Source organism: Armigeres subalbatus, unplaced genomic scaffold, assembly GCF_024139115.2.
Source record: "Armigeres subalbatus isolate Guangzhou_Male unplaced genomic scaffold, GZ_Asu_2 Contig1035, whole genome shotgun sequence".
In the NCBI taxonomy this organism is placed as follows: domain Eukaryota; kingdom Metazoa; phylum Arthropoda; class Insecta; order Diptera; family Culicidae; genus Armigeres; species Armigeres subalbatus.
Window position 1 is genome coordinate 195,280 of NW_026941776.1, and position 106,479 is coordinate 301,758.

Here is a 106,479-nt window from a genome sequence, read left to right on the forward strand (position 1 = left end):
TCTAAATTTCTAAAAGATTTCATGCATGCATCATCATATTCGTGAATAAGTGAACTTGATGTAACTGTGATGCTACAATGAATTAGGCTATCGTAAATCACGAACCGCATTGCGCCAACACCTGTGGACTAAAAATGTTTCGCGCTGATGGCATAGTTCTAAGAGCCGAAGAGCATTACCACTAAGTGTGTTGGTTAGCAAGGTTGATATTAGGATTGTAGCTCTAATTATTCTGTATGTATTTCCAACAACACAGACAGCAAAAAAGATAAAAAAATTTTATTTACTAATTTTCCTTTTTAATGCATGATGTGACGTTGAATGTCTACAATGAACCTGCCATGAATTTTCGGCTTTTATTCTGATGTACTCCACAACGTAGCAGATTGCTAAACTTTTTTCAATATTTAGATAAATAGATGCATGGTTACTTATAGCCAAACTATAATAGGAAGTATGACAAGCCTCCGAAGCACCAGCACAAAGCTGCACCCACTCATTAGGCACGCAAACTGTCATTTATATTATTCCAGCTTTGCGTCGCAGCATGCGCAAAATAATAAGAATTACAGTTGTGCGCTCCGAATGGGGTGCCTTGAAACGCGAGTGCTTGATTTCTGAGATGCCTGTCTCAACTTCAATACGATTCAAAGGCACATTTTTTACTTGATTTTCATTATTCCTCGTGAAATTATAATGAGGTACCATCAAAGTACTGTTTGAAAAAAGTGGTTGTATAACAAGTGAAATGAACTGACTGTTCTGATTGATCTCCATGTAGATTGTGTAGAACGAACAATGGTAGTTTATATTCTGGTTTATATGTGAAATATTAATAAAATTGATATTATAAATTCTGTCTCTTACATTTTTTTCTTCAACGATGATGTACGATTTGTGTACGGCGCAACTCTATTATAATTTTAGTTTAAATTATTAGTTGCTAATTAATTGATGACTAATATTTTACAATATTTTCTGTTTTTATTACAAACAATATGACTATTTACTATTTGATTGGACAAATGAGCGGCAAATGTAATGTAGGGTGGAGAACCATTTGGGCAGTACCTCCTATTCCTGTCCGCAACGTTCATAAGGGGTCTAAATATTACGTCCGAGGTTTTAGGGGAGGTGGTCAAGATTTTGTGACAGTACACGTATAAAAAGCCGGACAGAGGGGTGATGGAGGGGCGAAAATCCTCAAAAACAGTGGATTATAGTTAAATCGCCCCTAACTGACCGCCATCAACCATATGACTTGATTTTTTGTACATTGCTAGAAATTTGCAGATTCTATCCATATACTAGAAACCAAGTTCAGAGTGCTTTGAGAATAGGTCCCATGTAAAGAGAGGCCTCTCTGGTTTGCTCTTTCGATTATTACAGAACATACTAAAGTTTACTTGGATTTTTTTATAGATATTCAAAGATAATAGCTTTGTCTGTGCTGAAGTGAAAATGTAGCAAAATATGCAAACCAACTCATAACATGCACCGAACGGGGCACAATGATATCCGGATCATGAAGGCGACTATTTCAGCTGGGTTCGAAGGCAGCCTTAAGAGGGACCCAACAAACATGAACCAAGATGGTCATAGAATGCACACTAGGGCAGTTCACATTTTAAAAATGTTCGAAAATTCCAACTCCCACATGTCTATTAGCATCATTTTGATAATATAGGAGTCCTGGCAAAATTTCAGGCAATTCGGTGGCCATTTAGGGGTGGCGCGAAGTAAATTTATGTTTATATGGAAATTTGTATGGGAAAAACTAAAAATTTATTCAAGTCTCCCTACAACTGTCAAATCGTGATGAATTCAAATAAACATCCCCAAACTCCATTTTTGGGATCTATTTGAGCTCAATCAGTGGGTAACTCATTAATTTTGGTTTATATTTCCACTGCTACGTTGAGGCTTATTACACCATTTTAGCCATTTATACCATATTCACACTGTCAATAGAACCATCCAATCCACTCATAACTAATGTGTTATCCGGAGGTCTCATTTATATAGATTCCAAAAAGGGAGGTTGGGGATGTTTGTTTGATTTCATCACGATTTGACAGTTGTAGGGAGACTTGAATAAATTTTAAGTTTTTCCCATACAAATTTCCATATAAACATAAATTGACCTCGCGCCACCCCTAAATGGCCACCGAATTGCCTGAAATTTTGCCAGAACTCCTATATTATCAAAATGATGCTAATAGACATATGGGAGTCGGAATTTTCGAAAAATTTTGAAATTTGAACTGCCCTAATGCACACGTATGATAAAGCACCATCGAGCACACTTTTTGCAAGTTCATTTGCAATTCATCACGATTTGAGAGTTGTAGGATGATTTGAATATATTTTAAGTTTTTCCCATACAAATTTCCATATAAACATAAATTGACTTCGCGCCACCCCTAACTGGCCATCGAATTGCCTGAAATGTTGCCAGGACTCCTATATTATCAAAATGATGCTAATAGACATATGGGAGTTGGAATTTTCGAACATTTTTGAAATGTGAACTGCCCTAACACAGCTATGGCATAGATGAGCCTGTTAGCCCGATTAATGGGAATATGAAGAAACCGTGCAAGTAACGCAGCTCAACCACAACCATTGTGCGAGAAGTTACTGTGGCAGTCGATAGAAAAAGTGAGCACGGACATCGCTATTCTGACGGACCTGCACCGCACCACCACGAATAACGGGAGCTGGGTAGCGGATGGATCCATTCAGCGACTGTACGATGGGAATATTCCTGTCGTGCTGGTCAACGACGGGTCCTGAAGTACCTTCCAGTGGAACTGATAAAAGATGTAGCATTCTGCAGTTCAAGTTTGGCCTGTAGTGCAGGGTTGTTGATGGTTGCACCCACAGTGACCATCTAGTTATTCAGTACATGATAAGCAGCAAGGCAAGAAGTGAAAGCCAGGGAGCTACTCTTACAACCTGGTCGTGAATCCTGGAGGAGGCACGGCAAGTCTGATTGATGAAAAACTGATTGCGTTTCTGTCACGAGAGTGTGACGCTACCATGGTGAGAAAGGTGTGACCGGGGAATAACAGCCCTGCGAACAACCTGCCTCAGGGCCAGAAAAAGATTGCAAAAGGCTAATTCTATGGAAGTGAGGAAGGAACAAATCGAGCTATTCAAAGCAGCGAGGTTGGCCCTGCGATAGCTTGTTTTGACAGACTGTCAGAGTGCAAACACGAATCCAAGGGGAGGCGTCTATCGGGTGGTGATGACGAAAACAAAAGGAGCACCAGCGAGTGATGTCCAACGAGGTTGAAGACGATAATTGAAGTCGCACTACGGCTCATCCCATTGGCAGCCAGCAGCGAGAGCAGGAGCATCCGAAAAAGAGATGACGAAGGTCATGGTAGAGGAGCAACTGTCGGTGGCAAAGCCCTTGACCCGAATAAAGCACCTGATTCGGACGGGATTCCTAACATGGTGTTAAAGGCAGCCACAATACCAAATCCGGTCATGTTTAGGTCAGGCATGCAGAAATGCTCCGACGAACGGACCTTCCCGTATTATATAGGAGAGATAGCGTTTGGTCCTGTTATTGCCCGCTCAGCTACCAGGAGTTCCCTCAGCGTAAATATCAATCTGGCTAATAGATACTGCAAGAAGCTAATCCTGACCAGGCTGTCGCCGTACGTAGAGGAGGCGGGAGGATTATCGAACGAGAAATTCTCGAGTATTTACCGGTGGCAGGTGTATCGCAGAGTTCAATACTAGCTACACTGCTGTGGAACGTGATGTAAGAAGATGTGCTGAGGTTGAAGCTCCTGCCAGGAATCAAAGCTAGTGGGATTTGCCGATGACGTCATTGTGACCGTGTACGGAGAGCTAATCGAGGAGGTCAAATTGACTGCAGTCCATTCAATCAGTCTTGTAACTCTTGTCGATGAATGGTTGCACAGCGAGAAGCTACAGCTCGCGTATCATAAATCGGAGATAATAGTGGTCAATAACAGGAAAGCGGTGCAGGAGGTGTCAATTATAGCCGGCGGGTACGACATCAGTTACGACTGCAAGAGCACATCGATGGCAATAGCGGCACCATTGACGATGATATCGAATAGCTCTAGGGTGTGCTTCAGCAAGTCGGGGTGGTTTCAAAGCTGAGATACGGAGGTCCGCCCTGGGTGCGCAAACTGCAACGCCATAGATCCGCAGAATACTCACAGGCTGATGTTCCAGCGCATAGCGCACCGTACCTCGCGTGACAGCATGCGTACTGTCGGGCATGATGCCGTTCGAATCGGTGGTCAAGAAAGACGAGGAGTGCTGCGTCCTTAGCGGCACCAGTAATGCCCGAAGAAATAACAAGTTCTAACAAGAGTGATGACCAGGATGACATCCTACAACGAAGATGGAGCACGGAGCATCAGCAGGCCGCCATTGAAGAAAGCAGAACATGAGCGTCAGAGTGTAGGGGAAAAGGCCCCAAAACGCCCCCCGGGCAATACGCCTATTGGGTCTTCTTCTTCTTATTGGCATTACATCCCCCACACTGGGACAGAGCCGCCTCGCAGCTTAGTGTTCATTAAGCACTTCCACAGTTTTTAACTGCGAGGTTTCTAAGCCAGGTTACCATTTCTGCATTCGTATATCATGAGGCTAACACGATGATACTTATATGCCCAGGGAAATCGAGACAATTTCCAATCCGAAAATTGTCTAGACCGGTACCGGGAATCGAACCCAGCCACCCTCAGCATGTTCTTGCTTTGTAGCCGCGCGTCTTACCACACGGCTAAGGAGGGACCCCACGCCTTTTGGGTATTCCATCATATTTATCGTATTTGGTATGGCCGTAACGTTGCGTTGCGTTGCGTTGTAACAGAGTATTTCGTAGATTGCATACTGATAGCTGTCATGTATTTTCTTTAACTTTCTTACCCCAACTGCTTATGGATTACTATTTGGGATTTAATAGCAACCCAGTTGGGGGTCAAAAATGATAAAGCATGAAAGCTACCATTGCCGGCCACGCCCATCTTCTCTGTTACTAAGGAAGGGAAGGAAATGATGATATGACATCTACTTAACGAGAGGCCAGCGAATCACCTGATGCCCTCATAGATGTCAAGTAGTTGGATGGTTGGTAGGGAATGTAGTTTAGGAATATCATCATAAACAAATGATATAAGTTTGAACAGACTTTGGGAGTGACCATGCTAAGAAATTTTTGTCACTCCATTGTTAATTGTCCTGGGATGGGGCGAAGCTATTAAACTTGCCCTGGCTACCCAAGTAGTACACATGTCCCACATAGATTACTGCAACGGATATGCGACTAGATTTGGTCACTATCAAGTTGCAACAACCATTTTAGTCTGACTTGTGCTGCTCGGGTAATTAGCCTAGGTTTAAGCGCCATTGTTCGCTCTCTGAAACGAGAAAGAATATAAAATATATTAATTTTCCCTTCCCCTTATGCGATCCCAATTGAAATTATGTACTCATATTAATATATGCCCTTAGTAATAAGCGAAGCTGTCACATTTACGTATGATTCATAAACGAATTTATTTTTGATCATCACCGTTTTAACGGCATTACACGAAGCAATGTGAGCTATCTCTTATGTGATGATATTCCTATCTCATATTATGGGGACTTTTTTATTGATTCAATCTTGATTTTCTAGTACCTATTTGGCACGTACTAATCTTCCCATACCTAGGTATATATAAAATGTTGTGAAATGTGATTAAAATTATTTTGCTTAGATTTCCAAGAATGAAACTCTACATCAACACACTATGTTCAATGAAAGTATGATATCTCATAATTTTCCTCAATATCACACTTACAATTTTATTTATTTTTTAAGGATTTAGCTGTGATATGATTATATGATGAATAATATCTAAAATGCATGCCCTATCTTATAAAGTCTTATGCAGTCTCTTATAAAAGTTATGTTTCCGCTCATCCATTCCCATGAATAAGCATGCCATTTATATTGATGAATGAAGTGAATTCAATAAAGATGATTTGGATATTGATAGCTATAATTTTTTCTTGTTTTCGCTTAAATTTAAGAATGAAAGTTGGTTTTGAAATTGAACCTTGTTTGACTATGTTTTTGTTTTAGTTTGTACAAGAATATTAGTGAAGATCAGTATATTTGTTCTGAAACGCAGTTTTGATTTTTGCGGCATGGTTCAGATATCGGATTGCGCAGACATATTTTTACTTAAAATTAATCTGCACAGTTTTTTAAAGTAAAAATCACGCTACCAATTACCCAGACAACACTCTTACCCTAGCAGTACATTTATCTATCGATTCGGTTGCATCTACTTCTAACTGACTAGGAATTCATATAGCAGTCACAAACTCTGGTCTATGAGAGGTGTGCGGCTTAGGTTTAGTTTATGAGTACAAAAGCTAATGGTAATGAAGACTTACCTTTTCACTGATGGAGGAGGAGCACATATCTTACCAAATTAACTTTATTTGAGAATGGAACGTCATTGTTACCGTCATCCCTGTCGTACATCAGGCCTGTTACTAACATCGGATTGGAAAGCTGCCCCGTCAAACGTTCAAATGTCTGGCATTCTTCATGTCTAGTCCACTGTATGCATGACTGCATTTGCTTCATGTGGATGGTCCCTGCTATGGAAGGCTTGGATTTTAACTAAATAAGTTTGATATCCTTGTCTTGATCAACCATCTGCAGCCAGCTTCCCGTAGAACGATTTTTATTACTTTTGAAAAAAAAAAATTTCAAAACTATTCTTAATTATCAAGAAGAAAAATTTCACTGTCAGAAAAAATACGTCTCATATTTATCGTATTTGGTATGGCCGTAACGAAACTAGAACTCAAATTATGTAGGTTATGAAAAAAAAGAATCAAAATAAAAGAGAGGAAGGTTGGAAAAACGGAAATTTTTCACATTTTGTTGAAACATCTAATATTTCGGCAATGCAAAACGCCCTAGGCGGACTAACCTACAATGTACTTATTACGCGTCTCCACGCTATATCCACACCAGAATGCTGATTCGACGCGTGGTGCGTTGTTCCCAAAGAACTACCAGCTTGAAAGGTTTTGCCTCATGAGTTTTCCGGCAACGAGATATCACCACTTTTTAAAATGTGAATATTATCAATAGGATTGAGATTTTCTACAATTTTTAAATGGCATCAGCTATCTATACTGTTTAACTGTTGCAATTGCAAGAGTTAAAAATACCCATGAAAATCGTTACAGCGTTACATTGAAGCAGTATTTGCTTAGCTAGGGCATATTGCCCCTCCTTTCTCTATAGCCACGGAAGATATACATTTCGCTAATGGCCAGAAACTTAGAAACCTTGTTCTAAGTCCCTTGACTTAGGTGGTGGTGGTTCTCCCATTTTCTTACGCACCATATAAATAAAAAAATCTTTTGTATGAAATAAATCTTACATGGGGGGAAGGGGGGTCAAAACCCAGAAAAAAATTGTTTCGTAATAAGTGTACGATCTCTAACATAACTTCCTTACCGTGTTAAATGTAGAGATGCGGTCTGTACAATTATAATAATAACTACACAATAATGGTCTTAATGGTCTATCGCTTTTGTAAGAATCAGAAGAAAGTTGTATTTTTTCACTTGAAATTTTATTTGGTTAACATTTTCATTTCTAATTGGTTTACAGCAACGAGGGTGGATTAAGGACACTCCTCACGGAATCCAGATTTAGAAGTGTTCGCGTTTTCGCAACGCACAACTGTCATTTTTATTATTTTTGCGTCGCAGCATGCGTGGAATAATCAAAATGACAGTTGTGCGTTATGCCTCCGTATTGAGTGTTTGAGTTTGGATTCCGTGAGGAGTGTCCCTAATAACAAAGAGTAAGAGACGCAGTGTAAAAATTGGAACAGCGCGTTTGCTGTCAAATCGGTTGTTCCAATCGAGAACAAGGTTCTCAAAGGTAGGAATATTGCGCCACTTGAATAATGGAAGTACTTTAGTTTAGAGTAATGGGATAAGGCATATTGTAACCGAGTGATGACAAGAGCCACATGCGAAGAACAAGCAACAAAGTGAACAATATTTCTTTAGTTCTAGATACAGTTCTGGAGAATATAGTTATCCTGAAACAGCCATCGAGAATGTAGAAGCAGTCAAATAACTTTAGTTATAGAATTTCAATTAAAAATAATAAACAATGGTCAAATATTTGAAATTCAATCGCCGTTGGCAAGTGACTAAGGTGAAGGAGAGCTTGGAAGGCAACTGGTCTCCGGTAGAAGGCTATGGTCTAAGCCATAGTTTCCCAAAGTGGTGGGTTGCGACCCTCCTGCCTGTGTTAATGTTATAGAAGGGGGTCGGGACCCAATAACTTTGGGTAGCTATAGTCTAAACGATTATTTAAAATAAGTCTTGATTGTAATTAACGAAGAGCAGAAAATGAATCGGTTCGAACGGGTTGGTACTGGCATACCAGCTAGTCCGGGAGAACGCGAAGTAAAAAAAACTAATTTCTGCATCGAAGAGCAGACAATTTATTAGTGCGGGATCGTATTGTAGAAGCTTATGAAACGAAGCATATCAATTTCACGTTGAATGATTTGAAACACGGTTTTCGTATTCGTGTCTTGAAAATAACTTCGCTCACAATAAATATTTAGTCGCTTACCAAGATGGCTTACTATGCATTACCTTTTCAACTAACCAACTATCTCTATTCGGTGGCGCTCACGGAGATGCAGAGGATTCCTCGGTCACATTAAGCAGAGTGGAACTAATATTCCTCTCCTAATCCTTAATTGACTGGGAGGACGTGCTCGGCATCGTTATTGGTCTTGAAATAATGAGCTTCTAAAGCTTGTACAGCGAAAATAGTTTTCTAACCCCAAGATGGCTAATCAATGAATCGCCTACTTTGAGGGTGCTTACAGCGGCACACTAGAATTTAACTTTCGGAAATCAGTATGGCGAAAGGCATCAAAGGTTTAATATCTCGAAAATAATCACCTTAATCAAAAAAAATATTAGCTAGGCGTAGTAACGGACACCTTCCTACATAAGTGGTACAAAATAGATTTTCGTGAAAAGGTCCTGTTGTACATCTAACCTGGGTTAGATGTCTTTCACCATACAAACTTCAGGTGGTTAGCTTATGCTGGCTATTTTCACATATACGTTAGCGCCTGAATACGGCAGTGGCGGGTACGAATCCATCGGCAGCCCATAAATTGTGCAATAAAAAAGCTGAAATGTTCCATAGAAAAATCACATCTGTTCCATAGAATAAAGGACAAAGTTACAATACTTTAAATCTAATGAGCAATAAAAAAACTGAAATGTTCCATAGAATTATATAACCGCGCCAGTAACTTCAGAAAATAAATCCATAATTAAAGACGAATGTACCGATACAAAAGTAAGGAATAGTTCCAAATTAATGCGGAAATGTTCCATTGAAAATGCGAAATGCGCCAATAAAAAAATGTAAAATTTCCCATGCATTATTATTTAATGTTCCATGATAATCATAAACTATTCTATTCTGAAATCAATATGTCATGTAAAGTTATGTAAAATGCTTCATAGAAATTTATATTTTTTTCCAAGATTGTGCAAAGTAGTTCCATTGAAACTGAAGATTTTCGCAAAATATCATATGATCATTGAGAGACCCTTGACAATGTAGATATATTACTTGAAAACTGCACTCCCTGTACCTATGATTAAAAAAGGTGCCGGTAAATGTCGTAAATGTACCATAAAATATACAAATGTCCCATAAGTTCCGTAAACCGTTCCATTCTTAAGTTGAAATGGAAGTTAACTTGTGGAACATTTCGTGTTCTTTATAGGCACAATTCATACATTTCAAGGAACTTTTCATCAAGCCCAACACACAAAAGTCCAGAATATACTTCGAAGACACGAACCCTCCCATGTTGAACGTGTTGCTGGCAATCAGGCAAATAAAATATTGTGCATATACACTTTAAACTTTACCCACTCAAATTTTAGATGAATTAGGCCCACTACATTTCAGGAGGATGGAATGGTTGTCAACCGCGGTACATTTGCAGTATAATAGCCTAAAACTGAAATTGAACCAACACTCCTTAAATGGCTTGAATCATACTTAGCTGATCGTCAATTAATTATTAAACTCAACAATACTAGATCAAAACCTATTCTAGTTACTTCCGATGCCCCCCAAGGTTCTCATTTGGGACCACTATTATGCATAATACATGTAAACGACATTTTCTTCATTCTTAATAAACATAAAGTGCTACTATCTATGCAGATGACATGATATAACTTTCATGACCCATATACAATTAAAACTTTATACACAATTTCCTGAAAAAAATCGTTACTCTGCCACCATCTCGTGTGCATGTTACACGAAATCAAGTTTAATATAGTCGGGCCGCCACCAAACCGGACCGCGCGAGTGAGCACTCGTGATGCGACGCGAGTCGCGACAATTCGAATTATATCATTAGTAGTGCGCATCATGCATGCATTGATGCTCTATCATGCGCACTAATTTAAATGAGTTGCGGCATTGTATAACTGTAGCTATTAACATTTCTTTAAAAATAATGTTTCGATTTTTCTTCATACACGGAATACAACAATGTCAACAGAACGCGCCAGTGTGAAATGTCAAACACGAAGGTATACGATGCGAGCGCCTCTGGATGTGGAACTCGCAATCAACTGAAATTAAAACGGTCGTTGAATTCCTGGTCGATGATAATTTCTTCAGAGCTACGTCTGCTTGTCTGTGCTTCATATATTGCTTATGTAAGGTCGATACTGGAATGCTACAGCATTGTATAGTATCCGTTTTCAATATTCAATTTCAACACGGAGAAAAATTAGAAAATTAGAATCAATACAGAAACAATTCCTATTATTTGCTTTTTCGTAAATTAGGCTGTACAACACGGTGAGGTAGCCACACATGTCCAACTGTTTCATATTACCACTAATTGGGCACTACCTTTTAGCGGGCAGGAAACCGACTTAACAGCCCATTCACAATATAGTCATTTGGCCATCTACAATCTGAGATACTGTTGAAACAATATATGAGACCACGGTATACAGAAGACAAGGTAGGCTCGTAAGAAAAATGACACTTCAAGTGTGACGCACATTTTATCGTCCCATGCTGGAGTACAAAAGAAGGCATGCTGAGACCGTAGAGCACCGTCTCGGTTCAGTTTGTGCGAAGATAGCAGTAACGTCACATGTTTACATTCAAACTGACTGTTTACATACGTGCTGAGCCTGCCTTGTTTTCTGTATGCCGTGATATGAGACCTTCCATTTATAGTTAACTACTCTAGTGAAACTATCACTACGATATTAAGGAGTGTCTCCGAGTGACCATAGAAAAATTTTACACGGTTGTGTGCCACCTTATAAAACCGCTTGAAATGGGAAAAATATTAAAAAAAATGCCGCAGGGTTGATGAAAATACAACGTTTATTTATTTAAGAAGCTTTCAGTGGCAAAAAACTACAAAATAATGGCTCTCAATGGCAAAAAGAAAAAAAAATCTTTAATGTGAAATAGCTGATTGTCATGTTCGCACGTTTCAAATGCACGGGACGATCGCAACAAAAGATGTTTTAGTTACAAGATAAAGATTGTCGCTTCGGTTCCCTTTTTTGCTATCCGAAACATGTTGGGCACAGTACTGTCAAATCGTATGGATTTTTCCTTCATTGACATTTAGTGCCGTATCCAGCCAGCAAAAAGATTTTCCGGACAGGGATGACAGAGACAATCTTTATCTTGTACCGTAGAACCCTGCTCATTCGACAGTGACTGTTGTCGAACCAACGAGGTAACGTTTTAATTCGACAAAAAGGTCACCCTACACTTTTTCATTTCATACGTATTCAGCAACTCTATTTTTACCTTTGTTTTGGTTCTTCTCTTTTTGTTGTAGTGCGTTTCGTTGTTTTGTGAAAGTGTTGGTCTGAAATACGCGAGATATGATAGATGAGCACGTGCTCCAGCACTTTTTAATTCGACAAATGTCGAATCAGCGGGGCACGAATTAAAAAGTATCGAATGATCGGGGTTATACGGTAACTAAAACATCTTTTATCGCAACCATTGCGCAACTTAACCCATTAATTTTTGTTAAATATCTTGTCTGCGCATATGCACAGCACGTGTTACGAAATGGACAAATTGATATTATTTGGCTATGGACTATGGACTACAACAGGCTATGGATATACAACAGTAAAGCACATGGTACGATTGGACAAATAAAGCCGAAAAGTATTCAATTTGCAAAAAGGAGCTAACTGCGGTGGAGGTTGGTACTCGGATTCTGATGGCTTTTTCGCAAGTGGACCAATAAGTGGTCTTGTTGTGTAGAGGTTATCACGCCTATCATGCGAGTAGGAGGTTGGGGTTCGAGTTCCCCAAGACACGTGGATTCCTTTTTCGCAAAATTAATATCAATTTGTCCATTTCGTAACATGTGCTGTGTATATGCGCAGCTAAGATATCAAAAATGATTTTTCGTATGGGCGTATCGCCGAAAATATGCAATTAATTGATTTTGACCCAATAGCCAGGTAACCAATAAGCATTAAAGTAAGCACTATAGCAGCATTATACTAGCATTCTGCCGTAATCTGAAAAAGTGACGTATACGCCATTTTCCGAAAATGGTGTTAGCGAGTAGTACTCATCGAACTCTTTAACAGAAAAATGAGAAATATGCATGGTGTAATTTGGCGTTTACGTCACTTTTTCATATTACGGCAGCATTGCATATGCTCCATGCTGTATATAAGCATTCAAAAAGCTAGCTGTTCTAAATTAGCATTCTGAAAGCAAGCATGAGATGCATAGCCTTATATTAGCATTTTGAATGCACAGTGTTTTTTTCGTAAAGTGCATTGAAACTGCTACACTAGTGCCACAGTTTGTCTACTTTTTGATTGCTCCATATTGAAACATGTTCGATGGGTGTTTTAAAGCGGCACTACTGTAGCTGTTTCACTGCACCTAGGTATATGACGTTTGTGATGACTGCATACTGAGATGAGTTATATTAGGTTTCAATGCCCCTTAAGAGGTGTAATGTTTATACACTAGCCGTTCGATAACTGCAATGCATTCTAGACGTCAAATGATTGTCAGTCGACGTCAAATGCAACAAAAGTGCATCGAATTGTGCAGCGCAATGCAGCTGTCATCGACTTTGACATCGTTTTGAAGTTTAGCGGTCCGATAACTGCAAAACTGTTGCAACTATCGAATTGCAGTTAAAAAGCTTTGCAGTTAAATGACTTGCAGTTATCGAACGTCTACTGTATTGGGCAAAATTATTCCCATTACCACTCCTTCTCGTATGGTCCAGTTGGTAAGGGCGATGGCAACTACAGCGTCGGTTGGCAAGAGCGCGAGTTCGAATCCCACTCGAAGAAAGTAACAAAAAACTGTATTCCATGCGAATATGAAAATATAATATGGTATATAGGGTATTTGTTCCATTATTAATAACATGCTCCTATATCAATAACATTCGCAAAACAGACAATTTTGGCTCAATTTGTGTCGTTTTTGTTGTTATCTGGCGTGCTCACTGCTGAAAAAATCACAAAATGAGAAACAAAACAAATTGCGCTCCAATTCGCTGTTTTAGATTGTTATTGATATGGGTACATGTTATGAGTTCAAGGAACAGTTCCCCTAGTATAAAAAAAACAAAATGCAAAATGAGAAAAATCGACATTGAAAAAAATGTTTTTCCTTGTTTTTAAAGTTAGCATTAATGGAGCATTTCAGATGCTGAACAAATGCTAGTCAACAGAATTGCTGCATTACCGATAAAGTGGGATGAAGCACTTAAGCAGCCGTATATTGAGCCAAAACCAGCATTGCAACGGCATTTATGGCAACTATATGGCTTACAGGCATTTAAATAATGGGTTGCCGTAAGGGCGCATATAAGGCCAATAAAAAGCTTCATATAATGCTTACTGGTTACCTGGGATAAGTTTGCAGCGCCCTAAATTTAGTGAACCACTAACGGGAATGAAAGACGTTTTTCTTTTGTTCAGTAAATTTACATAAAATAAATATTTCACCGGAATTTGATGTCACATTACAAAGTACACTAACCTTTTTTCAATGTATTGCTTCGATTTATAGCACTTGAAAAATTAACAAATCCAAAAAACACAACCGAAAAATTCTGGTTTTTTTTTTCGTTTTCTCGCAAAAAGAAATCATATGCGTGTGCACGCTTCGATATTGGCTCTGATTACATATGCGCGCTGTCAAGTTAAAAGTTTGACATTGCTCAGATTTGTCGTATCTGTCAAGTGTCAAAAATATTCAGGGTGGCCACAACCGGGGCCGGATCACAACTCCTTACTTATTTCCTTCAATTATAACAGCTGCAGGCTTTGTATGGTACATGTTTAAGCGGGACAGTAGCCTCAATTATGTTTCGCGTTCTACATTAATCAAGTAGTAAAAAGTTATACGAGTAAAGGCCAATGTTTGCAGAATGGCAAAAATCTAGCTCATTTTTGTGTACTTACCCATAACCAATTTACTCAGAACAGTTCTCGCTTAACTTTTCAAAAGGACCTAAGTAACATTTTTTTCATGAATTAATTTGAGTACTGCAATCAAAAGCTTTCATGTTTTTCTGTTGATTGCGCTATTCAAATTAAATCATGAAAAAAATGTTACTTAGGTCCTTTTGAAAAGTTAAGCGAGAGTTGTATTTGACGCAGAATTCTGTCCTATTATGCACGCTTCGATATTGGCTCTGATTACATATGCGCGCTGTCAAGTTAAAAGTTTGACATTGCTCAGATTTGTCGTATCTGTCAAGTGTCAAAAAATATTCAGGGTGGCCACAACCGGGGCCGGATCACAACTCCTTACTTATTTCCTTCAATTATAACAGCTGCAGGCTTTGTATGGTACATGTTTAAGCGGGACAGTAGCCTCAATTATGTTTCGCGTTCTACATTAATCAAGTAGTAAAAAGTTATACGAGTAAAGGCCAATGTTTGCAGAATGGCATAAATCTAGCTCATTTTTGTGTACTTACCCATAACCAATTTACTCAGAACAGTTGTATTTGACGCAGAATTCTGTCCTATTATTATTATTGAAAATTGACCAGATCGGATTATGGGTTTATAAGTTACGGCCAAAATACCTTTTTCAGTAAAAAATGACGTAAATAAGTCAAGCTCATTTTTGTGCACTTACCTTCAAATCTTTTACTTGCAATAAATTGCATTCGTAAATTGGCCAGATCGAACTTAGAAAGACCAAAATACATTAATTTCTCACACTTTTTTTTGGCACTTATTCTTAACCGATTTTCTCGCAATAACATTCAACGCGGAGTCCTGTCTCATTGTTTCTAATTGAAAAATTAGCCAAACAATATTTTTACACGAAAGTTGCTTCACTATTTTTTGCTATATATTTATATGCTCTTATCTCGATTTGCGTTCGACGATGATTCTTGGAATTAGTAAAACTAAATGTGAATAATGAGCCGTGCCCACATATCAGTACTATTTTAGACATTTAAAACTAGGCATCCATAATTTTTGAATGAGTGTTTGTGGTATAGCACAATTTTTCGTAGGACACGGAAAGACAACCCGAATAAAAATGAACCATTCATCAAATCGGTAAAATTATTCAGTTTCTATTCATGGAATGCAAAATATGTTCATAACAGCGCTTTTAAGATTATATGATACAGATGAAAAACATCAAATTGTTCATTGTCAAATTTCGATCATACTCCAAACGATTATTACTAGGAGATTCATCAAAGGCATAATATAGTGATTGTATTACTCGGGCGCTTTACAACTGGATTACTTCTAGATTGCTTTTAGAATAGGTCGTATGTGCAAAAGAGAGGCTCTCTTTCGCTAATAGTCAGGTTGGTTTTGCATATTTTGCTACATTTTCACTTCAGCACGCTAGACAAAGCTATTATCTTTAGATATCTATAAAAAAAAATCCGAAGTAAACTTTAGTATAGTTCTGTAATAATCGAAAGAGAACGAAACCAGAGAGAGCCTCTCTTTTGCACGTAGGACCTATTCTCAAAGCACTCTAGACTTGGTTTCTAGTATATGGATAGAATCTGCAAATTTCTAGCAATGTACAAAAAATCAAGTCATATGGTTGGATGGCGGTCGAGTTAGGGGCGATTTAACTATGACGTCCACTGTTTTTTGAGGATTTTCGACCCCCCTCCCATCACCCCTCTGTCCGGCTTTTTTGTATACTTGTACGTGTACTGTCACAAAATCTTAGACCACCTCCCCCCCCCCTAAAACCTCGGACGTAATATTTGAACGACCCCTTATGAACGTTGCGGACAGGAATAGGAGGTACTGCCCAAATGGTTCTCCACCCTACATTACATTTTGCCGCTCATTTGTCCAATCAAATAGTAAAATGATCATATTGTTTGTAATAAAAAACAGAAAATATTGTAAAAATATTCAATTATGCAACTAATAATTGCAACTAAAAATTGTAAAATTTGAGTTGCGCCCGTATTGCACGAAACCGTCGACATCATCGTTGAAGAAAAAAAATGTAAGAGACAGAATTTATAATATCAATTTTATTAATATTTCACATATAAACCAGAATATAAACTACCATTGTTCGTTCTACACAATCTACATGGAGATCAATCGGAACAGTCAGTTCATTTCACTTGTTATATAGCCACTTTTTTTTCAAACAGTATCTTTGATGGTACCTCATTGATAATTTCACGCAGAGGAATAATGAAAATCAAGTAAAAAATGTGCCTTTGAATCGTATTGAAAGTTAAGGACAGGCATCTCGAAATCCAAAAAAGGCACTCGCGTTAAGGGCACCCCATTCAAAACGGAAGCAACGCACAACTGTCATTTTTATTATTTCGCGCATGCTGCGACACAGCAAAGCTGGAATAATAAAAATGACAGTTGTGCGTTGCTTCCAAATTGAGTGGGGTGCCCTTGAAAACGCGAGTGCTTTTTGTTTTGGATTCCGGGAGGCTTGTCCTTAACCACCTATTATAGTTTGGCTAAATAAGTAACCATGCATCTATTTATCTAAATATTGATATAAGTTTAGCAATCTGCTACGTTGTGGAGTACATACAGAATAACAAGAGCCGAAAAATTCATAGCCCAGGTTCATTGTAGTACATTCAACGTCACATCATGCATTAAAAAAGGGAAAATTAGTAAAATAAAATTTATTTTTTTATATCTTTTGCTGTCTGTGTTGTTGGAAATACATACAGAATAATTAGAGCTACAATCCTAATATCAACCTTGCTAACCAACACAGCATAGTGGTAATGCTCTTCGGCTCTTAGAACTATGCCATCAGCGCGAAACATTTTAGTCCACAGGTGTTGGCGCAATGCGGTTCGTGATTTACGGATAGCCTAATTCATTGTAGCATCACCAACAGTTACATCAAGCGTTCACTTGTTACACGAATATGATAGATGCATGCATGAAATCTTACATTAGAAATTTAGAAGTCTAACATTTACGGCATTATCAATAAGGTACCAACTTCCAGCTACAACCTACCAAGTTTTGTTTTAATCTATCAAAATACTCGCGGTTTGATCGAAATCTGTCGTAATTTGGGAACACAATAATAAAGTAGGAAAAGAAGAGAATTCAGAGCGCTTAAATATTTACAATGATAATGCTAGCATCTTGACGATGTTTCTTTTCTGTAGCGGGATAAACAAACATTTTATTGAAAGACACCATCTTCCAAGTAAAAAAAAGTCTCCTCAATATCAATAATCATCGCCGTTTTCACCATGATCACTTAACTGAAGCAATCCTCAAAACAAAATTCTTTTTTTGATCATATAATTGAGTTATTACTGCTGTTCCCTGTACCAGTCCAGCATTCCTTCCATAGCATTCGGCTATCACAGCAACTTCCGTGGTGATAATTGCGTTAGGAATCGCCGGTTCAGACAGGATCAGCGACATGTCATACTGGCATTCTTTCCGGTGTTTTACCGGAAATGAGGAGAGCAGAACAGATGGTATTATCACAAGGAGATACTATCGCAACTGGGAATATAACTACCGAATCTACAAAATATTGCAACTACCGTTATTACGATCATAACAATAAACATTACTATTGTTACAGTAAGTGAGCGAGTTTTCATTATGATAATAAGGCCGGAACAAAATGAAGGAAGGATCTTTGTCCTATTGGTCTTTGGATAACAAAGGGGTTGGTATGGCTAAATTGATAAAATCGTAAAACTCATCAGTTTTCTTTAAGATGTTTTTGTAAAAGTTCAATATTTTACTATTTTTCCAATAAAATTTTGAATCCCCCCTCAAATAATAAAATTAAGTCACAAAAAATCGAGGGGGTGGAGATAGAAGAAAAAAATAATATTTGTAATAATATTAGGCCGGACTTAATAATATGGAGCAAAAACAACAAACAAAAACATCTCAATTTGATATTATCATGATGTATGGATCATATAGTGATATCAAAATACTGATATCTTGTATTGAGTAACTTGTTTGATAAAACTCACATTGTGCGATATAAAGATTAAGAATACCATAAATTTGCAAAAATCGAGAAATCCATAAAGTCGTAAAAAACCTGCTGATATTCGGTATATTTATAGTATTTTTCTTCTCAACGATAAAAACCTTCAAATAAATTGAATATCTGATAGCCTATTTAGGCTACAAACAATGAAACAATTTCACTGGGAATTAACTATTTTATCATTCTAATATTCAACATACCACCTGGAATAGCCTATAGTCTCGGTGTTCGAAATCGACATTTGATCGACAAGTTTGAATCGATTGTTTGGTAGCCTTGCGAAGCCAGAATTACTAGTATCTGTGAAGTAGAAATCAAATAATAGAAACTTTTTTTCCTGAAATGCGTTTGTTCTTACGACCTACCTTATCAATTCAACGTAGGACAAGCCGCAACAGGTCGTGTAAATTCGGCGGCTTAACAATGGTTGAATCTGATATGATAAATTATTACTTATTAATTGTTTTTGCTGTAGTCCTTATATTGAACAACGACGATGTTTTCATTTTAAAGCTGGCTTGTAATTTCCGGAGAACTGTATTGCGCAGTTTTGTTTAGAGTCCCTTGCTGGCACCGGACGATGATCAGCCGCCCCTGACATGGAGAACAGACGCTGTTGAGAGCCGCACCTCTTTGGTGAACAGACGCTCGGTGGAGGATCGTCGTGACAGATCTGTTTAAAGTCCCACCCACATCAGGACTGGGCTAGTGCGCTTTGAGAGCCACAGGTCGCTTTAGTAGGGCCCGTTACATGCAGCTTTTTATAGATGTTGATCAGAGCCCACTGTTAAATCACACTACATTTTTGGCTAGCCCCACAACTCGCAGTAACCTGGGGAGGGGTCGTCAAGCCCTTGGACATAGTCCCTGCTGCCCCCTACATATACATCCGACTGCTCAATCTTTCACTAACGCTAAAGTTGATATTATTGGTCTGCCTGTCGCTTTTTTACGACTCATGAGTGTCGTGTCTGCCTCTGCCGGTAGGACGAATTTTAGTTTTCTAACAGCGACTACCAAAATATGCAAACAGACATTAGTTTTAAAAAATAGTAGCAAGTACAATTCCATTTTTGTAATCTTCGTTGGTGGTTTCAACGCTATGCAACTGCCTGAATGTCGAAGCATATTGGTCAAAATGCTCGAATTTTGGGTTGTTGAACCCATCGATATCTTGTGAAGTCACATCATGTTTTCCGTTTCCTGGTACAAAGACGTACGACCTCCTTTGATCCAGATTATGTGTAGTTCGAATTTTTTTCCCCTGTTGGAGCCAATCAAATGCCTTCCGTTGATCACTCAGTTTAAAACTCCTTTCTCGTGCAATTATTCGATCAGGATCGCCATAAGCTTCGATTATATCCATTATGCGTTCTTTAAAATTTGAATGGCTCTTTGTGGCGTTTTAAAAATTATATTTAATTGATTTATTTAGAGCTTCTAACGCATTGTTCGTTGCAGGCATACCAGGTGCCGCCGACTCATACCATTTGGCATAGTTTGGGTTTGGACATATTTTTCGAAGAAGTTCGTGAATTGGACAAAGCATCGATATTTTCTTGAAACAACTTGCTGGCAACCTGAAAATGACGGTCGGTCTGCGCCGCTTGCAGCACGCACATGTCCTTGCGTATTTCCTTTTTTTTCGGCTGGTACTTCAGATGATTTTTGAACATTTTCGCACACTTCCATAGCAGTTCAATTATTGATTGTTTCCCCGAAAGCTGCCCTAGCTGCATTCTTCAAAGCCAGCTCGCCATCGCTCATAAAAGTATCTATTCTAATATTCAATCCCAAACTCCTACATCGTTCCACTATCGCCCGAAATACAAATAGGTAGTCTGTTGTCTCCTGGTTGGACAAAATTGCGAAAGCAATTGGATGCACATGTCTCATTGCATCAATTACACAGATCACTAAGAGCGGGTACCCCTCCATTGTCACTTTGAACGTGCAATCGGCAGATATAACGGAGAACTGTTTTTTCGAAGATACTACAAGTCTGAACTTATTATTCTCTCGGTCGATATCAATGGCTACAACAAATCCTTCTCGATCATCTTGCGGGAACGGTAATTTTGATGTCGCCCACGATGCAAGCTCTCCTGAATATATGAAAAAGAAAAACAATCCATTGAAATAGCTACTGTTACATATAATAATACAAAACTACAATTACACATATTACATAACATTGCATAGAACACCATTGATGTAGTACAATTAATTATAATTTGCTGTTTCAGCGTATCATTACTAGAATTGAAATTTCATCGGCGGCCGCGTGATAGATCATTTTAAGCCAGCGGCGGCGGCGTGGGTCGGCGTGAACTAATTTGATGCGTCAAAAATTTTCAGAATTTCTTCAAGTTCTTCAACGAATTCCTCAGGAAGTCGTTGGAAGTCGAGAATTCCTCCGGAAGTTCCTCCGGGAATTCCTCCGGAAGTTCCTCCGGGAATTCCTCCGGAAGTTCCTCCGGGAATTCCTCCGGAAGTTGCTCCAGGAATTCCTCCGGAAGTTCCTCCGGAAGTTCCTCCGGGAATTCCTCCAGAAGTTCGTTCAGGAATTCCTCCGGAAGTTCCTCCAGGAATTCCTCCGGAAGTTCCTCCGGGAATTCCTCCGGAAGTTCCTCCAGGAATTCCTCCAGTAGTTCCTCCCGGAATTCTTCCGGAAGCTCCTCCCGGAATTCCTTCAGAAGTTCTTCCCGGAATTACTTCGGAAGTTCCTCCGGAAGTTTCTCTCGAAATTCCTCCGGAAGTTCCTCTCTGAATTCCTCCCGGAATTCCTCCAGAAGTTACTCCCAGAATTCCTCCGGAAGTTACTCACAGAATTCCTCCCGAAGTTTCATCCAGGATTTCCTCCAGGAATTCCTTCGGAAGTTTATCCATGAATTCCTCCAGAAGTTCCTCTAGGAATTCCTCCGGAAGTTACTGCAGCAATTCCTTCGGAAGTTACTCAAGGAATTCCTCCGGAAGTTCCTCCAGGAATTCCTCCAGATGCTTTTCAGAAATTCCTCCGGAGGTTCCTACAGAGATTCCATCGAAAGTTTATCCAGGAATTTCTCGATAGTTCCTCGGGAACCTCTCTCAGAAATACCTCCGATAGTTCTACCAGTAATGCCTATGATGGTTTTACCAGGAATAAGTTTAGAAGTTTCTTCGAAAATCCGCCGTGAAGTTGCTTCATAAAATACTCTGTAAGTTCCTCCAGGAATCTGTCTGGAAGTTCCGTTAAGAATTCCTCCAGATATATCCACCAGAAGCTTCATAAATTTTTTTTCAAGAATTCCTGCAGAAGTTACTTCAACGATTTGTCTGTAAATTCGTCTAGGAATTCTTCCGGAAGTTCCTCTAGAAATTCCTCCAGGATTTCCTTCTGAAGCTCCTCCAGGAGTTCTTACGGTTCTTCCAGAAAATCATCCAAAGGTTTCACCAGGAACTAGTTGAGAAGTTCAGGAATTCTTGGGAAAGCTTCTCCAGGAATTCCTCCGGATGTTCCTCCAGGAATTCGTTCAGAAGATTCTCCAAGAATCCCTCTGTCAGTTCTTTCTGGATTCTTTTCAAAAGCTCTATCCAAAATTTCTCCAAAAATTCCTCGGGAAATTTCTCCAAGAATTCCTTTGCAAATTTCTTAGCAATTTCTTCGAAAATTCTCAAGGAGTTCGTTCGGAAGTTCCTCAGGTAGTTCCTCCGGAACTTTTTCCAGGAATTCATCCGGAAGTTCTAAGGATCTATCACAAAATTTACCCGTGAATTCCTCCAGAGGCTGACCTGGCGCTTCTTTAGATTTGTTGTCCATATCCACTCGCACAATCCTGAATGAATTTGTTCTGAAATTCGCATTGGAATTCCCCCAGAAACTCTTCATAAATTACTTCGAGATCTCTGCTGAAATATCCTCCGAACTCCTTTCGAAACTCACATAGAATTTCTAACCTAAGTCCCACCCCGGGAGTTCTTCTGGAAATATCTCCAGGAGTTGTTCTAGAAATTTTTATAGAAATTCAATTGCGAATTCCTCCAGAAAATCATGAAAATCAAGAAATTTCCCCATTTACGATCAGGAATTCCTGGAATGTGCTAATAAAATTACCTTGGAAACTCTTCCACAAATACTCTCGCCTTTTCTTTCTCGAGTTCCCTCATGAATTTCCGTGGAAATTTCCTCACGATTTGTTTCACATATCCCTCTATAAATTCATCCAGAAATTTCTCCGAAATTCCTTCAGAAATTTATTTTGAAATTCTCCCAGGAGTTCCTTAAGGTATACTCCTTAAAAATTTCCTCAGGGTCTGCTCCGGTAAATTCAAATATAGTATATTAACAATATAGTCCACTTCGTAAATCTCCATATATTAGGCAACGGACAGCATAATCACACCATCTTGCGTCTCAAAAGGTAACTAACACCGGAAAACGATAGCCAAGGGGTGTGTTTATTGTGAAAATTATACTGATTTTTTAATTTTAATTAATCTGAATTACCTTTTTCAATTTTTTTTTTAATTTCAGATATTAAAATAGAGTCATGGGATGATTTCCAGCATATTATTTTGACATATTATATTGAATACAGCATCATACGGCAGCGCTATTATGCTGTCTGTCGAAATCAGCCAGAGTGGACTATATTGGTAATCTAGTATATTTGGTAAATTCCTATTTCAGATGGAATTCACGATGAAATATGTGCGGGAATTTTTGAAGGAGCTTTTGAAACAATTCCCGGAGAATTTTATTGAAGAAGTTCTTGAAACAAATCATGAAGGGAATTTTAGGATAAACTCATGAGATTTTTCGATGTAATTTCGGATTCATTTTCCAATGGATTTTATGGAAGAATTCTCGAAAAAAATACGGAAGAATTTATGCAGAAATTGAATTTCTGTTTTTGTCCCCAAAGAAATTTTGGATGAGAAATAAAAAAAAATATTCCAAATTGAATGAATGGTATTAAATGGGATTCTGATATAATGTCAAACCACATCAATGGAATTTTTATAAGAATTGCTGAACGTGTTCAGTAGCAATTCCTTACATTTTCGAAAAACAATTCCCACATTTTCTGAAACATTGAATTTCAGCTGGATTTCTTAGACTGTTGCCAAAAAAAATCTTGCTCTATGGGCAGGGTTATTCTCAAATTTTTTAATTGTTACTTAATTCAATTTGGCCTTAATTCAGGAAATGAGACGCAGCCTTAGAAAATAAATTTTAATCTTTGGCCGAGCATAGTTGTATAGTAAGAAATTTAGTGACAAGTTGACCTTACCACGTTTTTCGTAACCATTATCCTACTGCTTCAATAACCCTTCAAAAGCCATCGGCGTGGTAAAAATATTAAGCGGCGTGGACAATTTGTATGCGTGGCGTGGCGGCGCACAGGTCTAATAATTACAGTTTTATGATGACTTCAAAACCAATTCAAACTCTGTATATAAAAATGAGTTTGCAGACAATATAACTCACGAACGAATGAACAGATTTGCAATTTTTTGCTCTAATCGGTTCGACTTGAAAACAGTCTTTTTTAGCATTGTAGCATAAGCATTTTTTTTCTGTCTTTATTAACGAGACTTTCAGCCCGTGGCTGGCTCGCCTCGGAAAAATGCTATTTACAATTTAGTTATAGTTCATTTGTTTTTTCTTACTTCTAGTGAGAACTAGTGAATTTACAATGGGATCGTCTAATTCGTGCTCGCTATCATTCTCGGTTTCTTCCGTCCCGTCAGTCTGGCAACGCTGCCTCCGAGTCCGCCATTTTGGAGTGTTCTCTTTTCGATCCGCTGACAGCCGTCGCTTGTTTGCCGTTTGTGTTTCGACAGACTCACTCTCTGATTGATCTGCATTACCATTGTTGGAGATGGTATTATGTACGTCGTCCTCACGTAGACACAATTTCGTAAATTATGAAATTGGACATTTATCATGTCCTTTTTGTTCAGTTTTAGTTCTTCGCACATGAATTTATGCACCACCGATGCATCAGGACCAATGAGAATAGATACTAAGGTGAGGAAATCCATATCTGAATGCGTGATATTCGTGTATAGCGAAAAAGCTTTCACTAGTACATTCGAACGAGCTTCCATAAGAAGCCTTGCAATTATGTACGTCACCATTTTTGTTAATTTTTTTATCATCAACTAAAACACTTGCATTAGGTCTTTTTCCTCACCTTAGTATCTATTCTCATTGCATCAGGACGTTTAGGCAAAACATTAAAATCAATAACCAAAGTATTCTCTCTTTTTGCATCCATTTTTCACGGATAGAGAAACGCGACCGATTCGTGTTAGGCGAGACTGTCAACTGAGCATTAGCATTAGCATTGAGCAATTCGCACAAATTCGTAGGTGGGGTGCAAACCTGGACTATTGTATGAGAGTAGCATTACTTCAATCCGTTACCACAGATATCGATTTGGGATTAATCTTTATCTCTTAGGTGGAAGCAACGCACTCTCCAACAATCGGTATCTGTCCTGGCCACGTCCTTGCGAATGCTGGGGAAGGGGAAAGATTATTAGTTGGACACCTACTTAAGAAAGATGCAGAAAACTCTACGACCTCTCATAGGTGCCACGGGAGGTTTTGGAATTGTTAGTATGAAAGGTATAACACTAGGAATCGTTTTGGGAGAACGTGAAACACATAAGGAACTAAGATAGAAATACAAAAAGTAGGAAAGGGACGAGCCTGGGATTGAACCCATGACCTCCTGCTTATAAGGCAGAAGCGATAGTGTGCAGTACTCCATTTGATTCTGGGTACCTTGCGTGGACACGGCGCACAGTGGTTCCCCCATAGGTCATAAATCCAAAAACATGACTTTATCGAACTTCAACAAGTTATCCCTTATCAGCTACGTTATGGTTTACTATATAAGATTCAATCGTCATTTTTGTAGAATTTGAGCTAATATGATCTGTATAAGGCTTCGAATTGAAGATAATCCAGTTAAATAAACTATACGTGAAAATGTTGGCATACCTCATGAAACTTATGTTTTACCTTCAAATCCCCTACAGAAACATCCTGTGAGTAAATATTTACACTCTAATCTGTCATCTACATGCTATTTCAGCTGGGACCGTCCGCAACCAAGCAAATGGTCAACGAAAAACTCTACTGTGTTTGATGAACGGATTCACAATTTTCCTATGAATTTCATTATTTTCATCCACCAATAAAATATGTTTCCCCTTCAGATCCCCTCCAGAAACATTTCCTGAGTAAATATTTACACTATTGTCTATCATCTAAAGGCTATTTCAGCTGCGACCATCTGCGACCAAGCAAATGGTAAACAAATAACTTTTCTATGTTTCTTCGACGGAAAAACAATTTTCTTCTTAATTTTAATATCTTCATCCTTTACGAAAATATGTTTCCCCTTCAAATCCCCTGCAGAAACATCCTGTGAGTAAATATTGACACTCTAATCTGTCATCTAAAGGCTATTTCAGCTGCGACCGTTTGCGACCAAGCAAATGGTAAACAAATAACTTTTTCATGTTTCTTCGACGGAAAAACAATTGTCTTCTAAATTTTATTATCTCTATCCTCCAAGAAAGTATGTTTCCCCTTCAAATCCCCTCCAGAAACATCCTCTTAGTAAATATTTACACTCTAATCTGTCATCTAAAGTCTATTTCAGCTGCGACCGTTTGCGACCAAGCAATAGTAAACAAATAACTTGTTTATGTTTCTTCGACGGAAAAACATTTTTTTTTCTAAATTTTGTTATCTTCATCCTCCAAGAAAGTATGTTTCCCCTTCAAATCCCCTCTAGAAACATCCTCTTAGTAAATATTAACACTCTAATCTGTCATCTAAAGGCTATTTCAGCTGCGACCGTTTGCGACCAAGCAAATGGTAAACAAATAACTTTTTTGTGTTTCTTCGACGGAAAAACAAATTTCTTCTAAATTTTGTTATCTTCATCCTCCAAGAAAGTATGTTTTTCCTTCAAATCCCCTCCAGAAAAATCCTTTAAGTAAATATTTACACTTTAATCTGTCATCTAAAGGCTAATTCAGCTGCAACCGTCCACGAGAAAGCTAAGTGTAAACAAATAACAAAATAATGTTTGTTTAATAGATATCATATTTTTTTCTCAATTTAACCGCCTCAATTTCTTTTTGAATATCCTTTAAGTGTATTCATATTTCTGGCTGCTGCCTAAATAGCTTTTTAGTTATCACAGTCTGCGACTGAGCTTGAAATAAATAATCGATGGTAAAAAATTACAAAAATTGATGAACACGAGTATTATGTTTTCTTTATCATGGTCAACTTTATGAGACTGAAAAGCATATTCCTCCCCGATTTTCATTCTCAGGCATCTCTGAGAAGATATTTAAATTTGAAGCTGTCATTTTAGAGCTATCAGGGTGCAGATTATTAAATAGTATATCGTGGTATAATAGTATTATATTTAACTTTAAATTGATGTATTAAACCTTTTTGCCTTTCTCATATACTAAGTATACGTAAAGGCTATACGTTTGTTCCAAAAACGAACTGTTATAAGATGCCCGGAGACCCATAGTATTAGATACCAGATGATATATGTCTCTGCGTGTGTATGTGTGCGTATGTATGTTCGCAAAAAAACTCACTTATTTTTAGGCACTTATACTTCTAGGCCAACATTTGAAAAGGACGTAACAGCAAAAATTTATTCCTTCTGATTCTTGGTCCACATATATAGCTATATATGTAGACGAAGAATCAGAAGGAATAAATTTTGGCTATTACGCCTTTTTCAAATATTGGTCTAGATTTATTCCTTCTGATTCGTCTACATATTTAGCTATATATGTGAACAAAGATCCAGAAGGAAAAAAATGGCTGTTACGCCGTTTTCAAATGTTGATCTAGACTTAACCGATTTGTTCGGAACAAGTTGCGTTCGACGTGGAATCATATGGGTCTTAAAGTTATGGCAAAAATACTATTTTTTCATATGCACTAGAAAGGCATTAACACCGGCTAGGTGGATTAATCAGGTTTATTTTCGTTTACTACTTTCACAATAGCAAGCATCTTCCCACCCACGCATCTTCATCAATAATGTATATTGAACGTTGTTTGTTGGATTTTTGCATATAATACTGAAATCGGCTCCGTAAAGTATGATAATGATTGAGCCTACCAAATAATTAAAAAATAGGCTGTTTAACCCGAAAAATACTAAAAGTACACTATTTTACCATATAACTTCCGTAATTTATATTTATGACCGCCCTTCTAAGGGAACGGAACCACTGTGCGGCGTGCACGCAGCGTAAAAATCCGCTACGTGGAGATCAGCCCCAAATGATTCAAAACTTATTCTACACGATCAATATTGATTTATTTGCATGGAGATCAACAATTTGTCTTTTATTTCACCGTGAAAAGCATGAAAAGAATTTGAAAATGAATCATGCTCTTTTATTGTTGTGGATATTGTTAGTTTTGCTGGATACGAGACGCGCCGATAACTTTTTAGTCTCCTTCAAAATTTTTGCCAACGTCCTTAGTCTAAATTCATGTTAGTTTAAAGACAAATCATGAGATACTGCATGAAAAATAGCACTCAATATTGGAAAATGATGTGATCATTTAATTATTTGTTGATCTGACAGATCTTATGAACATTTCTGCGACGATTTTGGAGATATTTTGCTTTGCGACGATTTCAAATCGTCGCGGCCGATAAGGTGAATTTATAATATTTTCAATTATTAAGCTACAATCGTATAAAATCATTGTTGTTGTTGACGATTGTTGACATCTCATGCAACTGACAGCGGTCTATCTGCACACTGTACTCGCGGGTATTGAGATTCTCACGTCCGAATGTGTGAGTGGCGATAAAAGGAAAACAAACACTCCTAGATGGTGCTACTCAGCAAAGTTTGGGTAAAAATGAGTATATTTCCATATATTTTTTGACTCCTTCCCAACCATCGTGATGACTCGATCAATTTTGAGGTTATGAGCAGAAGGAAAACAAACATGTATTTACACTTGCCGAATTGCACATCAGTGTGCGAACGTTAAACGTCACTCATCTCTATGGTGGCTATTTTCAAACTATGGACTTAACCACGAGCGTCTTCTGACACGAGTGACATCCGCTGCGGGCTGATGAACATTTTAGTGAGTTCGAAGCTTTCTAGTTCACCGGAAGTTCATGTTGATGTTCATTTTATGTAAACTTTGCCCGCAGATGATGACTGAAAATCGACGCGTGACGTGATCGTGGGAGTTAGATAGGGATGTCCAAAGTTTCTGTTAATAAAGTTGCGCAAAGAGGATCTTCTTACACTTATTCTTAATGATGCTCATGTTATTACGCTGGAAACTTTTTCTTTTCGTTCAATCCTTCAAGTGACTTCATGGGAGTGATCACTTTTAAAGATTTTGAATTCGATTACCAAGTTACCCACAGAGTGCAAACAAGTGAGTTTCTTGTTGTTACTTTATTGGTGGGTGTATTAAAGTGTTTTTAAGCTGTTTCTAAAACAAATCTAATGCATTTTAAGTTCTTTTGATTTAATTCGCCGTAATAATCATTAGGCGATAACAATACTTCCGCCTTACCAACAAGTATTTGTTTACTTTGCTCGATAGGTAGACGGTTTGACAGTTCAATAGGTAGATTTGGCTTCATTCTTTGCGCAACTCTATATAATACACTCTGAGGATGTCAATAGCCTGATGTTTCTTTATCATTGATTCGTTTTGACGCTTTTCAAAACGCCCCAATTAGCGAAAGATATTCGTTGGCTGGGGTGAAGTCGTGCCCAAATTAGAAAATGATCAGAACTGACGAATACAATTTTTGAATTATTTTCGATCTAAAACAAAAGTTTATCCTAATCATTGATCAAAAACTATCCATTTTATTTGTCATTTGTTCAACATCCAATTTTCGCCTAAATCATAAAATAAACTTATTATTCTTGAGTTTGACAGAACCAACCAAACCTCGTGGTCAGTGACATTGTACTACGATTTACTTAGGTGGTCTTGTTGTGTAGGAGTTATCACGCCTATCTAGAGAGTAGGAGGCGAGGGTTCGAGTCCCTCTAAGACACATGGATTCTTTTTCGCATAATTACAGCAGTATAGCTGAATAATATGCAATTACATTATGTTACCATTCGCTAACTGGGCTAGAACATCAGTCCAGTTAACGAGTGCCGCTTTTTAACTGGGCTGACGAGGGGATTCACAATGCATTGTTATGATCGGTGTTTTACATAGCAAGAGAAGAATATACCATTTAGAAGCCCCTCGGATGAGTAATTTGGAGCATTGAAAGCTGTAGATGGCAGCATTTACCATGAAGACCTATGAAACTCTGAAAGTTCTCGCAGAATTAGATACAGAATGTAATGCTGAAAGCCGCGAGAAGATTAGAGTTTATCCGGCAAAGTTATATGCTTTTTACTGGAGGGTTGTATGGATGAATCTTTTTCTTTCTTTCTTTTCTTTCTTTCTTACTTTTCTAGGAAAAAAAACGAAATTTGCTCAAACCACACTTCAGAGAAATACTAATAACTTCGCCGGGTGTACTCTAATCTTCTCGCAGTTTTCAGCATAGCATTCTGTATTAAATTCTGCATAAACTGAAAGAGTGTCATAGTTCTTCATCGTAAATGGTACTATCAAACTAAAAATAACTGTTTTTCGATGTTTCTCCATATATTTTTCCATAATAATGTCCACAATTAGTTTAGCACCGCCCAAATGTTGACCGATTTGGCTGAAATTTTGTCCGAATCATCAGGGCATTAAATAGAACGGAATATCAAAAAAATTGAAATAAGTTTTATTCTATACTAGCTTGAGCCACCCTAGTGTGTCAATAGACACACAGTTACAAATAAATAAATAAATAAATAAATAAATACAAAAATATAAGCTTACCAAGCGATAACTCTGAATTCCCAAACAATTGACGGTTTGTTGTCTTGATCGCGTAGGCCAACTGGTTTCTCGTTATCGTGGGGTTAGACAGTTTTACGGTTGCCTTCACATCTCTTGTAGGAATACCTGCTTTCAGCATCGTTGTCACCAATTGTTGATTTTCCACGGTTAAACGCGAGCGTGAAATGTGGCTGGTAGGTGCCGTTGTGCACGAATGCTGACCTTTGGTGCTTATTGTTGCATCTTCGTTCGAGTTGGGGATAAACACCACCAACTTTTTTTCACATTGCGGTTTATAACGCACTTTAATTCGACTACAGTCGAAGTACCGCATTCGTCCTTTGCTTGGTGTGTTCTCTGCTTTAAATCTGTATCCGTATTCGTAGTTTTTGACGAAACCTTCAACAGCATTCAGCGGAAGCGAGCATACAACTTTCCAAGTATCCCCATTCTTTACCGTAGATGGTAAAAGACATGGTTCGACGTGTTGAGGCTGCGAATATCATATTTTAATTTAGTGATAGTTCTAAACACATGGAGTTAATTTTAAAAGATTCAAAACATATATTTGCTAGAAAATTATTCAGCTCTTTTTTTTTTTTTTGAAAATTATATATTTGCTATTCAAATAAAACGATTATATAGTTAGTAAAAATGGGATGACGTAGGGAACGGGTATTGTTTATAAAAGGAATAAATTACCCTTATCTCGTGCACCTAAGATCTCACGAAATTGAAAATCGTGTTTTTGTTTTTAACATTTCGATGGCAAAGCACGGAAATAGTACAGATAAGAAGTTTCACCTGTCAAAAGTCTAAGGTGCCGGCCAGAGTAAACGCGACGTGAGCGATGCGACGCGACGCGACCAGTGCAATTTGACAGTTCATTGATAATGATTGTTATTCTTTTACGTGAGTCGCGTCGCATCGCTCGTCGCGTTTATTCTAGCAGGCGGCACCTAAGGTGCCTGTAAACTGTAAAAACACCTAAATTCACAATATGTTATCAAAAGTTAAGCTAATTTTAAAATTTAACGATTTTTCGAAAATCTCGAATAAATCCTTGAATGTATCGATTTTTTTCAAAGTGTTTTGCTAAAACACACAAACTAATCTTTCTTTATCAATACATGCAAAAATATCCATGTAATTCGAAATAATCACAAAAATATTGAAGTTTCATATTTTTATTGAAAATTTTGGGACGTTGTTTCTGAACATTTACAGATTTCGAGTTGTGCCTGTATTGCACGAAATTAGTTCATTTCAAATAAATCAACCGAAAACTAAATAAAAGTTTATTAAATCATCGCACAATGTTCTGCGGAAATGTGACGAAGGCATATTTTCCTATATATTTTGGCTGAAATCCCCATACAAACTTAAATTCAATTACGCCAGGTTATGCCACACCGATTAAGCTGATATTTTTAGAGATTGATCTTCGCAATCAAAAGCAAAATTCTGGGGGGTGCCCCGTAGAATTCTACATTTTTTCTCCCTATACTAGGCTGGGCCAGTCTAAAGGATCCCCCAAACCTAAGCGATTCCATCGCCGCGATGGCGACAACAAGTCGCCGCGATTCTATCGTTGAGTCGCTGCGATGTTCCATTTACGCTTCCATACAAACGGCGACAGAATCGCAGTCGCCAAGTGATAGAATCGCAGTCGCCAAGCGATAGAATCGCAGTCGCCAAGCGATAGAATCGCGTCGCGATTGTCGTGCGTGTCGCGTGTGTCTGGGGGAACCTTAATGCTGATATCCCACAACACAAGCAGTCCTCATTCATTGTGATAACCACTCTGTCATTCAATAGGGTGCACCTAGGGATCCTACACTCAGAGATATGCGAAAGCGGCCATCTTGAGCCAATCAAGCATCGAGTACTGTCAAAACCTGAGCCAAATGAACATTATTATTGTTGCAGATTGAGAGGTATTGCGATTGTGATGAAAAAGATTTTACGAAAAGTTTTGTCGAATAAACAATTTGTTTTGCTTTCGCAAGAAAAGGTAGTCTATTTTATGCATTGTATTTTGTTCATTTCTATTGCCCTTTTATATTAGTGTTAATGCACTGTTGGAGGGTAGACAACATAATGGAAAAGTGTCATCAAATGCAAAGTCATGTACAAACTCCAACATTTTGCGCTGCGGCAAGTGCTGGCAGCGTTTGTTTACGAAAGTAACAGCGTTGCTAAATCGCCTTGAAAAGTATTCGCCCATCTCTGAATATAGGATCCCTAGGTGCACCACCTGTCTGCCAAGCCAGTATCTAATAGAGATCCTGCATTTAGAGATATGCGAAAGCGGCCATCTTGAGCCAATCGAGCATTGAGAGCTGTCAGAATATGAGCCAAATGAACATTGTTATTGTTGCGGATTGAGAGGTATTGCGATTGTAATGAAAAAGATTTTACGAAAAGTGGAACTAGTTTAGTTTATGCATGGTACTTTGTTCATTTGTATTGCACTTTTATTTTAGTGATATTGCTTTATTAGACGTTGGATAACAAATATCGACAGGTGCCATCATACGCGAAGTCATGTTCAAGCTCCAACATTTTGCACCGCGGCAAGTGCTGGCAGCGTTTGTTTACGAAAGTAACAGCGTTACTAAATCGTCTGGAAAAGTATTCGCACTCTCTTAATATAGAATCCCTATTATCAAGTATCTAGTAGAGACCTGTATAAGAGAAACGCAGATACACAGAAAAAAATTCCATAGTAACAATTACTATTTTGTAGACTACGCCATGTTTTCGAAACAACCACAAATTTTTAATTAAATTAACCATGCATTCTGACAAATTCACCACTGATTCAGTTCATGTAACAACATTCCACCAGGACCACAGTTGATTGTTACTGTGCGCATGGTTAAATCAAACGGGTTTGTTGTCTGCTGAAAATCGTCGGTGCATATTCTTAAATTAATACTCGGAATGGTAGTTTCGACCGCAACATTTTTTTGCGTGTAGGTATGAGACCTGTCAAGCAGCCAAAATCTTGGCTCAAATACTAAAAACGGCTGAATTTGATTTAATACCAATGATAATCAATGATATTTTATTGAATGAAATTATTTTGTTTATTGGAGTTTATTATCATACGGTGTGTGCACACTAAATAGCGATATATGAGATCTTGTCAAGGCAGACCATTGCTCTTTTATGAAGATGATTGACTGAAGTGTCGGCAGAGCTACATTTTCTATCCGCGTTTCTCGTATCAAGGCCTCTAGTATCTAGGTTCGCCATAGTCTTAAAAAACGAAAATTTACTCACGTTATCATTAACCTTCGCAACTGTGTTTGGTGAGGGTGCTAAGGAGTTTTGCTCTTGCTGTTTAGCATCCTTCGAATGTTGGTATGTTTCTACCACTTTCTCGATGCACATAGAGGGAACCGCATTACGAATACTCGATGGACCGGGGTCACACATCAGATCACTGTGGATCGTTTTTTCAGAACCGGAAGTATTTGTAACTGTTTCATGTTCTTTTTTTGCAAACTTTGATATTTTCGCCAGAGTATTTTTTTCTCGCCATTTTCTCGCTCTTTCCTGCTTTTTCAGAATGCCTGCTTTTGGCTTTTCAGAATACTAATAGAATAAAAAAAAGCAACATATAAATAACATAAACTCTTATCATTTCATTATAGTACTGTACAGTCGAAATAATGAATATGTACTATAAGGTGGACCACACTCATATGAAAAAAAAAATCAAAATCATTTTTTCTAGACATATGGGAGCAAAAAACTTTATTTTCATATACTCCCTGAAAATAAAGTTTTTGCTCTCAGAAGCTACTGTAAAAATTTCAGCCAGATCCGTCAAATCTAACTGGATGACTAAATCACTCGCGGTTTTCGGGAGCATATTCGTAATAATTTTACTAATGAGTGTGATTGAATGACTACAGCGCCACCTAGAGGTAAAATATTGGAAGAGACTCATTTTCCCATACATTTAGTCAATTTTTCCATATACACTTCAGGCTCGTTGAGCATCCAGTTAGACTTGACGGATTTGGCTGAAATTTTTACAGTAGCTTCTGGGCAGAGATGTCCTACACAGTTGGCAAAAAATCTACTCTTTTATTTATTACATTTTTTACCAATTAAATAAAAATAGATGGATGTTTTAGTTTTCTAAATGTCACTTTGATCTGTCAAAATAATACACGCCGGAGCTACGCGGGCGCGTGCACCGAAAATACACCGGGGTGTAATACACCCCGGTGTATTTGTTGTGCGCGCGCTCGCGTGGCTCTGGCGTGCATTATTTTGATAGATCGAATTGACCTTCAGAAAACTTGAACATCCATGTATCATTTGCACTTACTGAATGAATTTTATTTGATTGTTAAAAAATGTGAAAAATAAAAGAGCAGATTTTTTGCCAACTGTGTAGGACATCTCTGCTTCTGGGAGCATAAAACTTTATTTTCAGGGGATGTTATGCCTCGAAAAAAATGATTTTGAATTTTTCCATACAAGTGTGGCCCACCTTACAGTATTACTTACATTGGCATAATGCTCCTGAAGCGGTCGCTGAATTAGCTCATGAGTACCGTGTTGCGCCTCAAAGTGCTCCAAGCTCTTTTTCTGAACCAATATCACCGAATGCTCATCGTGAATATTCGCTGAATTCTCACAGTTTTCTTGGAGAACATGCTCATTCGATAATACCTCATGTTGTGTGGAACGCTAAGAAAAAGAACAAAAGCATAAGATTCATAATTTCAACCTCAACAATGATTGAATGCCATTGTAATACATATTATAAATGAGAATGTCGATAATAACAATAACAATAGAATTATAATTTAATTTATCGACAAAATGGACTTAATTTTTAGTTTCGAGCTGAAATTAATTTCTCACAGTGCAAATGTTAACAGTTCCCCTAAGGTGCCTGCCAGTGTAAACGCGTCAACGCGACGTCGCGCAAAAATTGCACGCAAAGGAATAACGATCAATAATAAGCAAACTGTCAAATCGAATGGACGCTTCGCTTTTCGCATCTACTCTGGCCGCACCTACACGCCCGTTTCAAATCACAAAATTTGAGTAGTTCCACTTTTTACGAAAAACGAGTAAGATTTTCGTGAGAAAAAAAGAGACGGCAATACAATTTCACTCAGTCTCTGAGTGATTTGAAACGGGCGTGTAGGGATCCTACATTCATCCTACAATCTAGGATCCCTAGTAGTGAGGAAGTATTGTTATCGCCTGATAATTATTATGACAAAATAAAAAGCAAGACCTAAAATCTATTATTTTTCTTTTTAAAAAGTCAATAAAAGCACTTTAATACACCTCCCGATAAAGTAGCAACAAGAAGCTCACTAATTTGCGGTTTGTGGATGGATTGGGTAGCGGATACAAAAGCTTTTGAAGTAATGATCAAAAATAAAGCTTCCCAAAATAAAAATATGAGCATCGTTCGGAATCAGTGTTAGCAGATCCTCTTTGCGCAACTTTACTATCATAAACTTTGGGCTCCACTACACGGACATCCTCAAGTACCCATTAATGGGTATTTTCGTACCCATTTCGAAGAAAAGCGGCATAACTCATTTAATGAGTAAACTCGATTTACTCATTAATGGGTACGCTAGCGAAACTTCAGAAAAAGGGTAATTTTCACTCCATGTTTTTATTGCCAAAATGGGTAAAAAAGGCTCATTAAATTACAATTTCTTGTTTGTTTGAGGTTATGTATTTGTGTCAAATTAAATTGAAACCAAAAGATACATTCAATCAAAAACACTACGCATCAAATTTATTTTCATATGGATAAAATAATCATACATATAATGCATCTGGTATACAACATAATGTTCGAGAATTTTGCATTTTCGCCAGCATCCGACATTTTGCTCGGTGAATCATCAACGCGTACCCGGCGAAATTTAACTTCTGGTGTGGTGATGCAATAAGTAAAGAACCATCACGATGAGGCTATCACCCGGAGTCATCTTCCTGCAATCGGCCATTGATGTCAGCATTGATGTTTGAAAACGGCACAAAAATTGGGCTTTAATAAAATCAATCCACCAAACCAAAATATCCTCAGCTTCATATACTGGTTTCTGGAACAAGAAAAAACGATTGGAGGTCCATGGTTATGCGCATTTCAGTAAAATCGGGATCCAAACACACGTATTAATTCAAGTAAACTTACCTTGTATTGTTTCTCAAATTGTGGAAAGGGAATTTTAATATTATTTCCGTAAAAAAATCAACGCGTCGAAACGAAGCAAAAATGGCGTGAACATTTGATTGTAAATGAAGAGTATAATCTACCCATTATTATCAGGAAACGAGGAACTTCAACATGAGGTTTAAATACCCATTATTTGTATTTGAAAAAATACCCATTGTTTGACATTTCAGTACTGAAACGAATAATGGGTACATGGAACTCAATTAATGGGTACTTGAAGATGTCCGTGTACCAAAATAATTATTCGCACAGTTCCTAATCAAAGTACAGTCAACATTCACTCGTTGGGCTAAGCTCGTAGTGAAAGACTTTCATTAGTTGTTATAACATTTCATCTGTCAAGTCAGCGAATACAATACATAGAAAATCAGAGCTGCCAAATGTGAAAAACGGAAATTTCTAGCAATTTACTGCCGCTAACCGCAAATCGAGCACATCTGTATATGAAAGCCCATATACGGATGTGCTCGACTTGCTGTTAGCGGCAGTTTACGTCAAAACACAGACAAGCAGACATAACACATTGAACATTCACTCAGTTAATTCATCGTCGTACAAACACTATCTAACAACATCTGTTGTTTTCACTTTGTTGGGCAAATCACCAGATGGCGGTAGTGAGCAAACTTCAAACTCGAGAAAATCCTATGCGCGCGCCACGAGTGATCGATTGGCCAACTAATGATTATTCGAATTGACCAGCAAATTAGTAAACGATGAACTTTTCACGAGTGTTATGTCTGTTTGTCTGTGGTCATATTTTGACGTTCACCTGAATTTTAATTGGGCTGTAGTCCAACTAACGGAAGTCCAATTAAATAGTAACCCATCTAAAAACAGCCCAACGTGTGAAACTTTACTGCAGCTCATAATTCAACCACCACATCAAAATGGCGACATATTTCTAAGAGCAAAGGGTTTTTGCATACCTAGAAAAAGTAAAATGTACCATAGAAAAACAAAACTATACCCATGAAAAAGTGCACTATGTACCATCGAATAATAGCACTTTTACCCCTACAAAATAGAAAATGTGTCCATAAATATTATAAAACGCACCGGTAAAACTAAAAAAATACTAGTAAAAAATGACAATTGTACCATAAAATAATATGAAAAAATAGCTGACCCATGAATAATAAAATTTGCACCCATAACTTGTTTGGAAGAAAATTAAATATGCACCCATAGAAAATCAAATTGTACCCATAGAAAATAAAATGCGTCCCATAGCTAATTTAATTCGTTCCCATAGAATATTAAATTTGTACCAATAATTTATAAAACAAGTACCCATAAAAAAGGCGAAACGTACCCTTGAAATACTGCCTATGTACCATAAATAATAAAATTGGTTTCCATAGAAAAGACAATACTTTTCCTTAAAATATGGGATTTTTTTAGAGTTGGCCATTTATAATATTTAAGGAATTTATCAAGGTTGGGTTCTAGTAGAAGACTCTCTGCTGGCCAGGGTTCGTATTGTGATCACACTAATACATTTCCGATTTCCCTTCCCACAGTCTGTCAGTAATAAACAGGAGAAATAATGGAAGCTCAGCTAGATATTTTCCAAATAGTTAACATGTAAAGTTGAATTATTGGACAACGGGTGGTACTGTTCCCATAGTCGGTTAATATCGTTGGATTAGGATTATGTACAGAATACAAAAAATAAGATATGTACAGAATCCAAAAATCATCAACCTGAGTCTTTAAGTGATTTTAGAAACATTTCCAGACTGCACTTTTTTATATATGGAAATTAATGACTAAAACAAAAAGTCGATTATTGGGCGAACGACCTTAGATAAAAACAAGCGGTTTTCACTACATAAAATGAAGATATGTACTGAACATAAAAACCATCAACCTAGTGAGTTTTCAAATGATTTTAGAAAAATAATCACATTTCCAGACTGCACTTTTTTATATATGGAAATTAATGACTAACACAAAAAGTCGATTATTGGGCGAACGACCTTAGATAAAAACAAGCGGTTTTCACTACATAAAATAAGGATATGTACTGAACATAAAACCATCAACCTAGCGAGACTTTAAATGATTTTAGAAAAATAATCACATTCCCAGACTGCACTTTTTTATACATATATGGACAATAATGACTAACACAAAAAGTCGATTATTGGGCGAACGACCTTAGATAAAAACAAGCGGTTTTCACTACATAAAATAAGGATATGTACTGAACACAAAACCCATCAACCTAGCGAGTCTTCAAATGATTTTAGAAAAATAATCACATTTCCAGACTGCACTTTTTTATATATGGAAATTAATGACTAACACAAAAGTCGATTATTGGGCGAACGACCTTAGATAAAAAACAAGCGGTTTTCACTACATAAAATGAGGATATGTACTGAACATAAAACCATCAACCTAGCGAGTCTTCAAATGATTTTAGAAAAATAATCACATTTCCAGACTGCACTTTTATATATGAAAATTAATGACTAACACAAAAAGTCGATTATTGGGCGAACGACCTTAGATAAAAACAAGCGGTTTTCACTACATAAAATGAGGATATGTACTGAACATAAAACCATCAACCTAGCGAGTCTTCAAATGATTGTAGAAAAATAATCACATGTCCAGACTGCACTTTTTATATATGGAAATTAATGACTAACACAAAAGTCGATTATTGGGCGAACGACCTTAGATAAAAACAAGCGGTTTTCACTACATAAAATGAGGATATGTACTGAACATAAAAACCATCAACCTAGTGAGTTTTCAAATGATTTTAGAAAAATAAGCACATTTCCAGACTGCACTTTTTATATATGGAAATTAATGACTAACACAAAAGTCGATTATTGGGCGAACGACCTTAGATAAAAACAAGCTCACTACATAAAATGAGGATATGTACTGAACATAAAAACCATCAACCTAGAGTCTTCAAATGATTTTAGAAAAATAATGACTGCACTTTTTATATATGGAAATTAATGACTAAAACAAAAAGTCGATTATTGGGCGAACGACCTTAGATAAAAACAAGCAGGTTTTCACTACATAAAATGAAGATAGGTACTGAACACAAAAACCATCAACCTAGCGAGTCTTTAAATGATTTTGGATAAATAATCACAATTCCAGACTGCACTTTTTTATATATGGAAAATAATGACTAACACAAAAAGTCGAGTATTGGGCGAACGACTCTAGATAAAAACAAGCGGTTTCCACGACATAAAATAAGGATATGTGCTGAACACAAAAACCATCAACCTAGCGAGGTCTTCAAAATGATTTTGAAAATAATCACATTTCCAGACTGCACTTTTTTATATATGGAAATTAATGACTAACACAAAAGTCGATTATTGAACGACCTTAGATAAAAACAAGCGGTTTTCACTACATAAAATGAGGATATGTACTGAACATAAAACCATCAACCTAGCGAGTCTTCAAATGATTTTAGAAAAAATAATCACATTTCAGACTGCACTTTTATATATGAAAATTAATGACTAAATACAAAAAGTCGATTATTGGGCGAACGACCTTAGATAAAAACAAAGCGGTTTTCACTACATAAAATGAGGATATGTACTGAACATAAAACCATCAACCTAGTGAGTTTTCAAATGATTTTAGAAAAATAATCACATTTCAGACTGCACTTTTTATATATGGAAATTAATGACTAACACAAAAGTCGATTATTGGGCGAACGACCTTAGATAAAAACAAGCGGTTTCACTTTACATAAAATGAGGATATGTACTGAACATAAAAACCATCAACCTAGCGAGTCTTCAAATGATTTCAGAAAAATAATCACATTTCCAGACTGAACTTTTTCATATATGAAATTAATGACTAAAACAAAAGTCGATTATTGGGCGAACGACCTTAGATAAAAACAAGCGGTTTTCACTACATAAAATAAGGATATGTACTGAACATAAAACCATCAACCTAGCGAGTCTTCAAATGATTTTAGAAAAATAATCATTTCCAGACTGCACTTTTTATATATGGAAATTAATGACTAACACAAAAAGTCGATTATTGGGCGAACGACCTTAGATAAAAAACAAGCAGTTTTCACTACATAAAATAAGGATATGTACTGAACATAAAAACCATCAACCTAGCGAGTCTTCAAATGATTTTAGAAAAATAATCACATTTCCAGACTGCACTTTTTATATATGGAAATTAATGACTAACACAAAAAGTCGATTATTGGGCGAACGACCTTAGATAAAAACAAGCGGTTTTCACTACATAAAATGAGGATATGTACTGAACATAAAAACCATCAACCTAGCGAGTCTTCAAATGATTTTAGAAAAATAATCACATTTCCAGACTGCACTTTTTATATATGGAAATTAATGACTAACACAAAAAGTCGATTATTGGGCGAACGACCTTAGATAAAAACAAGCGGTTTTCACTACATAAAATAAGGATATGTACTGAACATAAAAACCATCAACCTAGCGAGTCTTCAAATGATTTTAGAAAATAATCACATTTCCAGACTGGCACTTTTTATATATGGAAATTAATGACTAACACAAAAAGTCGATTATTGGGCGAACGACCTTAGATAAAAACAAGCGGTTTTCACTACATAAAATGAGGATATGTACTGAACATAAAACCATCAACCTAGCGAGTCTTCAAATGATTTTAGAAAAATAATCACATTTCAGACTGCACTTTTTATATATGGAAATTAATGACTAAAACAAAAAGTCGATTATTGGGCGAACGACCTTAGATAAAAACAAGCGGTTTTCACTACATAAAATGAAGATATGTACTGAACATAAAACCATCAACCTAGTGAGTTTTCAAATGATTTTAGAAAAATAATCACATTTCCAGACTGCACTTTTTATATATGGAAATTAATGACTAACACAAAAGTCGATTATTGGGCGAACGACCTTAGATAAAAACAAGCGGTTTTCACTACATAAAATAAGGATATGTACTGAACATAAAACCATCAACCTAGCGAGTCTTCAAATGATTTTAGAAAAATAATCACATTTCCAGACTGCACTTTTTATATATGGAAATTAATGACTAACACAAAAAGTCGATTATTGGGCGAACGACCTTAGATAAAACAAGCGGTTTTCACTACATAAAATGAGGATATGTACTGAACATAAAACCATCAACCTAGCGAGTCTTCAAATGATTTTAGAAAAATAATCACATTTCCAGACTGCACTTTTATATATGAAAATTAATGACTAACACAAAAAGTCGATTATTGGGCGAACGACCTTAGATAAAAACAAGCGGTTTTCACTACATAAAATGAGGATATGTACTGAACATAAAAACCATCAACCTAGTGAGTTTTCAAATGATTTTAGAAAATAATCACATTTCCAGACTGCACTTTTTATATATGGAAATTAATGACTAACAAAAAGTCGATTATTGGGCGAACGACCTTAGATAAAAACAAGCGGTTTTCACTACATAAAATGAGGATATGTACTGAACATAAAAACCATCAACCTAGCGAGTCTTCAAATGATTTTAGAAAAATAATCACATTTCCAGACTGCACTTTTTTATATATGGAAATTAATGACTAAAACAAAAAGTCGATTATTGGGCGAACGACCTTAGATAAAAACAAGCGGTTTTCACTACATAAAATAAGGATATGTACTGAACATAAAAACCATCAACCTAGCGAGTCTTCAAATGATTTTAGAAAAATAATAACATTTCCAGACTGCACTTTTTTATATATGGAAATTAATGACTAACACAAAAAGTCGATTATTGGGCGAACGACCTTAGATAAAAACAAGCGGTTTTCACTACATAAAATAAGGATATGTACTGAACATAAAAACCATCAACCTAGCGAGTCTTCAAATGATTTTAGAAAAAGAATCACATTTCCAGACTGCGCTTTGTGATATATGGAAATTAATGACTAACACAAAAAGTCGATTATTGGGCGAACGACCTTAGATAAAAACAAGCGGTTTTCACTACATAAAATGAGGATATGTACTGAACATAAAAACCATCAACCTAGCGAGTCTTCAAATGATTTTAGAAAATAATCACATTTCCAGACTGCACTTTTATATATGGAAATTAATGACTAACACAAAAAGTCGATTATTGGGCGAACGACCTTAGATAAAAACAAGCGGTTTTCACTACATAAAATAAGGATATGTACTGAACATAAAACCATCAACCTAGCGAGTCTTCAAATGATTTTAGAAAAATAATCACATTTCCAGACTGCACTTTTTATATATGGAAATTAATGACTAACAAAAAGTCGATTATTGGGCGAACGACCTTAGATAAAAACAAGCGGTTTTCACTACATAAAATGAGGATATGTACTGAACATAAAAACCATCAACCTAGCGAGTCTTCAAATGATTTTAGAAAAATAATCACATTTCCAGACTGCACTTTTTATATATGAAAATTAATGACTAACACAAAAAGTCGATTATTGGGCGAACGACCTTAGATAAAAACAAGCGGTTTTCACTACATAAAATGAGGATATGTACTGAACATAAAAACCATCAACCTAGTGAGTTTTCAAATGATTTTAGAAAAATAATCACATTTCCAGACTGCACTTTTTTATATATGGAAATTAATGACTAACACAAAAAGTCGATTATTGGGCGAACGACCTTAGATAAAAACAAGCGGTTTTCACTACATAAAATGAGGATATGTACTGAACATAAAAACCATCAACCTAGCGAGTCTTCAAATGATTTTAGAAAAATAATCACATTTCCAGACTGCACTTTTTATATATGAAAATTAATGACTAACACAAAAGTCGATTATTGGGCGAACGACCTTAGATAAAAACAAGCGGTTTTCACTACATAAAATGAGGATATGTACTGAACATAAAACCATCAACCTAGCGAGTCTTCAAATGATTTTAGAAAAATAATCACATTTTCAGACTGCACTTTTTTAAATATGAAAATTAATGACTAACACGAAAAGTCGATTGTTGGGCGAACGACCCTAGCTAAGAACAAGCGGTTTCAACTACATAAAATTATGGTATGTACGGAACACAAAAATCATCAATCTAACGAGTCTTCAAGTGATTTTAGAAAAATAATCACATTTCCAGATTGAACTTTTATTATATATGCAAATAAGTGACTGACACAAAAAGTCGGTTATTGGGCGAACGACCTTAGATAAAAACAAGCGGTTTTCACTACATAAAATGAGGATATATATTGAACATAAAAACCATCAACCTAGCGAGTTTTCAAATGATTTTAGAAAAATAATCACATTTCCAGACTGCACTTTTTTATATATGGAAATTAATGACTAACACAAAAAGTCGATTATTGGGCGAACGACCTTAGATAAAAACAAGCGGTTTTCACTACATAAAATGAGGATATGTACTGAACATAAAAACCATCAACCTAGCGAGTCTTCAAATGATTTTAGAAAATAATCACATTTCCAGACTGCACTTTTTTGTATATGGAAATTAATGACTAACACAAAAGTCGATTATTGGGCGAACGACCTTAGATAAAACAAGCGGTTTTCACTACATAAAATGAGGATATGTACTGAACATAAAAACCATCAACCTAGCGAGTCTTCAAATGATTTTAGAAAAATAATCACATTTCCAGACTGCACTTTTTATATATGAAAATTAATGACTAACACAAAAAGTCGATTATTGGGCGAACGACCTTAGATAAAAACAAGCGGTTTTCACTACATAAAACGAGGATATGTACTGAACATAAAAATCATAAACCTAGCGAGTCTTCAAATGATTTTAGAAAAATAATCACATTTCCAGACTGCACTTTTATATATGAAAATTAATGACTAACACAAAAAGTCGATTATTGGGCGAACGACCTTAGATAAAAACAAGCGGTTTTCACTACATAAAATGAGGATATGTACTGGACATAAAAACCATCAACCTAGCGAGTCTTCAAATGATTTTAGAAAAATAATCACATTTCCAGACCGGACCTTTTTATATATGGAAATTAATGACTAACACAAAAAGTCGATTATTGGGCGAACGACCCTAGATAAAAACAAGTGGTTTCTACTACATAAAATAAGGATATGTACAAAACACAAAAATCATCAACCTGAGTCTTTAAGTGATTTCAGAAAAATAATCACATTTCCAGACTGAACTTTTTCATATATGGAAATTAATGACTAACACAAAAAGTCGATTATTGGGCGAACGACCTTAGATAAAAACAAGCGGTTTTCACTACATAAAATGAGGATATGTACTGAACATAAAACCATCAACCTAGCGAGTCTTCAAATGATTTTAGAAAAATAATCACATTTCCAGACTGCACTTTTTTATATATGGAAATTAATGACTAACACAAAAGTCGATTATTGGGCGAACGACCTTAGATAAAAACAAGCGGTTTTCACTACATAAAACGAGGATATGTACTGAACATAAAATCATAAACCTAGCGAGTCTTCAAATGATTTTAGAAAAATAATCACATTTCCAGACTGCACTTTTTTAAATATGAAAATTAATGACTAACACGAAAAGTCGATTGTTGGGCGAACGACCCTAGCTAAGAACAAGCGGTTTCAACTACATAAAATGAGGATATGTACTGAACATAAAAACCATCAACCTAACGAGTCTTCAAGTGATTTTAGAAAAATAATCACATTTCCAGACCGGACCTTTTATATATGGAAATTAATGACTAACACAAAAAGTCGATTATTGGGCGAACGACCTTAGATAAAACAAGCGGTTTTCACTACATAAAATGAGGATATGTACTGAACATAAAACCATCAACCTAGCGAGTCTTCAAATGATTTTAGAAAAATAATCACATTTCCAGACTGCATTTTTTATATATGGAAATTAATGACTAACACAAAAAGTCGATTATTGGGCGAACGACCTTAGATAAAAACAAGCGGTTTTCACTACATAAAATGAGGATATGTACTGAACATAAAAACCATCAACCTAGCGAGTCTTCAAATGATTTTAGAAAAATAATCACATTTCCAGACTGCACTTTTTTATATATGGAAATTAATGACTAACACAAAAAGTCGATTATTGGGCGAACGACCTTAGATAAAAACAAGCGGTTTTCACTACATAAAATGAGGATATGTACTGAACATAAAAACCATCAACCTAGCGAGTCTTCAAATGATTTTAGAAAAATAATCACATTTCCAGACTGCACTTTTTTATATATGGAAATTAATGACTAACACAAAAAGTCGATTATTGGGCGAACGACCTTAGATAAAAACAAGCGGTTTTCACTACATAAAACGAGGATATGTACTGAACATAAAAATCATAAACCTAGCGAGTCTTCAAATGATTTTAGAAAAATAATCACATTTCCAGACTGCACTTTTTATATATGAAAATTAATGACTAACACAAAAAGTCGATTATTGGGCGAACGACCTTAGATAAAAACAAGCGGTTTTCACTACATAAAATGAGGATATGTACTGAACATAAAAACCATCAACCTAGCGAGTCTTCAAATGATTTTAGAAAAATAATCACATTTCCAGACCGGACCTTTTTATATATGGAAATTAATGACTAACACAAAAAGTCGATTATTGGGCGAACGACCTTAGATAAAAACAAGCGGTTTTCACTACATAAAATGAGGATATGTACTGAACATAAAAACCATCAACCTAGCGAGTCTTCAAATGATTTTAGAAAAATAATCACATTTCCAGACTGCACTTTTTATATATGAAAATTAATGACTAACACAAAAAGTCGATTATTGGGCGAACGACCTTAGATAAAAACAAGCGGTTTTCACTACATAAAATGAGGATATGTACTGAACACAAAAACCATCAACCTAGCCGTACTTATCCAGTACTTACCACCTTTCGAATGCAACCTGTTGCGAGAAAATCGGTTAGGGATGACTATATGAAAAGACACACACACACACACACACACACACACACACACACACACACACACACACACACACACACACACACACACACACACACACACACACACACACACACACACACACACACACACACACACACACTCCGCCGCGAGCACAATACTCTCGGTCTGAGCGGCGAGCAGCTGGTAACAGTACTCTCGCGTGCATGCGATGCCACCATGCCTAGGAAAGTCCACCCTAGGAATGGGAGGCCACCGGCTTACTGGTGGACTCAAGCAATTGCGAACCTGCGCCGCGCTTGCCTACGGGCACGGAGGTGGATGCAGCGAGCACGCACAGAAGAGGAGCGTGTTGAACGACGGGTGGCGTTCGTGGCTGCTAGAGCCGCTCTGAAGACTGAGATTAGATCAAGCAAAAAAGCCTGCTTCGAGGGCCTGTGTCAAAGTGCCAACGCGAATCCATGGGGTGACGCCTATAGGGTCGTAATGGCCAAGACACGTGGGGCGATGGCCCCTACAGAGCGGTCTCCAGAGATGCTGGAGAGGATCATCGCGGGGCTCTTCCCACGTCATGACCCAAGTCCCTGGCCTCACTTTGTGGAGCTGCCAGGGCCAGGGTGGCCGACGAGGGAAGAGTAACTGTGGCGGAACTTGCGGGGATTGCACAGTCCCTTAGTGTAGGTAAGGCGCCAGGACCGGATGGTATTCCGAACCTGGCCATCAAAGCGGCCATTGCTGAGGCTCCCGAGATGTTCAGATCTGTCATGCAGAGATGCCTGGACGAGGGAGTCTTCCCTGAAGCATGGAAAAGGCAGAGCTTGGTCCTATTGCCAAAGGCGGGAAAACCATCGGGGGATCCGTCGGCATATAGACCAATATGCCTGCTTGATACGGCGGGGAAGGTGCTCGAGAAGATCATCCTCAACAGGTTGTTGATACGCACGGAGGGTGCGGATGGTCTATCGAGTAACCAGTTTGGCTTCCGAAAGGGTAAGTCGACCGTAGATGCTATCTTGTCGGTTACCAAATCCGCGGAGATAGCTATCCAGCGTAAGAGGAGGGGAGTTCGCTATTGTGCAGTAGTGACTCTCGACGTGAGGAATGCATTCAATAGTGCCAGTTGGGCAGCTATTGCAGATGCGCTCCTGAGCTTCTCCCGACTACCTATACAAGATTCTCGGAAGCTACTTCCAGAATCGAGTACTGGTATACGACACGGAGGCGGGTCGGAAGTGCGTTGACATAACCTCAGGGGTTCCGCAAGGTTCCATACTGGGTCCGGTGTTATGGAACGTCATGTACGACGGTGTCTTGAGGTTGAAGTTCCCGGTGGGCGTGGTAATCGTCGGCTTCGCTGACGATATTACGCTGGAGGTCTACGGCGAATCGATCGAAGAGGTGGAGTTGACTGCAGCCCACTCGATCGCAATTGTGGAGGAGTGGATGAGTTCCAGGAAGTTAGAACTGGCTCACCACAAGACTGAGGTGGTTGTTGTTAACAACCGAAAGTCGGAGCAACAAGCGGTGATAAGGGCAGGCAACTGCGCGGTCACCTCTGAACGCTCCATCAAACTCTTGGGGTAATGATCGACGATAAGCTCACCTTTGGTAGCCACGTCAATTACGCCTGCAAGCGTGCCTCCACAGCTATAGTGGCATTGTCCCGGATGATGTCCAATAGCTCTGCGGTTTATGCCAGCAAGCGAAAGCTTCTGGCTAGTGTCGCTCTGTCCATACTGAGGTATGGGGGCCAGCTTGGGGCACGGCCCTGCGTATTAACTGCTACAGAACGAAGTTAGAAAGTACGTATAGGCTCATGTGCCTAAGAGTTGCGAGCGCGTACCGTACCGTGTCGCACGATGCACTTTGTGTCATCACCGGTATGATGCCTATTGACATCGTTATCGGTGAAGACATAGAGTGCTTCGAAATGCGCGGCAGAGGCATCCGTAGGACTGTCAGGATGGCCTCAATGGTCAAATGGCAGCGTGCGTGGGACAGTTCCACTAAAGGTAGATGGACACATAGGTTGATACCGGAGATAGGTACGTGGGTCAAGAGGCGCCATGGGGAAATCACTTTTCACCTGACCCAGGTCCTTACAGGCCATGGTTGCTTCAGACAGTATCTACACCGGTTCGGACACTCGGCCTCGCCCGAGTGTCCGGTGTGTGCAGATTTAGAGGAAACGGCGGAACACGCGTTGTTCGTGTGCACAATGCGTGACCACATGCTTGCCACATGTGGTCTGGACACTACCCCGGACAACCTAGTCCGGAGGATGTGTAAAGATGAAGTTGGCTGGAACGCCGTTTTATCGGCTATCGTCCAAATCGTCTCGGAGCTACACAGAAGGTGGCGCTTGGACTCAAGGAATGGCTAGTTCAGGCGCAAATAAGAGGTGGTCCAAGGGTTCGGAGTCGGCTTCATGGGTCATACCGGTGCCCTGTGGTCGAACTCGATCCTTTTATCGAACAAGTGGCCGCGCGAAGAACAACATGGTATCGTCGCTTTCGCGGCGTCGGTCAACCGGGCGGGTTCCGAGCCCGAGGACGGAAAGGGGTCCTCGTCAAGGCTGGGGAGGCGTAGGCACCGCGTCGGCAAGTCCCTCTGTGTGTTGGCGAATAGGCCCTATCGCAGAGAGGTCAATTTGGGGTGCACGTGGCATCATCATTCTTGATGACAGTCGTACAGAGGGAAGCAGACGCGAAGTCGACCCTTCCCACCTTCCGAGGACATAGGGCGTGGTAAGGCCACCTGGAAAGCCGGCAATGCGCTGGCACGATACCATGGTGTTCTTCTAAAAAGCGAGTCACGATGTTCGATGCTGCAAGGACACGCAGCTAACCTCGAGGGTGCGTTGTGCACTGGCCCCCCTTTGAAGCATTACTTTCTGGTTGTACCGAAGGGACGATGAGCTTGGCGGCAATGGAAACGGTTTAGCGGGTCGGGGATGTAGTCCTGCCTCCATCGTTTGCTGTTGGAGGTGGTCCCTAACCCCGCACTTCCTGGACAACCCGGGATGTCTGTTGAGCAGATTCCCCCTCCATTGCTTAGGAAGAAAAAAAAAAAAAAACACACGCACACACACACACACACACACACACACACACACACACACACACACACACACACACACACACACACACACACACACACACACACACACACACAAACACGGACTGACAGACATTTGCTCATCTTGTCGAGCTGAGTCGATTGGTATATAACACTATGGGTCTACGAGCCTTCTATAGAAAGTTTGTTCTTGGAGTGAAATGATAGCCTTTCGGTACAACTTTGTTGTACGAGAAAGGCAAAACTGATTTCATTAAATACGCGCTAGGATCAAAGATATATATATCTTTGATGTATATCAGAGATATAAATTTTAAATCTTGGTAGTGTAAGAGCTAAATCAGCAGTGATTCAAATTGTCCGGAGTTGTCATTTTGAAGATGAATCTGAATCATGCATCTTCCCAGCAGTGGCTCAAGATTAATTTTTTATAACATTCGAGATTCAAAAGCTTAAAATTGTTATACCGCTCAGTTCTATTTTCTGCAGATATGAACCGGGAATGAATCACAAGATTCAAATATTTTTCAATTGTTTTGGTGTATAAATGCGTCATTTTATGTACGGATCAATCCACTTTTCGTTTACGGCGCCTTCCTTAGCAGCAACATAATCATTTCATTTAATGGAGAAAAAAACGAACTTGAATAGAACACTGCTGTGGAAGCACGCGAGTTTGTTCTATTTTGGCTCAAATTCAAACTAGAATAGTGTTCGAAAATTTGCAACGAAACTGAATCTCTCCTGATTTCACTCTTACTGTATTCAATTTCTTAATTCCTAATAAAATGAATCGTAGAGCTTGTCTGTGTAACGGAAAGGTAAACAATGTACATACGTTATTATAAACCTCCGAAACTGGGCTTGTGAAAGTCGATACGAAGCGTGCTTGCTTTTTAACACCGTCCGGATGTTGCTGTGTTTTCGTGCCGTTCGCGATAGATACAGACCGCTTCTGGTCGCCGAGGATCGATTCAGACTCAGTCGGTCCTTCTGGATTCGCTATTTCCTGCTTTATTGTAATAATTGCTTCTGGGTTCTCCAGCTGGATTGAATTTTGACTTTTTTCATTGTGCTGATTGAACTCTCGGCTTGCCAGCCTGGACGATCTGCGGGCAACACTGACGAATTGTACAACTTTGGGCACCTTAAAATGAGAATAATTAGAATAAATTATGAATACAATACTTATATTTCTAGACCAACATTTGAAAAGGGCGTAACAGCCAAAATTTATTGCTTCGGATTCCTTGTCTACACATACAGCTATATACATAGACAGAAAACGGGACAGATCAAATTTTGGCTGTTACGCCCTTTTCAAATGTTGGTCTAGATTTATCCACTTATATGGTGTCTTCGACATTCTAAAAAGTTATTAGAAAAGAATTCAGTTACAAAATTGTTGAACTCAACAGTGATTAACTAGGGTTTGTCCCCCATTGAATGCAACTTATTGTGAGAAAATCTATTAAGGGTAATCTTTGCAAACTGGCTTATGTTTTTTGGTTTTCGTGTGCACACACCCATACACACGGACAGAAAGAGATTTCCTCAGTTCAACGAGCTGAGTCTTTATCTTTATCTTTATCTTTATTTGGAGCAGGGAAAAGCCCGCTTGAGTAGAGCATATCCCTTCCTCAAACGGGCGCAAAACCTCCTCTTCTTTTAATATCCACAGAAATTACATTTTCCAAAAGATACAATGTTTACTCAAAACTATTACAATTTGAAGATTCTTAGTACTGAATATCCTGACTAACATTAAACTAGAGTGTATTGGTGTGGGGGGCGGCAAGTAGGGTAAAGGATGTATTTTGGACAACCCGTACCAGGGGTCATATTTTGGACCACCAATGGGAGTTTGCACTCAGTGGTCCAAAATATGAGCCCTGGAACTGGTGGTCCAAAATATATCCCTTACCCTATTCGACAAAACATTTTCCGAAGGTTGGCGCGAGAGATATGAAAATCAAATTCAGTTGCACATCGATTAAAAATGCGACACATACTAGTGAATGGTTCATTATGCCCATAATTTGTACGTGCACCCTGGAGGATTAAAAATTAATTGAGTCGAAGCTGACGGTAGGGAACATTCAGATTAATCAGGGAGAGCAAATGTGGGCAATCAACTCTGGATTGTAGAAGGTCCGCAACAAATAGAGCCCTAGATACGTCACGACGCTCACTTAACAACTCTAAACTATAGATAGTGGAATATATAGATGAGCGAAATCATGGCTGAGTCGTTTTTTTTGCCCGTGCACACGCGCATATGACGTCACAGCCCTTAACGTTTCCATTGAAATCGTGACGTCATGCTCGTTTGGAGACACGTTTGACAGTTCGTTTGGAGACAGAGGATTTATCTTCGCTCATCTATATATTCCACTATCTATACTCGTGGGCAGCAGGGACTATGTCCAAGGGCTTGACGATCCCTCCCCAGGCCATCTGCGAGTTGTGGGACCTGCCTGGGGTTTGACAGTGGGTCCTGTTAAACTTCTATAAAAAACTGCATGTGTCCGCAAGCAGGTTTCCGCCAAAGCGACCGTGTGCCGCTCAAAGCGCACAAGCCCAAGTCCTGGTGTTAGGTGGGACATTAAACAGACCTGACACGACGGCCCTCCGACGAGACAGGAGGTTTGCGCAGGCCCAATAAGCCGCCTGTAAAACAACAAATTACGAACGAAATAAGAGATAATACGACTCGATATAATCGGCAAAGACCCAGGCGACGAATAAAGGATCACGATTGGAAGCTTGGAACATGGAACTGCAAGTCGCTAGGTTTCGCAGGTTGCGACAGGATGATCTACGATGAATTACATCCCCGCAACTTCGACGTCGCGGCGCTGCAGGAGATTTGCTGGACAGGACAGAAAGTGTGGAAAAGCGGGCATCGAGCCGCTACCTTCTATCAAAGCTGTGGCACCACCAATGAGCTGGGAACCGGCTTCATAGTGCTAGGCAAGATGCGCCAAAGTGTGATTGGATGGCAGCCAGGATATAGTAAGGATATGTAAGCTGAGGATAAAAGGCCGTTTCTTCAACTATAGCATCATCAACGTGCACTGCCCACACGAAGGGAGACCCGACGACGAGAAAGAAGCGTTCTACGCACAGCTGGAGCAGACATATGATGGATGCCCACTGCGGGACGTCAAAATCGTCATCGGCGACATGAACGCACAGGTAGGAAGGGAGGAAATGTATAGACCGGTCATCGGACCGGATAGTCTGCATACCGTATCGAATGATAACGGCCAACGATGCATAAACTTTGCAGCCTCCCGCGGAATGGTAGTCCGAAGCACCTTCTTTCCCCGCAAAAATATCCACAAGGCCACATGGAGATCACCTAACCAAGAAATGGAAAACCAAATCGACCACGTTCTGATCGACGGTAAATTTTTCTCCGACATCACAAACGTCCGCACATACCGCAGTGCGAATATTGAATCCGACCACTACCTCGTTGCAGTATGCCTGCGCTCAAAACTCTCGACGGTGTACAACACGCGTCGAAGTCGAACGCCGCGGCTTAACATTGGGCGGCTACAAGACGATAGACTAGCCCAAGACTACGCGCAGCAGCTGGAAGTGGCACTCCCAACGGAAGAGCAGCTAGGCGCAGCTTTTCTTGAAGATGGCTGGAGAGATATTCGATCCGCCATTGGTAGCACCGCAACCGCTGCACTTGGCACGGTGCCCCCGGATCAGAGAAACGACTGGTATGACGGCGAATGTGAGCAGTTAGTGGAAGAGAAGAATGCAACATGGGCGAGATTGCTGCAACACCGCACGAGAGCGAACGAGGCACGATATAAACGGGCGCGGAACAGACAAAACTCGATTTTCCGGAGGAAAAAGCGCCAGCAGGAAGATCGAGACCGTGAAGAAACGGAGCAACTGTACCGTGCTAACAACACCCGAAAGTTCTATGAGAAATTGAACCGCTCACGTAAGGGCCACGTGCCACAGCCTGATATGTGTAAGGACATAAACGGGAACCTTCTTATGAACGAGCGTGAGGTGATCCAAAGGTGCCGGCAGCACTACGAAGAACACCTGAATGGCGATGTAGCAGACGAAGATGACGGTATGGTGACGAACCTGGGAGAACACGCGCAGGACATACGTTTACCGGCTCCGGATCTCCAGGAAATCCAGGAGGAAATTGGCGGGCTGAAAAACAACAAAGCCCCTGGGGTTGACCAACTACCAGGAGAGCTATTTAAACACGGTGGTGAGGCACTGGCTAGAGCGCTGCAATGGGTCATTACCAAGATTTGGGAGGAGGAGGTTTTGCCGCAGGAGTGGATGGAAGGTGTCGTGTGTCCCATCTACAAAAAGGGCGATAAGCTGGATTGTAGCAACTACCGCGCAATCACATTGCTGAACGCCGCCTACAAGGTACTCTCCCAAATGTTATGCCGTCGACTAGCACCAATTGCAAGAGAGTTCGTGGGGCAGTATCAGGCGGGTTTTATGGGCGAACGCTCCACCACGGACCAGGTGTTCGCCATTCGCCAAGTATTGCAGAAATGCTGCGAATACAACGTGCCCACACATCATCTATTCATCGACTTCAAAGCCGCATACGATACAATCGAACGAGACCAGCTATGGCAGCTAATGCACGAACACGGATTTCCGGATAAACTGACACGGTTGATCAAGGCGACGATGGATCGGGTGATGTGCGTAGTTCGAGTTTCAGGGGCATTCTCGAGTCCCTTTGAAACACGCAGAGGGTTACGGCAAGGTGATGGTCTTTCGTGTCTGCTATTCAACATCGCTTTGGAAGGGGTAATACGAAGGGCAGGGATTGACACGAGTGGTACGATTTTCACGAAGTCCGTCCAGCTATTTGGTTTCGCCGATGACATTGATATTATGGCACGTAACTTTGAGAAGATGGAGGAAGCGTACATCAAACTGAAGAGGGAAGCTAAGCGGATCGGACTTGTCATCAACACGTCGAAGACGAAGTACATGATAGGAAGAGGTTCAAGAGAAGACAATGTGAGCCACCCACCGCGAGTTTGCATCGGTGGTGACGAAATCGAGGTGGTAGAAGAATTTGTGTACTTGGGCTCACTGGTGACCTCCGATAACGATACCAGCAGAGAAATTCGGAGACGCATCATGGCAGGAAATCGTACGTACTTTGGACTCCGCAAAACGCTTCGATCGAATAGAGTTCGCCGCCGTACCAAACTGACTATCTACAAAACGCTCATTAGACCGGTAGTCCTCTACGGACACGAGACCTGGACGATGCTCGTAGAGGACCAACGCGCACTTGGAGTTTTCGAAAGGAAAGTGCTGCGTACCATCTATGGTGGGGTGCAGATGGCGGACGGTACGTGGAGGAGGCGAATGAACCACGAGTTGCATGAGCTGCTGGGAGAACCATCCATCGTTCACACCGTGAAAATCGGACGACTGCGGTGGGCCGGGCACGTAGCCAGAATGTCGGACAGTAACCCGGTGAAAATGGTTCTCGACAACGATCCGACGGGTACAATAAGGCGAGGTGCGCAGCGGGCAAGGTGGATCGATCAGGTGGAAGATGACTTGCGGACCCTCCGTAGACTGCGTGGTTGGCGACGTGTTGCCATGGACCGAGCCGAATGGAGAAGACTCTTATATACTGCACAGGCCACTTCGGCCTTAGTCTGAATAAATAAATAATAATAATCTATACTCTAAACCAATAAGCTTGCAGCGGTCGGTGTAACTGGGTAGGTTATTTGGATCATTCCATGGGAGATGCCTTACACGCTTAGATTAGTTCACCTATTTATGGGTACTTACTTCACCCATATGTGGGTAATTGCTATTATACCAATATTATTGGTAAAATGTACCTAGAAAATCGGTAAAATTTACTGATATTATGAACAAACCGACTTTACCTATATTTGAGTGATTGCATTTACCCATACTTGGGTGAAAAAATGAACACAAACAAATCCAAGCTGATGGCCACCCCGTCGTTGCCGAAGAAGTTTCAAAACAATTCCCATTTTCTGTAATAAGATTATTCCGCACAGTCACAGCAAACAAAATCTTATGTAATTCGTGAAATGAGGTATCTATTTTGTTGTTTTTTATTATCTAATTGCTAAATGTTAATATTTATTTTCGATACACAGCTTTCAGGTTGGAATCAACGATCATTCCCACACATTTGGTTTCCAGTTCCGTTCAGCAGCGCCTCCTTGCAGGCAGACATCGGCAAGTACCGTGGTAGCAAAAACAGAATTATCAAGGAAGAACTTCCACTCGTAACTATGAGCGTCTGATTACATGCGATCAGGTACATCCTATAAAATTATTAGCGCTCCGGAACCGACGTAGTTTTGCCAATGGGAGTTCCACGCATGTGTCGGAATAATTGGGAAGAGTTCCGATTCCCATTTGACAGAACGCTCCACAAGAATTGACCAACATTAGTGCATCAACTGATCAACAGTAAAATAAGAAGTGTTTGAAAGCCATCTTACGACTTTTCCAGTGAGAATACACAGACGAGACCCAACACATCAATGAACTTCGCGAAATTCCCAAGGCCGGGCGATAAAGTTTCACCACAAATTATTACATATCCGGACAACTCCAATAGGAAGCACTTCTCTTCGTTCATGCCAAACTGTATGTTGGTGCGTCTTCTAAAATGTCTTTTTGCTCCGGAATTGTCAATTCGGAAATTACCGTGATGGAGAGACGGAAAAGAAGGGAGATTCTTTGGAGGAGAATAAGGAAAGAAGTCCAGACGATGCAGTCGCTCAAAATCAATGGAACGTGATCGCGAATGGTATCGTTTTTCGTACCCAAAGGAATTTGGTTTTGCTGCTGAAATAACATTCGGATCGCATTATTTGATTGGTAAATTAATTAGCTAAATTAAAAATGTAATGGAATAATGTTAAGTAACATTTCGATTTTCGATATTTTTCAGATTTTTATACCTGTCGCGACTGAATGGCTATTAATTCCACCATACGATCCAAAAACATATCTGTTTGTCCAACGCAGCTACCATCAGAAAACCTGTTACCAGTTCCGGTTTTTTTTTCGCATAACTGTAGATTATAATGTTATTATATTGTGCGAAAAATTTCAGGATGAAAAAAAAATGTGATATATCGGTAAAGCGGTATCGGTAAAAATGTGAGGTCGGTAAAGCAGAACTCAAAGTAGATTTCGCCAAAAATTATAAATTGGCATGTTTACATTCTGTTTTTTTGCATTTCTTTTTAATTTTCTCGTTTCGAACCGATGATGGTTCGAAGTCTTTTTTTTCTTGTGCTTTAGCTCGCTGAGCCAGTTGGAATTATTAGGAAGTGATGAGCTTAGAGCGAAGATATTCTTCAGGTAGGTGATGTAAAGTTTAGAATGGCAAACACATTGAAAAACTAAGTCGAATTAAATTAAGTTGCCAAAAGTTGAAAGTATTCATAAGTTATACCTTATGTGAACATAAAATAACGTTCGAACATTCCTTGTAGATAATTTATTCCGGAACTATTTTCCCTGGCGGTCGAATACGAGGTTTTGTTTTGACAGGGTGTCTACTCATCTGTAAAAACGAAATTCCCTGATTTTTCCAGGTTTTTTCCAGGTGTTTTACATTAATTTCCAGGTAATAACAAACGTGCCATATAGATTTTAGCAGCAAAATAGTCATTTCAAAAAAGTAAATACATACTGCGAAAAATATTTTTTTGAAGAATTTGTTGGTAGCCTCACATAAAGAATGTTGTAAATTACTTAAGAAATTTTTTTTTATTCGTATATTTATTTGGTAGGCACTCTGTGTTCTTAACCGCTAGTGTGCCGTGATCTACTGTGGTACTCTGCTCTACAGAATCCACACAGAATCTATTTTTAGATGTCCATAATTCGTCTTTGTTGTCGTTGCCAGTCCATATCATCGTGTGTCCATTGTGTTCATTTGTCCAAGCGGTGAATCCAGTGATCGTTGCTTTGTTCGGTGGCCATTAATCGAAGTACGTTGGAGGAGTGCCTCCGAGAAGAACAGTTTTGTCAGTCGTCATCAGGCAGCCGTAGCGGTGAGGCGCATTCCCCAAACGCCACCGTACGGACTGCGCTGCTGGCGACTGACGAAGGTTTGGTGGAGGGGCTGGGAATCGAACCCATGACCATTCGCTTATAAGGCGAACGTGTAGCCAACTACGCTACGGGACCCCCCTGACTTAAGAAATTCTTCCAGGAATACCTTCGCAAGTTCACCCGGAAATTGCTTCAGCCATTGAATCAAAAATCCTACAGGAATCACAGAGGAAACTTCTCCAAGTATTCCTCTGAAAATTTCTCCAAAGATTCCATCGGAAAATTCTCCGTATTTTAAGAATTGCTTCAGAACTTCCTACAGGATTTAATTTGAAAATTTGTTTTCTAAAACTTTAGAAAACAAGTCAAGGAATTGTTTCGGAAATTCCTTTAGAGATGCATTTGGCGATTCCTTCACGACTTTTTTGTTGAAATTCCTTTAGGTGTTTGTTCGAGAATGTCTTGTGAAAATCCGTCGGAAATACCTTTATAAAATACTTTGCAAATTTCTTCAGATATTCTTCTAATTTTTTTAGGAACAGAGAAAGAATATCTGCCGAAATATCACCAACTCATAAAATAGCAAAATGGTTAGTCAAAGAATTTAAACATTTTGGTTAAGAATTCTTTCTGAAATTTCTTTGAATTTTATTTCAGCTGTTTTTTTTTAAGAAACTTAAGAAAACTTCTTAAGGAAATGTTCCCAAAATATGTTTGGGAATTTCTTCAGGAAATCCTTCAGAACTTCTTACGAAAACTCCTTCAGGAAATGTGTTGATGCAAAAATATGAGATTGCTGGGTCCATGACGTTAGGCATAAGGACGTTAGGCATAACACCTTCTTTATGTCGTGGGCTGTTTTTGGGGCATTTTATGCTTAACAACCTTTATGCCTAACGTACTCATGCCGAACGTCCTTATACCTGTTCGCGTGACCAACATCTAGTTTGCTTGGACCTAGCAGCCAAGGTACCGGTAGTACAAGTGTCAAACGGCCAAGTTATAGCCTATTCTGATTACGCCATTTATGATTATAAATATCATGATAAACAACAACCTGATGCCATCCCCATACATTCAATTTTCTTTCTCAGGGGGAACTCATTCAGAAGAATCTTGAGGAAAACTTTAGAAAACAGCTGGAGGAGTTTTTCCGGATATTTTGCTTTTAAGAATTCTTTGGAAAATCTTCGAGAATACCTTTAGAAACTCCTTTGAAAAATCTATTCGGGATTCCTTTGGCTGTTCTTTCAAGAATTTCTTCAGCAAAAACTCTTCACAAATCACTATTTATTGAAGAAACCATACGAAAAATCGTCCGGAAATTCGTTTTGAAATTCTTCCGGGAATTCTTTTTGGTTTTTATTCTGGAAATTCCTCCAGAAATAATTTAGTAAATTGCCAATCATTCTTATGGACACTCTCTTAGTGATTTCTTTGAAAAATTCCTTGAAAAACTGATCTCGAAATTCCTTCGGAAGTTCCTTCAGGAATTGCTTTGATTTTTTTTAATATATTCATAAAGAATTTCAGATGGAATACTCAAAAGAATTTACAAAGTAACCCCAAATTGATTTCCCATATAAATTCCTAGATATCCCCTTGTCATAAGACGAGTTTGTACAATCCCATTGAATTCCACCACTTAAATGTATCTTGACAGATACGTATTTCGACCTCAACAGTAAGGCCGTCTTCAGTGTCTCGTACTTGACTCGACTCCTAGATATAACCAAGAATAGCTTCGGAAATTCTCCAGGAATTCTTTTGAAGAAGGCAAAAAGTTTTTTGCGGAATAACGATCCATTAACGTTCACTACATTTTCAATAGATTTGATTGGTATATTTATTCAAATATTTTTATGGATCTTTTCATCTTTTGAGAGAATTTCACTCATGATCACCGGGTATTGAAATTTCCCTGATTATGTCAGGAATTCCCTGATAATTCCAGGTATTTTCCAGGTGGGGAGAAATTCCCTGATAATTCCAGGTTTTCCAGGTTTTTCCAGGTAGTAGACACCCTGTTTGAGCATCTGCAAGAAAACAAGGGGCGCCCAAAAAAGGTTTCGCCAAGGGCGCTTGGAGTCCACGCTACGGCTCTGTACATAAGAAATACATTAGCATCCACTGTAACCATACAATGTACTGCATACATATTGTAAAACAATAATCATAATTTTGGCACTTAATTTTCAACAATAAATATACCATTAAATTTATTGTAAACGATAGAATATATCGGACATGTATTATTTGTCCGATAAGCTCTATGGTACCGGGTACCCCCTTCCCCCACACCCTCCCTCTTTTCCAATGACCCTCTCTCCCACACTATAAACGTCGCCTTAGGACAGAGAATATGTGTTCCAAATTTATTTTAAATCGGTCCTGGGAGTTGAAAGTTACACTAAACAGTATCCCTCACCCTACACCCTCCCCCCTTTTCCAATGACCCTCTCACCCCCTTTGTTATCTTTCCCTGAGGATATAGTATTGGCTTCCAAATTTGGTTGGAATCGATCAAATGGTTCAAAAGGAGTTAGCGAACATACATACATACATAGATTGGTTTTTATATAGATAATATAGAATATAGATATAGATATAGATGTATATAGATTGTAAAATTAATCGTAGAACTTGTCTGTTACGAAAAGAAAAAAAATAATACTTACGTTACTACAAACTTCCGCTACCGGACTTGTAAAGGTTGATACGGAGTTTGCTTGCTGTTTAGCATCGTCAGAATCTTGCTGTGATTTTATGCCTTTGGTGCATACATTGGTAACGCCAGTTAGAAAACCTGATGGTCCGGTGTGGCGCATCGAATCTGTGCGGATCAATTCAGATTCAGGTGGGCCTGCAACAGTTTCGTGTCCGGCTTTTACTGGCTTTTTTGCTTGTACATTTTTCGCACACCACTTTGCCGTAACAATCTCTTTTGGGTTCTCAAGGATATGTTGCTGAGTTAACTTTTTACTCACTTCATCGTGCTTAACTAACTCTCGGCTTGCTAGTCTAGATGATCTGCGGGCAACCTTGACAAATTGTACAATTTTGGGATCCTTAAAATGAGAATAAACAAAATAAAATATAACTACAAAATTCTCTTATCCTTTCAAAAATTTTAAAACAGTTTGAGGAATCAAGTGAGCAATTTAATCATGACATAATTACCCGTCTAAACAGAGATGAAAAAAATCTATTTCATTACACTCTGAAACCTTCGCCAATTTCCGTTTTAGAAAATAGGATAAAACTCGATTCAAGTTTGTTACTTAATCGTATCGGTTATTATTACATAATGAACCGATCAATGTGTTTCGCCGTCAGCGGTAATTGATCCGCCCAATTTTCAATAGGAAATAATGAGACAGGATTCCCCATCGAATGAAATGACATTTCTACCAGATGTACCTGCATGTTTGTTTGCAAACATTGGCATTAATCTTATAAAATGTTGAAATAAAATTCTAACATGTGTGGGTTTTCAATAAGAATATAATATAGAATCATCGCATGAATATAAATTCTGTTGGAATTCTTGACCATGTAATGTCGTTTTACTTCGTTTAATAATGTAGGAACATGAAATGAAAATACGTATTGGGGTTTGATGGGTTTATTAATTTTATTAGTATTCAGTGCTCTTGAAAGTATTAGGCTGCTTCATGCAATGAACATAGGGGAAAACGATCCAATATGCACCCCTTAAGGACAATCCTCACGAAATCCAAATTTAAGTCTACTCGCGTTTTCAAGGGCACCCCACTCAACACGGAAGCAACGCACAACTGTCAACTGTCGCAGCATGCATGAAATAAATAAAATGACATTTGTGTATTGCTTCTGTGTTGAGTGAAGTGCCATTGAAAACATGAGTGCATTTAATTTTGGATTCCGTGAGGAATGTCCTTGAGGTTTTTCGAAGTTTTCACCACTATAAACAAGGATACCGAACCATTTCATCGTGCAGATGCAAACTTTACAAAACTAGCTACATCTCACAATGATCTCCGATTGTAAACAACAAGGTTTTCATGACGTATTTAAAATATGTTTTAAAAATGGTCCTGGGGCAAAACGCCCGAATGATAGTGGAAAAGACTCAATTGCATGTGAAATGAAAAAATTAATGGATTGAACAAAAATCTTACGGGTGAGGTGGAAAATCGTAAATCGCAAATGAAAATAAAGGGATTTTGATCAATCTTTTCATTGTAGCTTAATAATGAATAACTAATATTGCATTGTAATGGTAATATTCGTTCAGAAATGTTCTACAGGAGATTATTCGATATAAAACAATATATGGGTTTATACATTTACATACATGATTTAATTACTTAATACCCTATTTCCTGATAGAACAATTCGTAGAGCTTGCTTGTGTTAAGGACATGTATACAATGTACTTACGGTTTCACGAACCTCCGCAACTGGGCTTGTGGGGGTCGGTAGGGAGTGTGCTGGCTGTTTAGTATCGTCCGAACGTTGCTGTGTTTCCATGTCATTCTCGATGCATACAGACGTGACGATATTTAATTGATCGGTATGGCGCTGATCTCCGAGGATCGATGCAGACTCAGTTGGACCTGCAACTGGGCTTGTGGGGGTCGGTAGGGAGTGTGCTGGCTGTTTAGTATCGTCCGAACGTTGCTGTGTTTCCATGTCATTCTCGATGCATACAGACGTGACGATATTTAATTGATCGGTATGGCGCTGATCTCCGAGGATCGATGCAGACTCAGTTGGACCTGCTCGATTTCCAACTGTTGTTTGTCCGGTTTTCACAGGCTTCTTTCCTTGTGCTTTTTTGTCACGCCACTTTTTCGCTCTTTCCCGCTTTTTCGAAATAATCTCTTTTGATTTCTCCAAGATCGGCTGCTGAAATGACTTTTCATTGATTTCAACGTGCTTCGTGAACTCTCGGCTTGTCAGTGTGGACGATTCCCGGGTAGCATTGACAGATTGTATAACTACGGGATCCTTGAAAATGAGAATAGTAAATCATGAAAAAAAATTAGATTCATCCACCTAATAGTGACTGTACCTTCGTCGATCATTATTATCCAATGCACTATGGTCCAGGATTCAGATTTACGCGGAAAGATGCAATTTACGTCAAAACTATATTTTTCCGAAAAAAATGTTGTTCTACAAAGTTGTTCGGAATAGTAAGGCCATCATTATGGAACTGTCGAATAATAGGGTGGCCCATTTTATAAAAAAATGGAAAAAATATGTTTTTATCTTGCGGAATATTGACATGTAATGTTCTACAAAGTTGTAGCGCAGCTTATTCCAATCAACTATGCCAAATAAACTTTTTCTGCAGTTCTTAAGTTGGCTGATTTATAGCAAAGTTACCTACTTAGATAAGGGTGTCCCTAAAAAACAGTATTTTTCATCTACCTTTTTATTTCCGATTTTTCAGACAAGTCGTCTTCAGATGACTTTTAGAGCTCTAAAAAATGCAACTTTTTGTGTGAAAACATGCTTGAAATCTTTTGCCGATCAAAAGTTATGATCGTTTTTCCGAAAAAAGTGCATCTTTTTCAAAAGTCGATATCTCCGATTGGGGCAAACCAAAAAAGTATGTTTATACTGCTTTCGAAAGAACAACTCATATTCTTTATTATATCAAAAAATTAAAGATATGTTATTTTTTTATCTCAAGTTCTACCAATTTTACTAAAGTCACATTTTTTTAAATAAATTAATATAACTCGGAAACGCAAAAGGATACAGTCGATATTCTCATATCAAAACACGCGTTTTGAAAAGCCCTAAAAGTTTTCTGAACAAGACATTTGTAACATCATGCTAGATCATCTTAGATCTTCTTGTTGATCTATTTGAATATTAAGAACTCAACTCAAGGACAATTTGAAGTGACGTAGATGTTCAACGAATTCTGTAAAGTGTGTATAATGATGTAACGAAGTTCCATGGAGCTATTCCAACTCATAAAAATAGTGAGAACATCGTAGATCTTTTTGTTGATCGATTTGAATATTAAGAACTAAACTTAAGGACAGTTTGGAGTGTCGCAGATGTTCAACGAATTCTGTGGTGTGTCTATAATGGTGTAACGAAGTCCCGTGGGGCTATTCCAACTCATAAAAATAGTGAGAACATCGTAGATCTTCTTGTTGATCGATTTGAATATTAAGATCTGAGTTCAAGGACAGTTTGGAGTGTCGCAGATGTTCAACGAATTCTGTGGTGTGTCTATAATGGAAAAATGAAGTCCCGTGGAGCTATTCCATCTCATAAAAATAGTGAGAACATCGTAGATCTTCTTGTTGATCTATTTAAATAATAAGAACTCAAGGACAGTTTGGAGTGTCGCAAATGTTCAACGAATCCTGCAATGTGTGTATAATGGTGCAAAGAAGTCCCGTGGAGGTATTCCAACTCATAAATAGTGAGGACATAGTAGATCTTCTTGTTGATCGATTTGAATATTAAGAACTGAACTCAAGGACAGTTTGAAGTATCGTAAATGTTCCACGAATTTTGCATTATTTCTATAATGGTGTAACGAATTCCGTGGAGCTATTCCAACTCATTAAAATAGAGGGGACATCGTAGATCTTCTTGTTGATCGATTTGAATATTAAGAACTGAGTTCCAGGACAGTTTGGAATGTCGCAGATGTTTAACGAATTCTGTGGTGTATCTATAATGGTATAATGAAGTCTCGTGGAGCTATTCCATCTCATAAAAATAGTGGGGACATCGTAGATCTTCTTGTTGATCGATTTGAATATTAAGATCTGAACTCAAGGACTGTTTGGAATGTCGTAGATATTGAAATAGATCTGTTATATCGCTGAACAGGCGAAGGATTTTATCATAACGCATTTCAGATTCGAATATTTAACCAGAATATGGTAAAGTATGGTGTTTATTCCTTAGAACATCAAAATCACAACTCAAGGATAGTTTGGATGCTCTAGATCATCCTAGTGCCCATATCCTGACCTGTTCAATATTTTTCCTGGATGGAACAGTCAATTTTGAACATTTTTGCTGAAGAAAGCAAGGCTTTATCTCTTAAAACCGATTTTTGACAGCTGATTTTCATCTTGGGTCATATATGACCCATCCGTATTGAATCGGTTAAGTATCGCGTATCCCCCACTGGGACATTGCCACCTCGCAGCTTAGTGTTCATTAAGCACTTCCACAGTTATTAACTGCGAGGTTTCTAAGCCAAGTTACCATTTTTGCATTCGTATATCATAAGGCTAGCACGATGATATACTTTTATGCCCAGGGAGGTCGAGACTTTTTCCAACCCGAAAATTTCCTAGACCGGACTGGGAATCGAACGCCACCCCCAGCATGGTCTTGCTTTGTAGCCGCGCATCTTACCGCACGGGGAAGAGCCCCTAAAAGTGAGGTTAGATTTTGAAAAACTTTAAACTGGAATCAATATTTTCGCTTTCCTAGCGCTTCAATTATATGAACCAAAACAGGGATTTCATTTTAAAACATTTTCTTCCAGTTTAATTGGGTCCTAAAGCCCTACCTCGTTTAAGGCTGCAAACGATAGTACATCGGCCAAAATACATGAACCGATATTATTTAAATTCGAATAATAGTCAAAGTCAGTAAAATGATATTTTTGTGTTTAAGACATTTTAAGACATTTTTTTGGCAGAGCAACTTCTGTTGCTGAAAAGACAACATTTCAGAACGAATGAACCATCAGCAGAAAATGTCAGGCCCATATATTAACTGTCAAAAAATTAGACGAGCTCCATGCGGTGTTTTGCTAGTGCGTTTGAAACCACGTTATACCAGTTAATCTTGCACGTCAAACAAGACCGTAAATGTCGAGGATGCATTTTCTATTTATTTTTAAATTTCAAATTAAACAATGTTCCTTTCGATTTCTGAGTTGGAAAAAACTCTGACGCGTTCAGGATGATTAGCTTCATCGTTCCCTGAAAGAAAATCGGAAATTGATTCTTAATTTTAGGACCCAATTACAAGAAACATTGCATTGAAACCGTGAATCATTAATTTATCGATTTTTTGTGTTTGCTCAAGCTATGGACGATCATCGGTACCCATAAAGGATAATGACACACACACATACACAAGCCCATAGGAGTGCCAACCGGCCCATCAGGATTAACACCAGTGACCTCCTGATTATGGTATACACGGTAAATAATCATCACGCTCAATTTAACTGTTCTATCTATTGAATGTCTAACCTTGAAATCACTATGGTTGAAAGTGATACAGTCATACCTCGATATAAGGCAACCTCGATATAACGTAACTCGATATAAGGCAATTTTTACCTCGATATAACGTAACTTTTTTTTCTGATCATAAAATTCAAAATTATATATTCTGTGAATGCGTATGAGTTCCCATTAATACAAACGGGTCTGCACAAGTGAAAATGAGTTCCCGTGAGTACCCATTGGTGACCGTGAGTGCTCTGAGTAAGAATAATTGCCAGCGACTGCGACGATTGGAACTAATAATTTTTAATGAGCTGATGAATCACAATAATTTCTTATTGGTGCCAAAGAATTACCAAAACAAAACCGTGTAAAAAAACTGGTTAGACCCCTAAACCGACGTAAAAAATTACGTAAAAAAATTTCTCGGAAAAAAACGCTTAGAATTTAAAATCCACGTAAAAAAGAGCACAGTGTGTCTAGTGTCACAATAAGTGAAAAAATGGGAAGTATTATGTGAAAAAAAATCATTCGATTTCGGCAACATATGTAAATGTTCCGAACGTGTTGCCAAAATCGAATGGATCTGTACTTGAAGCTTAATTTGATCATATTTGCTTATTTTCTAAAATTTACTCTGAAACTTTTTTAAGAGTACCTGCCGAAGTACAGGACAATTATTGGACCATTTATGCAGCATTTCTAAGGAATTTTTCTTCTCCTTTTTCTTATTAATAGAAATTAATTGGTTTGTGTTTGTACCCGTATAGCATGAAAACAACTGGATGGATTTACTTCATTCCTTTTTTGTCTTTCAACATTTTTTTTCATAAATTTTATTAAAAGAAGCGGAATTTATTCAAGTTTCAGGGTCTTCATTTATGATTGGCCACTTTGTACCGGAGTTATTCCGGATTTAAAATGGGTGTTAGCTTTTGGCCATATGCCAGAACGCATACTTCGGAAATGATTATTGACCCTTGAACCGGTACATGGTAACACCGTTCACCGGGCCAATCGAATATAATACGGTCCAGGAAGTACAAAACTACCATAGAATGCCAGCACTTTTGAGATCATGAAGTTTGATATGCCGCATGATGGGGTTTGCTTATTTCCCAAAATTGACCTTTGAACCGGTTCATGGTAAAACCGTTTACCGGTTCCAACCGGTTCAAACACGGTCCAGGAAGTTCAAAAGTACCATGGATTGCCATAACCATAACGCATAACATAGTTTATGCGTCGTTTCTCTTCAAAATATCTAAAATAATCATTTCCGAAGTATGCGTTCTGGAATATGGCCAATAACACTCATTTTAAATCCGGAATAACTCCGGTATAAAGTGGCCTATCCTAAAAATCCATAGAGCCCCTGAAACTTGAATAAATTCTGCTACTTTTGGTGAAAGTTGCGAAAAAAATGTTGAAAGCCAAAAAAGTTACAGCTAAATAGATTTTTATTTTCGTTTTCAAAAGGGGGGTTGGTAACGGAAGGGTTAAACAAAAGCAAAACCCCTGAAAACCGACACGGGACTTTATTGCGAATTGAGTGAGTATATTTTTACATTCCATGGCATTAGCAATGCATGGAATCAGACCGAGTTGCCTTATATCGAGGTATGACTGTATTCCTTTGATTTTGGAGTGATATCACACCTTTCTAAAGTGCGGTAAATATAGACAATTGGGTCCTAAAATGAAGAATCGATTTTCGATTTACTTTCATGGAACGATGAAGCTAATCATCCTGAGCGCGTCAGAATTTTTTCCGACTCAGAAGTCGAAAGGAATATTGTTTTATTCGAAATTAAAAAATAGAAGGAAAATGCTTCCTGAGTTGATTTTTTTTATTTTGTGGTTTTACTATCAAAATATTGTGCACGTCAAATGGAAGTGATGGTTTTTTGAATGTGAAGAGCTCCAGCTATTGGTATTGATCTGATTATAAAGTAGTGCAAATTCAAATGCAGAACAGTTCGCATGGACGTGCTTATTTTTAACCGTGATAGATAGGACTAGGCGCCCGAATAGAAAATACAATAGAAGTACATTGAAATATCATAAAATTACAATACATTTTATTGATGAACATTTGAATCTATTGTTCTTCTATTGTACCAATAAAATTGCCTTATTGTTGTTCCAATTTGTCTTGAGTGGCCAATAAGGTCTATCGTGCTTCACAGATTCATTAGGAGTGTATTCGTGGAAAATTACAAAGAAAAAGTTGGCGCGACATAATTTTGTTTTGCAAATGTTCCCTCCTGCATGTTTTCCCGGGGAGCTTCGTGAGGTTCCGGGAGTGGCCAATAAGGTGTTTTGTATTTTACAAAGAAACAGAAGAAAAGTTTATTGGTGAAAAACCGTGAAGAATCGTAGGCTCCTCCTACATTAAATTTATTAGGAAAAATCTCTTTATTAAATAGAATTGTTAGATGATCATGATTAACTATAATTAGTTTAGCTTTTTTATCATTTTTTAGAGCTGCTTATACTTTATTTTTATTTGCTTATAGTCAGCATGGGAAAAGATATTCTGGAGTAAATTTTTTTTCTTTAAGAAGAGTTCGAGAATTTTATTATTAATATTACATTGATTACCTTTAAATTTATTAATTATAAAAAGAAATTTTTGTATATTATGAATTTAATTTATTTAAATAGTTTAATAAAATATTGATTTGTGGTATCAATGATATGAATAATTTTTCATTTTAAATCATGTATGTAAATTATTGTAAAACAGATTTTATATTTTAATTATTATTAGATTGACACGTTTTCCCGACACGAATGTCATGAAAATGGTAAAGTGTCATAAATACATAATAATAATGACACGTTTTAATCTAAAATCGGAAATGTTCCCTTTTACATATTACTACGGGACACTCCGTTGTATTCCGGAAGTGGCCAATAAGGTGAATTGTCTGTTATAAAATCGTCAGAAGATTATTCGTAAGAAACTTTGAAGATGGAGCTGTCGCATGACACGTTTTGGTCTACAAACGAAAATAACACTCTGTGAGGCACCAAAAGTGGTTAATGTCTTTCACCCTTTACAAAGACATCAGAAGTTTATTCATGAAAAATTGAGCTGCCGCATGACACATATTGGCCTACACACGGAAATGTCTTTTTGTTACAGGTTCCCTTCCGTGGGGTTTTCCGCACTCTACAGACCCACCATTCGTTAGAAATAACAAAGAATGAGCTGTTGCATGACACGTTTTGGTTTTGGTTCGTAAACGGAAATGTTCCCTACTACAGGTTTCCTGGGATTTCCATGAAGTACCCGAAGTGGCCAATCAGGTCTTTCACCATCTACAAGGATTTCAGAAGTTTACCCAGGAGAAATCATGAAGAAAGAGCTATCGCATGACGTGTTTTGTGCCGAAAACTGAAATGTCCCTTCCACAGGGTCGCTCGGGGCACTCCGTGAGATCCCGGAAGTGGCCAATGAGGTCTTTCGTACTTTTTAGACTAACCAGAAGTTTACCCATGAGAAACTATGAGGAAAGAGCTGTCCCATCTTATGTTTGGGACCAAACACTACAATGTCCCTTCCACCGGTTCCCGCAGGGCTCTGCGTTAGGTCCCGGTGGCCAATGAGGTCTTTTTTCACTTTTCAGACATACCAGCAGTTTACCGTGAGAAATCATGAAGAAAGAGCTGTCGCATGACATGTTTTGGGTCGAAAATTAAAATGTTCCTTCCATAGGCTCCCCCGGGGCACTCCGTGAGGTCCTGGAAATGGCCAATGAGGTCTTTCGTACTTCTCAGACTAACCAGAAGTTAACCCGTGAGAAATCACGAAGAAAGAGCTGTCGCATGACATGTTTTGGACCAAAAACTAAAATGTCCCTTCCACTGGTTCCCCCGGGGCTCTGCGTTAGGTCCCGGAAGTGGTCGATGAGGATTTCCGCACTTTTCAGACTAACCAGAAGTTTGTCTGTGAGAAATCATGAAGAAAAAGCTATCGCATGACATGTTTTGGGCCGAAAACTAAAATGTCCCTTCCATAGGTTCCCCCGGGGCACTCCGTGAGGTCCCGGAAGTGACCAATGCGGTCTTTCGTACTTTTTAGACTAACCAGAAGTTTACCCATGAGAAACCATGAGGAAGAGCTGTCACATCTTATGTTTTGGACCAAAAACTAAAATGTCCCTTCCACAGGTTCCCTCGGGGCTCTGCGTTAGGTCCCGGAAGTGGTCGATGAGGATTTTCGCACTTTTCAGACTAACCAGAAGTTTGCCTGTGAGAAACCATGAAGAAAGAGCTGTCGCATGACATGTTTTGGGCCAAAAACTAAAATGGCCCTTCCACAGGTTCCCCCGGGGCTCTGCGTTAGGTCCCGGAAGTGGTCGATGAGGATTTCCGCACTTTTCAGACTAACCAGAAGTTTGCCTGTGAGAAATCATGAAGAAAGAGCTGTCGCAGTTTTGGGCCGAAAACTAAATTATCCCTTCCATAGGTTCCCCCGGGGCACTCCGTGAGGTCCCGGAAGTGACCAATGCGGTCTTTCGTACTTTTTAGACTAACCAGAAGTTTACCCATGAGAAACCATGAGGAAAGAGCTGTCACATCTTATGTTTTGGACCAAAAACTTAAATGTCCCTTCCACAGGTTTCCCCGGGGCTCTGCGTTAGGTCCCGGAAGTGGTCGATGAGGATTTCCGCACTTTTCAGACTAACCAGAAGTTTGCCTGTGAGAAACCATGAAGAAAAAGCTGTCGCATGGCATGTTTTGGGCCGAAAACTAAAATGGCCCTTCCACAGGTTCCCATGTATCGCATTGAATCAATTATTTTTTTCCTTTTTAATATCATTGATCACCAGAGGAAAACCATCATGAACATTGCATATAAATATTATATGAATATCGGAATATGAAAGCTATATACTCGAACATAAACTTTATTTACCTGTCATGACATAAAAGTTATAAATCCACACATAAAAAACATTTGTTCAGCTTCTTTTGAATATTATGTTCTGCGAACATATCTCTTATTGGAAAGAACAAATTGAAAAATCTATGTAGTTTCAAACATAAAGGTTATAAGGAAAATCAGCTCAGTGTATAAAATTCTATCTATAGATAACGAATAGTTGTAATTAGCAGCCTGGAATAGTGGGAGTCACTATAGAGCAGAATTGGATGCAGTAGAAGGTCGAACAGATGAAGAGCCTCTCTATCGCTCAGCCGGGTGGACAGCCGACATCAGCTCAGTTCCAGCGGTTCCAGGTGCGATTTTCAATGCGTTTGATCCGGACGATAACACCTTTAGAGAGCAAAATAGACAGTGTCGTACCCCAAAATGTAATAATAGTTCGCGATTTAAGTAACAATATTCATGGGAACCACTGTCAAAAGTATCGGAAACAAAGAATAACTTTTAAAGACAATTTGGTGTCTCAGCAATCCAGGGTTACAATATGATCAATATGTCAGGTCAACAGACGGTCTTTCAAATGTTGTGTGGATTATAACTAAAAACTAAACGATAATTCATTATTAGGATATAATGTGCTTGCATTTCAAACTATCATGAAAAACATTAATATTTTGAATTTAACCAATCAATTTTAGATAATTCGAAGATACGAGACGAGCCAGCCTTGGGCTGCAAATCTCGTTAATAAAGATATAAAAAAAGTATACTTCAAAAATCGCTTTATCCAAGAGAGAGTAAATATCCACGAAATTCGCGAAAAACGCGAGAATCGTGAAATCCGCAACTGTTGTAACAGCCCTGTAAATTCAATTAGTGCATATTAGAAACCACACATAAATTTCATTTTAATATAGATTTTATTTGTACTTCGCCTATAGTGGCCTTGCAGGTACTATAAACATCATATCAATACCAAATTTTCAAAACGACTTATCTGCTTTTGTAAACAAAGATTCAATCGTCGATTTGACGAATCTGATCGCACTCCCACGCAAACCAACACCATCAACAGGTAGCAGAAACCCTCACCTACGTTTTGGTGGTGTTGGTTTGCGTGGGAGTGCCATCAGATTCGTCGAATCGACGTTTGAGTCTTTGTTTACAAAAGCAGATAAGTCGTTTTGAAAATTTTGTATTGATATGATCTAAATTAATAGATTTTTAATAGAAATGTGCGGATTTTTATCAATGTGCAGTAGGGGAAATGACGGCTTTGGCAGGTTTTGTTCTATTTCTGTAACCAATTATGCTCAAATTTGGCCCAAACATTCTTCACATATCAAAGAATATTGTGGCCAAATTTCATAAAATTTGGTCAACAAAAACCCCCCTGACAATAATAGAACAAAACCTGCCAAAGCCGTCATTCCCCCTAGCTGAATTGTTTCATATTGAAAATGGTTCAGATTGTGAGGGACAAATGTGAGGTTAGGTTAAATTTCGTTTGGCATTTCGGTGGCACAGTAAGGCCATGATAAATATTTTAGGATGACCATGATAAATATTTTAGTAACGCCCTTGGACGGTTTTGTTGTAAAATAGAAAACCCCGTCAGTAAAATAAAACCACAAATAACCTGGTACTTACGCTTTCTTCCCGCCCGCTGTTCCGATCGAGTCGAGATGGCATGTCTGATTTAGCGCCTGAAAAAAGGCATTTGTTTTAGGATATTTATTTAGTTTTATAAAGTACATGTAATAAAAGAATTACCTGCTTTTTCGTAAAAAATAAGTTTGGCCCGGCGCATTCTCTCTAACGCCTCCTTCGTTGGGGGGTCATCGTATGACCTTATCAAAATCAGCTTATACTCTTATACTTAGTTTAAAATATATATATTTTAGCTTAAAACTACACTGCTAAATCACTTAAACAATATAACTAAACTACTAAATTGATGTTAAATTACAAATTGATGAAAAAGAATTTACAAATTAGGCACTAAAGAAAAATGCACAGCATTCGAACACGCTTCCACCGCTTTCACTCGTTTTTTTCAACAAAATGGCGACGGCGTACCGACCAGGGTGGCCAGAACCATTTAGGATAAATCGGTAGATTGACTGTGAAAAAATCGGTAGAATATCGGTAGGCCGGGAAAAGGTCAAATCTAAAAACACTACACGTAAAGAAAAAACCGAGAAAACCATAAAGTTATGGCAAAAATCCATTCGAAAATACTATTGTCGTGCTTATCCTTTTTAGATTCTCGCGGCGGTCTTACTCTCGCAAGCTCTACTGCGAAGATAAACGTCAAGATAGCCGCCGGGTTAAAAGATAGGGAGATTTTTTCCGCTCAAAACAAAACCACGTGCTTTTCGGCAAATGACAGCAGTGTTCGAACGTATTGGTGAGAGGCAACAGGAGTCACTGAGTACATTGAGAGTGTTTCTCCTGACAAGTGCATACGGTGGGTAATATTCTCATTGACTCTGTTGTGTTTAGTGGCTGTTGCGATTACCTGAGGGGCAACCAGCAGGAAGCCGCAGGATTCTATATTTTCTCGAGACGCATAATATTTAATACATTTCATTATGCCACCTAATGAATGATCCTATATACCAAAAAGCTAATAATGTTCATGATTTAATGAAAAATTATAAGTTTTGGAATGTATGTGGCTAATGCAATGTATAAGTTTTTTCTTATGCATACACAGAAAAAAATTCCATGGTAAATATTACTATTTTGTAGACTACGCCATTTTTTATTTAAATTACCACCAATTTTCCACTGAATCAGTTCATGTAACAACATCCCACAGTTGATTTTTACTGCGCGCATGGTTAAATTAAACGGGTTTGTTGTCTGGTGAAAATCGTCGGTGCATATTCTTAAATTAACCCTCGGAATGGGAGTTTGGACCGCAACATTTTTTTTCTGTGTAATAATAATTAATAACATTATTGCTCTTTTTGCACCTTATGTGAGTAGTGTGAGATCTCACAAATATAACACTCAAACAAATTTGATTTTTCGTGAATATTAGGTGTGTATGAGTGCTCATTCTGAAAAAAATGGACGTCAAATCATTAGGCTCTTGCCGAAATTCATCACGAACACATTCATCGTGGTTGCAAAAATCCCATTTGATTCTGCCGTGACAGCTGCTCGTGGTTGCGAACAAACCGAGTAGAAGTGTGAGTGATGTGCATGTACATACACGCTCACAGAAAACCTAATGCTGCGTTTTGACAGGGCAAGTGAATTGAACATCTCAGTTGAATTCAATTGACTTCCCGCATAATAAAAACAACATGTTATATGGTCAGAATCATTATTACGATGTAAGATATAGCGTCACATTTTACGTTACGGTTATCAAATAATTTTCGGTCCATTCAACCATAACTACTCGACTTTATCACTGAATGTCAATTTATAACATGGCGTCCTTAAAATGTTCTTCATTTCCTGAATTGTATGTCAACATTTTATCATACTGTTGAGCGAAAATTTTGCACGGAAAAAAAGCCGTTTTTTTATGGTGACATAACTTAACATTCTAATGTATTTCTATGACGACGTCTACAATATATTCTATAGCAAATTTATTGTTTTGAATGGCAGTGTTACAATAAAATGTACTATTTTCTATAATATTTTTTATTCAAGCGCATCATTATACTGCACATATTCGCATAACAGGGCCTATTTTTCTCGATTTTTGAATTTTTCAAGCTTGTTTTCAAGCTTGTTTCTCATGGAGAAATACGAAAAAAATAAAGCTGCAATCTTTTTTGCAAACTTTTACATAATATTTTTCATCTGTATATTGTCGCGCTCTTCTCAAACGCTCAGCTTTTCGCGGTGGTAACGCGCAAGCAAAGATTGCGCAGCAGCGCGCCCATAAGCTTTAACACAGGGTGCGAGGCTGCGCTGTAAAATTTAATAAGCCGCCGAATGGGGTTGCCATAGCTGAATAGCCGCCGTGTGTAAAGTAAATGGGCGCGCTCCGGCGCAATTCAACGGAGGCTGGTTGAGATAATCACGATCTGAGTGTTTATCTTGGGATGCATAATATATTGTTATAAATATAAGAAAATTCTTTGAGCTTTTTAGTGGAATGTCTTCACTTGTCATACACGCAAAACAATCTAACCAAAGACTAATTAAGACGTTCATGTCCCATACAATTGTTCTGTTTTTCAGTGCTCATGAAGTACTAGGTCATAAAATTGCATAACCATTAATTAAAATCACCTTGATTCTAGTACTGAGCTAAGTGACCAGTACCTCTTTATGAGTTGCTAAGGCAACTTGACAATTGTTATGTAAATCAAAATATTGGGAAAAAATGGAAGTCGGTTTGTATTTGTATCAACTAGGTTAATCATTTCTTTTATTCTAGATCTATCTACAGTCTGGAAGTAGCGAAATAGCGGAAACTGGATACATTTACGATACTGATTCTTATGAATTGCATCTTATTACGGATTTGTATTTGTTTATTTTTAGCTGTGGTTTCAGCATGGCGCTCGGAATATTGCTTTCAAAATCCGGAGTCTCCCATAAACACTCAAGATGAAGAGGTGGAAACACATTCCGAGCATGAAATAGAGCAGTTGGAGCACCTCCTGACGCTCCCAACGGATGAAAAGCCTTCTGCGAGCCCTTTTCTAGTTCATCTGGTTTCTGTTGTGCAACATTATACCCACTACCGATAGTATTGCTTCCATTGCCGTCACGCCGACCTTCTGCGTTGAATTATGGCTTCCGAATCACTCCCAACATCAACTCCTTATTCGCCGTTGTTTTAGGCGTTCCTTGGAACTGATTAACTCTTCACTATGCGGCTGATGGTACAATTTCGCCACACAAGCCCCAGAGCGTGTTTCCACCAACGACTGATGAGTATCATCTGCAATACTTCTGTCTGGTTGGCGTTGTGAAGGCGTTGGAATAACACCAGAATGACGGAAATCTTATCTGCAACCGATCGAAGGTCAATGTTGAAATACCTTTGTTGTATCCGTTCAATTACGTCCAAGAGTTGCGGTTGGTTTCCACGTTGCGTATCGGTTTCTGGCACATAACGACGCAATCTTTTATAGTAATTCACAAGTCTTGACAAAACACTTCAAATCATCGGTTTCCAACTGGGTTTCAATTTCTTCCAGCTTGATCGGAACAACAACAAAATCATTGGTCAGCGAGTACTCAGTGTTCAACACTGTGCCCCGTTTTCAGGTTGACGTGAGGCCCCCTCAAAGACTGATAACATGTTTCAATCGAATCCTCTACTGAGTATTCACGGATTATTAACTCGTATTCCATCTCATCTTCCTCCAGATCATTCCCATAAGTCAAATTAGTAGTTAATTATTTAAATTAGATGTGTAGTAAACTTTTCGCTTTTCGAAGACATCATGAAGATCAAATATAATAAAAAGCCGAGGAAACAATGTCAAAATGTCAAACTTGGGTACCGAGGGACCAAATGCAGTACTAGAAGTGGTCCCTCGAATGAGCTCTACAGTGACGTCTTAATTAGTCTTTGATCTAACCGTCGACTTTACGTGAAAAATCACGTAACCACTAAAGTTCACTAACAACACAAATTTTACCTGATGCATATAAAACGTAGCGGTACAGCGTGAAAATTGAATAAAATTTTCATAAAATTCACCATAATAAACTATATAAAATACGTGAATTTTAAGCCATTGAAGCAGAGCTGAGAACTCACTTAGCTGTCAGAATATCAGAATCATTGATTACAACACTCGCAAGTTTTGTGCATATAAATCCCAATCAACTAAAAATCAATTGCCAATAAGGTAAGTAGTATTTACTTCCGAAATCTTTTTATCTGTTCTGCAATAATGCTTTCATATACGTTTCCAGCAAATTATCATCGAAATATGAAGATATCGGCAACTTCGACCTCCCATTCCGAGGCACAACGCACGTTTTTCATTGTTTTCTGTGGCGCGCTCCGGTCCCGAACACCAGAAGATGGCCACCATTTTTACAATGAAAAATCAGCCAGGCGAAAGTTTTAAATATGGTTTCATAGAATGTTTTGCGCTTTCTTCTTGAAAAGTGCTTAATTTTCTTAAAATTAAAAATGAAATCAGCTTCATTGAAAATATCTTTTTTATTTGAAAGTTATTTTCTTCGGTTCCTAACGATAAATTAAAAATGTCTCATTCAATCTAAAAACTATTTTACTTTCAAAACATCAAACGATACACTGCATGGGTGAAAAGAGAAAAGAAAACATCTTGTCATTTATCTTATCATCTTTTCTTTTCCTCTCAGTGTATGACGACAATTTAAACCGCGATAAAAACAAAACAGCAGCGACGACGAGTAGAGGAAGCTAGCCGCCACTGGCACTGCTTCCGATTTATAATTGCAACTGTTTTTGTGTGGTGGCGAATTAAATTTTTGCTACTATTGTGTACTGGTGGAGCTCATATTTATTACGGAATCAAAAGGTAAGTAATATTTTATTTATTTGAAACAATGCAGTACCGGGTCCCAGTGTGTATTAATTCGTATCACAGAAAATCGGTACCCAAATCCAGCACTTCAATGGCGTGAATGGAGTTGGGAGCTGATTTAAATTTGGAATGAAGATCCTTATGCGACACTTGCTTTTTTTCCTACAGATTCGGTCCGGTAGATTTGACAGGAAGAAAAACTGACACGTTCAAAAATGCATCTTCAGGAGTGGCTGGGGTCAATGGATTACCTCGTCGGTAGTTTTGGAAACTACCACAGCTTCTCTCGGGCTGAACGATGAATAACTTTTTTGATTTTGAGGACACCTGTCACTTGTGCGCTATTCAATCTTCCCAGATTAATGAATAGGTTTAAAATAAATTGAAAATGAAATAAAAATAAAAATCGATTCAATTAAGTTTCAAAAGAAAGCATAAATACACAGAAAGAAAAATCGTTATTAAAATTAAAAAAAACCATTGGTAAAAATAAAAGGTTGCGTTGGTTCTTTTTCGTAGAGAGTTGCGAATGTTTAAAATAAAAGTACACAAACTTTTGCGTCAACAATGGTTCAAAAGTAGCATGCCACTCTGAAATTAAAAAGTTTGAACTTTTAAAACAAAACTGTATAACTGTCAGGTCCACTGTAAAAAAGTGGGATATTTTTATTCGGAATCTGATCTTTTATTTTGCCCCAAAAAGAACCTCCCAACCCTGCTCCCAACCTATTATTAGTTTATATTTTCATTTTAAATTCAATTGAATCGTAGGCGCCTTAGTTTATTGCTTTTTATTTCATTACAATTTAATTCTATGTGGTCGCCTGAGGTTAAATATCTGAACAATTATCATGGATGCTTCTTCCGGGCCACTTGTCGAGCTGTGCATCTTAGTTGATTCCTTCGGTGACAAATGCCGAAATACGCTATTTATCTGCAAAAAAAAGAAAACTTACATAAGATCATGCTCAAATTTCGACCAGCAAATGCTGCTATAACTTCGTCGCTTCGTTTTTCGAATGGAAACTCCGGAGTTGGGCACTGCTTTTGATAGCACTCAAGAATAAACACACATTGGCACTGTTGATATTCTTGTTTAATGAATTACTTACCTCCCAGTTCCGTGAGATGCCACGGTAATTTTATCATACATATACGCCGACCAAGAAGCCGATCAGTCCTAAAAACCGGAACAACCGGAAACGAAGGCATTTTTGAAGAACGATAGTGTTGTTGGGGGTTTCTTTTGAAGGCAAAGATATACCCAAACGAAGTTTCCCTAGTTTTGTTTTCGCTTATTTAGGAGGCACTTATCCGGAATTTTAAATAATTTCAATTATTATTAAATTTGAGCGCACTGAACACCACTGAGCAAAACAAGATCCTGTTGCAAATAAAAGGAAAAATGCTGCTGCTTTGTTATATTATTGTTAAACTGCGGGGTTAGGGAGAGAGAGATAGAGAGATGAAAGCGAAAGTTTGTTCGGGGCGCTCCGTGAGAGGCACTTTGGGAAAGCTTAAAAATAATGGTCGAAAATCAGTTTTATTATTATTGTGAAATATATTCATGTACATATAAACGTAAATTTTTTTTATTTTCAATATGTTATACGTGTTAGTAATAATCTAAAAGGTATAAAAGTACTAGCAAATAAGAAATAGAAAAGAAAATAATTGAAATAAGTTTTGTTTTTTTTTTCCTCCAATTTCATGCAGTGAATACCATAGTGGCCATGAGAAAACGAGTTTTTTTATTTTCTCTATTTTGCCTTTATGCTTATCATTGATCGATTTGACAGTTCTAAAATGTTTAGGCCAAATGGGAGAACTTTTAAATATACAGTAAAAAAAAGAGAAAAAAAACTTTCAAATAAAAAAAATACTTTGATCAGGATGAATTTAACTTTTATTTTTGGTAAAACAAAGCAACTTTCAAATTTAAAGTGCAAAAGTTTCATTGAAACTATATTATTTTTTTGTGTGTAGAGGAATGGGAAAACAAAATTTGGAGAAAGTAAAACTTTCGTGTTAAATTAAAAATATCAAACTTTTTTTTCAACAGTGTGACAGGAGATTGCGACTATTTTCATTTGACAGCTCCACAATGTTGCTTTGAAAGTTTTGTACTTTTATTTTTAGAGCCGCATGCCACTTTTGAAACATAGGTGTAATGAAAGTTTTCGTACTTTTTTTTTAAACATACGCAACTCTCTACACTGAGCTGAATTACCATCTAAAATGTATGTGCAACGCACATATATTTTTGCAATCAAGCTTTGCACATAAATTGTATTGGTCGTACACATAAAAGTGGAAATTTTGGGACTCTTCGATTTTATGTGCAATGCATACACAACACAAATGCCAGTTCAAATATAATTCATTTATCGGTTTCAATGAATTATATGTGCTAGCACAATAATATTCGGATATAACCCACTCTTCGAACCCGATTATTTGTATTTTGTTTCCCTACAATAGAAATCCGAAAGGAGAACAAGTTTGTTTTTTTTTTCTGATTTTCATACATTTATTTCTGTATTATAGAACTTTCGGACTATGTTCGGAAGAAACATTTTCCACATCTCAATAGCGGTCGGATAAACCGTCGCCTGAATTACGCCAGTCGCTTTAGAATCGTACTGCCAGCAGTACCTGGATATTGCAGTATTTTCATGAAGAACCACAGTTTGGTTACTGTCGTGTCCGCCGTTCGTTGTTTGCGCTTTATTCAGCCGGATTAGAAGAATACTGAGCAACACAGATTCCGCTGCGTCCGTCCGTCTAAAAACAGTTCCGATTGGGAGTGTTACAGAGCAGACACAATCTGTATTGCTTTTAACTCTTCTTCTGATTCAGCTGAATGAAGTGCAGGAAACGAACGGCGGACACGACGGATTCGAGAATCGGTGAATCATTTGGTGGCAACGATGCATTGTTTCTAAATGGGTACCACTACACGGATGCTACGGAAATGGTACCACTCTGAATGCGATTCCACTTCCGCGTAGTAATTCATGTTTTTGTTTCTAGTTCCCATATTTGTTTCTGCCCTGTTGTTTCCGTTCGCTGCTTGCTCCGCGATTTTCATTCATGCTAAAATTAACAGAATCTTGTGCAATCATATTTTGTTTATTAAAATGGAATTACTTACCCTTGCAACCAAAAATGCATTCTGGAAACATAACCTTCGGACTCAATTTCACATTTGATGAGAGATAAAACACGAAAAGTTTTGGCCATGAATTCAATTCTTTCTTCTCCGCCATCTTATTTTCTCTTGATTATGATATATTTTCGATTTCATTATGAGCAGTTACATTTTATGTGAGAGATTAGATAGTATTTAACTATATGTAGCTGCACATACAATTTATCTGCAGAACAAATAAGATGTAAATAAAAATCCTTTTTATTATATTTTCTTTGCCATTAGATTCAAATGCGAGTTTGCAGGATTCAAATGCTGCACATAGAACCATATACAGATAAGCATACTTATTTCTATGTGCTCAACGCACATAAAATATAATGGAAATTTGATTTCAGTGTACGAAAAGAACCAACGCAATTTTTATTTTAACCAACGTTTTTTAGTTTGACAAATGATTTTTTTTTCTGCACGTAGCCTTTACGTTAAACCTGGTGATATCCGATTGAGTGAAACTGAGTTCCGGTACCTTTGTGTCACTTGACTGTTACGTGAAAAGTGTTGTGGAAAAATCCACGTATATATTCACGTAGATATGACGTTACGATTGTTTTGGGTGTAAAAGCCCCGCACATAGGATACGTTTGCGTTGCGTTTGACACATTTCCATGGGAAAACTGTCAAATGCAACGCAAACGTATCCTATGTGCGGGCTCTTAAGACGAGTTCGTACGTGGACCGCTGATAATTCAAACGGTACCTCAATCAAATTAACGGGGTTCATATTTCAATATGAACATCTGGTTACTCTATGAGCATAAGATAAACCGGTCTCTGACTCTCTCTTTGCTGTTTTATTATGACTCTGCGTTCCGTTCCACGACGTTCCACTTCTCTTTTCTCCTACCCACGTGCTAAATAACGTTTGAACACCTTTTAAATTGAACGAAGCTCAAACCAACGTGATTCAAATTAAAAAGTGTTCAAATTAAAACGGTCATATTACCGGGGGGTCAACGGTATCCCATTTAATTCCACTACTTGATTGTAACTTGACAGATTCGTATTTCGACCTCAACAGTAAGGCCGTCTAGTTGATGCAAAAGTATAAGATTGCTAATGTCGTTCCTGTTCGCGTGACTAACATCTAGGTCACTTTGATCTGGCAGCGAAAGTACCGGTACTACAAGTGTCAAACCAATGTTGGTGGTGAAACAAACATGCACTACAACATGATGCATAACAAACGACCAAGTAAGGCTTGTGGAAGCATATTTTGGTAAAATACTTTTAATGACTACAGCGCCACTAGCGTTCTAGTACTTATGCTTCTACTGGCCGTCTTCAGTGTCTCGTACTTGACTTGACATTTTGGTTCCCGTATTCCGCACCGGTGACGTTTGACGTTTGATGATGTATCAAATAGCAGCGCAGTTATCAACAATCAATATGAAACTGACGATTATTTCGTGGTTCCAGTTACGCATGCTATGAACCTGGGACGGGACCTGCAAAGACGCTGCTTCTTTTCACTGTTTTGACACTTGTTCTTCTTTTCATCACAGTTGATCAAAGATTCTCAACTGTTTCCTTGAGTGTTTCGGGTAGACTCTTCTGAGCATAATAAAAATGTTTGCCATTTTCGGATTAGTGAACTTATTTTCATAATGATTTTTATATCGGGAATGAAACACATATTCATAATTGTTCAATATTAAGCTGGCCGGCTATTCTAGAATACTTTTCAAAGTGAAAAAGTACAAAATCATGCGAAATACTTTATGAGGGATATCAATACTTTCACTCAAAAAGGTGCTGGTTGCATCTGACAGTTCGTGACAGCGATTGCCTGGCTGCAGATGAGGTTACATTTTTTCCTCTTTGCCAGAGTGTATTATATAGAGTTGCGCAAAGAGTGATGCCAAATCTACCTATTGAACTGTCAAACCGTCTACCTATCGAGCAAAGTAAACAAATGTCAATTTTTTAAAATCATTGTGCTTTCCCGGATAAAAACGTACCATTGGTTCAATAGTATAAACAATTGGTTTACCATATAATGTACAGTATACAACAGAATATATTGTTTTTCAATGGTTGCACCAAAGACTAATTAAGACGTCACTGTGGAGCTCATTCTAGGGACCAATTCTAGTACTGCATTTGGTCCCTCGGTACCCAAGTTAGACGTTTCGATTTGTGTCTGCGATCACCTACATTTTCATTGATCTTCTACTGTAGTAACCTATGGTTACTAGTCATTGTTTGCAAAGATGCTTTCAAGTTGTTTTGATACGTTGAAGGAAAGTTCTAATTCTGAATTTATTTTCCAGGAAATCAAACATTAATAGTTTTGAACTGAAAATGTTCACTCAAACGTACAGCAGATCATGCGCCACCCCATAATTAGAGGAACTTATGAAGTGCTTTTAAGTCAATTTAATATTCAAAACTACCTACCCCGTAGCAAATTATGCAAAAAAAACTACCCGGTAGTAGTCTTATGAAAAATTTACAGCGAGCTGTCCGAGAGAACATCACGTGCTGAACACAAATCCCTTCGATGGTCGACGATAATTCGGGCCAGACTAAACACCCCACATTGAGTAGGGATACTAATGAACGTGAATTATCTATAACTAATAATTTCAACACGTTACTTCAACGTCAAATTTAATACTTGGCGTCGCATCGTTTTTCAAAACATGCGTAATACGTCTACTACGAATATAGTTATTTCTACTCAAATGGCGAAATGAACCGGCCAGCAGTATAATTGTTTGTTTTCCTGAAACACAAATTATACGTTTTAAATATGAATAAGGCAGAATAAGGCCAAAACACGAAAAGTTTTGGCCATGAATTCAATTCTGTCTTCTCCGCCATCTTCCATCTTCTCTTGATTCTGATACATTTTCGATTTCATTGTAAGCTGTTGCATTTTATGTGCGAGCTTAGATAGTATTTAACTATATGTAGCTGCACGTAAAATTTATCTGCAGAACAAATAAGATGTAAATAAATATCCTTTATATTATATTTTCTTTACTATTAGATTCAAATGCGAGTTTGCAGAATTCAAATGCTGCACATAGAACCATATAAAGGTAAGCATTCTTATTTCTATGTGCTCAACGCACATAAAATATAATGGAAATTTGATTTCAGTGTACGAAAAAGAACCAACGCAATTTTTTATTTTAACCAACGTTTTTTTAGTTTGACAAATGATTTTTTTTCTGTGCACGTAGCCTTTACGTTAAACCTGGTGATATCCGATTGAGTGAAACTGAGTTCCGGTACCTTTGTGTCACTTGACTGTTACGTGAAAAGTGTTGTGGAAAAATCCACGTATATATTCACGTAGATATGACGTTACGATTGTTTTGGGTGTAAAGCCCCGCACATAGGATATGTTTGCGTTGCGTTTGACACGTTTCCCATGGGAAAACTGTCAAATGCAACGCAAACGTATCCTATGTGCGCTCTTAAGACGAGTTCGTACGTGGACCCCGATAATTTGAACGGTACCTCATTAATATGAACGGGGTTCATATTTCAATTTGAACATCTGGTTTCGCTATAAGCATCAGATAATCCGGTTTCTGGCTGCTCTCTTTACTTTTTTGTTTTGATTCTGCGTTCTGCTTCACGATTTTCGACTGTTATTTTCTCCAACCCACGTGCTAAATGACGTTTAAACACTTTTTAATTTGAACGATGTTCAAACCAACAGGTTAAATTAAAAAGTGTTCAAATTAAAAACGGTCATATTACCGGGGTCAACGGTATCCCATTTAATTCCACTACTTGATTGTAACTTGACAGATTCGTATTTCGACCTCAACAGTAAGGCCGTCTAGTTGATGCAAAAGTATAAGATTGCTAATGTCGTTCCTGTTCGCGTGACTAACATCTAGGTCACTTTGATCTGGCAACCAAAGTACCGGTACTACAAGTGTCAAACCAATGTTGGTGGTGAAACAAACATGCACTACAACATGATGCATAACAAACGACCAAGTAAGGCTTGTGGAAGCATATTTTGGTAAAATACTTTTAATGACTACAGCGCCACTAGCGTTCTAGTACTTATGCTTCTACTGGCCGTCTTCAGTGTCTCGTACTTGACTTGACATTTTGGTTCCCGTATTCCGCACCGGTGACGTTTGACGTTTGATGATGTATCAAATAGCAGCGCAGTTATCAACAATCAATATGAAACTGACGATTATTTCGTGGTTCCAGTTACGCATGCTATGAACCTGGGACGGGACCTGCAAAGACGCTGCTTCTTTTTCACTGTTTTGACACTTGTTCTTCTTTTCATCACAGTTGATCAAAGATTCTCAACTGTTTCCTTGAGTGTTTCGGGTAGACTCTTCTGAGCATAATAAAAATGTTTGCCATTTTCGGATTAGTGAACTTATTTTCATAATGATTTTTATATCGGGAATGAAACACATATTCATAATTGTTCAATATTAAGCTGGCCGGCTATTCTAGAATACTTTTCAAAGTGAAAAGTACAAAATCATGCGAAATACTTTATGAGGGATATCAATACTTTCACTCAAAAGGTGCTGGTTGCATCTGACAGTTCGTGACAGCGATTGCCTGGCTGCAGATGAGGTTACATTTTTTCCTCTTTGCCAGAGTGTATTATATAGAGTTGCGCAAAGAGTGATGCCAAATCTACCTATTGAACTGTCAAACCGTCTACCTATCGAGCAAAGTAAACATATGTCAATTTTTTAAAATCATTGTGCTTTCCCGGATAAAAACGTACCATTGGTTCAATAGTATAAACAATTGGTTTACCATATAATGTACAGTATACAACAGAATATATTGTTTTTCAATGGTTGCACCAAAGACTAATTAAGACGTCACTGTGGAGCTCATTCTAGGGACCAATTCTAGTACTGCATTTGGTCCCTCGGTACCCAAGTTAGACGTTTCGATTTGTGTCTGCGATCACCTACATTTTCATTGATCTTCTACTGTAGTAACCTATGGTTACTAGTCATTGTTTGCAAAGATGCTTTCAAGTTGTTTTGATACGTTGAAGGAAAGTTCTAATTCTGAATTTATTTTCCAGGAAATCAAACATTAATAGTTTTGAACTGAAAATGTTCACTCAAACGTACAGCAGATCATGCGCCACCCATAATTAGAGGAACTTATGAAGTGCTTTTAAGTCAATTTAATATTCAAAACTACCTACCCTGTAGCAAATTATGCAAAAAACTACCCGGTAGTAGTCTTATGAAAAATTTACAGCGAGCTGTCCGAGAGAACATCACGTGCTGAACACAAATCCCTTCGATGGTCGACGATAATTCGGGCCAGACTAAACACCCCACATTGAGTAGGGATACTAATGAACGTGAATTATCTATAACTAATAATTTCAACACGTTACTTCAACGTCAAATTTAATACTTGGCGTCGCATCGTTTTTCAAAACATGCGTAATACGTCTACTACGAATATAGTTATTTCTACTCAAATGGCGAAATGAACCGGCCAGCAGTATAATTGTTTGTTTTCCTGAAACACAAATTATACGTTTTAAATATGAATAAGGCATTTGGTGCATCCTTTTTTCCAATGTGCTCAAATACAATAGACATGCGACGAAATTGGCGATCGAGATCTGAAAAATAAATCGACACCAGTGAAACTTAGTCCACATATTCATAAAAATTCGCATGTAAGTACCCTGTCTCTTCTGACCTCCCAGGTTTGTGCGCCTCAGAACCAAAATTTTGGGGCCAACATCCGAGGCGTTCTATTTTTCTCGGATTGAATCCACGGAGTCTTTACCGGCAGTTCTGGATGAATAATCAATGATTACAGAAGACTGAACAGAACAGAAATCTTGTATAAATAACAGACTCCTCTTACACTAAACCTAACGAGTTCATTCTTATTGTCGGACATAATACCAATATCGGAAAGGAAATGTTGGCCTTTTTTCTCGAGGTTTGAAATATAAAATTAATGATTCAAATTATACAATAAAAGTTATTTTGCAGAATAAATCCTGTTTTCAACGTTCCATGGATGTTTTGATTTGCCAAATATTTATCAAGTCGCCTTAGCAACTTCAACGAAGTAATAGTTGCTAAGATTCTTTTTCGTAAAGCAAGGTGATTTTAGAAATGGTTATTAAATTTGTTCATTCTAGTACATCATAAGCGCAAAAAAATTGAGCTGTTGTATGGGACATGAACGTCTTAATTAGTCTTTGGTTGCACATATTGTATCCATACGGTGGATATAATGCGTCAACATATTTCTCTAATGTGAAAATACTTGCAATAGTTTTTAAATCGTTTAAGAACAGAAGATTCAATCATTTAATCACTATTGAAAAAATCATCAAATTGCATATTAATAAAATGAAACAAAATGACTCCTGTCCACCAGTTTGTAATATGCATTATATTTTCCTTAAATTTAATTTTTGAACATTAAAATTGTCCTAAATTAAAATAAAATATTGTATTGTATTACAATAAAAATACAATTCAAACTATTGTCTTTTAAGCATTTTGATCGGTTATATCTACAATATATTCAACCTTACAATGTATTGTTTGACGGAAAAAAAATGTATGGAAAAACCTCAAATTTTGTATAGTTACGATACTTAACAACCCGTATATTCTATTGCGAAAATCTCATTTACAATTCAATGAATAGTTTGTAACAATACACACTTAAACCCAGAATTTCAGCTCGGTAAATTATTTTACTGATTTTGTCCGGTAAAAGTATTTTTTTACCGAGATATCAGCAAATTTCAGAAATTTTACTGAGCTCTGTAATAAATAACACCGATGTCTCAGCACTATAAAGCTCATTACTGAACATCGGTATTCAACTTTACCGATCAACTTTCCGCAAGCACTTTCCGTAACTGTCAAAAACAAAATACTGACTGATTAGAAAATTATTTTGAGCTTTTAGTGGAATGCCTTCACTTGTCATAAGACGAGTTCGTACTATCCCATTTAATTCCACCACTTGATTGTATCTATGACAGATACGCGTATTTCGACCTCAACAGTAAGGTCTTCTTCAGTGTCTTGTACTTGACTCGACTTACTGTTGAGGTCGAAATACGCGTATCTGTCATAGATACAATCAAGTGGTGGAATTAAATGGGATAGTACGAACTCGTCTTATGACAAGTGAAAATACTGACTATTCAGTAAAAAAATTACATTTTACGGAATTTCCGGTTATTCTGTTACCGAGTTCTCAGTATGCAAGATTTTTGATAGGTGCCATATTTGAACTCCTGTTTTTCGTTTTTCTTCCTGTTGAGCGTGTGCTCTCTGGTCGTTTCTGACAAAGAACGGGCCATTTTCATACATTTCGAAACACAAGTAAGTGCAAAAACCATAATCAGTAATACATTTTATTGGTTTGATGTGAATTTTCACAAATGATCTCAATTTTCAGATATTACCTTCGTAATAACCATGTCATCAAATGAAAATGGACAACCAAACGACATATTCGATATCGATCTCAAAGTCGAACGAAAAAAATTAAAAGGCGCTTTTGTGTTTCTAATGTTATTGTTAATAAAAAGTTCGAAAACTGTATTAAGCTGTTTTACTTTTGATAATGTTTTATCTGTATTTAAAGATTGAATACATTTTTATCGGTTGTTTATTTTATAGTAGTCCGCTATCTATTTACAGATTATTCGGTATTTTTTCTACCGAATCCTCAGTAGTTTTTATTGTTTTGTATTGTATAGAACTCGGTAATTAGTTAAACTCATTTACTGAGGCGACTACCGAGAGCTCAGCTGTTGAGAAATCGGTAATTCATTTACCGAACCCGGCGAATCAGATTAAGTGTGTACATTCTAATGTGTTTCTATGATTGCATCTACAATATATTTTATAGCCAATTTATTGTTTTTAATGGTAGTGTTACAATACAATGTATTGTTTTTCTATGATATTTTTTATTCGGGTTGCCATCTCTTTCCATCCGCTATTGACTTCTCCAGATGAATAAAAGTGTGCGTGATTCCGCTGTATTCCTGTCGAAGTGTGCAGTCTTCCTCTTAAAGTATTTGTGACAGTTTTGCTGCAACTAGATTACCACCCACTTTTATTTTATATATCCTACACGGTGACGTTAGTGTGTGAAACACTGCGCTTGGGGAACTCAATATCGACGTGAAATGTCAAACGTTTCCATAAGGAGAAAAGTATCAATTTGGTATCAAAGTGTTTCAACTCCGTTCTGTTTTAGCGCAAGCATGGTCTCGGGATTCTTGAAACTCGGCAATAATTTAGTAGCACAAGACTCAGAACTATTCACCGGAGAGGCTTCGCGGACACCATTATATCAACCAAGAATACGTCAATCAAGGCTCTGGTGGCACACCTGCATTCTCGCAATAGTATGATGTGCATTTCACAGGCCTTACAAAACGTACCGATTGGCAATCCTGCGATCGCTCGCTGTGTGTGGCCGGATCCAATCTGGTGTCACCAAGGGTGGCACAACTGTTGCATTTTCCTCGAGAATTTTTTTATGGAATCAATGTCGATTAGGATTGATAAGGCGGTTGGAAGCGGAGGTAATGTGGAGGCGGTTTGTTTACGCATTGCGCAGGCCTTTTCTTTCTGATGGTACCGCTTGACGACGACAAGGCTATATTTTGTCAAACCGGGAACTTTATATTTAAGGTGACAGCCCGAGTGCGCATTCCTCCTTGACGCTAATGACTTTCGGCCAGAGCAACAAACGTCTTTTACTTTTAGGACCTATTGACGTTAAGTTCATTGACTTTAACATGAAATGGCTGTCCTTGGATTTGTCAGCAGGAAGCACTAATTAAAAAGCAAGAAAAAACATATTTGGGGAGCGCTTTGTACAATGTCTCGCACGTACTATTCGGATTTCTAAATATCATTTGAATAAAAGTGAACTGAATAAAAGTGAACGATAGCCGTCCACGCTTCACGATGTCCGTGTTGTCGTATGCGGATGGAGCACGGTGCATGAGTACTGAATAGGAAATTTGGTTATCTTAGAGCGAAGTCTCAGAGCAAGCTATTCTAATATATTCCTCGTGAAAATCTGTATATTAAGTGCACAGGACACAGCTAATGTCAAGAAATCTTTCTGCTATTCCTCGAAAATCTAAGCACGACAGCAAATCTCCAAGGCAGATTCGTTCTGAATTGAGTGTCCTCCTGGGTAACTCAATTGAGGGAACCAAATTTCCGTAATTTTTTCATCAAGCAACAATAATATCGACCGTATCGTATCCAGATCGTATCGCTACATATCTCATGTTTTATCCATCTTCCCGTCTAGATTTCAACTAACAATTTATTACTTTTTCTAGCGAGAATGATGCAGGTTTCATGGGAAGGCTGAAGTTCAAAATAATGTTATGAATTTGAATCGAAAAAAAATCAATAAAGCTTAAAAATCGAAAAGAGATTGGCGAAATTTTGCATTGAACCGGTAATAATCAGTATGGACACCACTATGCACTAATAGACCTTTCCGTCCGACCAAACACCTATGTTTCGTATTTTTCCTTAAACGTCCTTGGGTTCCCGCACGGAAGGATGTCTAAATGCGAACAAGAATCTACCTGGATAGGACGCAAACCACCTTAGCCAAGTTTCAAAATAAGTTGGGACCCAAACCAAATGTATATTGCCTTTCGATTTTTTTGAGTGTGTTTGTTTGTTTACTTCTATACATTCGCACATTGAATCAGTTGAATCCGTTGAAACGGTTTAGCCCGTTCATCCGGTTTAGTTTTCTTCGCGCGTAGTCGCCATCTTTTTCACTTCCTTTTCAGCTCGAGAAAAATCTCGAGATCGTGAAGTTAATTTTCAAAGAAAATGTTGCAATTGATTTGCAAAAAAAACGGTACGGCTTCGGTGTTTCGGTGAGTTGGCGGCGAACAAAAACTGATAAGAATTTCATAAGGTTTCCTGCATCGGAATTTCCAAAACAAAAATTCTATCGGAACCCTCGAAAGATTTTCGCCAGGATCACCACGGAATTGTTGTCGGAATACCCGCAGGGATTCTATCGGAATCCCAGGATTTGAAATATTAAAAAACGTTTTTTTGCAGCACAGGACATTGGAGTGGACTTGATTTTTGGCAAACAGCCGACTGGGTTCACCTTCAGAACGCAGGCGCAGATGGGACCTACTGCAAAGTGGACCTACATTTTTTCTGAAACATGATCTACAAGATCCAGCACATGCAGATGACTGCGAGGATGACTGTCACTTTGCTAGCCTGTGTATTGACCCCTTCAAGACGACACTTTTCCTGCAGTGCAGTGTGGTTAACGAAAATTTCGTGGTTTTTGGACAGTATTTCTACGACGACCAGACAGACACTCCTGCCGCAGTACACGGAGATATCGGGAAAATATAAGGAAATCCGGTTGAGCCTATACATCTATCCGATTTTACAAGCTACCGGTGTAATGATGTACAAGACCAACTGAAGAAATAATATTCAACAAGTCCACACAAGACACAGTCTATCGCCAAAAATCTAGACCCGCTGTGGTCAAACTTAAAACGATACATACGTTGAACAGCAGGAACACATCGCATCAAATATGCAGGACTATGGACTAGTCTATTTATTAGATTATTTTATACGTAAGCAAACAAGAAAAAATAAAAATAAAAAAAGTGAATGTTCAGTTTTTTAAATTTTAGATGTGTAAACAAACCGAAAATTCCTAAATAAGAATGATAAGAAGAAGAAGTATCACTATTCTGGTACCCGTGTCTCCATTATATCTAGCAAAAATCTACTAGAATAGAGGTACCCATGTCTAAGAGATGTCTAAGAAATATCGAAGAGATTCTATCTGTCAAATCCATACCGGTTCAAACGGTTTATTCGCCGTAAATTTGAGGTAGAAACGGTTGTTGCATTTGAGGCGGATTTGAGGTGTGACAGGTTCTAGACATCGAAGAAAAATGTCTAGGAGACTCATTTTTTTGTCTCAGAGATATCGCGGGAGACTTCTAGAAGATCTTTCCGAGCGGGTTAAGTTAACATTGCGCATAAAATAAGCTGTTTTTATGAAACGGTTATTTTCTTACAATTTTTTCAAAACATCAACATCGTCTGTTTTTCGAAAAATATTCACCAGCCAGACGATGGTGATCCTTAAATTAATCGTGTTTTGGCAACACTATACAGTGGTGAGAACATCGCTCAACAACTTCTTCTGGCAACTCTGTCGCATGTTTATTTACAATTCAAATATCAAAAAGTCGCGCCACTTTGCCCACCGTCCAGAGGATTGTAATATTATTCTGGTATTATTCAATCGTAACCGGAGTTTGTGCGCGAGATTAAATAATCAGGCAGAAATCACTTCCAACCCGGCCAAGGCCGCTACTCTCCAGCATCGTCAGGAAGCGATACCAGCGATACGTAAGCAACAGAATAGCAAGGACGTTGATCCGAACGAGTGCGCCGGATGTCACCAGCAGTTGAAAGAAGGTTAGGAAAACGCACTCGATCGGTAATGGCACATTTGGTGTTTCGAATGCAACGCTTGCGGAGTGACGCTAGATGCCGAGTACATGGGCAAGGATGGAGTTCCGTACTGAGAGAATAATTTTCAGAAATCGTTCGGCGTGAAGTGTGCCTACTGCCACCGATATATCAGCGGTAAGGTGCTGCAGGCCAGCGACAATCATTTCTATCCGACCTATGCCCGGTGCACCTAATGCGGCGATCCGTTCGGCGATGCAGAGGAAATGTACTTGCAATGTGGTGCGATATGGCACCGCGGTGCGGTCCTGGACCGTCGTCCGAGTCCGGCATCCTGAACAGGGTCGAAACCAGCGGGTTCAACAAGGAAACCGAGTTGGACTGTACCAGTAAAAGTGCAATGAGTGAAATTCAGTTTTGCCATATTTCCATCGTCCCAATTAGTACGGCAGCGGGCACCGGTCAGCATCAGGATCGCGTTCACATTCAAGAAGCCGCAGCGTGATGAAGGTGTTAGTTAAGAGTATCCGCTCTGAGACACCCTCCCAAGAGCTCGAGAATGAACAATGAAGAACCGATCGTGCTGAGTCACTATCCGGGAGCGAAAAGCCCCCACCAGGCGAAGAACCAAAAATTGAGTTGAATGACTTTCCGTCACATCCGTATCCTTATATATACCCAGAAAGGCGCCGAAGATATTCCGAATCCTACAAGAACATTGAATCTGACGATGAGGTAGACCATCCGAAGAGCAAGGAAGATGAAGGAAATATTGCTGAGATGCACCTTCGAAAAGAAGAGGAGGAGTTGTAAGTTGAAATCATCAGGTATGGTAAAGAAATTCTGAAGGATCTTCAGGAGCATAAAAAGTACACACACTGGAAACGGGAGAACCTTGATCCTCAGAATACCTCGCGCACTACATCAGCATCGAAGGAACCGGTATGAGTCCCCAGTGGGTGCGTTGCCCTCTAGAAACCTGGACCATCATCGACCTTGTGAAGATAAATATTTCGAAGAAAGATGTTTTAGTTACAAGATAAAGATTGTCGCTGTCGTCGCTGTCCGGAACATCTTTTGCTGGCGAGGATAGGGGAGCTAAATGTCAAAGAAGGAAAATCCATACGATTTGACAGTTTGGTACCCAACATGTTCCGGACAGTAGAACAAAGGGAACCGAAGCGACAATAATTTATCTTGTAAAGGCTCCGTCAGACGTTGCAAGCAAATCACTCGCAACGAGCATTTTGCTCGCAGAAAGTGACATCTGTCAAAAATTTGCATGTCTGACTACACTGAAAGTGATTGCATGCAAACAAATGACAACTCGCAAGCAAACGCTCGCTTGCATTGTGTGACTGCTAAGCGGTCAAAATTTGCAACTCGCAGAAACAAAATTGAGCTTGCTAGTGCAGAATTAGCTAATTTTTCGCTCGCAAAAGTGAAAAGGTATTGGGTGGCAGTCTTGCATTGCAAAAATAGGAATGGAATAAGATTTTCTGGCCGAAAAACAAGTTTTTCATTTTTGTTTATATTTGCATGAGAGTAAATCTGACATTTGCTAAAAGTAAAAAGCGGCTACGAGTGACTGCAATCGCGAGTGCTCTCAGAAATCATTCGCTCGCACGAGTGATTTGCTTGCAACGTCTGATGGAGCCTTAACTAAAATATTTTTGGCAAGCCAGAGTAAACGCGACGAGCGATGCGACGCGACTCACGTAAAAGAATAACAACTGGGTTGTTTAGCGAAGAAAAAATTGAGTTTTATACAGCTCAGCAAATAGAGCATATTTTTCTGGTCTCCAAAATATTTTAATTTTATTTGTAAACCCTTTATTTACATTTTTAAACGCAAAATAAATAACAATTTCAATCGATAGAATGATACTAACATTCATACAATGACAGTTGGCCCATTCAGCATAAGAACATATTTTTAGTCCCATATAAATTCAAAATGCAAATTAAAAATAGTTCCGTGGCTCCAAAAGTTCTGAAAAATTGTAGTTCGGTTCAGTTTTTTATGCAGATTTAGAATATTTAAAAACATCGTTACCCTAAACAACCCAATTATTATCAATGAACTGTCAAATCGCACTGGTCGCGTCACGCCACATCGCACGTCGCGATTATGGCCCATCCACAATGGTGAGCGCAGCGGCAGGTTTTGACAGAAAATACATGGGTTAACTGTCAAAACGCGCCGCTGCGCTCATCATTGTGGGGGCCCTTTACTCTGGCTTGCCCCTAAAAACATGGCGTAGTCTACAAAATAGTATAGTCGGGCCGCCACCAAACCGGACCGCGCGAGTGAGCACTCGCGATGCGACAGGAGTCGCGACAATTCGAATTATGTCATTAGTAGTGCGCATCATGCACACATTGATGCTTTATCATGCGCACTAATTTAAATGAGTTGCGGCATTGTATAACTGTAGATATTATTGTAGGGTGCTGTCAATACGATACACCGCGCGGCTGTTGTAATGTTTCCAAAAGCGCATTTGCACAAGATTCCACGCGGCGTTTCACATTCGAAAGGAACAACCGCACCCTAGGAAACGCCGCAATGTTATTTCCCCATAAGAATCGAGTAAACGGGCAGCTAAAAGCGCGGTGCGTCGTTTCCTGTGGGGAGCACCGCGTGTACTTTTGGGCAAATGCGTTAATAACATTTCTTTAAAAATAATTTTTCGATTTTTCTCCATACACGGAATATTTATTTAAATGTTACCATGGAATTTTTTGTCTGTATAATGATGCTCCAAATGGGTAAAATCATCTAACCGTGTATACCGACAATTACCGATTTTTCTCGTAATACAATATACCGATTTATCCAAAAATGATCTGGCCACCCTGTTGCTGGATGACACTAGAGTTTGCTTGCAGATTCACATCATTCACCAAGTGTATAGACATCAGCATGGTAGAAAATATGCAGCGGGTAAGTTTATTTATTTGAATTTGTGTTTAGATATTTATTCCAATTTTTTTCATTTTATATATCCAGGAAGGTCGTTTTACGGACTCGAAAGGTCGGTCGTTTTACGGAGTTTCCAATCATCATATTCTTAGAAGGTTTGTTTTCAGTATTCCTTAGCGCAAGAGAGGGTTAAATTGCATTGCCCGATTCAGTGAGTTACTATTGGCGCTTTGATGTTGCATGAAGAAGAAGAAGCAGAAAGATGATAATCGAAACAATCTCCACGGGAAAGCATACGAAGAAGTTTTTAAAACTCTTCCCAAAAATTCTAAAAGCAATTTAATTAAAACGGTAAGCAGTACGGGGTTGGACTTTTCTTCTACTGTACAATAAACACAATATTTCCATTAATTTTTTTATTTTTTAATATTACACTTAATACACAGTACAAGAAAAGTCCAACCCCGTACTGCTTACCGTTTTTAATTAAATTGCTTTTAGAATTTTGAGAAGAGTTTTAAAAACTTGTTCGTATGCTTTCCCATGGAGATTTTTCGATTATCATCTTTCGCTTCTTCTTCTTCATGCAACATCAAAGCGCCAATACTAATAGCAGTTTCGGGTTGGTAAGAGCAAGCGCACCAATGCACTAAATGCGCTGCTAAAACAGCAGCGCAACTGACGGTGACCAAATTTGGTAACGCGATAGCAGCGTTGCTATTTTAAACATCTCCAAACGTCAAACATCACCGGTGCGGAATACAGCAACCAAAATAATAACCCAAAATAGTGACCGGTGCGAAAAGGGTGACTAAGCTAAAATGACAATGCTGCGAGGTTGCTGTTTTGGAAGTGCATTGGTGCGCTTGCTCTAAGGATATAGTTTTGATAACCAAAGTTGATTTGATTTACCTTGCCCTTTGGTTCAGAAAGGGCGCGTTCTGCCAACTTGGTCGAGGCAGATTTCAAGTGTGAACAAGCTACCACTGATGTTCTAAAGTGCCTGAATGACATGTGTAGCTTGTGAGGAGCCCTTGAAGATGTGATGTTGGATCAATATATTGATATTAATCGCAATTTGTAATGACAATTTTTATAATTCACGGTTTTTTTTCTCAATAACACTACATTATTCCGTTACGTATTTAGTTCACTTGAGTTTTAACTATAAAACACAATGTCGGTTTTGATCACAAACACAATGTCGGTAGTAATTACAAACGTATACTTATCAGTATTTTCATTTGATTCGCGATCCTAATTAAAAACTCCGATATAATAATATTCATAGTTTATCGCGTGTAGTCAGAATGTTTTTTTTTTTAAATTATAAGACCTAATAATGATCCATAATTTGCATCAGCTGAACCATTCTGAACGGCCGTATTGAGAATATCACCCATAATATCTTCTCTGCTTAAATAACAGACCAACAGATGTTGGACTGATTTCCCTCAGTCTCTGGTGCTTGACTTCCCGGGGGAACTTATATTGAGTGTCTTTCGGAAAGAATCTGTGCCCGGGATGGGGGAGTCAATTAAGGCAACATTCGTTTGAATACGGCAAAGATGAAATCAATGCCAAGTTTTTGGAGCGACTTGTCTGCTTTTGTGCGCGTCTCAGCGTCTTTGTATCTTCAAATCGACATGTTTCTGTCATTTTCCACATTTTCATCACTGTGTCCCAAGGGGCATTATTGAGAGCAAGCCACCTGTTTGCTTCAGACTGTTCAGCTTCATGAGGGTTAGCGTTGTTTTCTTTAGCAACTAGTTTTGCCGTATGCTGAAGTTCTCTTCGCTCTCGATCACGTTTCACGCTTTTCAGACGCTTATAAGCCTGATATATCGATCCTCCTGGATTCTTTCTCTCCGGAGGCGTAGCCGGGATGTAGTACATTAGCTGAAGTATAATTATAGTTATTTTTCATATATGGATACCAATACACAATTTTTATACCATATCATTGTTCTCGGCTGGGAATCACAGCTTCACACAATTCACGTAGTTCTCAAGCACCGCCTTCGGTAGCCGACATAATGCTACGTTATTCCCAGCAGAGTGACAGGAAAGATGGTGATTCGCTATGATGCCAGCTAATTCCTTCTGCTATCCTTCGATAACGGTCCTTTCAAGCTGTTCTGGATAATAGCTTGTCCGACATCCGATTTGGCCAGTAGATGACTCAGATCGTCTGGTGAAAAAAATGGAGTGTTGGCAAACTGAGGTTGGAGATCGATTGTTGGCTTAAGAACACCTGAGGAAACCTGTTGAAATACAAATAATTATAATTTATTAATTAATTTCAAGTAACATTTTCTATTTTTTGTCTTTCTAGTACATAAGGTGATTACCTAAATGTTATATGAAATCAACTTAGGTCGACGAATTGAGAAATATAGAATAAGTAAATACGCTACTACTTACCCCAACGGCCGATGCATCTTGTTGCTCATATAATAGCGGGCTTATTGCACCAGCAGCTGAAATTCCCATGTTATTGGACACATCCGATAGCTTGGTTACACCACTTATGTTTACCGCTAGCTTGCCTATCTCACCACTATCCTGTTTATCATCCGTGCCGTCGCTCACGAGGCCGTCTGAATCGAGTTCGTCAATTTGCTTCTCGGAATAAGCTTCCTGTTGCACATTCGTAGCTGTACTCGCGAAATCGTTTGAATTCTGTTCGTCAATTTGCTTTTCGAAATCAGCTTCCATCATGTTGTAACAAATTTCATATTTTTGAACAGTGTTGCTAACTGTCACACTTCTACAATTTCTGTCGGTATCGGAACCGAGTGGTTCAACCTTACACATCATCCCACTTGTCACCCCACCTGTGGGGCAATTATCACCGCCAGTCTTCTCGGACAGTTTTCTCGGATCCGCATCATTGGATTCGATGCACGGGGTATTCATGGTACCGGAGAATTGCTGCGCATCTGGCTGTATGTCTGAGGGTTCAAGCTGAAACATGTACATACTCGGTTCCAACGGTGGAATGCAGCTCTCATTCGGACCAATTGCCTATATTATTGAAAAACCAAGAAAATTTATTCTTTATAAACAATGCTGAAAAAGTGAGCTTATAAGTACCTGAGCAGTTTTCCATTGAGAAATTCGTCGAAACACCTCCTGTCCAGTCCCACTCAACACGGTACCAGCTAACACTGCTTCCCACTCTGATACAGTAAGCGTACCAAAACTCTCGGCCGGGAAATTTTTATCTATAATAAAAATTAATATCCATTATACTTATATTTCAATAAACAAGAAAACTCTTACCACATAATGTGAAAGCAACGTCCGGCGGTAAGCTGGTCTGCAAGCAGATTTTGTAGATATAGTTGAATTTCTCATCGAAAATCCGCAATGGATAAACGGATGTCATATTAACACTTGAAATACACTAAACACTAGAGTTTAAACGGAATAACTTCGACACAATGCGAATGAAATAGTTTTCAAAACACACGGCACGAGTCGCCATTCACTTTTATGGTTTTCTAATCAAATTTTCAAGGCATAGCTGAGGTGACAGTTAAACGAAAACAATTCTAAAATAGAATGATTTTCTTATTGGGGCAATGACGGAAAAAAATCATTCTGGTTTTTGATGACAATTATACGTAGTTTTCACCTTTTCGAATGTGAATGAAATAATGACGAGAAACAAAAACATTTCATTTTTAAGTGAACAAAAATAACTTCCGCTTGATTAGGGTAAAATGCCCAATAGTGGACCCCCTAGTAGCGGAATTTTGCTTTTCCTGTCATACGGCTTAGAAATTTTCAAAATATTAACTCTGCTTGATATCTAACAACAAGCTCTGCATCCCCTCTTCACGATGCATACATAAAACACCCAAATACGAGACGTTATTCGTTGAAATTAACATTTTAAAGTCTAACTGAATTCGCCCTATAGTAGACCCCCTGGGGGTCCATAATAGGAAATTGCTTCCCTATAGTCGACACTTCATTTGATTTTCATGTTTCGTTTCGGGACGTTCTTCTTCCCTATTATGGACCCCCCAAAATATTCCTATAATGGACACTCTCGTGTTTATTTTTTATAAAATTGTAAAAAATCATCTAATCGAGACCTGGACGATGCTCGTGGAGGACCAACGCGCACTTGGACGCGACGGAAAGTGCTGCGTACCATCTATGGTGGGGTGCAGATGGCGGACGGTACGTGGAGGAGGCGAATGAACCACGAGTTGCATGAGCTGCTGGGAGAACCATCCATCGTTCACACCGCGAAAATCGGACGACTGCGGTGGGCCGGGCACGTAGCCAGAATGTCGGACAGTAACTCGGTGAAAATAGTTCTCGACAACGAGCTGTGCAGCGGGCAAGGTGGATCGATGAGGTGGAGGATGACTTGCGGACCCTCCGTAGACTGCGTGGTTGGCGACGTGTAGCCATGGACCGAGCCGAATGGAGAAGACTCTTGTATACTGCACAGGCCACTTCGGCCTTAGTCTGAATAAATAAATAATAATGTGTTAAGCACTTCATTTATCTGAAAATCTGTGGATCTGATGCAAAGTTTGAAAACGACAAAACATAAGACAAAAACTGTGACCTATTGGAGAATAAATAAATTGTTTTAACTGCAAACAGAATAATATTACATGATTACAGCCATTGCACTATTTTCGCGAGGGATAATTTTCAGAGTGTAAACTACGCATGCGGTAATAAACTGTACAATATTTTTTAGCAACGAAACCAACGATAAAAAAACTGCACCAGATTGAGATCCTAATGATATACATGTCGAAGTTATTTTTCACTAGACAACAATCTAAAAACAGTTCAATTGACTCGCTCTGAAATGTTGTTCCACTCGCCCCTTGTATGTGAAAATGCAAGGCCAAGTGAACATTGTAGATTTGACTGATGTACAACTGATTTTCCACAGCCGGAAGTTGACAGGTAGACCAGTGCCGCTCGTTCAACATCCAGCAGCCTACCAGGAACTGCTGTTTTCGAAGGTTCGGAATTACAGCACAATGAAATGCGATGGCCAAACCAGAGGCAGCTGAATTCCTCCTATTTACTTGTCATAAGATGGGTTCGTACTATCCCATTTAATTCCACCACTTGATTGTAAGTTGACAGATACGTATTTCGACCTCAACAGTAAGGCCGTCTTCAGTGTCTCGTACTTGACCCGACTTCAGTTCCAATTAGGCTTTCTTCGAGCGTGTACGTACACGCACACTTCACGCACACTTTTACTCAGTTTGTTTGCAACCACGAGCAGCTGTCACGGCAAAATCAAATGGGATTATTTGCAACCACAAACTGTGCGTACGTGTTGGTGAGAAATGTCGGCGAGACCCTAATACGTATCTGTCAAGTTACAATCAAGTGGTGGAATTAAATGGGATAGTACGAACTCGTCTTATGACAAGTGAAGACATTCCACTAAAAAGCTCAAAAATAATTTTCTCCTCCTATTTAGTAAGTTTAAATTTTATTCTCATCCATTTCCAAAGTGACCTTTTTCTCCTCGCAACAGTTGGGTATACGTCGTAACAGTTGATTCTACGTTCCGGGAAATAACTGTTCCCATACACTGTGGCACCTTTTGATATTCAAGTACACTTGATGTTCCGTTACAACGCGCTCGATGCCGGCATTGGACAAAATGCCCTATATATGAATGGATTACTGTTGGCTGGACTGCTAGTTTACGATCGAATATTGCCGGATCACGCGCACCTGTCAGGTAAGGTATATCATTATATTGAACAATAACAATGGAAGATAATTTTGTAAATAATTCTCAGGTGTTCGACACGGCGCTTCGAGTCTAACGGATCATGCTGGATCTGAGAATATGGTCGCAATATCTTGAGTTGCTGGGAGAATTTGATATCGATTCCTTTCCGACGCTCGCCAATAGCAGTCCGTTTCTTCATCACCACATGGTGCAGCTGCTGGTACCAGCACGACACTAGTTATTAATGTATTCTAAATTATATTATGCTCAATGAATTGCCTACATTGAGCGTGCTTACAGCGGTACACTAGGAGTTTACTTTTTCAAATCAGTATGGCGAAAGGTATGTCAGGTTGAAATTCTCGAAATTAAACACCTTTATCGAAAAAATAATTTGGTAGTTGTAGTAGCGGACACCTTCCTGCATAACTAATACCAAATATTTTTTCGAAAAAAGTTCTCACTTTCGAGAAAATCCGCATTAAATGTCTTTCGCCATACACATTTCTGGAGTTAACTCATGCTGGCTATTTGCGCATACACGATAGCGCCTGGATGCTGGCAGCGGTGGGTAGGAAACCAGCCACTGCCAATAATTCATTCCATTTATTTTATATTTTGTTTTAATAAATTTGCTTCTTTGCTTGTTTTCAATTAAATTTCAATGTTATTTATTATCATATAAATAATTGAAAATCCTATCAAAACAAAACGACGAAAAAAATACCCAAATTTGGGTGAATATTACCGATAAATTTCTCCCATTCAAGTACCCATATATGGGTGAAGTCGGTTTACTCATATATGGGTAAAGGATATTTCACCCATATCTAGGTATGTGCACTTTTTGGCGATTTTAGGTACTCTTCACCCATATTTGGGTGAACTGAACTAAGCGTGCATAATTGTGAGTATTACAGGTGGGCGGAACGACGCCATGTTTTTGCAGCCAACATCTCAAAGTAAAATGCATGGTAGTATTTGTTTTGTTTACAAAAATCTGATTTGATTCTGATTTGGATCCAGAAATGTCAGTGGGGACCATTTGCGCAATGTTGGCTGCAAAACAAACCCATTGTGCGAGATATGGATGACACCCAGCTGGAGTATTATAGCTTAGATAAATCGGCACCAACATTTCAAAAGGGCGAAACTGCTTTTGTAAACAAGAGCTTCTCAGGTCGCTGGTGGATTAATTTGTGCCCACCCACGCAATCCAGCGCCATGCAATGAAAGAAGAGAATCTACTGCTTCCATCAGTGGTGTTGGATTGCGTGGATGGGCTCAAATTAGGCCACCAGCGACGTGAGAAGCTCTTGTTTACAAAAGCAGTTTCGCCCTTTTGAAATGTTGGTGCCGAATTAATACATAGATACACCACTCAATGTGAACACCTGGCAACAAAATAGCAGCGCTTTTCACATGACTATCGGTCGGCTGTCTGAAACATGTTGGGTGCAGAACTGTCAAATCGTATGGATTTTTCCTTCAATGACAATAAGCGCCCTATCCTTGCCAGCAAAAGATGTTCCGGACAGCGACGACAGCAACAATCTTTATCTTGCAACTAAAATATCTTTTGTTTACACAAGATTTCGTACATTCAATATATTTAAGTGCGATTCAAACGCCGGGATTAATTCACGTAATTTCAAATGGGAATGAATTACTACTGTCTTATAGAATTGAGAATTCAGTAAACGAATTACCGAAGTAGGTAATTTTACTAAGTATAAACATCCCATATCGACATGAAAGACTTCCTTTCATTATGTTCTCTTTCTTCAATGTTTAAGCCAATTTTGCATGTGTTGCAATACTATAAACATCCCATATCGACATGAAAGACTTCCTTTCATTATGTTCTCTTTCTTCAATGTTTAAGCCAATTTTACATTTGTTGCAATACTTTAATCCGGTTAAATGAATTTATCCGTGCACGTGTCAAATGTCAATTTTAATTGTCAAAATAAAATGCACCGGACTGATTTTATTAAAATGCGCACCCACAGCGTTTAATTCACCCAACGACCGATAGAGGTGCTGAGTACACTGTTTCCTCTCGATTTCAAGCAGGATGCCCCAGTGAGCGATCTATGTATTAATTCAATACTAAATTTTCAAAACGACTTATCTGCTTTTGTAAACAAAGATTCAAACGTCGATTTGACGAATCTGATCGCACTCCCACGCAAACCAACACCACCAAAACGTAAGTGAGGGTTTCTGCTACCTGTTGATGGTGTTAGTTTGCGTGGGAGTGCTATCAGATTCGTCGAATCGACGTTTCAATCTTTGTTTACGAAAGCAGATAAGTCGTTTTGAAAATTTGGTATTGAATTATCTAAGATTATAGTAATGTGTAATGTGATAGAATTTACTCAATGTGTCGAATTGAACTCAAATTTGAGTGGGTGAGCTTAAAAGTGTGTGATCAAAATTTAATTCGCCTGATTGCTAGCAACACATACAACATGGGTTTGCGACATTGAAATAGGATCTGTGATGTGGTATGCCAGATGAAAATTCCATAAAACAATTTAATTGCACCAATAAAGAATGCGAAATGTTCCATAAATTACATCATTTTGAATTATAGAGACAGTTGACCATCAGGGTGCACTTATCCACTGTAGTGTTTTTAAAAAATCAAGGGGGCTTCGAATGGAAGAAAAAAAAACATTATAAACTCATTTTTTTAAGGACATTACTCGTACTGTTAAGGAATTATTGTTCATTTTCCATGGAACATTCTATATTATTTATAGAACATTCTATATTTTTTATGGAACATTTTCAACATAAGAATGGAACATGTTATGATATCTGTGGAACTTTTTCCTACTAGTTATGGAAAATTTTGTTTTATTTAATGGCGCATTTTGCATATTTTATGGAACATTTCAGTATTAATTATGGAACATTTGTTATTTTTTATTGGCACTTTCCCATTTTACATTGGAAATTACTTTTGAATGTATCTGCTTGTTTTCTTTTTGTTAAGGTTTCAAACTTGCTTTTCTATGGACAATTTCCACTTAATTATTGATACACTGGCCTGTTTATTGTGGGGTACTTTCAGCCTTTTAATTGAACAAAGTGAATAAAAAACGTGTAAAAAGACATTTTCCCGAATCCATCCACTGTATGTGATTCATTGGTGAGCTGTGCATATTTGTTGTTTCTCGGCCAGTCACGATTAACAATTACGATGTTTACAGTCAATCAAGCTTAGCTAAGCTAAGTGCTGAAAAACTGCTGAAATATTGTGCACTATAGTGAGCCCGGTTCCGGATAGCTGCTAGTGTCCTTTAGTTCATAGCGATGGTGGGTTTGGGTATCATCAAATATGAACTGATAAAAAAATTAATAAATTAAATAAAATTCAGCTAGGGGTCATTCACAAAGTACGTCAAGCCTCTATGGGGGGGGACTTCAGAGCAGCGTGACGATCCATACAAAAATTTTAGGGGTTTGTTATAAAAAGCGTGACGAAGGGGGGCCAGTTTTCGTGTGACGTACTTTATGGATATGGATTCGCTTATTCAAATGTGTTCAAATAAAAAAGAATGTAAAAACAATAGAACTTGATGCCCGAATGGTTTTCTTGTAGAAAAAAAAAGCAATTGGTAATGATTTTAACATAACCGCGAGTAGACGTAGGACTTGTATAAACGTAACGTATTTACATATAACTTTTAACTTGTGGATCTATGGAGTTTGATTATAGTTATAGGTATGCTGTGTAGAATTATTAATTTTTTTATTCAAAACTTCTGGAAATAAAACTAATAATTAAATACAAAATAAGAATTGCTTTTTTTGTAACTATCGAGCCCCATTTTACTCAAGCAAATGTAGGTCATTTATGAATTTCTTATTGATGATAGTATTTAAAGTTTAAAAAATCTATTAATAAATTTCTCAGACTTGCGCAAAATTTGTTATTTTAGGGGAACTGCCCCGTTTTCCAAACAAAGAAAGACTGCACCAATTTCGTTGCTTCTTTTTGCTAACATGCGTGCTTACTGCTGAAAAAATCATAACAATAACAAGTCAAGGAGCAGTAACCCTACTGGAAGTGCTAGTAGTCGTTTAGTATTAATCCTAACATATGATCAGTCATATGCCATGACTCGTACTCATCCCGGTATCAAATGGATTATGAAACTAATCAGTTTCCGTGGATGAGCAATCCAATTCTCTCTGGGCTAATTTTATTGTTCTTCATCTACCACCGCTGGCTCAGCCATCATCGGCCTCTATGCGATGCGATGGGCGATCGCATCTATCCCAACCGATACCACTGCTTCCGACCATCATCAAGCACATAATGACAAAAAATTGCGCCCTCTTCTTTCTTGCATATTCGCAGACCCACCGGCAGCTCTCCCGCTGGCGACTGCATGCTGTGTAGGGGAAGAGGCCCCAAAACGCCCCCCCGATGCAAAACGCCTTTTGTGGTTTTCCTCATATTTACCGTCATTAATATGTCCGTAACAAAACTAGAACTAAAATTATGTAGGATAGGCGAAGAAAGTTTCAAAATAGTGCATGGGAAGGTCGGAAAAACCGAAAATTTCCACATTTTGAAGAAACATCTAACATTTTGGCGAGGCAAAATGCCCTAGTGGCAATAACCTACAAAGTACTTGCGTCTCCACGGACTATCCATACTAGAATGCTGGTTCGCCGACGCGTGGTACTTTGTTCCCTAGGAGCCGCCAGCTGAAAGGCGTTTTGCCTCATGAGTTTTCCGGCAACAAAATATCACCACTTTTTTGAAATGTGAATATTATCAATATGATTGACAATTTTTGAATGGCATCAACTAGCTATCTTGTTTAACTGATGCATAATGTAAAAATACCCATGAATAGCGTTACAAATAAGACAATAGAGCAGTGTTTGCTTAGCTAGGGCATATTGCCCCCCCTTCCCCTAGTTAAACACAGCGAACAAACGAATGAAACAAAAAATCCGCGAGCAAAAAACACGTCAGTACGCGCTGCTGTTACAAATTGTAATGACTCGTACAGGCAGGCGCTGCTTCTTTTATACACAAAGAAAATCTTGCGATGGACCCGAAGGACCGTGACTCACTGAATTCTGAATTAGGAATGCACGGGATTAATTACATATGAAATTTTTGATGGCTTCGACAAGAATCAAAATTTTCAATAACTTATCGTTAATAATCTTAGGTTTCAATGGAATTGGCAAATTGCTGGAGAGTATCCGAGTCGATTGATACATAAATCTTCAAAATCCATCGAAAGATAAAGGCGCTAGTAACGTTCGAAATCTTCTCTTTCAGCGTAACGCTTTCGATTTCCAAAAATCTAAATGACACCCAGTATAGTAAAGAAAGACGTAAGTCCTACGTCAAAAAGACGTGCTAATTCGAGACCACACATAAAGTTAATTTGAATATATATTTTATTAGTAGTTCGCGTGGAGAATGGTTATGTGTGCGCTGATATACATCATAAGTTAAATCTATGGATTTTTGCAAATAAATATGTGTGGATTTTGAGTAGTGTAAT

General features: G+C 38.3%; 2 protein-coding genes, 4 long non-coding RNA genes and 1 pseudogene across 6 annotated transcripts; 3 read left to right on the forward strand and 4 right to left on the reverse strand.

Annotated features, from left to right (window-relative positions):
• Nucleotides 1-18,535: 18,535 nt before the first annotated feature.
• On the reverse strand, nt 18,536-20,276 carry LOC134202144 (uncharacterized). The gene is made up of 2 exons (XR_009977160.1): nt 19,006-20,276; nt 18,536-18,940 (listed from the first exon to the last, which is right to left on the reverse strand). It is a non-coding gene; the product is annotated as an uncharacterized LOC134202144 (long non-coding RNA).
• A 62-nt stretch (nt 20,277-20,338) lies between these two features.
• Nucleotides 20,339-72,883, reverse strand: LOC134202138 (uncharacterized). The gene is made up of 9 exons (XM_062677193.1): nt 72,847-72,883; nt 72,724-72,779; nt 62,386-62,955; nt 60,642-61,031; nt 50,714-51,022; nt 35,099-35,281; nt 33,857-34,171; nt 30,569-31,061; nt 20,339-20,745 (listed from the first exon to the last, which is right to left on the reverse strand). The coding sequence occupies exons 1-9, from the start codon at nt 72,881-72,883 to the stop codon at nt 20,339-20,341; spliced, it is 2,760 nt and encodes a 919-aa protein (XP_062533177.1).
• A 4,552-nt stretch (nt 72,884-77,435) lies between these two features.
• On the forward strand, nt 77,436-78,001 carry LOC134202136 (uncharacterized). The gene is made up of 2 exons (XR_009977157.1): nt 77,436-77,576; nt 77,751-78,001. It is a non-coding gene; the product is annotated as an uncharacterized LOC134202136 (long non-coding RNA).
• A 346-nt stretch (nt 78,002-78,347) lies between these two features.
• On the reverse strand, nt 78,348-79,058 carry LOC134202135 (uncharacterized). Its single transcript, XR_009977156.1, has 2 exons — nt 78,695-79,058; nt 78,348-78,516 (listed from the first exon to the last, which is right to left on the reverse strand). It is a non-coding gene; the product is annotated as an uncharacterized LOC134202135 (long non-coding RNA).
• Nucleotides 79,059-91,927: 12,869 nt separating this feature from the next.
• Nucleotides 91,928-93,309, forward strand: LOC134202139 (actin-binding LIM protein 2-like; annotated as a pseudogene).
• A 1,848-nt stretch (nt 93,310-95,157) lies between these two features.
• On the forward strand, nt 95,158-101,084 carry LOC134202142 (uncharacterized). The gene is made up of 4 exons (XR_009977158.1): nt 95,158-95,217; nt 95,284-95,351; nt 100,730-100,939; nt 101,001-101,084. It is a non-coding gene; the product is annotated as an uncharacterized LOC134202142 (long non-coding RNA).
• Nucleotides 97,117-98,587, reverse strand: LOC134202140 (uncharacterized). Its single transcript, XM_062677194.1, has 4 exons — nt 98,482-98,587; nt 98,293-98,423; nt 97,621-98,223; nt 97,117-97,460 (listed from the first exon to the last, which is right to left on the reverse strand). Exons 1-4 carry the CDS (start codon nt 98,585-98,587, stop codon nt 97,290-97,292), a joined length of 1,011 nt encoding a protein of 336 aa, XP_062533178.1. The 3' UTR covers nt 97,117-97,289.
• Nucleotides 101,085-106,479: the final 5,395 nt, after the last annotated feature.

Bases quoted from the DNA above. Each gene is read 5' to 3' on its own strand.
- LOC134202138 (XM_062677193.1), bottom strand. From the start codon at position 72,883: ATGCGCCGGGCCAAACTTATTTTTTACGAAAAAGCAG. The intron at 35,282-50,713 runs GTATGTACATTG...TCTTTTTCTTAG, and splicing joins TTTCGGAGGTTTATAATAAC to CGTTCCACACAACATGAGGT. The intron at 34,172-35,098 runs GTAAGTAATACT...TTATTCTATTAG, and splicing joins TTCAGGAGCATTATGCCAAT to TATTCTGAAAAGCCAAAAGC.
- LOC134202140 (XM_062677194.1), bottom strand. From the start codon at position 98,587: ATGACATCCGTTTATCCATTGCGGATTTTCGATGAGAAATTCAACTAT. The intron at 98,224-98,292 runs GTACTTATAAGC...TCAATAATATAG, and splicing joins CTCAATGGAAAACTGCTCAG to GCAATTGGTCCGAATGAGAG. The intron at 97,461-97,620 runs GTAAGTAGTAGC...GTATTTCAACAG, and splicing joins AAGATGCATCGGCCGTTGGG to GTTTCCTCAGGTGTTCTTAA.